The following is a 121896-nucleotide window of genomic DNA, read 5'->3' on the forward strand; positions in this document are numbered from 1 at the left end:
CCAGGGAGCTTATATAGCAACGCCCATGAACTAACGGCCCAGGTGAGGATATAGGAAAAGACAGAAGCTCCAGAGTCAAATCACTAATGACCACTAGAGGGAGCAAAAAGCAAAATCACAACAGTACCCCCCCCTTAGTGAGGGGTCACCGAACCCTCACCACGACCACCAGGGCGATCAGGACGAGCGGCGTGAAAGGCACGAACTAAATCGGCCGCATGAACATCAGAGGCGACCACCCAGGAATTATCTTCCTGACCATAGCCCTTCCACTTGACCAGGTACTGAAGCCTCCGCCTGGAGAGACGAGAATCCAAGATCTTCTCCACCACGTACTCCAACTCGCCCTCAACCAACACCGGAGCAGGAGGCTCAGCAGAAGGAACCACAGGCACAACGTACCGCCGCAACAAGGACCTATGAAACACGTTGTGGATAGCAAACGACACAGGAAGATCCAGGCGAAAGGATACAGGATTAAGGATTTCCAATATCTTGTAAGGACCAATAAAACGAGGTTTAAATTTGGGAGAGGAAACCTTCATAGGAACAAAGCGGGAAGAAAGCCACACCAAATCCCCAACACGTAGTCGGGGACCCACACCGCGGCGGCGGTTGGCAAAGCGCTGAGCCCTCTCCTGTGACAACTTCAAGTTGTCCACCACAAGATTCCAGATCCACTGCAACCTATCCACCACAGAATCCACCCCAGGGCAGTCAGAAGGTTCCACATGACCCGAAGAAAAACGAGGGTGGAAACCAGAGTTGCAGAAAAACGGCGAAACCAAGGTGGCGGAACTAGCCCGATTATTAAGGGCAAACTCAGCCAACGGCAAGAAGGTCACCCAATCGTCCTGATCAGCAGAGACAAAACACCTCAAATAAGCCTCCAAAGTCTGATTAGTTCGCTCCGTCTGTCCATTAGTCTGAGGATGGAAAGCAGACGAAAACGACAAGTCAATGCCCATCCTACTACAAAAGGATCGCCAGAATCTGGAAACGAACTGGGATCCTCTGTCTGACACAATATTCTCAGGGATGCCGTGCAAACGAACCACGTTCTGGAAAAACACAGGAACCAGATCGGAAGAGGAAGGCAGCTTAGGCAAAGGAACCAAATGGACCATCTTGGAGAAGCGATCACATATCACCCAGATAACAGACATGCCTTGAGACACCGGAAGATCAGAAATGAAATCCATGGAGATATGTGTCCAAGGTCTCTTAGGGACAGGCAAGGGCAAGAGCAACCCGCTGGCACGAGAACAGCAAGGCTTAGCTCGAGCACAAGTCCCACAGGACTGTACAAATGACCGCACATCCCTAGACAAGGAAGGCCACCAAAAGGATCTGGCCACCAGATCTCTGGTGCCAAAAATTCCTGGGTGACCTGCCAACACCGAGGAATGAACCTCGGAAATGACTCTGCTGGTCCACTTATCAGGCACAAACAGTCTGTCAGGTGGACAAGAATCAGGCCTATCAGCCTGAAATCTCTGCAACACACGTCGCAGATCAGGAGAAATAGCTGACAAGATAATACCATCCTTAAGAATACCAACAGGTTCAGCGACTCCAGGAGCATCAGGCACAAAGCTCCTGGAAAGAGCATCGGCCTTCACATTCTTTGAACCTGGTAAATACGAGACAACAAAGTCAAAACGGGAGAAAAACAATGACCAGCGGGCCTGTCTAGGATTCAGGCGTTTAGCAGACTCGAGATACATCAGATTTTTGTGATCAGTCAAGACCACCACACGATGCTTAGCACCCTCGAGCCAATGACGCCACTCCTCAAATGCCCATTTCATGGCCAACAACTCCCGATTGCCCACATCATAATTTCGCTCCGCAGGCGAAAACTTCCTAGAGAAAAAGGCGCAAGGTCTCATAACAGAGCAACCAGGGCCTCTCTGCGACAAAACGGCCCCTGCTCCAATCTCTGAAGCATCCACCTCAACCTGAAAGGGAAGCGAGACATCAGGCTGGCACAAAACAGGCGCCGAAGTAAACCGACGTTTCAACTCCTGGAAAGCCTCCACGGCAGCAGGAGCCCAATTAACCACATCGGAGCCCTTCTTGGTCATATCCGTCAAAGGTTTCACAATGCTAGAAAAGTTAGCGATAAAACGACGGTAGAAGTTAGCGAAACCCAAGAACTTCTGAAGACTCTTAACTGACGAGGGCTGAGTCCAATCAAGAATAGCTCGGACCTTGACTGGGTCCATCTCCACAGCAGAAGGGGAAAAAATGAACCCCAAAAAGGGAACCTTCTGTACACCAAAAAGACACTTTGAGCCCTTGACAAACAAAGAATTTTCACGCAAAATTTTAAAGACCATCCTGACCTGCTCCAAATGCGAGTCCCAATTATCAGAAAAAAACAGAATATCATCCAGATAAACGATCAAAAATTTATCCAGATAGTTCCGGAAAATGTCATGCATAAAGGACTGAAAAACTGAAGGGGCATTAGAGAGCCCAAAAGGCATCACCAAGTACTCAAAATGACCTTCGGGCGTATTGAATGCGGTTTTCCATTCATCCCCTTGCTTAATGCGCACAAGGTTGTACGCACCACGAAGGTCTATCTTGGTGAACCACTTGGCACCTTTAATCCGGGCAAACAAGTCAGACAACAGCGGCAAAGGATACTGAAATTTGACAGTGATCTTATTTAAAAGCCGATAGTCAATACAAGGCCTCAAAGATCCGTCCTTTTTAGCCACAAAAAAGAATCCCGCACCAAGAGGGGAAGAAGACGGACGGATGTGTCCTTTCTCCAGAGACTCCTTGATATATGAACGCATAGCGGTATGTTCAGGTATCGACAGATTAAACAGTCTTCCCTTAGGAAATTTACTGCCTGGAATCAAATCTATTGCACAGTCACATTCCCTATGAGGAGGCAATGCACTGGACCTGGACTCGCTAAAGACATCCTGATAATCAGACAAATACTCCGGAACTTCCGAAGGCGTAGAAGAAGCAATAGACACAGGCAGGGAATCCTCATGAATACCACGACAGCCCCAACTAGACACTGACATAGCCTTCCAGTCAAGGACTGGATTATGGGTCTGTAACCATGGCAGCCCCAAAACAACCAAATCATGCATTTTATGTAGAACGAGAAAACGTATCACCTCGCGGTGTTCAGGAGTCATGCACATGGTAACCTGTGTCCAATACTGCGGTTTATTTTCTGCTAATGGCGTAGCATCAATACCCCTAAGAGGGATAGGATTTTCTAATGGTTCAAGAATAAAACCACAGCGCTTAGCAAATGAGAGATCCATAAGACTCAGGGCAGCACCTGAATCTACAAACGCCATGACAGGATAAGATGACAGTGAGCAAATCAAAGTTACAGACAGAATAAACTTAGGATGCAAATTACCAACGGTGACAGGACTAACAACCTTAGATATACGTTTAGAGCATGCTGAGATAACATGTGTAGAATCACCACAGTAGTAGCACAAGCCATTCTGGCGTCTATGAATTTTCCTCTCATTTCTAGTCAAGATTCTATCACATTGCATCAAATCAGGTGTCCGTTCAGACAACAACATGAGGGAATTTGCGGTTTTGCGCTCCCGCAACCGCCGGTCAATTTGAATAGCCAGGGACATGGTATCATTCAGACCTGTGGGAATGGGAAAACCCACCATAACATTCTTAATGGCCTCAGAAAGGCCATTTCTAAAATTAGCGGCCAGTGCACACTCGTTCCAATGTGTCAGCACGGACCATTTCCGAAATTTTTGGCAATACACCTCAGCCTCGTCCTGGCCCTGAGACATAGCCAGCAAGGCTTTCTCTGCCTGAATCTCAAGATTGGGTTCCTCATAAAGTAAACCGAGCGCCAGAAAAAACGCATCAATATCAGCCAATGCCGGATCTCCTGGCGCCAACGAAAAAGCCCAATCTTGAGGGTCACCCCGTAAGAATGAAATAACAATTTTTACTTGTTGAGCAGAGTCTCCAGACGAACAAGGTTTCAGGGACAAAAACAATTTACAATTATTCCTGAAATTCCTAAACTTAAATCGGTCTCCTGAAAACAGTTCAGGAATCGGAATCTTGGGTTCAGACCTAGGATTTCTGGTAACATAATCTTGTATACCCTGCACACGAGCGGCAAGCTGGTCCACACTTGTAATCAAGGTCTGGACATTCATGTCTGCAGCAAGCTTAAGCCACTCTGAGGTAAAGGGGAAAAGAAAAAAAAAAAAAAAAAAAAATGAGAGAGGGAAAAAAAAACTCAAAATTTTCTTTCTTATAATCCCACTTCTGCAATGCATTAAACATTTAATACTGGCCTGGCATACTGTTATGACCCCAGTGGACAGGGTCTCAGAGGAACGTGTAAGTCTGCGAGATTCAAAAATCCAGCTCATAGGGCTGTGGTAACTGGGTTGACCAAATAGCTACTCCTAAGGCCAACACTAGAAGTAGCCGGGGATCATGCCTACGGTGATCGCTAGATGACTCGCGCCAGCCGGAGAATCTAACTACCCCTAGGAGAAGAAAACAAAGACCTCTCTTGCCTCCAGAGAAAGGGACCCCAAAGCAAGATACAAGCCCCCCACAAACAATAACGGTGAGGTAAGAGGAAATGACAAACACAGAAATGAACCAGGTTCAGCAAAGAGAGGCCAGCTTACTAATAGCAGAATATAGCAAGATAACTTATCTGGTCAACAAAAACCCTATAAAAATCCACGCTGGAGATTCAAGAACCCCCGAACCGTCTAACGGTCCGGGGGGAGAACACCAGCCCCCTAGAGCTTCCAGCAAAGGTCAGGATACAGATTGGAACAAGCTGGACAAAAATACCAAACAAAACAAAAGCAAAAAGCAAGGAAGCAGACTTAGCTTGAAATACAGGAACCAGGATCATAGGACAAGAGCACAACAGATTAGCTCTGATTTCAACGATGCCAGGCATTGAACTGAAGGTCCAGGGAGCTTATATAGCAACGCCCATGAACTAACGGCCCAGGTGAGGATATAGGAAAAGACAGAAGCTCCAGAGTCAAATCACTAATGACCACTAGAGGGAGCAAAAAGCAAAATCACAACAGTTCCCATATCTATAGGCTATCTGCACACGTTGCGGATTAGGCTTAGGAATTTCTGGTGCGGATTCTGAATCTTATTGCAGAAAACGCAGGTTCAGATTTGATGCGGATTTTGTGCGGATTTGCTGCGTTTTTTACCCCTGCGGATTTCTATAATGGAATGGGTACAAAAACGCTGCAGATCCGCAAAAAAGAAGTGACATGCTACTTCTTTTAATCCGCAGCGTTTCCGCACGGAATTTTCCGCACGGAATTTTCCGCACTATTAGCACAGTATTTTTTTAACATTGATTTACATTATACTGTAAATCACTTGCGGATCTGCAGCATTTCTGCACGGTAAAAAACGCTGTGGATCCACAGGAAATCCACAACATGTGCACATACCCATATAGTAAGCTTAATTATGGTACCATATCTTAGCAGTAAGCTAGGTTCTGGTACCATATATATGCAGTACGCTTGGCTCTGTTACTGTATCTATGTATCAGACTGTAAAGGGAATTAGTGGCAATCTTTGCGCTGCCGACAGAATGTAGATGTATATCCCAGTATGGTAAGTAAGGTGGTGGTTTATTTCAACACATTGCAAAGTATATAACTTCTTCTTTGGGAAAAACCACATGTAACGGTATCTATGCAGTAATCTGGATTTTGGTGCTATATGTATACAGTAAGCTTGGTTTTATTCCCGTATCTATGTAGTAGACTTAGTAAACACAATTCTGTTCCCGTATTGATGTAGTAAGCTCGGTACTGTTCCCTTATTGATGTAGTAAACTTGGGATTGCTCCCATATCTCTGTAGTAAGCTCAGTTCTGCTCCCATATCTCTGTAGTAAGCTCAGTTCTGCTCCCATATCTCTGTAGTAGGATTGGTTCTGCTCCCATATCTCTGTAGTAAGCTCAGTTCTGCTCCCATATCTCTGCAGTAAGCTCGGTTCTGTTCCCATATCTCTGCAGTAAGCTTGGTTCTGTTCCCATATCTCTGTAGTAAGCTCTGTTCTGCTTCCATATCTCTATAGCAAGCTTGCTTCTGCTCCCTTATCTCTGTAGTAAGCTCAATTCTGCTCCCATATCTCTGCAGTAAGCTCAGTTCTGCTCCCATAGCTATGTAGTAAGCTCAGTTCTGCTCCCATATCTCTGTAGTAAGCTCGGTTCTGCTCCCATTTTTCTGTAGTAAGCTCGGTTCTGCTCTCATATCTCTGTAGTAAGCTCGGTTCTACTTCCTTATCTCTGTAGTAAGCTCAGTTCTGCTCCCATATCTCTGTAGTAAGCTCAGTTCTGCTCCCATATCTCTCTAGTAAGCTCAATTCTGCTCCCATATATCTGCAGTAAGCTCAGTTCTGCTCCCATAGCTATGTAGTAAGCTCAGTTCTGCTCCCATATCTCTGTAGTAAGCTCGGTTCTGCTCCCATTTTTCTGTAGTAAGCTCGGTTCTGCTCTCATATCTCTGTAGTAAGCTTGCTTCTGCTCCCTTATCTCTGTAGTAAGCTCAGTTCTGCTCCCATATCTCTGTAGTAAGCTCAGTTCTGCTCCCATATCTCTGTAGTAAGCTCTGTTCTGCTCCCATATCTCTGTAGTAAGCTCGGTTCTGCTCTCATATCTCTGTAGTAAGCTTGCTTCTGCTCCCATATCTCTATAGTAAGCTCAGTTCTGCTTCCATATCTCTGGAGTAAGCTTAGTTCTGCTCCCATATCTCTGGAGCAGAACTAAGCTTATCCCATATCTCTGTAGTAAGCTCGGTTCTGCTCTCATATCTCTGTAGTAAGCTTGCTTCTGCTCCCATATCTCTATAGTAAGCTCAGTTCTGCTGCCTTATCTCTGTAGTAAGCTCAATTCTGCTCCCATATCTCTGCAGTAAGCTCAGTTCTGCTCCCATATCTCTATAGTAAGCTCAGTTCTGCTTCCATATCTCTATAGTAAGCTCAGTTCTGCTCCCATATCTCTGTAGTAAGCTCAGTTCTGCTCCCTTACCTCTGTAGTAAGCTCAGTTCTGTTCCCATATCTCTGTAGTAAGCTCAGTTCTGCTCCGTTATCTCTGTAGTAAGCTCAGTTCTGCTCCCATATCTCTATAGTAAGCTTGCTTCTGCTCCCTTATCTATGGAGTAAGCTCGGTTCTGCTCCCATATTTCTGTAGTAAGCTTGGTTCTGCTCTCATATCTCTGTAGTAAGCTGGGTTCTGCTTCCATATCTCTATAGTAAGCTTGCTTCTGCTCCCTTATCTCTGTAGTAAGCTCAGTTCTGCTCCCATATCTCTGTAGTAAGCTCAGTTCTGCTCCCATATCTCTGTAGTAAGCTCAGTTCTGCTCCCATATCTCTCTAGTAAGCTCAATTCTGCTCCCATATATCTGCAGTAAGCTCAGTTCTGCTCCCATAGCTATGTAGTAAGCTCAGTTCTGCTCCCATATCTCTGTAGTAAGCTCGGTTCTGCTCCCATTTTTCTGTAGTAAGCTCGGTTCTGCTCTCATATCTCTGTAGTAAGCTTGCTTCTGCTCCCTTATCTCTGTAGTAAGCTCAGTTCTGCTCCCATATCTCTGTAGTAAGCTCAGCTCTGCTCCCATATCTCTGTAGTAAGCTCAGTTCTGCTCCCATATCTCTGTAGTAAGCTCAGTTCTGCTCCCATATCTCTTTAGTAAGCTCAATTCTGCTCCCATATATCTGCAGTAAGCTCAGTTCTGCTCCCATAGCTATGTAGTAAGCTCAGTTCTGCTCCCATATCTCTGTAGTAAGCTCGGTTCTGCTCCCATTTTTCTGTAGTAAGCTCGGTTCTGCTCTCATATCTCTGTAGTAAGCTTGCTTCTGCTCCCTTATCTCTGTAGTAAGCTCAGTTCTGCTCCCATATCTCTGTAGTAAGCTCAGCTCTGCTCCCATATCTCTGTAGTAAGCTCTGTTCTGCTCCCATATCTCTGTAGTAAGCTCGGTTCTGCTCTCATATCTCTGTAGTAAGCTTGCTTCTGCTCCCATATCTCTATAGTAAGCTCAGTTCTGCTTCCATATCTCTGGAGTAAGCTTAGTTCTGCTCCCATATCTCTGGAGCAGAACTAAGCTTATCCCATATCTCTGTAGTAAGCTCGGTTCTGCTCTCATATCTCTGTAGTAAGCTTGCTTCTGCTCCCATATCTCTATAGTAAGCTCAGTTCTGCTGCCTTATCTCTGTAGTAAGCTCAATTCTGCTCCCATATCTCTGCAGTAAGCTCAGTTCTGCTCCCATATCTCTATAGTAAGCTCAGTTCTGCTTCCATATCTCTATAGTAAGCTCAGTTCTGCTCCCATATCTCTGTAGTAAGCTCAGTTCTGCTCCCTTATCTCTGTAGTAAGCTCAGTTCTGTTCCCATATCTCTGTAGTAAGCTCAGTTCTGCTCCGTTATCTCTGTAGTAAGCTCAATTCTGCTCCCATATCTCTGTAGTAAGCTCAGTTCTGCTCCCATATCTCTATAGTAAGCTTGCTTCTGCTCCCTTATCTATGGAGTAAGCTCAGTTCTGCTCCCATATTTCTGTAGTAAGCTTGGTTCTGCTCTCATATCTCTGTAGTAAGCTCGGTTCTGCTTCCATATCTCTGTAGTAAGCTCAGTTCTGCTCCCATATCTCTATAGTAAGCTCAGTTCTGCTTCCATATCTCTATAGTAAGCTCAGTTCTGCTCCCATATCTCTGTAGTAAGCTCAGTTCTGCTCCCTTATCTCTGTAGTAAGCTCAGTTCTGTTCCCATATCTCTGTAGTAAGCTCAGTTCTGCTCCGTTATCTCTGTAGTAAGCTCAATTCTGCTCCCATATCTCTGTAGTAAGCTCAGTTCTGCTCCCATATCTCTATAGTAAGCTTGCTTCTGCTCCCTTATCTATGGAGTAAGCTCAGTTCTGCTCCCATATTTCTGTAGTAAGCTTGGTTCTGCTCTCATATCTCTGTAGTAAGCTCGGTTCTGCTTCCATATCTCTGTAGTAAGCTCAGTTCTGCTCCCATATCTCTATAGTAAGCTCGGTTCTGCTGCCATATCTCTGTAGTAAGCTCAGTTCTGCTCCCATATCTCTATAGTAAGCTTGCTTCTGCTCCCTTATCTTTGTAGTAATCTCAATTCTGCTCCCATATCTCTGTAGTAAGCTCAGTTCTGCTCCCATAGCTATGTACCGGCCTGTTTTTAAAGCCTGTTACCTCTGCTGCTTTAATGCGGCGGCCAGAGATAAGCATTTGAAAGGTGGGCCACTAGAGATGGGCGATCCCGAACAGTAAAGTTTGGCTTCCGTACCGAGCGCCTACTGTTCTTGCACGGACACCAAACACGGACTTCATCAGGGAGTCCATGTTACTGTTCAGGTTCGGCTTCCCAAACACCGGGTGTTTGTCACGCTGTCATGTGCATCACTAAACAGGTGATGTAAAGTGGACCCATTTAGATTTTTGAGGCCTCCTATGTATAATACCACTGATCTTAGACTTTATATTAGAAAAGATTGTGAAACGCGTCTACATTTCCAGATGAATCTTTATTACTTTACATAAGTGCCAGGCTGTCATACATTTAGATAGAGGGAAAGTCTTTTACAATGTGAAATCTGATCAGGCAGAGATAGTTCTCCGATTGTTCCATCCGTGTAAATAATGAAACATGATGACGATTGTGTCTTATTGCATTTCATCCACTGGCAAAGACCGGGTTGTCCATCAGAATCTGATTACAAGTTGCATTCTACAGAAGAAAAACAGCCATAAGTAATTAACATTAATCGAGGGCGATGGAAACTTAGCAAAAGCAAAAATCACAAAAAATGAAACCCCTCCTGGGACATTTTGCAAGTTCTACCATGTAAAAGTAACTGTTTTATCCTGATAAATCAAATATCTAAAAATGAACACATAAAATCCCCTTTTTTTCCCAAAACAGCAGAACCTGTATCTATTGGTTTGTCCGGTTGTACAGTATGTATCATTGAGCTGAATATACTGTAGCTGAACTGCAGTACCAGACACAACCAGGGGACAAGAGTGGTGCTGTCTTCCCATTTTCCATTCTCTTGCAACCGCATTAAGTTGACCACAGCTGATAACTTGGTACAATTAGAGCACGGGACGTTGTTTTAAGTCTGTACAAATCTTACCTTCATTTGGGCGAGGATAGAAGCACCAGATGGCATCATAGTCCATACTGTTAAAACAGCAATTCTTCGCGATACATTGCTCCGCTGTGATGCCGGGTTCTCCACAATTCACTCTTGAAAATGGGGTAACGGAGCATTGAAATTCATCTAAAAATGATCAAAAAATCATGTATGGTAAGCTCAGAGTCAGGCGGCAGCTGTAAAGGTTATACGTCAGGATGAGTGAATCAGTTTTAGGTGATTTGAATTTGCATAAAATATTAATTTAAGAAATGATTTATCAGGAATCCAAATTAGTTATGATCTGTTTCAAGCAAAATCTTGAAAGTGGCTTCTGAGAATTTCTTAACTAATTTCAGTAGAAATACCGAATTCGAATTTCACGAAAATGTGTTCATCTTGACTGATAAGAGATTATGTTACAGCCAGACATATAAAACTAAAATAAACTTTATAAAATATCTGTGTTTCACTAGTTTAGCTCCCCAAGCTCATATTAACATATATATCTGAACTTTCTTGGCTCCTTACCCACAGCGGGATATGGGGAAACACCCGATAGCAGAGATTTTCTGTACAGAATGGGTATGTTTGGGAAGATGCAAGAAGGCAAGTGGGATGTAACATGGCCAAGGCTCCTTAAGGTAGGCATATGTGGGGGAGGATGCAAGGTGATGGAAAGAAGGAGTCATAAAGTAACAGAGGTTCTGTTGGGGGCAGGGGAACAGGGATCATACACAAGTTGGAAGGCGCTCTATGGAAGGAGGTTGGGTCAATGGGAACACAAGTTTCCATGGACTCTGCAGGGGAGGAACTGTGGGGGAATCATGGAGCATTGTTGCTCCAATCCATATATAGTAGTTTTACCATACTTTCCATCTCTCCTAGAATACCCAACAGGCATCCAAAAGTCTAAGACCTCTTAGAATTTGAATAATTCAGAAAACAGCGCCCCCTAATCTTTTATTGTGTAAGGTACAGTGAACGGACTGAGCCCTGGTGATCAGATGCTAATGCGAGACTTGGAAAACCATTTCCAAAAGTTGGCAACTTGAAGGTGTTGTACCAAGTTTGGAAGTTATCTCTGAGTCTTAGGATAAGGAACAGCTTCCTGAGGGCTCAGACCACCGGAACCTCCACCGATCCCGGGAACTGGGGCTTTTCAGATTGTGAATGGATCAGTGATTGATCATGTGTGTCCCGAAGACCAGCCGAACTCTACGCTTGCTATCTCCCATAAAGAAAGAATGAAGCACAGGCACACATGATTGACCACCACTCCATCCATGGGATCAGTGTGAGTCCCAGTGATTGGGAAGTCCCATGGATAGGGGATAACTTCCAAACTTGGAGCAACTTAAATAACACCTAAGTGAAGCAATATTGCTCTGATATACTGAAGTGTGTGGGCTTCAGACTCTCAGAGACCATAAAAGTGTAGCTTGAAGCTCTTGGGCCTTCACGCACAATCAGTAACCTACCATGGGCATTTATAATAATGGGGTTTTAACATGTGGCAAGGTTTTTCCGCCACTCAATCACTAAGGCCCGGGTATGACCCCCCTATAGCCATGATCCATGCCGCACATTGTCTCATTTCCTGGGTAAACCGCGCACCAAACTGGGAGGCATCCTTAGATCCTTACCGGCTTCTGTTTAGCTGTTGGAATATACAAAAGCTTTATATACTGTATATCACATAAAGGCTGTGGTAAGAAATTCATTGATTATTTCTGTTTCTTTAAAACCCTTTATATCTTAAATTAAAGAACCTGAAATTTGGAATTAGAGGGAGCGCTCAGCACGGTCATCTGACAAGTGTTTATGTACGTGCAGGCGCTGACTTATCACACATGGCACAGCGATAAATCCAGGTTAACTATTAAATATTTAAATTCCATGTTGTAATACAACGGATTGAGAGGGATACTGACCCCAAAAGGGTCTTTTATGGAAGCCCCTCTAACTTGGAACTAGGGGGTGCCACTGTAATCAGTAACTTCCTTTTAAGGTATGCAAATTGCCTCTTCAGAGAGGAAAAGGACTATAACTCTATAGTGCCACCTGTTGGAGGCAGCATTCCTACAAGTCACTTTCGATCCTTTAACGAGCCTTGCAATATGACTTAGGATAAAAGCTAAACCAGAATCTCAATTTGCAGACAGTGTTTCTGGGCATTACCCCTCATCAGTGCAAAACATGAGATCCAATTTGGCTAGGAGAGAGGCTCTGGACTTACATCTAAGGGGCAAGGTTTCTCCTTGTGAAGAACTAGAACTCTAGTGCCACCTCTAGTGGCACTAGAGTTCTAGTTCTCTTCCTCTCTGAAGAGACAATTTGCATAGTTAGCATATTTCCCAGAGGAGCATTGCAGCTTTAAGTCTCCTCATCTCGGCATGCTTAGCATGTCAATCTCCGCAAGGAGAAACAATACTTCTTGGATATCCTTGTGAAGAGTGACATACTTGTGAAGAGTGACATCCTTGTGAAGAGTGACATCCCAACTCTGGCATGCCAATGTAAGGAGGCTTATTCGCCAAGCAATGCTCTTGTGGAAAATTAAATATGAAAATTGCCACTTCAAAGAGGAACAGGACTCAAACTCTATAGCGCCACCTGTTGGAAACAGCGATCCTACAAGTCACTATCATCCCTTTAACAAGCCTTGCAATATGACTTAGGATAAGAATTTGGCTCTTCAGTATTCTCCTCCCTTGAGACTTCTCGCTTGACAGCAGAGCAGCAAGTGGACATGTTTCTTCGAAAGCATCGATTACTTCTTTATTTCACCAGTAAAGACTAGGTCATTTTTTCCTTTAATTTTTTAATAACCAGGAATATTTTTTTGGTTTCTTTGGGGTTTTTTACTAGATAAAGGTTTGAAAGCATAACCCATTTTTTTTTCTTTTTCGTTTATTCAAAGAATGTTTCTCTTTTTTCGTTATTCATTGGTCTTCATTGTTACGTCATTATTTTGTATTAGTATTTTTTACTTTTGGTTATATCAGTGAAACAAGTAACAGAAAGGGATTTCTTTTTAAATAACACAACATGCCACTAAAGAACCTTTTTAATCTGAGTCTCCCTTTCTTTTATGCTTCTTTTTTATACAAGACATAGCTCGTTTTGGGTTGTCGGGCAGGACTAGAAGCTGTTGGTGGATTTTATTTTATTTTTTTAATTGTTTTAGTTATTATTTTTGTTTGGTTTTTTTTCTTTCTATTTTGTTTTGTGTTTATTTTTTTTTTTATTTTAGACATTTTGATATCAATAAGGTAATAGAAGACATTTGGGGGGGATTTCAACACATTTTTAAATTACAACATTGCAACATATATTTTTTATATATTTGCTCATTAATAATAATAATAATAATAATAATAATAATAATAATTTTGAAGGCATTTTAGCCTCAGTTAAAGGGGAAGTAAAGTCTCCTGACTGAACTGTAGAGCTGCAGCTTCTCAGAGAACATGAATCACCAAGACTGAAGCAGTAATTATGTACTGTATGTAGGAAGACAGGGATGGTAATAAACCAACTCTGCAGCTTCTGCTGGGAGTCGAGCTGTTTCTGAAAGGCCGTTTAGTGGGTACAAACTCATTTACTATTTAAAGAGTCACCATTATTTTAATTTTGATTTCATAAATCAATACTACACATGAAAAAACAACAACTTTGTAATACATCTTATCTGAGAAATCATTTTTTTCGCTTTCAGAACTGATCTTTCACTTTGTAAACTTTGCATTCAGTGAAGACGAGAATACAGTTGGTGCTTGTAGAATTCTATGGAGTGGGGAGGAGTGAAGAGGAGGAGCTAAAGGCAGACACAGACATTCTGCCACAAGCTCTCCTGAATCAACAGTTATAGTTCTCAGTAGAACATTATAAGCACCAACTGTCATCTCCTATCTCCATAATAGGAAACTTTTTTTCATTGAAGATACCATATATACTCGAGTATAAGCTGAGTTTTTCAGCACATTTTTTAGTGCTGAAAATGCCTCCCCCCCCCTTGGCTTATACTCGAGTGAGGGACCGAAACATGGAGGGGGAGCAGCAGAGGCGGAGCAGTGGGTCACAGGAGGCAGGAGTTGGCTGCTGCGGCTCACTCCTGTGCCCGCTGCTAAAGAGAACTGAATATTCACTGCACTGGCAATAAATATTCATTTCTCTCTAATAGCGCGCACCGTGTCAGCCGCAGCATGGGATGGAGCCATGCTTTCAAGGATAGGGATGGAGGCTAGTCATACCAGGATAGATGGGGCCATGCATACAAAGATAGGGATAGAGCCATGTATACAAGGATAAGGATGGGGCTACGCATACAAGGATAGGGATGGGGGCCAATAGTACCAGCATAGGGATGGGGTCATGCATACAAGGATAGGGATGGGGTCATGCATGCAAGGATAGAGATGAGGAGCCATGTAGACAAGGAAAGGGATAAGGAGCCATGCATACCAGAGATAGAGATGAGGAGGCCATGCATACAGGGATAGGGATGAGGAGACATGCATATAGGGATAGAGATGAGGAGTCATGCATACCAAGATGGGGATGAGGAGGCCGTGCATCCCAAGATGGGGACAATGCATACCAGGCTTATACTCGAGTCAATAATGTTGCCAGTTTTTTTGTGGTAAAATTAGGTGCCTCGGCTTATACTTGGGTCGGCTTATATTCGAGTATGTACGGTACATTTTACCCACAAATTGAGAATTTTGAGAACTAGAGATCAGTCCCAGGAGGATAAAGAAGAATCTTTCTTTGCTGGAGAAGGCACTCTTCTTTGGACATACCTAAAGTAAGAAATACCTCTTTCCCCATGTTAAAGGAGTTATTACTACTACTGACAAACAGCACTGGACTGGACCGGTATGACCTTCCTCTTCATACATATTATGTCTTTGTCCCAATATTTCCTTTTTCTTTCCCTTTTTTCATGTCATTGTAATTAAAAATCATTGATCAGCCTCAATCTTTTAGAGAACCTGTCAGAAACTGTTCAGTTTGCCCACAGCACACCCGCAGGAGAAATGAAGAATTGCACTTTACCTATAACAATCCAAGGGCTGAAAATGTAATGTTACAGGTTGTCCAGAGTAAAGCACACTCTTTGTAGCTTCTCTTCACCTTTCGCAGAGCTTAGAGATGAAAAGCCCAGATCGGGTCCTCACCTCTCTAGTAATATTTCCAGTACTTTCACACGGATAAACTAGTAAACCATATGAAATACTCTTCAACAACACTATGTTTATAGCAAGTTGAACATACACATATAAAAACAAATGTTGGTAACTTACTCGGCGCATTCTGCCCATGTACGGAGCTGGAGGACCCAATAATGAGGGCGATGGCAACTAAGCAAAACACCTTGTAGTTCATGGCTGGTCTCCTCACTTGGTGTTGCCCACCGATGGTCGGAGTCGAGAGTAGAATGGACGAGTCTTACAGGAAGTGACTTTATATTCTTAGTTGTTTGCTGTGTCTTTTTAGGTAACGTCTACTAGGGTGGGTCTGTCGAATTGGGTACAGTGGGTGGCCTTTGTTTTGGCACACTGCACGTCCAATGGGTGACAATCTGTTCCATCTTATCTGGAGTAAACACCTGCCAATTTCAATATTATTTTGGAAAGTAAATTAAAGTGATATCGAAACAGCCCAAAATCTTATGTCATAATCGCGGAAAAGAGTCAATATCTACTGACGCAGACGGAGCGAGCTTTATTGTCTTCATTGGTGTATATTCATATCAGATTGTTTTTCTTTATAATCTAATTATTTCCAAACTGCATTGCTTTGCAGACATACAAATATATGACTCTTAACCCATTACTTGCCAAATTAGCAATTTTCATTTTTTTTTTTTTTTAATGACAGATTTTTAATGATTTGGGTCCTAATGAATCAGAAACATAATTTGCAAAAATTTTTCAAGTACGGATTTTTCAGAAAAATGACAATGACATGATTTCCTATTTTGAAAATATTCATTTTACAAACACAACACAAAAAATTGGACCTAATTATAAAAATTATAAAATCTTAGTTGCTAGAAGCTAAAGATTAGGCGTCCCCAAAAAAGGACATTGGTAGATAATGGGTTAAAGGGACACTCTTCTTAGATAGCATTTCCTGTCATCATTTTTCATTCTTCTGATCGGCTAATCTGTTTCCTTCATCTATCTTTGATTTTCCTCTAAAAGAGGCATTTTGCATATTTAATTTCCCACGGGAGAACTGCATGGCCTTTAAGTCTCCTTATACTGCCGTGTCAGTCGCCACATCAGCTTTGTCCAGGGCATCTGGTCTCATGCTCTGGTTAAGCTGAAATGACAAAACCCTGGTTCAGCCTGCTGTTTTATGGACTTTTAAATAATTTCAAAGCAAAATTTTGTCTATGTGAGTAAAGGACAATGGATCTATTCAATCAATTATTACTGTTTACACTGTTGTTGGCTGTCTGTATATCCTATGGAGGTCGAGCTGGAAGATTTTTTCCCCCTGGGTTCTATAGATTGAGGAGAATCAGACAGCAATCCCTTGTGGTTTAAATGACAAAATTAATTTTATGAGACCCCTGAACAGACTATAAGAACAGCTACACACGCGGTCAAAATTGTTGGTCCCCCTCGTTTAATGACAGAAAACCCCACAATGGTCACAGAAATAACTTGAATCTGACAAAAGTAATAATAAATAAAAAATCTATCAAAATTAACAAATGAAGGTCAGACATTGCTTTTCAGCCATGCTTCCACAGAATTTATAAAAAAGATAAAACTCATGAAATCGGTCTGGACAGAAATGATGGTTCCTTAACTTAATATTTTGTTGCACAAACTTTTGAGGCGATCACTGCAATCAGACGATTCCTGTAACTGTCAATGAGACTTCTGCTGCTCTCGACAGGTTTTTTGGCCTCAAGAACAAACTGCCCCAGTTGTCTTGTGTGTGAAGGTCGCCTTTTGTTTCAGTTCTTTCCAATGATGCTCAACAGGATTTAGGTCAGGGCTCATAGAAGCCACTTCAGAATAGTCCAGTGTTTTCCTCTTAGCCATTCTTGGGTGTTTTTAGCTGTGTGTTTTGGGTCATTATCCTGTTGCAAGACCCATGACCTGCGACAGACCAAGCTTTCTGACACTGGGCAGCACATTTCTCTCTAGAATCCCTTTGATAGTCTTGAGATTTCATTGTACCCTGCACAGATTCTAGACACCCTGTGCCAGATGCAGCAGAGCAGCCCCAGAACATAACAGAGCCTCCACCATGTTTCACAGTAGGGACAGTGTTCTTTTCTTGATATGCTTCATTTTTCCGTCTGTGAACATAGAGCTGATGTGCCTTGCGAAAAAAGCTCCATTTTCGTCTCATCTGTCCATAGGACATTCTCCCAGTAGCTTTGTGGCTTTTCAACATGTAGTTTGGCAAATTCCAGTCTGGCTTTTTTATGATTTTTTTTTCAACAATGGTGTCCTCCTTGGTCGTCTCCCATGAAGTCCACTTTGGCTCATACAACGACGGATGGTGCAATCTGACACTGATGTTCCTGGAGCTTGAAATTCACCTTTAATCTGTTTAGAAGATTTTCTTTTGTTACCATTCGTATTATCCGTCTCTTTGATTTGTCATCAATGTTCCTCCTGTGGCCACGTCCAGGGAGGTCGGCTACAGTCCATGGATCTTACATTTCTGAATAATATGTGCAGCTGTAGTCACAGGAACACCAAGCTGCTTGGAGATGTCTTATAACTTTTACCTGTAACATGTTTCTCTATAATGTTCTTTCTGATCTCCTGAGACAACTCTTTCCTTCGCTTCCTCTGGTCCATGTTGAGTGTGATACCCACCATGTCACCACACAGCACAGTGAGGATCTGTAGCCCTATATACCGGCCACTCACTGATTCCAGGATTGTAGAGACCTGTGATGCTCATTAGTGGACACACCGCGATGTAACATGTCCCTTTTCTCACATTATTTTCAGGGGAACCATAATTTCTGTCCAGGCCGATTTCATGAGTTTTATTTTTTTTTAATTCTGTGGAAGCATGGTGGAAAAGCAATGTCTGACTTTAATGTGTTCATTTTGATTTATTCATTTGTTCTTTTATTTATTATTACTTTTGTCAGATTCAAGCTATTTCTGTGACCATTGTGGGTTTTTCTGTCATTAAATGAGGGGGACCAACAATTTTGACCCCGTGTGTAACTGTGTTCGTGAGGATATATCAAAACTTGAATTAGCTTTCATGTTTTTAGCGATCTGCCATTATATTTATTGTGACTTTTCTTCAAAGACTTTTTAAAGGCTTTCTGCCTCATTGTTGTGTATCTGCTCCATGTGACTACATGCTTAATGAGTGGATTTTTGCACCATTAATGTATATGTTGATTGATAGAATTGCTTACCCCCGTGCAATTTACGTTTTTTGCTAATTTTTATTTATTTTTTTAATTCAAATTTAGGTTCCTATTGCCACCCAGTCTATGCCTTACATCTTCTTAGCTCAGGAAGGGGGAAAGCGGAAGAGGTTAAATAAATACCTTCACGAAAATATAAAATATATTTTTCTATGGTTTATTATAAGGAGAGTGTAGGAATATATTATTTTGCCTGCAGCAGATCGGAGACCGCGTATATACTGATACATGGAGATAAGGGTCACTCGGTCACAGGTCGGTGGACTCGGCTCTGTAGGTTCCTTATTCTTTGTAAACAAGAAACAATAAAGAAAATGTCGCAAAAATTTTAGCAAAACATTTCAGCCATGCAGAAGATCAAGAGAAAGAAACACTGGAGTACTTTTCTAAGAAGTCGTGATTGATAACTCAGCCCAAAACATTTAGAAACCCTAAATTGTGCTCACAATTTTGAACTTAAAAAATAAACATCCGAACACTTGTGAAAAAGACTTTAAAAATGACTCAAATGAAAAATAATGCACTCCCTGCCTCTGCTTTTATAGGGGCTATGTTAGTCCCTCCTGATTGGGCTTGCTATAGCATGTGATAGGATAGCTGGAAGGCCTTATGGAACAGCCTGCTCAGTTGCACCCTATGTGATGTCAGCCTTCTGTATTGTGTAAATCTGAATTTATTCAGATACCTTGATAAAGGCCTCATGTGGCTGAAACGCTGGCAAATTCAGTTTTTTGCGGGTCGGTTGTAATCAATTGTTTCATTAAGATTTACACTCATGTATGCTGAAATATATTTTAATACTGATGATACTGTCATTTTCCCAAGCACCAATCTATATCCAATAGCAGTGAGAGCGACCTTATTCATTTATAGATTAACATATTGTATACATACATCAGCAGGGGGAAACTGTTATGGGATCAGACATAAGAAGGAGGTGGACCTGTGGGATAATATAGGGTCAGGGAAACACAAACAAGGGTGCCAAGGATCCAAGTAGGGGCTATTGCTTATATCTGGGTCCTGGCTAGCACTCATTGTCAGAGTTAGCTTATACTGCATGATTGGAGGTTGTTGGTGGTTATTAGAGTAGGCGTTTGTTGGATTTATCTGTGACTGTTGCTAGATTTTGAGTGTGCGATAATTCCCTTCTTTATCATACTTTGGTTTAACCCCATCATCCACCATCAACCCCATTGCATACCTCTATTGTTTAAGGTTGTATATTTGTATGATTGGTATTTTTCATTATCCCAATATTTCCCTCCCGTGAGATCTTTGACAGTAGACCAGTGAGCATCCATGTTTCCTTGAAGGAATGATTTATTAAACTTTAGCTAGGTTGAGACTAGTCCATTTTCCCCATTAATAAACAGACATAAGATTCTAACATTAGGGTTGAAAGCTGCAACTTATTTTATGTTCGGCAGTACGTTTTAAGTATTTTTTTGAGACAGGACGGACAGTGGTGTGGAGCTCACTGATATCAGCGAGGTCCTGTAATAGGAGTCATCGGGGTAACAAGTCCGTTCATGACATTTTTTCACTCCCTTCTTCAGTTTGGTGGAAGAACATGACCGGCCGAACAGAGTTTGGACCTCAACCCCATCCAACACCTTTGGGATGAAGTAGACTGGAAATTGTGAGCTGAGACTTTCTCAAAACATCAGGGTCTGACCTCACAAATGATCTTCTGGATTAACGAGCAAAAGTCCCTACAAACGTCTCCAACATCTTGCAGAATGTCTTCCTAGAAGAGCGGGAACCGTTATATCTGTATAGGGGCCGACTCCATATTAATGTATGTGGATGTAGAATGGGAGGTCAGCTCTTAGAGGTGGGATGTGGAGGGGGCACATACTTTAGTTCTTACAAAATTGCTAACCCTGTTCTGAGCGTACAGTAGCGTCTAGGAGAACATTATTGATCAGGACTCTCTGCAGCCTCTTAATCTGTACTGGCCAGTGAGGATGAGGTCAAGGTTTTTCTTTTTCACTGTACAAGTAGCTTTTCTTAAGCATTTTTTCTGCATAAAAAAACGCAAAAACACGGCAGAGTTTACAGGGCATTTTTTAATGTAGTTCCTTATGTGGTTTTGATGTTTTTTTTTTAATTTTAAGTCATTTTGATCTCAGTCTTGGAAAATTTGCGGCAAATGTTGCCATACGGCTCTTTTTAAAAATGCACCCCAAGCCCAAAAAAATAAAGGAAAAAAATTAACCATGTGAATGAGATTTCAGGAATCTAATTTTTCTTGCTGTTTCTGTAAAACACTGTGTTTTTCTGCATGAAAATTAATGGGAAAATGTATAAGAAGGACAAAATGTTCTTGTTAAACTTGAAGAGTCTTTAGGCTGAAGACCCTGAAAGTAGTGAAGTAGTGTCGAAGGTCCTTGGACGCCAATTAGAAAAAATAGCGAAACGCGTCTACATTTCCAGTTGGATCTTTATTACTTTACATAAGAGCCAGGCTGTAATACATTTAGAAAGAGGGAAAGTCATTTATGATGTGAAGTCTGATCGAGGCAGAGATAGTTCTCCGATTATTCCGTCTACGTAGATATGAACCATGATGACAATCGTGTCTTTGCGTTTCTTCCACTGACAGAGTTGTCCATCAAAATCTGATTAAAACTCGCATTCTATAGAAGAAAAGGAATCATTAATAATTAACATTAAACGAGGGCACTGGAAACTTAACTAAAGCAAAAATCCCAAAACTTAATGCCCCAAAACCCGTTTGTGGGGCAATTCCACCACTTAAAAGTAACCTTTTTATTTTGATATCTTAAATTATTATAAACGAATAAACACAATCTGCTTTTTCCCACCCAAAACCAATTCTTGTCCGTTGGTTTGTCTGGTCGTCTCATTGAAATGAATAAGAGTGAGCTGTAGTAACAGACACAACCTGCAGACAAATTTGGCGACGTTTTCCCATTTTTTATTCTTACGCACCTGCTCTAAGTTGACCACAGTTGACATCTTGGTACATTGAGACCATGGGACATTGTTTTGAGACTGTACAAGTATTTAAGTCTTACCATCAACTTTGCGAGGATAGAAGCACCAAGCGGCATATGGGTCATTAGCGTTATAACAGCAATTCCTCTCCGTACATTGTTGTTCCGTGATGCCGGGATCTCCACAATTTTCTCTTAAAGTTGCGTCAAAAGAGCATTCATCTTCACCTAGAAATGAGCAAATAATCATATAAAGTAAGCTCAGAGTCAGGCTGCCGCTGTAAAGGCTGTACATAAGGTTGAGAAAATCAGTTTGAAGTGATTTGAATTTGCCTCAAATATGAAAAAAATTGCATTATCCTGGACCCGAATTTTGCATGATCCCCTTCATGCAAAATCATCAAAGTGGCACCTGACCTGCCGCTGTTTTTCTGATTTGCAGAGCTTTGGGAAACAAAAATTATACCCATCTTCCAAATGCCGCAGTGGACATCTGGTTGTCCACTCCATTTAACCTCTTTTTTTTTTCATCCAGCACGCAACGCCGTCTTAGGGCATCTTCAATCTGCACCGAGAAAGCCTCTGACATCAAGATGCACGCTAACACAAAGGAATGCATGACATGCTCCTCCCAAGGAACTGAGTAGGCCTTAGGTGATGCAAGTCGTGATGTTAGAGGCCTACTTGGTACCGTGAATACATGCAAAGACAACATCAACAGCCTCAATCTTTTAGAGAACCTAGTAGAAACTGTTCAGTTTGCCCACAGCGCAACCGCAGGAGAAATGAAGAATTGCACTTTACCTATAAAAATCAATAGGTTCAAAATATAATGTTCCAGGTCCTCCAGACTAAAAGATGCTCTTTGTAGCTCCTCTTTAATCTTCCCTGAGCTAATAGATAAGATCGGGCTCCCACCTTTCCAGTAACCCAATATCTCATAATAAAGTACTTTCAAATGGATTTACTAGTAAACCAGATGAAATACTTGTTTTAGTCCTTAGGTTACGCAAGTCATGATGATAGAGGCCTACTTGGTACCATAAGTATACGCAAAGACAACATCAACAGCCTCAATCTTTTCAAGAACCTGTTCAGTTTGCCCACAGCGCAACCGCAGGAGAAATGAAGAATTGCACTTTACCTATAAAAATCAATAGGTTCAAAATATAATGTTCCAGGTCCTCCAGACTAAAGATGCTCTTTGTAGCTGCTCTTCACTCTTTACGGAGATAATAGATAGGATCGGGCTCCCACCTTTCCAGTAACCCAGTATTTCCTAATTAAGTACTTTTACACTGATTTACTCGTAAACCAAATTAAGTACTCATTTTATCAAATCTGGGGAACACTCTAACAGGGGGTAGAACATACATATATAATATACTGATATAAGAAAAAAAGAATGTGACTTACTTGGCCCATTCTGCCCATTTACAGACATGGAAGACCCAACGATGAGGGCGATGGCAAATAAGCAAAACACTTTGTAGTTCATGGTTGGTCTCTTCACGTGGAGTTGCCCAATAGTTGGATTGGAGTGTAGAATGGACGAGTCTTACGGGAAGTAACTTTATATTCTTAGTTGTTTGCTGTGTATTCTTAGGTTATGTCTCTTAGGGTGGGTCTCTCCAAAGGTTGAGTAACAAAATGGTCTCGTGTGATTGGCCTTTGTTTTGGCACGGGGCAGATCAAATGAGTCATGATCTTCTCCTTCTAATCTGGAGTAAATATTTGCCAATTTCAATATTATTTTGGAAAGAAAATTCATGTGATTCTGACGCAGCCCAAAATTTGATACCGTAAACGTGGAAAAGACCTGAGAGTCCATATCTACAGACGCAGACGACAAAAGCTTTCTTGTCTCCATTGGTGCATTTTCATAGAGAAAAATTAAAAATCCATGGAAAGGACCCGATAGTCAAAATCTATTGAAGCAGACGGAGCGAGATTTATTGTCACAATCGGTGTTTTTTCAGTATCAGATTTTTTTTTCTTTATAATCTAATTCATTCCAAAGTCTATTGAGCTCAGTGGACAAACATCGGAGTCTTAGATTTACCTTGGAGTAAAATAGCATTTACTGTTGTAAATTTTCATCAATCTATTGCTGATTTCTTGAGAAGTATTAGTAAAAAAGGGTTTTGGGAAATTAACATAATTTTTTTTTGTTTTGTTTTGTTTTATACATAGTTTTGCTCAAAATAAAATCAATTTTGATCTGTCACCCAGAGTTCATGTTAAGTTGTTATTTTTTGCTTACCATAAAGTTAAGGCTGTATGTTGTAATCTTTTCCCACCTAAGCCGGTTTTGGTATTTTTTCTCTTTTTTTTTTTACGGTCCATAACTCCAAAGCTATACGGTTTTTTATTTTTCCTTTGACGTATCCCAATGAGATCTTGTTTTTTTTTTTTTCCTGGGTTAGTTAAAAAGGTTGTCCACTATTTTATCATTGATGACCTATCCTTAGGGTAGCTCATCAATGCCTGATAGGTTGAGTTCTGACACCCAGCACCTCCTCCGATTAGTTGCTCTCTTCAGCGAATGTGTAGTACCCTGCTGAGACCACTATCAGAAGACAGAGCAGCTCCGCAAATGAGCATTACAAGCCGTCAGCCGCCGCCACAACACCAGGAACAGCTAGGCCTGTGTCATGTGAAAGCATTGCAGAGTATTCGATCTATGATCAGTCCAGGGAAAGTTGATGTCCCATCCTTGGACTAGTTAAAAAAGTGAAGTAAAGTTTATAAACAGGTTAAAAAATGAAAGCAAAAGTATGAAAAAAAAATCTGAAAATATTTTGTGAGTAAATATGCTCTTTTTCTGTAAAAAGTAAAGGCAAAAAAGTACACATATTTGGTATCGCAGTGACTGGAATAAACCAATGTATAAAACTGCCATATTATTTAAGCCATTTTATGAACACCGTAAGGCCTCCTTCATATGTCCTGGTGATTCATGTACAGGAAAAACCAGTTTGGTGAGATCCGTGGTCCGTGTCCATGTGCCATCAGTGTATACATATGTGACATCCGTGTATACATGAGCTGTCAGAGTGACATGTGTGTTCAGTAATTGTATTCATTTTTTAAATAGATTAATAAAAAATTGCTTGGGGTCCTCCTTAATTTTCATAACCAGTTGAGGGAAAGCCAACAACTGGGGGATGATGTTAATATTGTGGGAAGGGGCCAATAGCCATAATGTTTCTCATGCTATTGATATCAGCTCACCGCTGTTTTCTTTGCCTTTACTGGTTAATGTACGGGAGACCCCTCCAAATAATGATATTACCACCAAAGGCTAAGCAGACAGATTCAGACTGATATTAATAGTTTAGGAAGGGGCCATGGATATTGACCCTCTCTCAGACTATGAACATCAGCCACCCCAGAAATGGAGCATCCATAAAATGCATCAGGCTTGTTTAGATGTTCTCTTGCATACTTCTGATGCTGAATTTTATGATGAGGACACAAGAGAGGTTTTCTTCTGATGACTTTTCCATGAAGGCCATATTTGTGCAGGTGTCTCTGAACAGTAGAACAATGTAACACGACTCCAGAGTCTGCTAAATCTTTCTGAAGGTCTTTTGCAGTCAAGCGGGGGCTCTGATTTGCCTTTCTAGCAATCCTACGAACAGCTCTCACTGAAATTTTTCTTGGTCTTCCTGACCTCATCTTGACCTCCACTGTTCCTGGTAACAGCCATTTATTAATTACATTTCGAACTGAGGAAAGGGCAATTTGAAAACTTTTTGCTATCTTCTTATAGCCAATAAGATTCCTTATTGTTCTCTATCTCTGTGTTTCACCTGAAACATACTTAGTTTTTTTTTTTATCGTTAACTATGGCAGGGTTTAACATATTTTTATAACCATCGCAATTATACACTGTGGGGGCATAGGTTTATTCTGTTTGTACCATTTCTCTGTTCCCATCTGAGCACTAGTATCTCTTTTGATCTAATATATGTACTTTTTTCCTCAATTATACTGCGGTGTTCATGTGCGCTGCACTTTTTTAATTTCCTGCCATTTTTTTGCACTGAACTAGATTGATTTCACAAAAAATATTTCTTATAGCCAATGTAAGGAGGTGAAGCACAAGAAGAGTCCGGGGGTGGTTACCATCTCGGCTCTGTGCCTAGAACCATTGAGCTGTGCTACAGGTTCCCCAGGGGGCAGACTTAGAGACTGGGACAGGAAGGAAGCCGGGCAGAGAGCGGGAAAGGCGTGCACACGAGGAGCAGAGCAGCGTGAGCAGCGGTCAGAGCAGGGCTCAGCTGAGCACCAAGAGAGAGAGAGAGCTCCCGGTCAGAGGACAAATACAGGGAGATTGCCCAGAAATACTGCATCTTGTGAGTACATGAAAGCGGACTCTGCTGTGACTGGAGAGGGACGCTTTGAGACCCATGCAGAGACATTGGCCCGTGTAGAGACTGTGACCCCCTGGTACCCACGGTATCAGTACAGAGACTGTGACCCCTGGTACCCACGGTATCAGTGCAGTGCCCTTGATTCCTGGTGAGAGACTTAATAATAGACTGACCATCGTTTTTCCGGGATAAGCTGTGCTGTAAAAGCTAAAGACTCAGAGCCTGTGCATACCACATTAACTCCCGAAACCCCAGGCAGCAGGCTCCTAGAGACTACTGAGCCCACGGACAACAGAGGGACGACAAGTGCTGTTGTTTCTCGGCGCCTACGTTGGAGAAGACGACCTTTCAAGCAAGTCCTCATCAGACTGATAAGTGTCCTTTTCTCAAGAAATCCTGCTTAATTCTGTTACACTGTTTGACTCCCATATTTTTGCACTGTTTTATTGCTAGTTATTTTCCACTGCTTCCTCCCTGCGAGGAGAACCTGATTCCTGTTAATAAACCCCTCAACTGTTGGTCTGTCTGTTCCGTGGTGACACACTCAGTACCTGCATACTATTACACCTTCTCCTGCTTTTTGGCCTCCATCATTGCCAGAGTGGTAGGCAGATGCTTAGAAGAACCCATGGCTGCTGTTTTTTGGCACAAGGTTAGAGGAGGCTGGGTTTTTATAAAGATGGGAAATTTGCATCACCTGGCCTTTCCTAATAATAATAATAATAATAATTTTTATTTATATAGCGCCAACATATTCCATAGCACTTTACAATTAAGCGGGGACATGTACAGACAATAAATTCAGTACGAGTTAAGACGTTACTATGCACTGCAAAGTAACGCTGTTTTTGTCACTTTTAATTGATCCCCTTTCTGGTATGTAGATATATTGGTTGATTTACCAGGTACAGGTGTTACCCATCAGCACTATGGCTTTTAAGGACACATCATATATTGATTGATGGCATTTACCTGTCCTGGATAATCACCGGCTTTTTTCTGTCCCCCTGGTGCTATTTCAGTGGTCTCTGTCCGCCATACATGAACTATTAGTGTACCCTGTATGTCCAGTTTTGTATTTATTTGTTAAGAATATTTCTAATAAAGATTTGTTACAATTTTTACCTAATAGCTTTGGGTGTATTTATACTCCGTGGTTTGTTGTAGGAGCTTGTTAGTAGTGGAGTTTTGCCCCGTGATTTGGCTGACGTCCATAATAAGGTGTATCCCCATGATAGGCTTGCATTGATATGCATCAGTGGTATCTGTATCGGGGCTAGGTATCAGTCTGATCGTCTGGGGAAGTGCATTCCAGAGAGCTGGCGCAGCACGAGAGAAGTCTTGTAGACGGAGGTGTGAGGTTCGGATTACGGGGGATGTTAGCCTTAGGTCATTTGTAGAACGGAGGGCACGTGTAAGGCGATAGAGATGAGAGAGGAGATATAAGGGGGTGCAGAACTGTGGAGAGCTTTGTGGGTGAGAGAGATGAGTTTATACTGGACCCTGTAGTGAATGGGTAGCCAGTGTAATGACTGGCACAGGATGGAGGCATCGGTGAAGCGGTTGGACAGAAATATGTCTCTGGCTGCAGCATTCAAGATGGATTGGAGAAGAGAAAGTTTGGTAAGAGGGAGACCGATCAAAAGAGAGTTGCAGTAGTCCAGACGGGAATGAATAAGAGCGACAGTAAGAGTCTTAGCAGTTTCAACGGTGAGAAAAGGTCGGATTCTGGAAATGTTTTTAAGATGCAGGTGACAAGAGCGAGTGAGTGATCGGATATAGGGAGTAAAGGAAAGTTCGGAGTCGAATATGACCCCAAGACAGCGGGCATGCTACTTGGGAGTTATGGTTGAACCCTCCAGGGTAATTTTGATGTTGGGTAGAGTGAGGTTAGTAGAAGGGAGAAACACAAGAAGTTCCGTTTTAGAGAGATTTAGTTTCAGGTAGAGGGAGGACATGTTATTAGAGACAGCAGACAGACAATCCTTGGTATTTTGAATTAGGGTTCAATTTCCTAACAATGATAGTGAACAAGCCATAACCCTAAAGGTACCTTCACACTAAGAGACTTTGCAACGAGAACGACAGCGATCCGTGACATTGCAGCGTCTTGGATAGCGATCTCGTTGTGTTTGACACGCAGCAGCGATCAGGATCCTGCTGTGATATCGCTGGTCGTTGCTGAAAGTCCAGAACTTTATTTGGTCGTCAGATCGGCGTGTATCGTTATGTTTGACAGCAAAAGCAACGATGCCAGCGATGTTTTACAATGGCAACCAGGGTAAATATCGGGTTACTAAGCGCAGGGCCGCGCTTAGTAACCCGATATTTACCCTGGTTACCATTGTAAAAGTAAAAAAAAAAACACTACATACTCACCCTCTGATGTCTGTCACGTCCCCCGGCATCCGCGCTGCTGCTCAGAGCTTCCTGCACTGACTGTGTCAGTGCCGGCCGTAAAGCAAAGCACAGCGGTGACGTCACCGCTGTGCTTTAGGGCCGGCGCTTACACAGTGCAGGGAAGCTGAAGGCGAGGGACGCGACAGACATGGCAATGTAAGTATGTAGTGTTTGTTTTTTTTTACATTTACACTGGTAACCAGGGTAAACATCGGGTTACTAAGCGCGGCCCTGCGCTTAGTAACCCGATGTTTACCCTGGTTACCCGGGGACCGGCATCGTTGGTCGCTGGAGAGCTGTCTGTGTGACAGCTCTCCGGCGACGCTGCAGCGATCGGCATCGTTGTCGATATCGCTGCAGCGTCGCTTAATGTGACGGTACCTTAACAGGTTAATTAAGGTCTGAAACCTTGGTCAAAGTTGTCTGACAACACAAATCTTCAAGGGTGCCCAATAGTGATGAGCGAGTATACTCGTTACTCGAGATTTCCCGAGCATGCTTGGGTGGTCTCCGAGTATTTTGGTGTCCTCCGAGATTTAGCTTATGTCCCCACAGCTGCATGATTTGCGTCTGATAGACAGCCAGAATACATGTGGGGATTCCCTAACAAACAGGCAACCCCCACATGTACTCAGGCTGTCTAGCAGACGCAAATCATGCAGCTGCACTGACATAAACTAAATCTCCGAGCACGCCGAAATACTCAGAGACCACCCAAGTATGCTCGGGAACTCTAAAGTAACGAGTATACTCGCTCATCACTTGTGTCATCTTTAACTTTAGGCCTTTCAGAGATCATTTCTTTTTCAACTTGCTTAACTGTTCACAATAACAGTAATTTTGACCAGCGGTGCCCAAACTTTCACATGCCACTGTACGCCCAAAGAGAAGTATATGACCACATATATGGTATTGCTGCATTTAGAGGAAATTGCTTTATAATTCCTACTATTATTCTTTGTGAAAATGTAAAATTTGGGGCTAAAACAACTTTTTCGTGTGAAAAATGTAATTTTTCATTTTCACGTCCCAATGTTATAAAATTCTATGAAGCAACTGTGAGCTTAATATGCTCACCAAACCCCCAGATGAATTCCTTGAGGGGTGTAGTTACCAAAATGGGTTTATTTGTGGGGGGTTACTGCTCTTCGGGCAGTACAAAGGTTTTACAACTGTGCCATCATGCCCACAAACCATATGAGCAAAGTCTACTTCCCAAAACATTTCTCCTTTCTTATGGTGCTCTGCTGTGTGCTCGAACAGTAGTTTTCCCCAACATATGGTCCATTTTCTCTTTTTACCCTTGTGAAGATGAAAAATGTGGGGCTAAATCAACATTTTTGTTGAAAAATCAAATTATTCATTTTCATGGCTTAGTGTTATAAAATTCTGTAAAGCACCTGCGGGATCATGGCGCTCACCATACCTTTAGATAAGTTCCTTCAGGGATGTGGTTTCCAAAGTAGGGTCACTTGTGGTGGGTTTGTTTCGGCATATCTGGGGCTTTGCAAACACGACATTGCATCAACTATCTAATCCAGTCAATTTTGCACTCCAAAGTCAAATGGCGCTTCTTTCTTTCTGAGCTCTGCTATGCACCCAGACAGTAATTTTCCACCACATATGGGGTGTCGACGTACTCAGGAGAAATTGCACAAGAAATGTTAAGGTCTATTTTCTCCTGTTACATTTGTGAAAATGAAAAAATTGGGGATAAATCAACATTTTCGTAGGAAAAATTAAAATTAAAATGTTTTCTTCCACATTGCTTTAATTCCTGTGAAGCACCTGAAGGCTAAGTTCATACTAGGCGCTTTTACAGCGTATTTTATGCAAATTTTCAGCTGCGTTTTACAGGTCCTGCAAAGTCTATGAGATTTCAGAAATCTCATGCACATACAGTTAGGTCCATATATATTTGGACAGAGACAACATTTTTCAAAATTTTGGTTATAGACATTACCACAATGAATTTTAAACAAAACAATTCAGATGCTGTTGAAGTTCAGACTTTCAGCTTTCATTTGAGGGTATCCACATTAAAATTGGATGAAGGGTTTAGGAGTTTCAGCTCCTTAACATGTGCCACTCTGAATTTAAAGGGACCAAAAGTAATTGGACAGATTAAATAATTGTAAATGAAATGTTCATTTCTAGTACTTGGTTGAAAACCCTTTGTTGGCAGTAACTGCCTGAAGTCTTGAACTCATGGACATCACCAGACGCTGTGTTTCCTCCTTTTTGATGCTCTCCAGGCCTTCACTGCGGTGGTTTTCAGTTGCTGTTTGTTTGTGGCCTTACTGTCTGAAGTTTAGTCTTTAACAAGTGAAATGCATGCTCAATTGGGTTGAGATCAGGTGACTGACTTGGCCATTCAAAAATATTCCACTTCTTTGATTTAATAAACTCCTGGGTTGCTTTGGCTTTGTTTTGGGTCATTGACCTTCTGTAGTATGAAATGACGACCAATCAGTTTGGCTGCATGTGGCTGGATCTGAGCACACAGTATGGCGGCTCTGAAGACCTCAGAATTCATTCCTGTGTCACCTCATCAATAAACACTAGTGACCCAGTGCCACTGGCAGCCATGCATGCCCAAGCCATCACACTGCCTCCACCATGTTTTACAGATGATGTGGTATGCTTTGGGTCATGAGCTGTACCACGCCTTCACCATACTTTTCTCTTTCCATCATTCTGGTAGAGGTTGATCTTGGTTTCATCTGTCCACAGAATGTTCTTCCAGAACTGTGCCGGCTTTTTTAGATGTTTTTTAGCCTTTTTATTCTTGATGCTTATGAGTGGCTGCACCGTGCAGTGAACCCTCTGTAGTTACTTTCATGCAGTCTTCTCTTTATGGTAGATTTGGATATTGATACGCCGACCTCCTGGAGAGTGGTGGTCACTTGGTTGGCTGTTGTGAGGGGGTTTCTCTTCACCATGGAGATTATTCTGTGATCATCCACCACTGTTGTCTTCCGTGGGCGCCCAGGTCTTTTTGCATTGATGAGTTCACAAGTGCTTTCTTTCTTTCTCAGGATGGACCAAACTGTAGATTTTGCCACTCCTAATATTGTAGCAATTTCTCAGATGGGTTTTTTCTGTTTTCGCAGCTTAAGGATGGTTTGCTTCACCTGCATGGAGAGCTCCTTTGACCGCATGTTTACTTCACAGCAAAACCTTCCAAATGCAAGCACCGCACCTCAAATCAACTCCAGGCCTTTTATCTGCTTAATTGAGAATGACATAACGAAGGGATTGCCCACACCTGTCCATGAAATAGCCTTGGAGTCAATTGTCCAATTACTTTTGGTCCCTTTAAGAACAGGGTGGCACATGTTAAGGAGCTGAAACTCCTAAACCCTTCATCCAATTTTAATGTGGATACCCTCAAATGAAAGCTGAAAGTCTGAACTTCAACTGCATCTGAATTGTTTTGTTTAAAATTCATTGTGGCAATGTCTATAACCAAAATTAGAAAAATGATGTCTCTGTCCAAATATATATGGACCTAACTGTAGCTTGTTGTTTTGTCATCAGAATTTTGTGATTTCCATGGTGTTTTGCACAATGGAGCATGTCACTTCTTTCAGCGTTTTTTTCAGCATTTTTCACACAGTGAAATGAATGGGTGGTGAAAAACGCTGAAAAAACGCACCAAAAATGCAGGTATCAGGCTTTGCTGCTTTTTTTGTGCCAAAACCTGATTCTATAGAATAGGACTTTTTTTTCAACACTAAACTTTATTAGCATACCTAGCATGCCAAAACCACAGCAAAACACGCATTAAAAAACACATCAAAAACAAGAAAAAACAAGGAAAACATGCTTGTTTTCTGCAGCTTCTTTCCTGCCAAGAGATCAGGTTTTGAACTGAGTCAAAGGGTTTTTAAAACGGGGTCACTTTTTGATATTTCCTGTCACATAGGCTCCTGAAAGTCACTTCAACTGTGAGGTGGTCCCTAAAAAATTTTTGTTTTAAAAATAAAAAAATTGCTGATTAACTTTTAACCTTTCTAACCTCCTAACAAAAAAAAATTATGTTTGAAAAATGATGCTGATGTAAAATAAACATGTGGGAAATGTTATATACTAACTACGGTATTTTGTGTGGCCTAACTATCTGGTTTAAGGAAATAACAATTTAAAGCTTGAAAATTGTGAAATTTTCAATTTTTTTGTCAAATTTTTTATATTTTCATAAGTAAACACAAATCATATCGACCACAATTTACCACTATAATGAAGCACAGCATATCCCAAAAATCCCTCTCAGAATCATTGGGATATGTTGAAATGTTCAAAAGTTATTATCACATAAAGTGACGCTGGTCAGAATTGAAAAATTTGACCTGGTTAGGAAGGTGAAAACAGACTGGGGGATGAAAGGGTTAAAGCTATGTGATCTGAGGACAGCATGAGGTAGTAATTAAAAACACAGAATTCAGGGATGTGTCACTTTAAGCTGTGGGCTATTGTTTACTTATAATCAAGGTTTTATCACTAGAACATTATCATTGCTGTGGTTAGCGGCCACATGAGCACTGGTCCGACTACGCCCCCTCCTGTGATAAGCAGCTAAGGTCATCAATGTCAGATCAATGGGGGTCCTATGCCCAACACCCCAACCAATTAGATGTTTGAAGCTTCCACCTCAGCTGGAAGTAAAGTGTTCACAGATGGTGAGCCACAGCTCCATACACTGTGAAGTGGACATTATTAGGTACTGCAACTCAGATATCATTCACTTCAATGGTAGTTGAGCTGCAATCCTGGGAACGGCCAGTATACAGTGAGCGAAGCTGTTTTGTCTTCACTGACACGGGCTAGGGATATGTGTATAGGTCTAGGACACTGGATAAGGGCCTACACACGGACTGGGGACAATGTCCAGGCACTGGCTGCACTAGGACCCGGGGACATTGTGAACCGGACTGGTCTCACTGGGATTTCGGATACAGGACTGGCCGTACCAGAACCAGAGGACAACATTCAGGCACTGGGCTCACCGGGACTAGGGGATTTCGGATACAGGACTGGCAGTACCAGAACCAGAGGACCACATTCAGGCACTGGTCTCACCGGGACTAGGGGATTTCGGATACAGGACTGGCCGTACCAGAACCAGAGGACCACATTCAGGCACTGGTCTCACAGGGACTAGGGGATTTCGGATACAGGACTGGCTGTACCAGAACCAGAGGACAACATTCAGGCACTGGTCTCACTGGGATCAGGGGACTTCTAAAACTGTATTGGCCACTCCAGGACCAGGGAATCGGGCTCAGGATACAGGCCGCACCAGGAGACCTCACAACTGCACTGGTAGAACACCAACTACCTAATGACTCAACTCTTTGCCTGGCAACTCCCCCTTTTAGATGAGGGCAGCGAGTGTCGCCAGAACTGAGGCGCACAAACCAGGACAAGGCCGGAGCGCGCCGAGGGAACCACGCAGTAGGGTCGGGGCAGTGAGTAAGCCGGCATCCCTGCATGGAGTGAGAAGAGAACACCATGCAGGGGTGCCAGCCATTGGTCTACATTAATTTTTCTTCGAGGACTTGTTGTGTACCTGCTCCATAAGAGACTATTTACATACTGTACTTATAGATTGGATTTTTGCACCATTTCGGTATATTTCAATTAAACTCTTTATCCCCTGAGCTTTTAATTTTTTTCTTTTGCTTCAAATTATAGGTTCTTCTCACTGCCAAGGGCAGAAACCGGGCAGCCTCACCATACACATTTTTCGCAAATGTATGCTTAAGATGGCAGAAACCGAGATAAAATAAATATCTTCACGAAAATGTAAAATACATTTTTTTATGGTTTATTATAGATTATTCTGCCTGCAGAGGATCAGAGACAGCGTATATACTGATACAAGGAGACAAGGGTCACTCGGTCACAGGTCGGTGGTCTCGCCTCGGTGGGCTCCTTTCATTGTAAACGTGAGTCAATGATGGAGGCTGGTGAATATCCTCAGTTCATCCTCCTCTCTTCTCTCTGTGACAAGAAACCAAGAAGATTAAGAACATTTAAAGCTGTGCAGAAAGTCAATCCTGAGTGACGCATAGCACAGACGATCAGACGATCGCAGCTTCACGTCCCCTAAGGGGATTGTTAAATAAAGTAAAGTGTTTTTTTTTTTAAATATTTTTTAAAAACTTAAGTTCAATTCATCCTCAGCTTAAGGGTGTAAAAAATAAGCCCTCACCCAACTCCAGATCCCTAAAAATGGAAACACTACTGATCTTAGAATATGGCGACAAACGCAAAAAATTTTTTCATACAAATTTTGGAATTTTTTTTCATCACTTAAATAAACTATGCATATTTGGCATCTGCGTACTCATACAGATCTGGGGAATCCTAATGGCAGGTCACTTTTACCATATAGTGAACATTGTAAATAAAAAACCCTAAAAAAAAATTGCACTTTTTTTTGTCACACTTGTAATTTTTTTTCCTGTTTTCCAGTACACTACATGGTAAAATCAATAGTGTAATTCAAAAAGTACAACTCATCCCGCAAAAAAACAAGCCATCATACGGCTATATTGATGTAAATATAAAAAAATGTTATGGTTCTTGGAAGAAGGGGATGAGAAAATGAAAAACGGAAAATTGCCCAGGGGTGAAGGGTTAAAAAAAACAACAATTATTCCACGCTTCACAAAAATGATTGCACAATAAATTCAAAAGCTCTGTACAGTTGCTGTAATAATTATTGTGCTGGCATGTTGCTGCTCTCTAGTGTATTAGGAATTAATAAAAAATGCGCAATTATCATTCAAATGCAGCAGGATGGATGCCAGCAGCATCATATCACTGATCAATCCCAGTGAGCATGGCTCTGTTGCTGTTTTCACGTCTGCTATCTTTCTTCCCCTATCAAATGAATCTGTGTATTACTCATCTTCTTCAGTGCTTCAGTTACACAACTAATTACTGTCTGGATAATTATTAAATATTTTATTGGTTTCTCTGCTATCGCCATTGCTACAATCACTCTACAATGGCTGCTGCATTCCCTGCCTTTGCTTTTCTACAGGCTATGATAGTACCTCCGGATTGGCTGAGCTATAACATGTGATAGGAGAGATGTAAAACATTATGAGGAAGCCAGTGCTGTTGCGCCCTATGTAATGTCAGTCTTATCTGACTGATGCAATCTTCTATACTGTGTAAATAGGCGAAGGGCACTTTTTTTTGCTGTTTTTGCGAATTTCGTAAATTTCAACCAGAATTCAATGTGCATTGAATCAATTATATTATCTCTACAACATATTGATTGATTTTTATTATATAGGTTTTCTTTTCTGAGGCCATATGTAAAAAAAACCAACATTTTTGGACGTTGTTTTTAACTTTTTCTATGATGATCTCACTGTAGACAAATTAACATGATTTTATGGGTAATTGCTAATGCACAGATACCAAATATGTGTACTTCTGTGACAGGTGTCCTATATTACATGTGATGTTGTTGTTTGTGATATTTTAGTGAAAACATTTTATTTGCCATGTATATGTATTATACAAAAGAAAAAGAAAATTGTATGCAGAGAGAAATAAACAAAAAACAAAACGCACTTATGCCATTATTTTGGGGGTTCATGTTTAAGATGCTCATTGTGCAGTAAAAAAAGATAATTTTATTCTATTGGTCAGTAGGGATATGGTGACACCAAATAAACAACAATTTTATGTATTTTAATACTTAAAAAATAAAAGTGTGATGCCCCAGGGTCCTAGTTGGCACAGTGGCATTGCTTTCCTCATGAGGAGAGTGATGTCACGCTTGGAAGCGATGAAGGATTCCTTTTATCAGGTAATCACATGCACACAACATGTTCATACTCCAGGCCAGAAGGGTGAGCTCTGAACCCGGTTTAAGGGGAACTTCCCTTTAATCTGGTCTGGAGGGAAAGGAAGTCAGTCAGTCTGTCAGAGGACAGAGAAGAGAGCAGTCAGACGTTGAGTGTCAGAAGGACTGAAGGGGCCATGTAGCCAGAGTTGCTGCAGCTCCTGGAGAAAGAGAACCAAGAAGGAAAGGACAGTTTGTAGAAAGTGTGGAGGAGAGCAAAGCACAGTAGAGAGACACCAGGGGAGGAGAGCGGCGACTTGGCTACCTCCCTGGAGAGCGCAGATACCGGTAGCCGGAAGACCGAGGTTGTGTCAGACTCTAGGAGGCACAGGAGAAACCAGCAGGACAGCTGAACTGCAAGTTACCTGTCCACCCTAATACCCAGGAGGCACAGTGGCAAATAGAGCCTGGGTTGTGATTGAGACCCTATAAAAAGGCTCGAGTCACCTTTCATACGGGTTTGTGTCCTAACCTATATGGAGGACAGAGAGAAACTGTGAGGACCTTATCAGAAGCCATAGGCAGTAAGGGACTACAACACCACCGCGCTAGAGGAAGGCTTTCATCTCCACCTGGTAAAGAGGACTCTGGATTCACTTCCAAGCCAGCCGGACCCTGCCTGAACCTGTGATCTGGTGCCCTGGACTGTGGCTGCCTGAAGCTACAGTAAACCAGGTAAAGAGACTGCAAACCTCGTCCTCGTCCTTTACGGCACCATTCACCATCTCAACCTATACATCGGGAGCCCTGGGGACCGACTTCACCTGTGGGAAGTTATACCATCTAGCTGCCATACCATCACCCCAGAGTAACCCTTTAAGCAGCGTCGGTCCCTACTGTCCGAATACCACAGGTGGCGTCATGAACACAAACTTTATTCTTAAAACCCCTTTAAAGAGATTCCCTTTAACATGGGCGCCAAGGGCCACGGACAGGGTCATGGCCACCGTGACATCCCCGGACCCGGTACCGAGTACCCCACAGCCCTGGTGGGCGACTCAAAAGGGATGCTTTCCCCCATTCTGAGACCAATAAACTTTTAAAAAATGTTTGCACTTTGTGAGAGCTGTAAAGAACATACAGCTATTTGATCTTTTTTTGGGGGGAGTGGGGAAGCGAGATGGCAGAAAAACAACATTTATTGTTAATAATTTTCTATTTTAACAGTTGTGACTTTTACTGACGTCGCGATACCACATTTTTTTTAATTATTTTTAACATTTTTCATTTAATAAATGAGAAAGTGGATTAATTCAATCTTTTAGTTGCTTTTTAATTTCAAAATCTTTGAGAAAAATATTTTTTTTGCATGTTTTAAATTATCTATGGGACTTAAACACCTAAAGACATTTAAATACTACTGAAAAGAAAATTTCCGATGACTACCTGGTCCTCTGGCTGGCAGTATGTACAATTTACAGACCCCATCAAACATCGTCTTATATATCAACTCCCTGTAACAAATTCTGCTCCTTTAAGTCCTTTTTAAAGTTTAACTACGCAAACAAAAAAGTTTTACAAATTCTGGGATGAAACCAGGTATACTTGTAATTTTTCAAACTTTTTTTGTTTGTGCAGTTAAACTTTTTTAAAAATATATTTTTTAGGAAACATTTCCCTTACAGGACTTTGGGTTGCTGTTGTCCACATGATGGTGACTAACCTCCTGTGAGATAAACGTCACCGGCCCCACAATCCAAACATGTCAATCTGATCCACCTGAGCCAGAAGATAATATTGGTGTGCGGCTCAGTATCTCTACATTGTGAGCACACAGGGTGATAACAGATACTGTGGGCCCGGCCTCAGCAGGTAAACAATGCCTCACAGTCCTCACACCCTTCTTCGAACACCCAACGACATATTTTTGACTTTTCCTTCCGTTTTCGGCAAGGCTGGTAAGTTGGACAGGATTGTGCACACTACATGTAAGGCCGGAGTCAGACTAAACGTATGAAAAATCGGTCCTAGTCTCCCTGCCAAGAGTTGCACGAGTGTAATGCGAGTACAATCGATTTTTCACACCTAGCATCCGAGTTACATCCAAATGCAGTGCGATTTGAACATGAGCTTCTATATACAGCAATTCTGTCATTTATCCATCGTTTTCAAAAGAAATATTCATCAAAACACACATATGTATATACACTGCTCAAAAGAATAAAGGGAACACTAAAATACCCCATCCTAGATATCTCTGAATGAAATATTCCAGTTGTAAATCTTTATTTGTAGTGCAGCGCCCCAGAGTCCTGGTCGTTGCAGTACTGATGCTCCGCCGCTAAGGGGGGCTATGGTACGTCTGATGGCACTGAAGGAGTTCACCTGACCAGGTATCACAGACACCAATACACTTCAGAGTCTGGCCTCCAGGGGGAGCTAAGGGTGCTATGTATTAGGCCACTCCTCACAATCTGGTAAAACTGGGGGTTGGATAGGAAGTTAGAGAGAAGCTGACTGGGTTGGAACCAGGCAACATCCTGTGGCAGAGGGTGTTGCAGGGGAAGATTCAGGGGGGTCCCTGTCAGGGGTGGGATCCTGACAGAGGCCTAGTGAACAGAGAGAACGTTACGGGACCGCAACTGCACTTCATCGCGGCGGTACCCCAAGAAAGGACAAGAAGCGAGGTTTATTGTGCTGAGTGAGAAACGAGATCAACGCAACAAGGAGAAACACCAGTAGGAGTCGTGCTGTAAGACGAAGCAACATCCTACTGAGGCGCGTAGCCGGTGGCCGGAACGCCAAGGAAGTATTGAGCTCCAGGCCTTACTTCAAACCTACGGCGGGACAGTCAGTTATAGGCGGGCTGTCTCACTCAAATCACCTAAGAAGACATAGGGGGCAACATTTGGAGAGGGGCAACTCTAGGGTCCCGGAAGACCTCCGAGCCTACCCATCATACGGGTGCGTCCTAGCCATATCATCTGGGGGACGAAGCAGAACATCATAATCAAGTTGTGAGGGAACTTCAGAAACAGACACAACAGTTGTGGGGACTATCCCGTAAGCACAGCAGGGGAGGACCACAACACACAAGCGCTAGAAGGTAGGCACAGATTTCCACCTGCAAAGGGAACTCTGGAGGTGCCATCGGACCGGCCGGACTTGCGCAGCCTGGTTAACCGTATTCCGGACTGAGGATCCTGAAGCCTTCAGTAAAGAGGTAAAGAGACTGCAACCTGGTGTCCTCTGTTATGGACCTGGTGGTTAGGTGCACCTGGAATGACCTGATGGTTAAACTAGCAGACAGGACAAGCTCTGGGAAGTGGGAACTCTGCTGACCGCAAATCCTAATCCTAACACACACACTAGAAATAGCTGTGGAGCGTACCTAACTCTTCCTAGACGCCTCTTCACAGCCTAAGAGCTAACTACCCCTAAAGATAGGAAAATAAGCCTTACCTTGCCTCAGAGAAATTTCCCCAAAGGTAAAGGCAGCCCCCCACATATATTAACTGTGAGTTAAGAGGAAAGTCTCAAACACAGGGATGAAACAGGTTTCAGCAAAGGAGGCCAGACTTACTAGATAGACTGAAGATAGGAAAGGGATCTATCCGGTCAGCACAAAAAACTACAAAAAGCCACGCAGAGTGTGCAAAAAGACCCCCGCACCGACTCACGGTGCGGAGGTGCCACTCTGCAACCCAGAGCTTCCAGCTAGCAAGGCAATATCATGTAAGCAAGCTGGACTAGAACTTAGCAAGCACTAAGAAACATATTCAGTACAAAATGAACAACAAATGAACTAGCAGGGACTTAGCTTTTGCTGGAGTAGACAGGTCATCAGAAAGATCCGAGAGAGATCTGAACCAGTACTAATACATTGACAGCTGGCATGGAGTAACGATCTGAGTGGAGTTAAATAGAGAAGCCAGCCCAGCCGCAAACGAGGGCAGCTGATGAAGCAACCTCAGAACCAGCAGTTCCACTCACAGCCACCAGAGGGAGTCCACGGACAGAACTCGCCGAAGTACCATTCATGACCACATGAGGGAGTTCGAGAACGGAATTCACAACAGTCCTCGTTATTTACTGCGACCTGCACCACATCATAACATCATCACCATACCTCCACCTTCATTGTACGCCCCTCAGCAGGGTCACGGACCGGGTCTAGCCACCGTGACAACCCCAGAACAGAGACGCAGAGGCCCGGTACCGGGTACCCCTCGGCCCTGCGGCAGTGGGGGCGCTACAGTTACATAGTGGAATGTGTTCAATACAATAAAACATAACAATTATCAATGTAAATCACAACTAATATCCCATAGAGGTCTGGATTTGGAATGATACTCAAAATCAAAGTGGAAAATCAAATTACAGGCTGATCCAACTTCAGTGGAAATGCCTCATGACAAAGAAAAGATGCTCAGAAGTGTGTGTGGCCTCCACGTGCCTGTATGACCTCCCTACTGTACAATGCCTGGGCATGCTCCTGATGAGGTGGCGGATGGTCTCCTGAGAGATCTCCTCCCAGACCTGGACTAAAGCATCCGCCAACTCCTGGACAGTCTGTGGTGCAACGTGACGTTGGTGGATGGAGCGAGACATGATGTCCTAGATGTGTTCAATCGGATTCAGATCTGGGGAACGGGCGGGCCAGTCCATAGCTTCAATGCCTTAATCTTGCAGGAACAGCCACATGAGCTCTGGCATTGTCCTGCATTAGGAGGAACCCAGGGCCAACTGCACCAGCATATGGCCTCACAAGGGGTCTGAGGATCTCATCTCGGTACCTAATGGCAGTCAGGCTACCTCTGGCGAGCACATAGAGGGCTGTGCGGCCCTCCAAAGAAATTCCGCCCCACACCATTACTGATCCACTGCCAAACCGGTCATGCTGAAGGATGTTGCAGGCAGCAGATCGCTCTCCACAGCGTCTGCAGACTCTGTCACTTGTGCTCAGTGTGAACCTGCTTTCATCTGTGAAGAGCACAGGGCGCCACTGGCGAATTTTTCAATCCTGCTGTTCTGTGGCAAATGCCAAGCATCCTGCACGGTATTGGGCTGTGAGCACAACCCCCATCTGTGGATGTTGGGCACTCAGACCATCCTCATGGAGTCGGTTTCTAACCGTTTGTGCAGACACATGCACATTTGTGGCCTGCTGGAGGTCATTTTGCAGGGCTCTGGCAGTGCTCCTCTTGTTCCTCCTTGCACAAAGGCTGAGGTAGCGGTCCTGCTGCTGGGTTGTTGCCCTCCTATGCCCCCCTCCACGTCTCCTGGTGCACTGGCCTGTCTCCTGGTAGCGCCTCCAGCCTCCGGACACTACGCTGACAGACACAGCAAACCTTCTTTCCACAGCTCGCATTGATGTGCCATCCTGGATGAGCTGCACTACCTGAGCCACTTGTGTGGGTTGTAGAGTCCGTCTCATGCTACCACGAGTGTGAAAGTACAACCAACATTCAAAAGTGACCAAAACATCAGCCACAAAGCATTGGTACTGAGATGTGGACTGTGGTCCCCACCTGCAGAACCACTCCTTTATTGAAGTTGTCTTGATAATTGCCAATAATTTCCATCTGTTGTCTATTCCATTTGCACAACAGCATGTGAAATTGATTGTCAAACAGTGTTGCTTCCTAAGTGGACAGTTTGTTTTCACAGAAGTTTGATTTATTTGGAGTTATATTCTGTTGTTTAAGTGCTCCCTTTATTTTTTTGAGCAGTGTATATATACAGTATATACATGTATATATAGATAGATATGAGATAGATAGATAAATAATTTATAGATAGAATAAAAGCCGGCAATTCATGTGCCGCGTACAGTAAAATCACAGAGTAAAAGGTTGGAATAGAATAGCTAAAATAGATATATACACATAGAATACATAGATATATACATAGATGTCAGTGATAGAAGAAAAGCCGGCAATTCAGCAGCCACGTACTGTAAAATCACAGCTGGAGCCGACAGGATAGAAAAGTTGGATTACATATAGTAAATACAAATAGACTACTTAGATATATAGTTGACAGTGTCAAATACAATTACTACAGTGTGCGTTGCCCCTTCCTAGGCTATTAATATCAGTCCACAGCTGCCTGCATAGCCTTTACTGGTTATTAGTTATAGGGGGACCCTACATCATTTTTTGGGGGGGTTCCCCATTTTAATAGCCAGTAAAGGCTAATTATACAGCTGTAAGCTGATAATAATAGCCTGGGAAGCTCCATAGGTATTACCCCCTTCCCTGGCTATAAACTTCTGCCCCCAGCCATCGCCTTTCCCTCTGCTGGTTACGAAAATTACACAGGAGCCCATGCCATTTTTTTTTCAGAAAAATGGTCTTTTATTAATTAAATAAATGTACAGTAAGCTGCACACACACCACACTAATTGTATATGTCACTGACATCTGTATATCAATTCTACGTGTGCTTACTGTGTGTAATTAATCTATTCTATCCTGTCGACTCCTGCTGTGATTTTACAGTACACAGCTGCTGAACTGCCGGCTTTTCTTCTATGTATGTAATAAATATGCATATATATATATATATGTGTGTGTGTCACTGACATCTATATATCTATGTATTCTATGTGTATATATCTATTCTATTCTAACCTATCACTCTGTGATTTTACTGTATGCAGCAGATGAATTGCCGGCTTTTCTAAGGACATCGTTGCGTAAAAATTGGACAGCGCTCGTATGGTCTGAGTGCTGTGCGATTTTTTTTCTTACCCCCATAGGCTTGCATTGGCAAGTCTCGGCCGAGTATAGGTGACAATCGCAGCATGCTGTGATTTTATATGCACTGTGAAACGTCCGAAAAAATAAACGGTGATATGAGCTGCCCCATAGATTAACACTGGGCCGAGTGCTATGCGATGTTTTCTCGCACAGCACTCGCCCGGATTCTACGGTAGAGTGACGCCAGCCTAAGAGGATGGCTACAATGGCGTCTTTCTCTAGAGTAATGGCAAATCTGAGCATCTTGGCAGCCTATTGATTGATTAGGTACTATGTAATACATTATTTCCCCTGTGGTGGAGCTGCATGGGAACTGAACGCTTACTATCAGATATCTCCACTTTGCAGATTGCTGGAGAACCGAAGCTGTGGTAATCTGCTTATGATTGAGGAAAAAGTGGACAGCCCCGTTAAATTAAATTGTGACCCCATAACAATCTCAAGAAACGTGCCAGTCACAGGGCCCCCAGAAAAATCAACAGGCCTCCAATAGCAGCCAAAGTGGCACCACACGAGATGAACTAGTCCCCAATAATATTTGAAGAAATGACAGTACAATCCAGTGGTGAAACCACTAATAGCCACAATGCCCCTACACTGATAGTCACAGTGCCCCTATACTAATAGCTAAAGTGCCGCTACACTAACAGCCACATTGCACCTACACTAATAGCCACAGTGAACCTACACTAATAGCCACAGTGCCCCTACACTAATAGCCACAGTGCCCCTTGCACTAATAGCCACATTGCCCCTACACTAATAGCCACAGTGCTCCTACACTAATAGGCACAGTGCTCCTACACTAATAGCCACAGTGCCCCTACACTAATAGCCACAGTGCCCCAACACTAATAGCCACAGTGCCCCTACACTAATAGCCACAGTGCCCCAACACTAATAGCCACAGTGCTCCTACACTAATAGCCACAGTGCTCCTACACTAAAAGCCACAGTTCCCCTACACTAACAGCCACAGTGCCCCTACACTAATAGCCGCAGTTCCCCTACACTAACAACCACTGTGCCCCTAAACTAATAGCCACAGTGAACCTACACTAATAGCCACAGTGCCCCTACACTAATAGCCACAGTGCCCCTGCACTAATAGCCACAGTTCCCCTACACTAACAGCCACAGTGCCCCTACACTAATAGCCACAGTTCCCCTACACTAACAACCACTGTGCCCCTAAACTAATAGCCACAGTGCTCCTACACTAATAGCCATAGTGCCCCTACACTAATAGCCACAGTGTCACTATACAAATAGCCACAGTGCCCCTACACTAATAGCCACAGTTCCTGTACACTAATAGCCACAGTGCTCCTACACTAATAGCCACAGTGCACCTACACTAGTAGTCGCAGTGCTTCTACACTAATAGTCACAGTGCCCCTACACTAATAGCCACAGTGCCCCTACACTAATAGCCACAGTGCCCCTACACTAATAGCCACAGTGCCACTACACTAATAGCCACAGTGCCCCTACACTAATAGCCACAGTACCCCTGCACCAATAGCCACAGTTCCCCTACACTAATAGCCACACTGCGCCTACACTAGTAGCCACCGTGCCCCTATACTAATAGCCACAGTGCCCCTGCACTAATAGCCACAGTGCCCCTACACTAATAGCCACAGTGCTCCTACACTAATAGGCACAGTGCTCCTACACTAATAGCCACAGTGCCCCAACACTAATAGCCACAGTGCCCCAACACTAATAGCCACAGTGCCCCTACACTAATAGCCACAGTGCCCCAACACTAATAGCCACAGTGCTCCTACACTAATAGCCACAGTGCTCTTACACTAAAAGCCACAGTTCCCCTACACTAACAGCCAGAGTGCCCCTACACTAATAGCCATAGTTCCCCTACACTAACAACCACTGTGCCCCTAAACTAATAGCCACAGTGCTCCTACACTAATAGGCACAGTGCTCCTACACTAATAGCCACAGTACCCCTACACTAATAGCCACAGTGCCCATGCACCAATAGCCACAGTTCCCCTACACTAATAGTCACACTGCGCCTACACTAGTAGCCACCGTGCCCCTACACTAATAGCCACAGTGCCCCTGCACTAATAGCCACAGTGCCCCTACACTAATAGGCACAGTGCTCCTACACTAATAGCCACAGTGCCCCTACACTAATAGCCACAGTGCCCCAACACTAATAGCCACAGTGCCCATACACTAATAGCCACAGTGCCCCAACACTAATAGCCACAGTGCTCCTACACTAATAGCCACAGTGCTCCTACACTAAAAGCCACAGTTCCCCTACACTAACAGCCACAGTGCCCCTACATTAATAGCCACAGTTCCCCTACACTAACAACCACAGTGCCCCTAAACTAATAGCCACAGTGCTCCTACACTAATAGCCACAGTGCCCCTACACTAATAGCCACAGTGTCACTATACAAATAGCCTCAGTGCCCCTACACTAATAGCCACAGTTCCTGTACACTAATAGCCACAGTGCTCCTACACTAATAGTGACAGTTCCCCTACACTAATAGCCACAGTGCCCCTACGCTAATAGCCACAGGGCGCCTACACTAATAGCCACAGTGCTCCTACACTAATAGCCACAGTGCCCCTACACTAATAGCCACAGTGCCCCTACACTAATAGCCACAGTGACCTTCACCAATAGCCACAGTTCCCCTACACTAATAGCCACACTGCGCCTACACTAGTAGCCACCGTGCCCCTACACTAATAGCCACAGTGCCCCTGCACTAATAGCCACAGTGCCCCTACACTAATAGCCACAGTGCCCCTACACTAATAGGCACAGTGCTCCTACACTAATAGCCACAGTACCCCTACACTAATAGCCACAGTGCCCCAACACTAATAGCCACAGTGCCCCTACACTAATAGCCACAGTGCCCCAACACTAATAGCCACAGTGCTCCTACACTAATAGCCACAGTGCCCCTACACTAATAGCCACAGTTCCCCTACACTAACAACCACAGTGCCCCTAAACTAATAGCCACAGTGCTCCTACACTAATAGCCACAGTGCCCCTACACTAATAGCCACAGTGTCACTATACAAATAGCCACAGTGCCCCTACACTAATAGCCACAGTTCCTGTACACTAATAGCCACAGTGCTCCTACACTAATAGTGACAGTGCCCCTACACTAATAGCCACAGTGCCCCTACGCTAATAGCCACAGTGCCCCTACACTAATAGCCACAGTACCCCTACACTAATAGCCACAGTGCTCCTACACTAATAGTCACAGTTCCCCTGCCCTAATAGCCACAGTGCCCCTACACTAATAGCTACAGTGCCCCTACACTAATAGCCACAGTGCCCCTACACTAATAGCCACACTGCGCCTACACTAATAGTCACCGTGCCCATACACTAATAGCCACCGTGCTCCTACACTAATAGCCACCGTGCTCCTACACTAATAGCCACAGTGCTCCTACACTAATAGCCACAGTGCCCCTACACTAATAGCAACAGTGCCCCTACACTAATTTTTCCTATACGCACCTTTGGTTTCATACACCCGCCCCTCTGACATATATCAGCGTTCCTATAATAGTATAGGGATAAGAACTTGATTACCTCCATCTGCATGTGGATCCAGTCCAGGAATGATGTTATTCGAGTGTAGACTCCGGGCTTGTACCTCAAAGCACAGCCGACACCCCAACTTGTAGTTCCCATCAGTTTCCACACTTTCCTATCTTCACAGGCTAAAGGACCCCCACTGTCCCCCTAGAACAACACCAAAAATACACACAGAGATATCAACAAAAGTGTCGATTATTCAAAGAGTGATCCACAATACTAGATATAGAGAAAGCTAACAATGGCCGTATCACAGTAGCTACAATCTTATTCATAGGGGAAGTACTATAGTAGTTATATTCTCGTACATAGGAGCAGTATTATAGTAGTTATATTCTTGTATATAGTGGCAGTATTATAGTAGTTATATTCTCGTACATAGGAGCAGTATTATAGTAGTTATATTCTTGTACATAGAGGCAGTATGATAGTAGTTATATTCTTGTACATAAAGCAGTATTATAGTAGTTATATTCTTGTACATGGGAGCAGTATTATTGTAGTTATATTCTTGTACATAGGGACAGTATTATAGTAGTTATATTCTTGTACATAGGGGCAGTATTATAGTAGTTATATTCTTGTACATAGGGGGCAGTATTATAGTAGTTATATTCTTGTACATAGAGGCAGTATGATAGTAGTTATATTCTTGTACATAAAGCAGTATTATAGTAGTTATATTCTTGTACATGGGAGCAGTATTATTGTAGTTATATTCTTGTACATAGGGACAGTATTATAGTAGTTATATTCTCGTACATAGGAGCAGTATTATAGTAGTTATATTCTTGTACATAGAGGCAGTATGATAGTAGTTATATTCTTGTACATAAAGCAGTATTATAGTAGTTATATTCTTGTACATGGGAGCAGTATTATTGTAGTTATATTCTTGTACATAGGGACAGTATTATAGTAGTTATATTCTTGTACATAGGGGCAGTATTATAGTAGTTATATTCTTGTACATAGTGGCAGTATTATAGTAGTTATATTCTCGTACATAGGAGCAGTATTATAGTAGTTATATTCTTGTACATAGAGGCAGTATGATAGTAGTTATATTCTTGTACATAAAGCAGTATTATAGTAGTTATATTCTTGTACATGGGAGCAGTATTATTGTAGTTATATTCTTGTACATAGGGACAGTATTATAGTAGTTATATTCTTGTACATAGGGGCAGTATTATAGTAGTTATATTCTTGTACATAAAGCAGTATTATAGTAGTTATATTCTTGTACATAGGAGCAGTATTATAGTAGTTATATTCTTGTACATAGGGGCAGTATTATAGTAGTTATATTCTTGTACATAGTACAGTATTATAGTAGTTATATTCTTGTACATGGGGCAGTATTATAGTAGTTATATTCTTGTACATAGGGGCAGCATTATAGTAGTTATATTCTTGTACATAAAGCAGTATTATAGTAGTTATATTCTTGTACATAGGAGCAGTATTATAGTAGTTATATTCTTGTACATAGGGGCAGTATTATAGTAGTTATATTCTTGTACATAAAGCAGTATTATAGTAGTTATATTCTTTTACATAGGAACAGTATTATAGTAGTTATATTCTTGTACATAGGGGCAGTATTATAGTAGTTATATTCTTGTACATAGGGACAGTATTATAGTAGTCATATTCTTTTACATAGGAGCAGTATTATAGTAGTCATATTCTTGTACATAGGAGCAGTATTATAGTAGTTATATTCTTGTACATAGGGGAAGTATTATAGTAGTTATATTCTTGTTCATAGAGCAGTATTATAGTAGTTATATTCTTGTACATAGAGCAGTATTACAGTAGTTATATTCTTGTACATAGGGACAGTATTATAGTAGTTATATTCTTGTACATGGGCAGCATTATAGTAGTTATATTTTTGTACATAGGGGCAGTATTATAGTAGTTATATTCTTGTACATAGGGACAGTATTATTGTAGTTATATTCTTGTACATAGGAGCAGTATTATAGTAGTTATATTTTTGTACATAGGGGAAGTATTATAGTAGTTATATTCTTATACATAGGGGCAGTATTATAGTAGTTATATTCTTATACATAGAGGCAGTATTATAGTAGTTATATTCTTGTATATGGGCAGTATTATAGCATTTATATTCTTGTACATAGGGGCAGTATTATAGTAGTTCTATTCTTGTACATAGGAGCAGTATTATAGTAGTTATATTTTTTGTACATAGGGGAAGTATTATAGTAGTTAAATTCTTGTACATGGACAGCATTATAGTAGTTATATTTTTGTACATATGGGAAGTATTATAGTAGTTATATTCTTATACATAGGGGCAGTATTATATTAGTTATATTCTTGTACATAGGGGCAGTATTATAGTAGTTATATTCTTGTAAATGGGCAGTATTATAGTAGTTATATTCTTGTACATAGGGGCAGTATTATAGTAGTTCTATTCTTGTACAAAGGATCAGTATTATAGTAGTTATATACTTGTACATGGGGCAGTATTATAGTAGTTATATTCTCGTACATAGAGCAGTATTATAGTAGTTATATTCTTGTACATAGGGGCAGTATTATAGTAGTTATATTCTTGTACATGGGCAGTATTATAGTAGTTATATTCTTGTTCATAGAGCAGTATTATAGTAGTTATATTCTTGTACATAGAGCAGTATTACAGTAGTTCTATTCTTGTACATAGGAGCAGTATTATAGTAGTTATATTCTTGTACATGGGCAGTATTATAGTAGTTATATTCTTGTACATAGAGGCAGTATTATAGTAGTTATATTCTTGTACATAGGAGCAGTATTATAGTAGTTATATTCTTGTACATAGGGGGCAGTATTATAGTAGTTATATTCTTGTACATAGGGGCAGTATTATAGTAGTTATATTCTTGTACTTAGGAGCAGTATTATAGTAGTGATATTCTTGTACATAGGAGCAGTATTATAGTAGTTATATTCTTGTACATAGGGGGCAGTATTATAGTAGTTATAGTCTTGTACATAGGGGCAGTATTATAGTAGGTATATTCTTGTACATAGGGGTAGTATTATAGTAGGTATATTCTTGTACATAGGAGCAGTGTTATAGTAGTTATATTCTTGTACATAGGGGTAGTATTATAGTAGGTATATTCTTGTACATAGGAGCAGTATTATAGTAGTTATATTCTTGTACATAGGAGCAGTATTATAGTAGTTATATTCTTGTACATAGGGGTAGTATTATAGTAGGTATATTCTTGTACATAGGAGCAGTATTATAGTAGTTATATTCTTGTACATAGGAGCAGTATTATAGTAGTTATATTCTTGTACATAGAGGCAGTATTATAGTAGTTATATTCTTGTACATAGGAGCAGTATTATAGTAGTTATATTCTTGTACATAGGGGCAGTATTATAGTAGTTATATTCTTGTACATAGGAGCAGTATTATAGTAGTTATATTCTTGTACATAGGAGCAGTATTATCTACTATATAATTGTCTAAGGGTCACTTCCGTCTTTCTGTCTGTCCTTCTGTCTGTCTGTCTGTCACGGATATTCATTGGTTGCGGCCTCTGTCTGTAATGGAAATCAAAGTCGCTGATTGGTCATTGCAAAACAGCCACGACCAATCAGCGACGGCCACAGTCCAGTGGAAAAATGGCCGCTCCTTCCTCCCCGCAGTCAGTGCCCGCTCCGTACTCCCCTCCAGTCTGCCCTCACACAGGGTTAATGGCACCAGAAACGGACCGCGTTATGCCGCGGTGTAGTGCACTCCGTTACCGCTGCTATTAACCCTGTGTGACCAACTTTTTACTATTTATGCTGCCTATGCAGCATGAATAGTAAAACGATCTAATGTTAAAAATAATAAAAAAAATTAAAAATCGTTATATACTCACCGTCCGTCGGCCCCCGGATCGACAACAGGCCTTTCCCGCGCACGACGCTCCGGTAACCGGTCCATGCTGCAATCTCGCGAGATGATGACGTAGCGGTCTCGCGAGACCGCTACGTCATGATCTCGCTAGAGTGCAATGCACTCTTGAGACCGGAGCGCACGAGCAGCGTCGGTAACCGCTTCGCTTGGATCCGGGGGCTCCGGAAGGTGAGTATTTAACTATTTTTTATTTTATTTCTTTTTTTTAACAGGGATATGATGCCCACATTGCTATATACTACATGGGCTCGGCAATATACTACGTGGCTGGGCAATATACTACATGGGCTGGGCAATATACTACGTGGCTGGGCAATATACTACGTGGCTGGGCAATATACTACGTGGCTGGGCAATATACTACGTGGCTGGGCAATATACTATGTGGCTGGGCAATATACTACGTGGCTGGGCAATATACTACATGGGCTGGGCAATATACTACATGGCTGGGCAATATACTACGTGGCTGGGCAATATACTACGTGGCTGGGCAATATACTATGTGGCTGGGCAATATACTACGTGACTATACAACATGGGCTGCGCAAGATACTACGTGAGCTGCGCAATGTACAATGTGGGCTGCGCAATATACTACGTGGGCTGCGCAATGTACTACGTGGGCTGCGCAATGTACTGTGTGGGCTGCGCAATGTACTGCGTGGGCTGCGCAATGTACTGCGTTGGCTGCGCAATGTACAACGTGGGCTGTGCAATGTACTGTGTTGGCTGCGCAATATACTACGTGGGCTGCGCAATATACTACGTGGGCTGCGCAATGTACTGCGTGGGCTGCGCAATGTACTGCGTTGGCTGCGCAATGTACTGCCTTGGCTGCGCAATGTACTGCATTGGCTGTGCAATGTACTGCGTGGGCTGCGCAATATACTGCGTGGGCTGCGCAATGTACTGTGTGGCTGTGCAAAATACTACATGGGCTGTGCAATACACTACGCATACATATTCTAGAATACCCGATGCGTTAGAATCGGGCCACCATCTAGTAGTAATTATATTCTTGTACATAGGGGCAGTGTTATAGTAGTTATATTCTTGTACATAGAGCAGTATTATAGTAGTTATATTCTTGTACATAGGAGCAGTATTATAGTAGTTTTATTCTTGTACATAGAGCAGTATTATAGTAGTTATATTTTTGTGCAAAGGAGCAGTATTATCGTAGTTGCATTCTTGTACATAGGAGCAGTATTATAGTAGTTATATTCTTGTACATAGGGGAAGTATTATAGTAGTTATATTCTTGTACTTAGGAGGCAGTATTATAGTAGTTATATTCTTGTACATAGGGGCAGTTTTATAGTAGTTATAGTCTTGTACATGGGCAGTATTATAGTATTTATAATCTTGTACATAGGGGCAGTATTATAGTAGTTCTATTCTTGTACATAGAGCAGCATTATAGTAGTTATATTCTTGTACATAGGGGCAGTATTATAGTAGTTATATTCTTGTACATGGGCAGTATTATAGTAGTTATATTCTTGTACATAGGGGCACTATTATAGTAGTTATATTCTTGTACATGGGCAGTATTATAGTAGCTATATTCTTGTACATAGGGACAGTATTATAGTAGTTATATTCTTGTACATGGGTAGTATTATAGTAGTTATTTTCTTGCACATAGGGGCAGTATTATAGTAGTTATATTCTTGCACATAGGTGCAGTATTATAGTAGTTATAATCTTTTACATACGAGCAGTATTATAGTAGTTATATTCTTGTACATAGGGGCAGTATTATAGTAGTTATATTCTTGTACATAGGGGCAGTATTATAGTAGTTATATTCTTGTACATGGGCAGTATTATAGTAGTTATATTCTTGTACATAGGAGCAGTATTATAGTAGTTATATTCTTGTACATAGGGGCAGTATTATAGTAGTTATATTCTTGTACATAGGGGAAGTGTTATAGTAGTTATATTCTTGTACATAGGAGCAGTATTATAGTAGTTATATTTTTGTACATAGGGGAAGTATTATAGTAGTTACTGTATATTCTTGTACATAGGGGCAGTATTATAGTAGTTTTATTCTTGTACATAGGGGCAGTATTATAGTAGTTATATTCTTGTACATGGGCAGTATTATAGTAGTTATATTCTTGTACATGGGGCAGTATTATAGTAGTTATATTTTTGTTCATAGAGCAGTATTATAGTAGTTATATTCTTGTACATAGGAGCAGTATTATAGTAGTTATATTCTTGTACATAGGGGCAGTATTATAGTAGTTATATTCTTGTACATAGGAGCAGTATTATAGTAATTATATTCTTGTATATAGGAGCAGTATTATAGTAGTTATATTCTTGCACATAAGGGCAGTATTATAGTAGTTACTGTATATTCTTGTACATAGGGGCAGTATTATAGTAGTTATATTCTTGTACATAGGGGCAGTATTATAGTAGTTATATTCTTGTACATAGGGGAAGTGTTATAGTAGTTATATTCTTGTACATAGGAGCAGTATTATAGTAGTTATATTTTTGTACATAGGGGAAGTATTATAGTAGTTACTGTATATTCTTGTACATAGGGGCAGTATTATAGTAGTTTTATTCTTGTACATAGGGGCAGTATTATAGTAGTTATATTCTTGTACATGGGCAGTATTATAGTAGTTATATTCTTGTACATAGGGGCAGTATTATAGTAGTTATATTTTTGTTCATAGAGCAGTATTATAGTAGTTATATTCTTGTACATGGGCAGTATTATAGTAGTTATATTCTTGTACATAGGGGCAGTATTATAGTAGTTATATTTTTGTTCATAGAGCAGTATTATAGTAGTTATATTCTTGTACATGGGCAGTATTATAGTAGTTATATTCTTGTACATAGGAGCAGTATTATAGTAGTTATATTCTTGTACATAGGGGCAGTATTATAGTAGTTATATTCTTGTACATAGGGGAAGTGTTATAGTAGTTATATTCTTGTACATAGGAGCAGTATTATAGTAGTTATATTTTTGTACATAGGGGAAGTATTATAGTAGTTACTGTATATTCTTGTACATAGGGGCAGTATTATAGTAGTTTTATTCTTGTACATAGGGGCAGTATTATAGTAGTTATATTCTTGTACATGGGCAGTATTATAGTAGTTATATTCTTGTACATGGGGCAGTATTATAGTAGTTATATTTTTGTTCATAGAGCAGTATTATAGTAGTTATATTCTTGTACATAGGAGCAGTATTATAGTAGTTATATTCTTGTACATAGGGGCAGTATTATAGTAGTTATATTCTTGTACATAGGAGCAGTATTATAGTAATTATATTCTTGTATATAGGAGCAGTATTATAGTAGTTATATTCTTGCACATAAGGGCAGTATTATAGTAGTTACTGTATATTCTTGTACATAGGGGCAGTATTATAGTAGTTATATTCTTGTACATAGGGGCAGTATTATAGTAGTTATATTCTTGTACATGGGCAGTATTATAGTAGTTATATTCTTGTACATAGGGGCAGTATTATAGTAGTTATATTTTTGTTCATAGAGCAGTATTATAGTAGTTATATTCTTGTACATGGGCAGTATTATAGTAGTTATATTCTTGTACATAGGGGCAGTATTATAGTAGTTATATTTTTGTTCATAGAGCAGTATTATAGTAGTTATATTCTTGTACATAGGGGGGAGTATTATAGTAGTTATATTCTAGTACATAGGGGCAGTATTATAGTAGTTATATTTTTGTTCATAAAGCAGTATTATAGTAGTTACATTCTTGCACATAGAGGGCAGTATTACGGTATAGTTTTCACATAAGGACAGTAATATGATAGTTATATACTTGTACATTTTAGAGAATACTAATAATAATACTATAGGTATCAGAGCTCATGATTCCAGTTGTGAAATAAAAGCTCTGTGACTAACTGATGACAATGTCCCACGCACGGTGGATGATGTGATTCTGATAAGCAGGGAGGATCTGGTTATTGACTTTATCTGAGTTTTACAAGTCTTTTTATATCTAATTAATAAAGGCTCCTGCTGTACCTGACAGGTATCTACTCCACCCTCCAGGAAGCCGGCGCAGAGCATGGATGGCTTTATGACTCCACCATAAATATATTTTGTATTACAGACTCTGTTTGATATGAGAGGAACCCCAGCATAGTCCATTGTCTGCGATGTGTCCCCTGTAAAATAATGCAAAGAGAAAAGATCATGGATAAAATGACGCACTGTTATGGGGATCTGTGGATGATGCAATGTTATGGGGATCTGTGGGTGACGCACTGTTAAAGGGGATCTGTGGATGATGCACTGTTATGGGGGATCTGTGGATGACGCACTGTTATGGGGGATCTGTGGAGTATGCACTGTTATGGGGGATCTGTGGAGTATGCGCTGTTATGGGGGATCTGTGGATGATGCACTGTTATGGGGGATCTGTGGATGATGCACTGTTATGGGGATCTATGGATGACGCTGTTATGGGGGATCTGTGGGTGACGCGCTGTTATGGGGGATCTGTGGATGACGCACTGTTATGGGGGATCTGTGGATGACGCACTGTTATGGGGGATCTGTGGATGACACACTGTTATGGGGGATCTGTGGATGACGCACTGTTATGGGGGATCTGTGGATGATGCTCTGTTATGGGGGATCTATGGATTACGCACTGATATGGGGATCTGTGGATGACACACTGTTATGGGGATCTGTGGATGACGCACTATTATGGGGATCTGTGGTTGACACACTATTAAGGGGGATCTGTGGATGACGCACTGTTATGGAGGATCTGTGGATGACGCACTGTTATGGAGGATCTGTGGATGACGCACTGTTATGGGGGATTTGTGGATGACGCACTGTTATGGGGATCTGCGGATGACGCACTATTATGGGGATCTGTGGTTGACGCACTGTTATGGGGGATCTGTGGATGATGCAGTTATGGGGCATCTGTGGATGACGCACTGTTATGGGGGATCTGCGGATGACGCACTATTATGGGGGATCTGAGGTTGACGCACTGTTATGAGGGATCTGTGGGTGACGCACTGTTATGGGGGATCTGTAGGTGACGCACTGTTATGGGGGATCTGTGGATGACGCACTGTTATGGGGGATCTGTGGATGATGCACTGTTATGGGGGATCTGTGGATGATGCACTGTTATGGGGGATCTGTGGATGACGCACTGTTATGGGGGATCTGTGGATGATGCACTGTTATGGGGATCTGTGGATGACGCACTGTTAAGGGGATCTGTGGTTGACACACTGTTATGGGGATCTGCGGATGACGCACTGTTATGGGGGATCTGCGGATGACGCACTATTATGGGGGATCTGCGGATGACGCACTATTATGAGGGATCTGTGGATGATGCTCTGTTATGGGGGATCTATGGATGACGCACTTATATGGGGGATCTGTGGGTGACGCACTGTTATAGGGGATCTGTGGATGACGCACTGTTATGGGGGATCTGTGGATGACGCACTGTTATGGGGGATCTGTGGATGACGCACTGTTATGGGGGATCTGTGGATGACGCATTGTTATGGGGGATCTGTGGATGACGCACTGTTATGGGGGATCTACGGATGACTCACTGTTATGGGGGATCTGTGGATGACGCACTGTTATGGGGGATCTGTGGATGACACACTGTTATAGGGGATCTGTGGATGATGCTCTGTTATGGGGGATCTATGGATGACGCACTTATATGGAGGATCTGTGGGTGATGCACTGTTATAGGGGATCTGTGGATGACGCACTGTTATGGGGGATCTGTGGATGATGCACTGTTATGGGGATCTGTGGATGATGCACTGTTATGGGGGATCTGTGGATGATGCACTGCTATGGGGGATCTGTGGATGACGCACTGTTATGGGGATCTGTGAATGACGCACTGTTATGGGGGATCTGTGGATGATGCACTGTTATGGGGGATCTGTGGATGACGCACTGTTATGGGGATCTGTGGATGACGCACTGTTATGGGGATCTGTGGATGATGCACTGTTATGGGGGATCTGTGGATGACGCACTGTTATGGGGATCTGTGGATGACGCACTGTTATGGGGATCTGTGGATGATGCACTGCTATGGGGGATCTGTGGATGACGCACTGTTATGGAGGATCTGTGAATGACGCACTGTTATGGGGGATCTGTGGATGACGCACTGTTATGGGGGATCTGTGGATGACGCACTGTTATGGGGATCTGTGGATGACGCACTGTTATGGGGATCTGTGGATGATGCACTGTTATGGGGGATCTGTGGATGATGCACTGCTATGGGGGATCTGTGGATGACGCACTGTTATGGAGGATCTGTGGATGACGCACTGTTATGGGGGATCTGTGGATGACGCACTGTTATGGGGGATCTGTGGATGACGCACTGTTATGGGGGATCTGTGGATGACGCACTGTTATGGTGGATCTACGGATGACTCACTGTTATGGGGGATCTGTGGATGACGCACTGTTATGGGGGATCTGTGGATGACGCACTGTTATGGGGGATCTACGGATGACGCACTGTTATGGGGGATCTACGGATGACGCACTGTTATGGGGGATCTGTGGAGGATGCACTGTTATGGGGGATCTGTGGATGACGCACTGTTATGGGGGATCTACAGATGACTCACTGTTATGGGGGATCTACAGATGACTCACTGTTATGGGGATCTGTGGAAGACGCACTGTTATGGGGGATCTGTGGAAGACGCACTGTTATGGGGGATCTGTGGATGACTCGCTGTTATGGGGGATCTGAGGATGAAAGTAGACAGAATTTTCTATTTCTACTCTTTTTCCTTAGATTTCATGAATCTCCTCATTTTTGTGAATTCTCCATCAGGGAGGGAGATGGAACGAGCCGCACTTTTGTACCTCACATGTCATTTTCTTTTTTCTTGCTTTTTGTCTTGAGCAGTGAAACCTTCTCGCCACCTGCTGCGATCCCATTGCTGCGCTGAATCGGTAATAACACAGCCTTTTCCATGGCGACCGTGCGTGATGCAATGAATTCGGCAGCAGGCTTTAAGGAGAAGAATAAGCGGCTTCCTAATCCCTCATTTAAATATCTTTCACTCAAAAAAAAATTGCTGAGCAGGTCAACCATTAACATAAAAAATAGAAAAGAAAACTCTGAAAAACAGCAGAAAAATAACAACACCGATTCCCAGCGCTGAGCCGGCCATTTACACAAGATGATGCGATGAACTATTAAACTTATCACAAAAGCTCATTCTGAATGACTGTTCTAGAATGATTTTTATTTGTGTGTATCTTCTTAAGAAAAAAATTACCCAGAAATTTAAAGGAACACTTTTCAAAAACTGACGTGAGAGTGATGATCCCAAAGCGGGGTCTGAGAGGAGGCGCCACTAGTGGTAGTTGTGGACGAGGTTCTTTATTTTCTCAGATGGTAAAGCTGCCCACTCTTCTTGGCAAAAAGCCTCCAGTTCCTGTAAATTCCTGGGCTGTCTAGCATGAACTGCGCACTTGAGATCTCCCCAGAGCGGCTCAATGATATTGAGGTCAGGAGACTGAGATGGCCACTCCAGAACCTTCACTTTGTTCTGCTGTATCCAATGACAGGTCGACTTGGCCTTGTGTTTTGGATCATTGTCATGTTGGAATGTCCAATTACGTTCCATGTGCAGCTTCCGGGCTGACGATTGCAAATTTGCCTCCAGTATTTGTTGATAACATGCTACATTCATCTTTCCTTCAACTTTGACCAAGTTTCCTGTGCCTTTGTAGATCTCACATCCCCAAAACATCAGCGATCCACCTCTGTGCTTTACAGTAGGAATGGTGTTCCTTTCATCATAGGCCTTGTTAACCTCTCTCCAAATGTAACATTTATGGTTGTGGCCAAAAAGTTCAATTTTGGTCTCATCACTCCAAATTACCTTCTTCCCGAAGTTTTGAGGCTTGTCTCTGTGCTGTTTTGCGTATTGTAGGTGAGATACTTTGTGGCATTTGCACAGTAATGGCTTTCTTCTGGTGACTCGACCATGCAGCCCATATTTCTTCAAGTGCCTCCTTTTTGTGCATCTTGAAACAGCCACACCGCTAGATTTCAGAGAGTCCTGTATTTCAGCTCATGTTATTTGTGGGTTTTTCTTTGCATCCCGAACAATTTTCCTGGCAGTTGTGGACGACATTTTTGTTGGTCTACCTGACCGTGGTTTTGCTTTTACAGAGCCCCTGATTTTTCATTTGTTAAACACAGTGTGAACGCTGCTGACTGGCGTCATCAATTCCTTGGATATCTTTTTGTATCCCTTTCCTGGTTTATACAGTTCAACTACCTCTTCCCGTAGATCCGTTCACAATTCTTTGATCAGGGTCATTTGGATGTTTTGAGTTGTCGTTATGATTAAAAAGAGAAAATACAGCAGTTTGACAACAAATGACTTCACCCAACCACTAACCATGAGTGGAGAAAAAGTTTTGCTGTTATTCATACTCTCTAAAAAAAAGGCCAAGAAAGCAAAAATTCTGCCGGGGTATGTAAACCTTTGAGCACAACTGTATGAATGTACTGTACTGTATATAGGAGATATACTTCCTATCAGAGGCTCAGGCCGCTACTAGATACTCCCCCTATGCTTTACACTGCATCTTTGCTTGCACACATTGGTAATAGTAGGAAATCAGAAAATAACAAGATAAATTCAGTAATAGATATAGATAAATAAACAACTAAGTGAACACTGGGGAACATAACGTTACAATGTGACTGCTGCCTGTAATGTGAAAAAGACTTACAAAAAAGGAACATTAACTGTGACTGTACTGTACATAGGGAACATGTTACTTCACTGTGTATATAAGAGACATGTGACAACAGTAAATATAGGGACATATGACTGCTCCAGCAGAATAGTGAGTGCAGCTCTGGGGTATAATACAGGATGTAACTCAGGATCAGTAATGTAATGTATGTACACAGTGACTGCACCAGCAGAATAGTGAGTGCAGCTCTGGAGTATAATACAGGAGGTAACTCAGGATCAGTAATGTAATGTATGTACACAGTGACTGCACCAGCAGAATAGTGAGTGCAGCTCTGGGGTATAATACAGGATGTAACTCAGGATCAGTAATGTAATGTATGTACACAGTGACTGCACCAGCAGAATAGTGAGCGCAGCTCTGGAGTATAATACAGGATGTAACTCAGGATCAATAATGTAATGTATGTACACAGTGACTGCACCAGCAGAATAGTGAGTGCAGCTCTGGGGTATAATACAGGATGTAACTCAGGATCAGTAATGTATGTACACAGCGACTGCACCAGCAGAATAGTGAGTGCAGCTCTGGGGTATAATACAGGATGTAACTCGGGATCAGTAATGTAATGTATGTACACAGTGACTGCACCAGCAGAATAGTGAGTGCAGCTCTGGGGTATAATACAGGATGTAACTCAGGATCAGTAATGTAATGTATGTACACAGTGACTGCACCAGCAGAATAGTGAGTGCAGCTCTGGGGTATAATACAGGATGTAACTCAGGATCAGTAATGTAATGTATGTACACAGTGACTGCACCAGCAGAATAGTGAGTGCAGCTCTGGAGTACACACGTGGTCAAAATTGTTGGTCCCCCTCGTTTAATGACAGAAAAACCCACAATGGTCACAGAAATAACTTGAATCTGACAAAAGTAATAATAAATAAAAAAATCTATGAAAATGAACAAATGAAAGTCAGACATTGCTTTTCAGCCATTCTCCCACAGAATTAAAAAAGATAAAACTCATGAAATCGGTCTGGACAGAAATGATGGTTCCTTAACTTAATATTGTGTTGCACAACCTTTTGATGCAATCACTGCAATCAGACGATTCCTGTAACTGTCAGTGAGACGTCTGCTGCTCTCAACAGGTATTTTGGCCTCAAGAGCAAACTGCCCCAGTTGTCTCGTGTGTGAAGGTCGCCTTTTGTTTCAGCTCTTTCCAAAGACGCTCAATAGGATTTAGGTCAGGGCGCATAGAAGACACTTCAGAATAATCCAATGTTTTCCTCTTAGGCTACTTTCACACTAGCGTTAACTGCAATACGTCGCAAATGCGTCGTTTTGCCGAAACTACGCATCCAGCAAAAGTTCTTGCTGGATACGTTTTTTCGTCATAGACTAACATTAGCGACGCATTTGCGACGCATTGCCAAACGGTGCGTCCGTTTTGCGACGCTTTGGCGTGTGGTAGCGGACCGTCGGGAGAAAAAAACGTTACATGTAACGTTTTTTGCTCCCGACGGTCCGCTTTTTCCGACCGCGCATGCGCGGCCGGAACTCCGCCCCCACCTCCCCGCACTTCCCCGCACCTCACAATGGGGCAGCGGATGCGTGGGAAAAATGCATCCGCTGCCCCCGTTGTGCGGCGGAGACCACGCTAGCGTCGGGAACGTCGGCCCGACGCACAGCGACGGGTTGTTCCCGACGCTAGTGTGAAAGTAGCCTTAGCCATTCTTGGGTGTTTTTAGCTGTGTTTTGGGTCATTATCCTGTTACAAGACCCATGACCTGTGACTGAGACCAAGCTTTCTGACACTGGGCAGCACATTTCTCTCTAGAATCCTTTGATAGTCCTGAGATTTCATTGTACCCTGCACAGATTCTAGACACCCCGTGCCAGATGCAGCAAAGCAGCCCCAGAACATAACAGAGCCTCCTCCATGTTTCACAGTAGGGACAGTGTTCTTTTCTTGATATGCTTCATTTTTCCGTCTGTGAACATAGCGCTGATATGCCTTGCCAAAAAATTCCATTTTTTGTCTCATCTGTCCATAGGACATTCTCCCAGAAGCTTTGTGGCTTTTCAACATGTAGTTTGGCAAATTCCAGTCTGGCTTTTTTATGATTTTTTTTCAACAATGGTGTCCTCCTTGGTCATCTCCCATGAACGACGGATGGTGTGATCTGACACTGATGTTCCTGGAGCTTGAAGTTCACCTTTAATCTGTTTAGAAGTTTTTCTTTTGTTACCATTCGTATTATCCGTCTCTTTGATTTGCCATCAATGTTCCTCCTGCGGCCACGTCCAGGGAGGTCGGCTACAGTCCCAGGGATCTTACATCTCTGAATAATATGTGCAGCTATAGTCACAGGAACATCAGCTGCTTGGAGATGTCTTATAACTTTTACCTGTAACATGTTTGTCTATAATTTTCTTTCTAATCTCCTGAGACGACTCTTTCCTTCGCTTCCTCTGCTCCTTGTTGAGTGTGATACCCACCATGTCACCACACAGCACAGTGAGGATCTGTAGCCCTATATACCGGCCACGCACTGATTCCAGGATTGTGGACACCTGTGATGATAGTTAGTGGACACGCCGCGATGTAACATGTCCCTTTTATCACAGTATTTTCAGGGGAACCATAATTTCTGTCCAGGCCGATTTCATGAGTTTTATTTTTTTTTAATTCTGTGGAAGCATGGTGGAAAAGCAATGTCTGACTTTCATGTGTTCATTTTCATAGATCTTTTATTTGTTATTACTTTTGTCAGATTCAGGTTATTTCTGTGACCATTGTGGGTTCTTCTGTCATTAAACGAGGGGGGACCAACAGTTTTGACCACGTGTGTATAACTCAGTAATTAATAGAAGACTAATATTATCCCATACATACAGAGTGGCAGCTTTTTCTGTAGGTGGGAATGTGTATTAATTAATGGGATGTGAACCCTAACTACCTTTTCCCTCTTGATATATTCCCACTTGTCGTTGGATTTTGTTTCTACAGTCCCACCATTGTCTGCAGCAATTCTTTATTACAATAAATGATGGCTTCTGCTAAGTGATGCCATTACTTTGTGACCTGTGGTGGTGTGACGGGTCTTACCGCTGTTTCTTCCTGCACAATGTCACCCATTATTACCCATAATATCACATGCCAAAACTCAAATAATACCGCCATGACCAGTACCACTTCATAGTGACGCAATAATGTATCCGTATAATTATTGAATAATACACAATAAAACCACCAATATTAACAATGATATAATAATACAAATGGCAAATAATACAGCTATACCCTGTGCCATTACTATGAATGACTCAATAATATGACATACAGTTACTTCATAAAGACCAATATTAATAATGAGACCAAATAATACCGCCAAACCATGATATTATACCAATACCTCCATATAGTGATCCTATGTGACGAAGAGCAATATTAGCAGTGCTGCTACCAAACAAGCCCCAATAATACCGCCACACTGTGACACTAAATAATCACTAGATGTAGTTGTCGTAGACGCCTCTCCGCTATAACCTGTGTTAGCAAAGTTTGCTGCCCAGAAATCTTTTTATCCTCAATTTCCCATCCTACAAAAGCTCCCGATTCAGTTTCTTGTTCTTTGGCAATAATACCGCTCACGGGTCGCCCTGGTAATTCTGATCATTTAATTCTTCTGGAAACAGCGCCACACCTGTGTATAGGTTGTGTCTGGAATTGCAGCTTAGTGATATTAAGTCAATGAGGCTAAACTGCAATACCGCACACAACCTGTGGACTCCTGTGGCGCTGTTTTTGAAAAGTTAGTCATGTTTTTTTTCTTATTCTTTACAGTCCCGTTAATTGCTGGTTACATGTATGTTTTATCACACATCGTACCTCCTTCCTCCGTGGCTCCCCATCCCGATATCCAGCAGATTTTACCCTCTGGAAAATCCTCTCCATAATGTGGGAGACATATTGGTTGTATAAAGCCTGATAAGAGAAATATAATGTGAGAGGCTGTAATTATACCTGCAAGCCACTAGGTGGCGATGTGTCACAGAATGACAACGAGTCCTCAGTGTGCGGTGTCATTTATGTGCACTATGTGGTTATCCCCTGGGATTACCGCAACCTCTCTGTCATGTTACGATTTACAATGTAATTATATTATTAACCATTATCAGTATATATATATATATATGTACAGATATATTATCAGTATTTATTATGGTCATTGGGGGCACATGAAAATGTGACTATTATACCTAGAACCCATTAGACTATGTGCAAAATACTGCGTAAAACACTTATTTTTTATGTTCATTTTTTTTTTAATGGGTGAAAAACGCAAAAAAAAAATGCATTGATTCAAGTTAGTACAGAAAAAAGAAACAGTGTGCAGGAGATTTCAGAAATCTCATTCGCTTTGCTGCTACTATAAAATACAGTGCAGAAAAAAAACGCAGCATGTGAACGAGCTCTGACTATATACACTTTTTGTAATATATCCATAGAATAACTGAAGAATAAATGGTAAAAAGTAGCAGAAAAAATACTTTTTGAAGCGAATTGGATTGATGTGTAATACCGCACACGGCCTGCAGAAAGGTGCGGCGCTGTGCTTTGGTAGGAAGCAGCCATTTTTTTAAATTCTGTACAACCCCTTTAAGAGATGCAGCTGTCACCCCTCCTAAGGGAAGGTTTGTGTCTTTTATTTTAAGATATCTTAAACTAAGGACAAACCTATATACTGAGATCGATCACAAAATATAGGATACAATTGTTGTTATTATTATTAATTATTTTATTATTATTATTATTATTATTATTAATAATAATAATATTAGGGTTATTATTGATTTTAATATTACGAATATTTTTTTATTTTTATTAATAATTTTATTTATATTTGTACTATCAGTATTATTTTTATTTTAATATTGATATTATTATTGCTATTATATTGATATTTGTATTATTATTACTATTAATAATAATAACAATTATTATTTTATATTTTAGTTATTACAATCATTTGTTTTATTTTAATAATATTTATTATTGTATTATTACTATTATTTTTTGTATTAAATATTTATTTTGTTGATAATTTTATTGTCATTATTAATATTATTGATATTGTTATCAAAAATATTTAAATTATTCTTACTATTACTATCATTGTATTATTATTATTATTAATATTATTATTAATAATTGCAGGACTTGTGATAACGTCGTGGTCACATGACCGTGACATCATGGCAGGTCCTTCTCCCAGACCATCCTTGCCACCGGAACGTGCCGCTTGCATCGCGAGGAGCGGGAAAGGCGGCGTAGGTGAGTATATAATGATTTTTTATTTTTTTTATTATTTTTAACATTAGATGTTTTTACTATTGACGCTGCATAGGCAGCATCAATAGTAAAAACTTGGTCACACAGGGTTAATAGCGGCGGTAACGGAGTGAGTTACCCGCAGCATAACGCGGTCCGTTAACATTGCCATTAACCCTGTGTGAGCGGTGACCGGAGGGGTGTAGGCGGGCGCCGGGCAGTGAGTGCGGGGAGTAAGGAGCGGCCATTTTCTTCCAGACTGTGCGCGTCGCTGATTGGTCGTGGCAATGGTCGTGGGCGTTTTGCCGCGACCAATCAGCGACTTGGATTCCATGACAGACAGAGGCCGCGACCAATGAATATCCGTGACAGACAGACAGAAAGGCGGAAGTGACCCTTAGACAATTATATAGTAGATTAGTAATAATAATTTTATTGATGTTTGTATTATTACTAGTGTTATTTTTATTATTGCTATTATTACAATTATTATGTTTATTGTTACTGTTAATAACAATATTTTATTATTATTAATATTATTATTATCGTCTTTATTTTTCATTATAACTATTGTTGTTGTTGTTATTATTTATTATTATATTATTTCCAGTATTTTACCTCTTAATGTGATTTTTTTTTTTTTTTTTAGAAAGCTCAACATGATAATCTAAATCTAAACAACCTGGCACGAGGTGCTCAATTTTCCAACAGCGCCCCCGCAGGAGAAATGAAGCATTGCACAGTTTTATGCTTTGGGTTCTTTAATTGCTTGTTTTTTTTGTTACTTGATGGTTTTGCGTCATTCATTGATATGTCAATGTCCTCCTAAACAAGAAAAAGGTAGAAACAATCTTTTCTACTGATAGCTGCACTTTAACCCAATTTTTCACCATTGTTTTTTTTGTTGTTTTTTTTTTTACGGTTTTCGTTGCGCAGTAAAAATGACCTGGCAGTGTGATTCTTGAGGTCAGGACGATTACACTGATACAAGTTATATATTTTTTTTATATGATATTGGTTTAAATTTTTTGGGAACTTTGGGAAAAGTACACAGGGTTTAATGGGGTTAAATGCATGGCCCCCAAAGCAGGGGGTACTGACTCTGCGAGCCGCTCAGCCTCCTATACATTTACTGTTTTTGCCTTCTGTGCCATCTATCCAACCATTCCGTCCCATCTCATATTTTCCGCCTCCACCATTGGTAAAGAATACTGGAACTTCATTATGCAAATTAGCTCTCCTCCAGAAGGAAGAAAACTGTCTCTTTGCTGCCACCTAGTGTAAGTCAACGTCTGACCCATTAAAGAACTTGGAAACATGACTAAGGATCTCAGACACTGGAGAGAGAGCTGGCGTCCTTTAGGAGGAGAGCTAATTTGCATACTTCCCCCCCAGGGATCACTGCCTATAAGGCTCCCCTAAAGCGGCTAGATCTCCACAAAGGAGCACCAGGTACCCCACTTACCACTGAAAGTGAAGGGCGCAGCCAGTTTAAGGAGGGCGATGTCGTTGGACATGGAGCTGGATTTGTATTTGCTGTGATAAATGATCTTTTCCACCAGAGCTGAATTAGTCGGAAGCTCCAGAGGTTGATTCACCAGCCCGACCTGCGCACTCCAAGATTCTGGAAAATATAAGCTGCAAATCAAGGGAAAGAAGGCTCAATAAGGGAAAAGGTTATAATGATGATTAGGACTTGTTCTTAGAATATTCCATATAGTAGCAGAGCCGGATTTGTGACTGAAGATATTATTGAAAATAGTATTATGGATAGAAAAATAAATTATTTATATACAGGAGCTTCTATACAGTATGTGTCCCAGAAAATAAAATTAAAAAACCTTTAGTTTGGCTATTAGGCAACTGGCTGCAGCAGTCAGTCTGTCCATAAGGCAACCGGTCACAGCAGTCAGTCTGTCTGTTAGGCAACCGGTCACAGCAGTCAGTCTGTCCGTTAGGCAACTGGCCACAGCAGTCAGACTGTGCATTAGGCAACAGGTCACAGCAGTCAGTCTGTCCATAAGGCAATTGGCCACAGCAGTCAGACTGTGCATTAGGCAACCGGTCACAGCAGTCAGTCTGTCTGTTAGGCAACCGGCCACAGCAGTCAGTCTGTCCGTTAGGCAACTGGCCACAGCAGTCAGTCTGGCCATTAGGCAACCGGTCACAGCAGTCAGTCTGTCTGTTAGGCAACCGGTCACAGCAGTCAGTCTGGCCGTTAGGCAACTGGCCACAGCAGTCAGTCTGGCCATTAGGCAACCGGTCACAGCAGTCAGTCTGGCCGTTAGGCAACTGCCACAGCAGTCAGTCTGTCCATTAGGCAACTGGCCACAGCAGTCAGTCTGGCCGTTAGGCAACTGGCCACAGCAGTCAGTCTGTCCATTAGGCAACTGGCCACAGCAGTCAGTCTGGCCTTTAGGCAACTGGCCACAGAAGTCAGTCTGTCCATTAGGCAACCGGTCACAGCAGTCAGTCTGGCCGTTAGGCAACTGGCCACAGCAGTCAGTCTGTCTGTTAGGCAACCGGTCACAGCAGTCAGTCTGGCCGTTAGGCAACCGGTCACAGCAGTCAGTCTGTCCATTAGGCAACCGGTCACAGCAGTCAGTCTGGCCGTTAGGCAACTGGCCACAGCAGTCAGTCTGTCCATTAGGCAACCGGCCACAGCAGTCAGTCTGGCCGTTAGGCAACTGGCCACAGCAGTCAGTCTGTCTGTTAGGCAACCGGTCACAGCAGTCAGTCTGGCCGTTAGGCAACCGGTCACAGCAGTCAGTCTGTCCATTAGGCAACCGGTCACAGCAGTCAGACTGTCCATTAGGAAACTGGCTGCAGCAGTCAGTCTGGCCGTTAAGCAACTGGCCACCACAGCAGTCAGTCTGTCCATTTGGTGGCTTCAGCAGTAGCCCTCCTCAACTGATCATTTTTATCATGTAGTCTATAATGAATTTCACAATATTCCATATACATATTTAGAAATGCTGAATTTGTAATTAAAAACATTAATATTTGTCCAGTTTCCTTCCACACTCCAGAAACATTCTGATAGAGAATTTAGACTGTGAGCCCCAATGGGGACAGCGATGATGTCTGTAAGGTGCTGCAGAATATGATGGCGTTATATACATATAGTAAAATAATAACATTAAGAGATAAAACTCAGTCTGGCTGCAGCAGTAGCCCTCCTCCACAATTCTATCCATTTTAGAGAGTGATTTATACAGTGCCAAACGTATACTTACAATGTATTATTGCTGTAGTAATGTGGATAGAAAAAGGCAGAATTTATATATGCAATTACTAAGTCTTCGATATGTGTCCCAAAAAATTAACTAACGCACTTTCTTGCAGAATGTGTCTGGCTATAAGGCAACTGGCTGCAGCAGTAGTCCTACTGTCCTACTCTATTGATCTATCAATTTTGCATTGTGGTTTATAACAATTTTTGCAATTTTCCGTGCACAGATGTAGCAGTGCTGAACTTCTAGTAACGACACATGATTGATACAGTACTAAGAGATAGAGAAATAAATGATTTATTTGTGCGTTTCTTTAATATATGACACAAAGATTAACCCCTCGCTGTCCTCAGAGCGTCAGTCTGGCTGTCAGACAACCAGCGGCAGCAGTAACCCTCCACTGCTATGTCTGCAGCTGGAATCCAGAAATCCTAAACTCCGCTCCTAGGCTATACCTCGCCCCTCAGACAGTAATGGAACGAATCGAGGATTTGTAGGAGACAGGATCTTGCAGCTGGCGGGATCATGGTGGCGGTTTTAGTTTTGCAATGGTTGGAGACCAGTGACAATCAGAATGACTGTTCTACTATAGGAGCATTAATACCCACACACTCGGCTCTACTACACCGTGCGTCCTCCATCACGGTGGATCGCCCGTACACTCGCAGCGTATTACAACATCGGCGACATCTACGTTATTTCTGTCCTTTATAGAACAGGGAGCCTTCAATGAGCGGCGGCTGGAGGTGTAAGATACCGAGAGACACAAGAGTCACCGCGACGACGTCTCAGATAAGACTCCGATCACACTTCAATTAAAGCAAAGGATTCTTCTGATCGTTTTCCAGCTATAATCTGTATATCCAGAGCTCTGGGAGAGGAGACGGGGCAACATTAGGATTCACACATTCTCCTTCTCTTGACGGGACTATTCTGGTGAATACTTGCTTCAAAATGAAGAAATAACAACTTTTCTTACAATGTAGTGTTGTACCGCGCCTCTGTTACTCTTCCTGGAAACCCCGAGTTGATGCCTCCTGGAAGTGACAACTGGGCGTTACTTTTCCCATGTCTTTGGAGATGTCTCTGCACAGTGTACGAATGTGGGGGATGTGCAGATATCTGTAATAGTCCTTGTGTTTCAGGTCTAGACCATTGTGACATGCAGAGATTCTACATCCAAGACCAAGAATGAATCATACTGTGCCATGTAGGAATGTAACACCAGGGGGCGCCATAACAAGTATGTAACACAAGGGGGCGCCATAACAAGTATGTAACACCAGGGGGCGCCATAACAAGTATGTAACACAAGGGGGCGCCATAACAAGTATGTAACACCAGGGGGCGCCATAACAAGTATGTAACACCAGGGGGCGCTATAACAAGTATGTAACACCAGGGGGCGCCATAACAAGTATGTAACACCAGGGGGCGCCATAACAAGTATGTAACACCAGGGGGCGCCATAACAAGTATGTAACACCAGGGGGCGCTATAACAAGTATGTAACACCAGGGGGCGCCATAACAAGTATGTAACACCAGGGGGCGCCATAACAAGTATGTAACACCAGGGGGTGCCATAACAAGTATGTAACACCAGGGGGCGCCATGTAAGAATGTAACACCAGAGGGCGCCATAACAAGTATGTAACACCAGGGGGCGCCATAACAAGTATGTAACACCAGGGGGTGCCATAACAAGTATGTAACACCAGGGGGTGCCATAACAAGTATATAACACCAGGGGGCCCCATAACAAGTATGTAACACCAGGGGGCGCTATAACAAGTATGTAACACCAGGGGGCGCCATAACAAGTATGTAACACCAGGGGGAGCCATAACAAGTATGTAACACCAGGGGGCGCCATAATAAGTATGTAACACCAGGGTGAACCATAACAAGTATGTAACAACCAGGGGGCGCCATAACAAGTATGTAACAGCAGGGTGCGCCATAACAAGTATGTAACACCAGGGGGCGCCATAACAAGTATGTAACACCAGGGGGTGCCATAACAAGTATGTAACACCAGGGGGCGCCATAACAAATATGTAACACCAGGGAGCACCATAACAAGTATGTAACACCGGGGGGCGCCATAACAAGTATGTAACACCAGGGGGCACCATAACAAGTATGTAACACCAGGGGGCGCCATAACAAGCATGTAACACCAGGGGGAGCCATAACAAGTAAGTAACACCAGGGGGAGCCATAACAAGTAAGTAACACCAGGGGGAGCCATAACAAGTAAGTAACACCAGGGGGAGCCATAACAAGTAAGCAACACCAGGGGGAGCCATAACAAGTATGTAACACCAGGGGGGGCCATAACAAGTATTTTTTCACCAGGGGGCACTATAACAAGTATGTAACACCAGGGGGTGCCATAACAAGTATGTAACACCAGGGGGTACCATAACAAGTATGTAACACCAGGGGGCGCCATAACAAGTATGTAACACCAGGGGGCGCTATAACAAGTATGTAACACCAGGGGGCGCCATAACAAGCATGTAACACCAGGGGGCGCCATAACAAGTATGTAACACCAGGGGGCGCCATAACAAGTATGTAACACCAGGGGGCGCCATAACAAGCATGTAACACCAGGGGGCGCCATAACAAGTATGTAACACCAGGGGGCGCCATAACAAGTATGTAACACAAGGGGGCGCACTCTATTGTAAGTAGACTTTCCCTGTAACACACAGGTTCGGCGACTTTGGTGACGAGACTCGGGGCGGCACTTACTCGTAGACGCAGTGAGCAGCTGTAACTATCCACTGCGGACTGATGAGCGAGCCGCCACACAGGTGAATGCCCTGGAAGGTCAGACTGGCTTGCCAGGGCCACTGTCCCTCGGCAGAGATGTTTCCTCCCACGATGCGGGTGGATGAGGAATAACTCGGCCGATTTCCACACACTGCAAGTAAATAGAGGGATTAGAGATGTGATGTGACGACAATGCAGAGCATAGAAGGAACAGGGGAGGTAGAGACGATCCTCCCGGCCTCCGAAACTAGAATGCAGCCCAAAACTGCGACAGATCAGTAGCGATCAATAATATAACGTTAATGTGTGCAACTTTAGCTGAATGTAGGCCGGCCACATATTTTACTGATTTGTAGAAAAGAAAAAAATAGTAACTAAATTAATAAATAAATAAAACTCACCTCGCCGCCCACCTCTACTGCCGCCTTAGGCGCTGGCCGATCCTCATAACTCCCTCAACCTCTTTAGTGCTGCTCCACTGTGCTCCGATGTCGTCTTCCTCAGTCATTACATAAACGTGAGTTTTGCAGAAGGCCCAGTCAGTGACTCGGGGGCGCACACTGGGACCTCAGAGTCCTAACTGGCGCCAGAGAGAAGAACCATTGTGTGTGGTGGAGCAGTAATGAAGAGGAGCGACGAGGAAGACTGCACTGGGAGGATTTGGTGATGGACTGGTGAGCAGCAAGGTAAGAGTAAATAGTTTTTTACCCCATCGTTATTATTTTCTGGGGTCCAGTGAGACACACCCCCCCCCCCCCCCCCCCCCGGCATAATAATGCACCTTTGATCGGACTTTCCCTGCCAAATTCAAACTGCCTCATTTTGGTTATTATCGGCCCATGTAAAAAATGCTCAAGCGAAAGAAAAACGGAATCCGGGTGAAGGTAAACCTTGGATTTTACAACAGTCAGTAATATGTTAATTAACTATAGAGACCCCCAAAATAGATTTAAATTTTTTTTTTCAGAAAAAAACACCAAACTTTATTTTTGTCAAAAAATTAATAACTCAGTAAATGATGGAGAAATGTGAGTGTCAATAAAGCTTTTTGAAACTTTATTGACACTGTACAAATGCTGACACCCACCATCTCAGCCTGCATTAATAATCAGATTTTTTTTTCATTTTTTTTTTGTAAATTGGTGACAAAATCCTGATCTTTAACGAAATATTCCCCCTGTTCCTCAACAAATATCGCCTAAACCCTCCGATCAGTATGAAATACTCACCCACGCACTTTACCGTGGTGATGTTTCTCGAGGAGCAGAATTCCCTTAAAAAAAAAATATGAGTTAACGCCGGTGTATTTTAATTTATAAACTATTATTGACCCAACATTTATAAAAAGATTAGTATTTTGTGCCAAATAAACTGTGAAATAAATTGTCTCCCATTGTGTTTCTCCACACTGAACAATCCCAAAGTTTTAGGAGGATTTCTTAAAAATCTGAAAATCTGCTGTAATCTGTGGAGAAGCCTGGAATGAAGGTGTTCAATTTCCCAGCAGCACTCCCGCAGGAGAAACGAGGTATTACACGGTCCATTCAAATCAGTGACTGTGTAATGCAGGACAGGATGGGTCCTCCATAGACAGCGGACCTGTCCTCCACGGTCACCCTGTACTCTCCCACCGTAGTGTCACCACCTATAATCATGGTCCTTGGTGCGGTGGGATCGGCACCACTACTTACTGCCCCTGTATCATCTGCTGGATCAATGTTTCCCGCATGTCAGGATTAGGAGATTTAGTTATGGACACAAATTCTCGCCTAAACCGTTCCTCCACAGCGGCCACTGGCACGGAGCCGGTGCTCACAAAACTGCAACGTAAAGGGAGAAAGATGAGCGCCGGGATGATAATAAAAAAAGGAAGAAACTTCTGAAAGAAAATATGAAACTATAGAAATAAAACGACAAATCATTGGAATTTTAAAATGACAAAAGTTTTTCTAGTTTTTTTTTCTTAGAACTTTTTGTTCCTCTGTTATTATTCACTTGACAACTGAGTTTTACCTGTTTGTTTGTTTTTTTTGTAACTTTATTACTCCTCGAAATTTCTGAATAAATTGAAAATCGGATTGTACCAAGTTTTTTTTGCAACTTTTTGTTACTCTTAGGCCGGCGTCACACTAGCGAGTTTTACGGACGTATGAGCGCATAAACTACGTCCGTAAAACTCGCAAAATAAACGGCACAATTATTCTCAATGGGGCTGCTCCTATTAGCCGTATATTACGGTTCAGTATTATACGGCTTTCTACGGCCGTACAAAATCGCAGCATGCTGCGTTTGTCACCGTATTGCGCAAAAAAAATCGCCAATGAAAGTCTATGGGGGCGAGAAAAATACGGATTCCACACGGACCAGCAGTGTGACTTGCGAGAAATACGCAGCGGTGTTAGTGAAAAGTCGGTAATTCAATTGCCGGCTTTTCATTTCTCCTGCACAAACCCGACAGGATATGAGACATGATTACATACAGTAAACCATCTCATATCCCTTTTTTTTTGCATATTCCACACTACTAATGTTAGTAGTGTGTATGTGCAAAATTTCAGCGCTGTAGCTGCTGAAATAAAGGGTTAAATGGCGGAAAAAATTGGCGTGGGCTCCCGCGCAATTTTCTCCACCAGAGTGGTAAAGCCAGTGACTGAGGGCAGATATTAATAGCCAGGAGAGGGTCCATGGTTATTGGCCCCCCCGTGGCTACAAACATCTGCCCCCAGCCACCCCAGAAAAGGCACATCTGGAAGATGCGCCTATTCTGGCACTTGGCCACTCTCTTCCCACTCCCTGTAGCGGTGGGATATGGGGTAATGAAGGGTTAATGCCACCTTGCTATTGTAAGGTGACATTAAGCCAGATTAATAATGGAGAGGCGTCAATTATGTCACCTATCCATTATTAATCCAATTGTAGGAAAGGGTTAAAAAACACACACACACATGATTTAAAAGTATTTTAATGAAATAAACACAACGGTTGTTGTAATAATTTATTGTTCTCTCAATCCATTTGCAGACCCTCGCTTGGAAAAATAATAAAAGCACAAGATACATACCTTCAGATGTCAGATCACGTCCCACGATGTAATCCATCTGAAGGGGTTAACTAATATTACAGGCACGAGCTGCGATAAACCACTCGCTCGTGCCTGTAATCCCCGGGTGCTGAAAGGAAAGCTGGATCTGTACTTACATTCAGTCGCGATGATGCGCCCCAGCAGGATGTTCTCATGAACTGCAGCCTGGGAACTTTTTTCCACGCTCCAGGTCATATGAGGACATCCACCAGGGGGCGCATCACCGCGACTGAAGGAAATGTAGGTCAATGACCTACATTTCATTCATTCGCTGGGGAATTACAAGCACGAGCACAGCTGCATTAGCAGGGCTCCTGCCTGTAATATTAGTTAACCCCTTCAGATGGATTACTTCGTGGGACGAGACGGTTCACCAGAAGGTATGTATCTTGTGCGTTTATTATTTTTCCAAGCGAGGGTGTTCCTGATGGATTGAGAGAACAATAAATTATTACAACAACCGCTGTGTTTATTTCATTAAACTACTTTTTAATCATGTGTGTGTGTGTGTGTTTTTTAACCCTTTCGTACTATTGGATTAATAATGGATAGGTGACATAATTGACGCCTCTCCATTATTAATCTGGCTTAATGTCACCTTACAATAGCAAGGTGGCATTAACCCTTCATTACCCCATATCCCACCGCTACAGGGAGTGGGAAGAGAGTGGCCAAGTGCCAGAATAGGCGCATCTTCCAGATGTGCCTTTTCTGGGGTGGCTGGGGGCAGATGTTTGTAGCCACGGGGGGGGCCAATAACCATGGACCCTCTCCTGGCTATTAATATCTGCCCTCAGTCACTGGCTTTACCATTCTGGCGGAGAAAATTGCGCGGGAGCCCACGCCAATTTTTTCCGCCATTTAACCCTTTATTTCAGCAGCTACAGCGCTGAAATTTTGCACATACACACTACTAACATTAGTAGTGTGGAATATGCAAAAAAAAAGGGGATATGAGATGGTTTACTGTATGTAATCATGTCTCATATCCTGTCGGGTTTGTGCAGGAGAAATGAAAAGCCGGCAATTGAATTACCGGCTTTTCACAGATATCGCGCTGAATGAAATCTAAATACAGAATATATATATATGTGTCTCAATGACATATATATATATATATATATATATATATATATATATATATATATATATATATATATATATATACTGTATATATGTTTTCCCGAACATTTGAGCACATAAATCCATTAGATGTCGGTTTTGCAAGCCTGCGCGAAAATCTCGCAGTACGGATGCCATACGGATTACATACGGAGGATGCCATGTGCAAAATACGCTGACACACCCGGACTACGGATCACTATTTTGGGAACATTTCTCCGTATTACGGCCGTATTGTCTTACGCTGAGTGTGACGCCGGCCTAATATTATTCAATACATTTTTCCACACTTTTTTTTCTTATGACTTTTTTTTTCTTTTTTTATTTCTTTCAGAACTTTCTGGATAAATTTACAACTGGGTGCTACCAGTTTTTCTTTTTGTTCCTCTGTTAATACTCCTAGAAATTTCTGAATAAAGTGACGTAAAGTTTTTCTTTTTTTTTCTTTTAGCTTTTTGTTCCTCTGCTTTTAGGCTGTGTGCACACGTTGCGGATTGGACGCTGTGGATTTGCAGCAGTTTTCCGTGTGGTGTACAGTACCATGTAAACCTATGGAAAACCAAATCCGCTGTGCCCATGCTGCGGAAAATACCGCACGGAAACGCAGCATTGTTTATTCCGCAGCATGTCAATTCTTTGTGCGGATTCCGCAGTGGTTTACACCTGCTCCTCAATAGGAATCCGTAAGGGTAAAACCGCAGGTGGAATCCGCACAAAAAAACGCAGGAAGTCCGCAGAAAATCTGCAGGTAAAATGCGTTTTACCTGCGATTTTTTCAAAAAAGGTGCAGAAAAATCCGCAATGTGGGTACATAGTCTTACTCTCAGAATTTCCTGAATAAAGTGTCAAAAAAATTTTTTTTTTTTTTCATTTAAGTTTTTGTTCGTCTTTTATTATTCTCGAAAATTTCTGAATAAATCGACAACGCGGTCTTACAAGGATTTTTTTTTTATAACTTCTTGTTGCTCTTCTATTACTCCTAGAAGTTTCTGAATAAATTGACAACTTTTATAACTTTTTTTTTTACTCTACTATTGCTCATTCTTAATAAAATGACAAAAAGTTTTTCTAGGTTTTTTTTCTTAGAATTTCTTGTTCCTTTCTTATTACTCTTGGAAATTACGGAATAAATTGACAACTGAGTTTTACCACTTTTTATTTTTCAGAACGTTCTGTTCCTTTGATATTACTCCTGGAAATTTCTGAATACATTTTTATCTAACTTTTGCAATTTTTTTTTTACTTTTGTTCCTCTGTTATTACTTTTAGAAATTTCAGAATAAATTGACAGCTGAGTTTTATCATAATTACTTTTTTTATAGAACTTTTTGCAAATGCCAAATTTCACAGGGACGCAGCTCTCTCACGAAGGGAATGGTAACAGTTTATTTATATCGGAATGGGTAATTATTAGTTATATTATCACATTTTTTGCTGTTAGGCCATTTTTCTTAATTTCATGGCAACCCCAGAGCAAGCATAATTACTCCACTGAGAAAATAAATAAAAGGACAGAAATAAAGGGACAGATTAGAAAGTTTCCACCCAATTCTCAAAATGTTTCCAAAAGAAACAAGCACAAACATAACTGGAATCTTCATTACCTTGAAAACCCTAATTGCTTACAAGTCAGATTCCCATAGAAGCTTTTCCATCCGTCAGAACAGACGGTTCTCCAGGAGCCGGCGGCGTAGGCCTGCAACACGCCATTCCGTCCGCTCAGACGCACTGCAACGTGTGATACAAATAGTGTTATTATCTCATGATGGAATTGTGCCATTGTTATTGTCGCCATTTACTGTTCACTGCAAATAATAATCTGCTGTGCTATTCAGGGCTTTGGTAAAATCATCCATAGCCAGCAGATCAGCCTGGGGCTCACTGTTAGTGTTTCTGCCTCTCATGCCATTTACACCTGGTAAAAGAAAATGTTTAATAAAAATCCTTCCCTTAAGGACTGTCAGAATGCAATCAGGGATCTTTCCTTCCGTTGTCTTATTATTATTTATGATTTCTTGTGTTATCTTCTTTTATGCTGCAGTGGGCGGGACCTAAAACAAGTCTGTGCTTTACAGAGAAGCAGTCAATGGTAAAGCTGGCAATTCATGTAACCACTGCTCTTTTTGAAACTACTTATACTAAGGAGGTTATTGTTTGGATATCTGTAATAGTTCTGACCAACTATTATTATTTATTTATATGGCAGCATTGATTCCATGGTGCTGTACATGAGAAGGGGTTACATATAATTTTCAGATATCACTTACAGTAAACTAACAATTACAGACTGATACAGAGGGGCGAGGACCCTGCCCTTGCGGGCTTACATTCTACAGGATTATGGGGAAGGAGACAATAGGTTGAGGGTTGCAGGAGCTCCGCTGTTGGCGAGGCAGTATCTCCGGTAGTGATGAGGAGGCAGCGGGGTCAGTGCAGGCTGTAGGCTTTCCTGAAGAGATGGGTTTTCAGGTTCCGTCTGAAGGATCCGAATGTGGTTGATAGTCGGATGTGTTGGGGCAAAGAATTCCAGAGGATGGGGGATATTCGGGAGAAGTCTTGGAGGTGGTTGGATGAGGAGCAAACAAGTGTGGAGGAGAGAAGGAGGTCTTGGGAGGATCGAAGATTACGTGAGGGAAGATATCGGGAGATTAGTTCAGAGATATATAGAGGAGACAGGTTATGCATGGCTTTGTAGGTCAGTATTAGTAATTTGATCTGGATACACTGAGGGAATTAGAGCCAGTGAAGAGATTTGCAGAGGGGAAAGCGGAGGAGTAGCGAGGAGAGAGATTAATTAGTCGGGCAGCAGAGTTAAGGATGGACTGGAGAGGTGCAAGGGTGTTAGCAGGGAGGCCACATAAAAGGATGTTGCAGTAGTCAAGACGGGAGATGATGAGGGCATGCACAAGCATTTTAGTAGATTGACGGGTGAGGAAAGGACGGATTCTGGAAATATTTTTGAGCTGGAGGCGACAAGAGGTGGAAAGAGCTTGGATGTGCAGTTTGAAGGAGACGGCAGAGTCAAGGGTTACTCCGAGGTAGCAATCTTCCAGTATGGGGGAAAGTGTGATGTCGTTAATAGTGAAAGGTCAGGTAAGGAAGATCTATGAGATGGAGGAAAGATGATGAGTTCAGACTTGTCCATTTTGAGTTTGATGAAGTGAGAGGAGAAGAAGGAGGATATGGCTGATAGACACTCTGGGATTCTGGACAGCAGAGGTAGATCTGAGCGTCATCGGCATAAAGGTGGTACTGGACTCCATAGGACTTTATGAGTTGTCCCAGGCCAAGTATATAGATTGAGAAGAGTAAGGGTCCTAGAACAGAGCCTTGGGGGACTCCAACAGAGAGAGGGTGGGATGAGGAGGTAGTGTGGGAGTGGGAGATGCTGAATGTGCGGTTGGAAAGGTATGAGGAGATACAGGATAGGGCGAGGTCTTTGATGCCAAAAGAGGAGAGGATCTGTAGTAGGAGGCAGTGGTCAACTGTGTCCAAAGCAGAGGACAGGTCTAGGAGGAGGAGTATAGAGTATTTTCCGTTAGTTATTGACCAATAACTGTAGTTCTCCAATATTCACTAATGGGAATCTACTCAGTGTAAAATTAGAGCTTAAGAAAAATACTAAAAACCATCATGTGAAGAATATCAACAAGGGAATACTGAGATTACCACATCTGAGTTCATCATCTCCATCTGGGCAGTCATAGACTCCATCGCAACGTTTGGACTTTAGGATACATTTTGAAGAGGATTGGCAGCGGATCTTCCCAGGACATGTGTAATGAACTGAAAGACAAAAAAATATGGTCATGCTATCTACCATTTTATCTATTGCTGCATGTCCCCAGGCTACTGAGCTCTCCCCAAAAACTTTAAGCTGCAGCTCTTCTTGTTCAGATTGGCTGCTGTGTAAATGCATGAGCCCACCGCAAGCTCAGAAAGTTTCATGCATCAACATAACAGCAAGAACAAAACTAACTCCACCGCGGTCCGAATTATTATGCAGATTGGATTTAAGTGTCATAAAGATGGAATTTTTTGTTTCCTAATAACCTCATGGATGGCTTGTGGTCTTGGGGTCACTGAAATTAGTCCTTGGACAAGGTATAAAAACATTAGATATTTCCCAAAAACTTAAGCATGAGCATCGTACTGTGAAGAGATTTGTGGCTGATACAAAGCACAGACTTTTTTGTGCAGCTAAAGGTATAATAAGGAATGATTCTGTCAGACAAATTAATCAGATTATGAGATCACCTGCTAAAATACCATTACAAAGAAGCAAACGGATGTATGAAGCTGCTGATGCCTCTGGAGTCCCTCGATCCTCAAAGTGTTGGATCCTCCAGAGGCTTCCAGTTGCAAATAAACCTACTATTCGGCCACCCCTTAACAGTGCTCAGCTCATAAGCAGAAATGGTTGCAGTGGCCTAGACAGACATGAAGACTAATTTTAATACAGAATTGTTTACTGATGATTCCCTTCAACCCTGGATGTTCCAGATTGATGGAGTATTGGATGGTTGGCTGATAGCCACTATGTCCCAACAAGGTTGCAACGTCAGCAAGGAAGTGGCGGAGCCATGTTTTGGATTGGAATCATGGGGAGAGAACTAGTAGGTCCCTTTAGGGTCCCTGAAGGTGAGAAAATGACCTGGGCAAAGTATATAGAGTTTCTCACTGAACACTTTGGTGAAAAAGAAAAGAACCGTGCCATCTGTAGCAAAATCATCGTCATGCTGACAATGCACCATGTCATGCTGCAAAGAAGTCTCCAAGTCATTGGCTGTTATGGGCATAAAGATAGAGAAACTCATGATGTGACCACCATTCTCTCCTGACCTCAACCCTACTGAGAACCTATAGAGTATCCTCAAGCAAAAGATCTATGAGGGTGGGGACGATTGCACAGAAATGGATGCAACTAGAAACAATCCGTCTTCTTGAAATAAGCAGTCTAAGGGAAGGAAGGAGGTTTGGAATTAAGTTCTAGGGTGAGATATGACATGTTTTAGGGTTTTCTTTTGATATAGGAACCTCAGAGACCTACATCTAATGCAGGTTCTTCACGTCCCATGTAAAATCCTGATCGATACACAGTCTATTTTCTAAAATGCCCACTCGACAGGCTGCTGTTGTTATGGAGTGAACCGAGCAGACTTGAGAGGAGACCCGCAGAAGATTAATGTGTTCTGGAATTGCACAGGGACCAGACATTAGACACAGTTAGACAGTGAATTTTCACTAAGTAGAAGAGTGCATGAAACTCATCCAACATAATGAATGTCTACTGTCCAATTAAGCCATTAATACACTGATAAACAAGCTATCAAGTCATCGGCCATTCATCGCACCATCAGACAATGAAGGTGAGAAAGGTCAACTTGCTTTGCTTAATGAAAAAAAAGCCGCTAACCGTCTCTATTCTTTCTTTCAAGTGGCTTGTAAAACATTTAATCCTTGACAATTTAATGGAGATGCCACTGAATAATGAATAGCACTCACCAATCAGGCCGGTAGCAATCACCAGGACAATAGCCAGCACAACGAGAAGGATGATAATGAGATATTTCATAGGGATGATGGGATGGCACTTGGAGGATCCATCACTTTCTTGGTTCTCTGTAAAAAAATAAATAAATCAGAAAAGTGTATGCAAAGAATTCGGAAGTTTCTGCATCATCTAACGGCATCAACAAGGGCACCGCCATTCCAAAATCCTAATTTTTGCATTTGATGTTGTTAAACCTCAACTGAGTTGGCAATGACTAGACCATGGAGAAGATAAAAAAAATCCCATTCTTCATCCATAGACCACTCATGCAACTTTCCCAGTTTATCGCTCCCAAATTAGTTACCGATGGTTGGCAGGTATTCTTACAGTGACGTCAGGCACAAATAGGCTAAAGAAAGGGCAAACTAAACAAAGGCAAGGGTTCAAACGTTCCAAAATTGGATCCCCAGGTTACAACTCCTAAATTAGTCATTGATTGGTGATGAATGTCTGCAAGGGATGCCTTGCCAGGCTGAACGGGCTATAGAAAAAAGGTCAGCATCGCCAAAGGCAAAGGTCCAAACTTTCTTGGTTGGATTCCCTAGTCTTGACTTCTATAGCAGTTATCAATTGGTGGCAAGCGACAAAAAGAAATGGTAGACAGAAACGGGATATAGACAAAGGAAAGAGTCTAAACTTCTCGGTGGATTCCCAGGTTTTGATTTCCATAGTCACCAATTGGTGATGAGCATCTGCAAGTGATGGCAGGCAGATGCAAGGTATAGACAAAGTCAAGGGTCCATACTTGCTTGGTTGGATTTCCAGATCTTGATTTCCAAAGTATCACAGAATCATAGAATGATAGAATGCTTGAAGTGACCTCAAGGGTCATCGTGTCCAACCCGTGCTCAATGCAGGATTCACTAAACCATCTCAGACAGATGTCTGTCCAGCCTCTGTTTAAAGACTTCCATTGAAGGAGAACTCACCCCCTCTCGTGGCAGGCTGTTCCACTCATTGATCACACTCACAGTCAAAAAGAATTTTTGAATATCTAATCCGTATCTTCTCTCTTTCAGTTTCATTCCATTACTTCTCATCTTTCCATGTGCAAATGAGAATAATGATGATCCCTCTACACTTTGACATCTCTTCCGATATTTGTAGACAGCTATTAAGTCTCCCCTTAGCCTTCTTTTTTCAGCTAAACATGCCCAGATCCTTTAAGCGTTTCTCGTAGAACATACTCTGCAGTCTGCTCACCATCCTGGTCGCTCTTCTATGAACTTGCTCCAGTTTTTCGATGTCTCTTTTAAAATGTGGCGCCCAGAACTGGACCCAGTAGTCCAGATGAGGTTTTTACAAGGAGGAGTAGAGGGGGATAATTACTTCACGTGATCTAGACTCTATCCTTCTCTTAAAGGGAATCTGTCACCCCATTTTAGGCCTATAAGCTAAGGCCACCGCCATCAGGGGCTTATCTACAGCATTCTGTAATGCTGTAGATAAGCCCCCGATGTAACCTGAAAGATAAGAAAAAAAGTTAAATTATACTCACCCAGAGGCAGTCCGGTCCAATGGGTATCGCGTTGCGGGTCCAGCACCTCCCATCTTCATACGATGATGTCCACTTCTTTGCTTCCTGTCGTGGCTCCTGCGCAGGCGTACTTTTTCTGCCCTGTTGAAGGCAGAGCAAAGTACTGCAGTGCGCAGGCGCCGTTCCTCTCTGACCTTTCCCGGCGCCTGCGCACTGCAGTACTTTGCTCTGCCCTCAACAGGACAGATAAAGTACACCTTGTAGCGTGGCTAAAGGTTGGATAGTCGACGGGAGGTATGTATCACAGAGAAGGCTTGTCGCTGTGATGTAACCCGGAGTGTTTTCTTTAATGCACATAAAGTAATAAGGCATTGTTTGGTATATTTGGGTCCGGGTTACGGGTAGCTATGAGAGATGGGAGGGTCTGGCTACCCATATACCTCACCCCTGGGTAAGGGGCATAACCATGCCTATCTATGTTTGTTTCAGGACCTGTGGTGATGTCAGAACCACATGTCTAATCATGTGATGGGTTCCTGGGTGTGGTTTCAGGCTACATAATGGAGGTGTGTGTAGCACATGGTGTGAGTGTGTGGGTGTGTGTCAGGGTGGACACACTTCCATGTGTCCTGGCTGGACACTGCAGAGTGGCCTGTGTGTTGGACGGTTCCACGTGGGGACAGACGTCCTGAACAACACACAGATACCATCTTTAGGCTGGAGAGCCTAGGTGCTGGACATAGCATGGTCTGTGTGCCCACAGACGTGAGAGAGCGGAGCTCTACTATGGACATTGGGGAATCACCTGTCTGACGTAAGACTGTTTACCTGTTGTTCCTGTTGCAATATGGTTTATGGAGCAATAAACCCTGTGAACTTTTAAGGAAATGTGTCTCCTGAGTGTCATCCGCCGCACCTAAGCGAGTGTCCCCTAGACCCGTAGCGGGTGAAATGCTACAATTGGTGTTTCGGATGCGGGCAAAGATCCAAGGAGCACGTCTTGCAGCGCTGGCTGGTCTGAGCCAGAAGATTGGACGGTATTGACAACCGTGAGTAAAATACTGACCGGGGTCAGTGAGAACTGCAGTTTGTGGATACCTCTGAGGAGAAGAGGGATCCGGGAACCTGTGTGGCAATGGCAGGTAACGGTCTTGAAAACCGTGAGTAAATACTGACCGGGGTCAGTGAGAACTGCAGTTTGTGGATACCTCTGAGGAGAAGAGGGTCCCAGGAACCTGTGTGGCAATGGCAGGTAACGGTCTTGAAAACCGTGAGTAAATACTGACCGGGGTCAGTGAGAAAACTGTTGTGTCTGGGCACCTCTGAGGCCGAGGGGTGTCCAGGAACCCGTGAAGTTGCCAACGGGTGACGGTCTGAAAACCGTGTATTGTACTGACAGGGGTCAGTGGAAAACTATGTTTGGGCTGTGTGTAAAGCCGGGTGCGTAACAGACCGGAGTCTGTGGTGTTCTGACCGGGGTCAGTGAGAGACTGAGTTTTTTTTTCCTGAGAGTCAGCTTGCTGTGGCTCGGTGAGGCCACGAAGTTTCCTGTGGCTCGGTGGGGTCACGAAGGTGACAAGCGGCTTGCTGTGGATCGGCGGGTCCACGAAGGTGACAAGTGGCTTGCTGTGGATCGGCAGGTCCATGAAGTCTGCGGTTGAGCTGTGCAGCGCGGTTGCAGCAAAGAAAGAAAAGAAAAAAAAAAAGACATTGCTGGTTTAGAGTGTGCAGACCCTTAAAGGGCCAGAGTCACATTGGTGTGCTGGGCGAACTGGGGCCTGAGAGTGCTGTGGGAAATCCACAGGGTGTAACCCAGAGTGGGGTGGTGTCCCTAAAGGGGGGTGGAGTCCCAAAAACGGAGCAGTGCCCAAATAATTATGGTTGGCCAAAAAGGGGCTGCGTCTCAAAAGGGGGTAGCTGCCCAAAAGGGGGTGGAGTCCCTAAAAGGGGTGGTGGCCCTAAAGGAGAAAATGGTCCACAAGGGGGCAGTAGCCCACAAGGGGGTGGTGACCCAAAAAGGGGTGGAGCTTTCAAAAGGGGAAAAACAATGTTTGTGTTTTGTGTATTCCGAGTGCGGCATAGACTTCCCATTTGATGACAGCCCACAGGTGTGTACTGTTATGTTACACCGTGAAGGAGTATCTGGACTGCTGGACTCAAAGAGTCAGGTGACTCTGACGGTGAACTCCTCTCGTTCTCTGTCTAACCGAGAAAAAGGTCAATGTTCGATGCATTCATGGGGTCACTGTTGACTATACTGTGGACAGAGTGATTATTGATATGTCCAAAAACGTAAAGTGCCAAGATGGCGGTATAACACCAGACTTGTTCTACCCTTTTGAGAGGGACCGGGACTTTGTGATCTTTGAAGACATATGGGAAGTTGACGCAGTATGGGGTTGTTCAGAGGAGAGACAGAATGGTCATATTGAAGCCCCACTACAGCAGCAGGTTGTGGGGATTCCTGTTAATGGGATGTGTAAAGAGAAAGTAGCGCCACCTAATGTCAATAGTCCAGAGTTACGGGTGACTGGAAGAAAGTGTGGGTCTGACACCTGTTTAAGTGGGGACTTGCTGTTCCAGGATGACAGGGTGAGAGGGGGTGACTCCTATCCCGACTGTGACTCGAGCGCAAAGGGAAAAGAGTGCAGTAAGGGGGAGCCCAGTAAAAATCGCAGATCTTCATCTCGTCGCGGGGGACGCAGAAAGGCGGGACAGGTTACACCCTCTGAGAAGAGAGATGATGAGGAAGAGACAGGGTCAGGTGCAGATCAGGTTACTGTCTTTGATAAGGAGGTCACTTTACCTCTGACAAATCCCAGCACAGAGGTAGGGCTGGAGTTAAAACAGACCTGCGGTAGTCCCATATCTGCAATGCCCGGAAAGGCTGATGTGGCTCAGTATGAAGGCTCCAGAGTACCTGATGTTGAAGAGGTGGAGAACTCTGAAGTTACCAAGAGCCCATGAGAGACCATAGAGGTAGATGCAGAAACAGGTGGAACTCTAAAGAGGCAGAGTCTGGGTGGGCAAGAGACCCCGTCTGAAAGTTTAATTAAAGAACTGCTGGTGCGACATGTGCTAGCCAAAAGAGAGCAGGACCATGAGTTAGAGCTGCTTAAAGAGACAGTCGAGCAAGAAAGGGTCCTGAGACTGGCGGTTGAGCACAGAGTGGATGAGCTGGAGAAGGAAGTCTCTGAGCTCAGAGGTCACCTATCAGCGTGTCAAACCATGAATAGGGCCATATTGAAAGATATGGACATTCTCAGAATGGCTCAAGAAAAGCATCAGCAGGAGCTTCTCCAGAGAGAGGAGGAACATCGCTGCCTGGCAGAGGAGTTGCCAATGCCCATCTTGGTGAAGGCTAAAGCAGAAGACAAGACTGACGAAGAGTTCGTGCTAAAAGTGGAACAAGACAGTCACCCAGTCGTGACAGACGTCTTGGTGGAAAGGTCAGAGGCAAAAAGGGAGCCGTCTGTCTATGAAGAGAGTGAGACCCCGCTCTTCAAGACCATGATTGATGTACCCGAAGAGGTGCAAGAAGCCTGTACCTGTGAAGGTGTGCATGAGGCCTTCAGAAAAGCAGTGGAAGCATGTAGTGTGCATTGGGCACCAGAGACTAAACAGTTGGTCATACTGTCGACTAGGGAAGTCACAGTGAAGCGGGTGGCTGTCCTGAGGGATACGCACCTACACTGCCTCCGTACAAAACAGAGGATCATTTTGAAGAATGATGAAGCCGTTCGACGTTTGGAGCGTGAAAGGAAAGCTCTTAGTCGGCTGGGCTTAGTAGAAGACATAGTCCAAGAACCCAAAGTTCTGGTGGCAAAAGTCATTGGGAAACTTGGGAGAGTGATGCAGGAGATGGTGGATAAATCCGGTCTGAAGAGACTGAGGATACCGGCTGATGAAGAGGTCCAGGTCATGGGTGAAGATGGGATGGTTCCGTTCCTGGTTGTCGGATCCAGAGAGAGTCTTAGGAATATCCGCATGCTCCTGGAATATCGCATGGCATACCTAAGGGAGGTAGAACAGCTGAGACTTGAGAGACTGCAAGTTATTAGACAGCTGCCAGAGAGGTGAAGAGGTGCTCTAAAGCCTGGAAGTCCTCAAGCTGAAGTTAACAGAGGATATAGACGTAAAGAGAAGAGCTGCTCTCCGAAGAAAGACAATAGGAGAGATCAATGACCGAGAGAGAACCGAAGGTGGTCAGATGGAAGAGCTACAAATAGTGACTCCTCAGTTAGCTCAGGGCTCAGTGACTTAAGCGGGAGATCCTGTAGCGGACGAGATGACAAGGGGTCATCATTATCAAAGGATGTGACGGAAAGGGATGACTAATACCGACGAAAGGATTCAATAACAGGCCCTGACTTAGACAGACGGTTTGACTGTCAGGGACAACTGAGAGGGGTCTCTAGTCGGTTTGGGACAAGTGCCAAGCCCCACGGCTTTAGGCAGAGTGGGAAGGTATGTAGCATGGCTAAAGGTTGGATAGTCGACGGGAGGTATGTATCACAGAGAAGGCTTGTCGCTGTGATGTAACCCGGAGTGTTTTCTTTAATGCACATAAAGTAATAAGGCATTGTTTGGTATATCTGGGTCCGGGTTACGGGTAGCTATGAGAGATGGGAGGGTCTGGCTACCCATATACCTCACCCCTGGGTAAGGGGCATAACCATGCCTATCTATGTTTGTTTCAGGACCTGTGGTGAGGTCAGAACCACATGTCTAATCATGTGATGGGTTCCTGGGTGTGGTTTCAGGCTACATAATGGAGGTGTGTGTAGCACATGGTGTGAGTGTGTGGGTGTGTGTCAGGGTGGACACACTTCCATGTGTCCTGGCTGGACACTGCAGAGTGGCCTGTGTGTTGGACGGTTCCACGTGGGGACAGACGTCCTGAACAACACACAGAGACCATCTTTAGGCTGGAGAGCCTAGGTGCTGGACATAGCACGGTCTGTGTGCCCACAGACGTGAGAGAGCGGAGCTCTACTATGGACATTGGGGAATCACCTGTCTGACGTAAGACTGTTTACCTGTTGTTCCTGTTGCAATATGGTTTATGGAGCAATAAACCCTGTGAACTTTTAAGGAAACGTGTCTCCTGAGTGTCATCCGCCGCACCTAAGCGAGTGTCCCCTAGACCCGTAGCGGGTGAAATGCTACAACCTGCACAGGAGCCACGACAGGAAGCAAAGAAGAGGACATCATCATATGAAGATGGGAGGCGCTGGACAGGCACCGCGACGCCCATCAGACCGGACTGCCCCTGGGTGAGCATAATCTAATTTTTTCTTATCTTTCAGGATACATCGGGGGCTTATCTACAGCATTATAGAATGCTGTAGATAAGCCCCTGATGGCGGTGGCATTAGCTTATAGGCCTAAAATGGGGTGACAGGTTCCCTTTAATAAATCCTAGAACTGTGTTTGCCTTTTTTGCTGCTGCATCACACTGTTGACTCAAGTCCAGTCTGTGATCCAAGTATTTCTCACACGTGCTATTGCTTAGCTATATTCCTCCAATTCTGTAGATGTAATTTTTGTTTTTCTTGCCCAGATGTAGAATCTTGCATTTCTCCCTTTTACATACCATTCTATTACTCGCTGCCCATTGTTCAAGCTTATCTAGATCCTTCAGAATCCTTTCTCTGTCTTCTCTAGTGTTAGCTATTCTTCCTAGCTTTCCTTTGTCTTCAAATTTGATTAGTTTACCTTCAGTTGCCTTATCTAGATCATTTATAAAAATGTTGAACAACACTGGGGCCAGGACAGAGCCTTGTGGTACCCCACTTGAAACTCTTTTCCAATTGGATGTGCAACCATTTATTACCACTCTTTGAGTACAATCACTGAGCCAGTTATGAATACACCGAACCAAAGCCTTCTCAGTCCCATGCTTGGTCATTTTTTCAATAAGGATAGTATGAGATACTTTATCAAATGCTTTGCTGAAGTTGAGATATACTATATCTACCGCATTTCCCTGATCCACCCGGTCAGTGATTCCATCATAGAAGGAAATTAGATTAGTCTGACATGACTTATTTGCTACAAACCCATGCTGGCTCTGGTTAATTAGGGTTAGGGTAAGGGCATTCTTATCCAAGTACTTACATACTTCCTCTGTCTAATAATTTGTTCATAGATCTTTCATGGTATGGAAGAAAGGCTTACTGGCATGTAATTTCCTGGCTCCATTTTCTTTTCTTTTTTTTTGTAGATAGGGACAACATTTACCCTTCTCCAATCTTCTGGGACTTCTCCTGTTGTCCATGATTTTTCAAAGATTCTGGCTAATGGTTTTGCAATTTCCTCTGCTAACTCTTTCTGTACCCTAGGATATAATTCATCTGCACCATGAGATATAAATTCATTTAAATTAGCTAAGTGTTCCCTCACCATCTCTCCGTTTATGGATAGTATGAATTATTTTATTTCTTCGATGGCACCGTGAAGATCAGTTGATGTTACAATTGCTTTCTTAGAGAACATGGATGCAAAATAGGAATTTGAAAGTTCATCCTTCTCAACATGTAGTAGTCATGTAGTAGTCATCTATTGATGGCAAACTCCTGCATGAGATAGCAGGGCTATAGACAAAAGCAAGGGTCCAAACTGTCTCGGTTGGATTCCTAGGTCTTGACTTCCAAAGTAGCCATTGATTGGTGACGAGCGTCTGCAAGAGATAACCAGCAAATAAAGTAGCACTCTGTAGCACTAATGCATGCAAACATAAAATATATGAAATTTGAATTGCATTACTGCTCTAGAAAATTAGAAAAATTGAGACTACTTAGCGCATAAATTGGCCAAGTCATGTGTACCTGGCAGCCACAATAAGGCAATTCTCATTGCTGGGAATCTGCCTAATGTGAATCCTCTCTTAGGCTGAAGCCTACATTTAAATGGGAAGGTAGGATCCTGCTGTAATTAAAAACGCCGGAGGCTGAGGGGTGAAGTGCTTAGTCAAAAAGCCTACGTATACAAATATCAAAAAACTGACCGTCACTTCCAAACGGATATCAGGTGTGCAGGTTCCAAGTACACACCTGAATTCTGCTTGGAAGTGATGGTCAGTCTTTTGACATTCATCTGCAAGAGATGGCAGGCAAAAACATGCTATAGACAAAGTCAAGGGTCCCAACTTTCTTGGTTGTGTTCCCAGGTCTTGACTTCCAAAGTAATCATCTATTGATGGCAAGCATTTGCGAGAGATGGCAGGCAGAAATGGAGTACAGACAAAGGCAAGGGTCCAAACTTTCTCGGTTGGATTCTCAAGTCTTGACTTCCAAAGTAGTCACACATCGAGGTGAGTGTCTGCAAGAGATGGCAGGCAGAAACGGGCTATAGATGAAGGAAAGGGTTCAAACTTTCTCAGTTGAATTTCCAGGTCTTGACTTCCAAAGTAGTTACAAGTAGGTCGACTGCAGGAGATGCCAGGCAGAAAAACGCTATAGAAAACGGTCAAATTAATCAACGGCAATGTATTTATTGTATAGTAGTATGGTGTATTACTGTGAATAGGTTGTAGTGGTAATATGAGAGGCAGGGACAAGGCCGTAGTTATGGCCGAGAGCATACGCGTTAGCGTGCCCTGGTCTCCCCTCACATGAATATAGTGTCCCCACTGCAGCATACTTTGCACTTCACTTTCTGTACCGTCGGGGTTCCCTCCGGCTGGCTGAAGTTTCGCTACTGCTGTTGTTCCATTTAAAGACACAGAGTCTGTTTCAAATTTCAAAGGCAAAACTTTACTTTCATGTTCTCGCAGCACATCCATTTTCATAACAGTCTCAACATCAGATTCAATATTACACGTCCCTTCCTCTTTCCCTGTACTCTCCTCCTTGTCACACAGCACGTGCCCGGGATGGACCGTATCGTATGTTTCCTCAGTGTCCTCCCTGTTCAGACTCTCTCCGCTTTGGGGTTCCCTCAGCTGTTTTGCCCCGGATCTGAGGGCATCAGCCCATGTGATGATCTGCCACATGGTGAGTGACCTGTCCTTCGTTACTGCTGTGACTTCTCCTGCAGCTCCACTCCTTACTAACACTGTCACTGCTTCTGATCTGCTGTTCTGACCAGCTGACCCTGGATGGCTGGGCTTCCCTCTTAACGTTACGTGGTCACTGTGCTGTCCTGGGCATTAAGCCCTTCGGGGCTATCTGGGCACTCAGGCCCTCCTGAGCTGTTCATCTCCCAGGCTATTACTCCCTAAAATCAGGAAATGCTTTCCCTCTTATCCCACAGTGGCACTGCCTATATTAACTATTTACAGAGCTATTTCTACTAGCTACACTGTACCCCCTCCAGTGGCTAAACTGAGGCACTGCACTGTCCCTATGCGAACCATCTTATAAATAGCAGACTACATACATGCAGCTATACACAAGGCAGGCTTTACAATTAGGGAGTATTTACATTAAGGAAGGGAGTGGTGTATTACACGGTCCCGGTGCACCCCTTACAGTAACTAGGGACACTAGGTGTGATAGAGGAGTCTGAGCAATGTATGCAGTGACGCTGGCACGTTGTGCCGTTATACAATTGGGAGAAGCCCATGCTTACACATAATGGTGTTTTTGTGTCACGAAAGATAAATGAAGGAGTAACGGGGAGGGGACTAGTTGCAAAAGAAGCTGCAGTACTTGTCAAAGTGGTGGTACCAAGTGAAAGGTGCATGAGCAAGAGCGCAATGGTTCCTTGTTGTTGCAGATGGAATGAAAGGAGATGCCTGCCATTCAGCAGAGGGTCTGAGACTGGCCCGGGGGGTAAGGAATGATAAGCGCCATTTTAGAGAATCATACCCTAAGTCACTGTGCTGTTTTTCACCACATAGTGAGCAAAACAAACTAGCAAACAAGTCCTGAGTATGGACAGGGTATAGGGTATGCTGCCAGGTATGCTCACACCACAGGGGCGGACCCATGCAGCCACACCCAAGAGGTCTACCTCTAATACAGGTGGAATTGGGCATTACGATGAGTTTTTGGACTGCAGAGGGCCCATATATTGTCCTTACACAGGGGCCCCTTCTGTGTGTGCCTATCACAGCACATACCAGAATGTTTCCGAAGAGCACACTCCGTGAGAGCCTTCGGGCGATATATGGATAAATGATTTATAATTACGTCCACCAGTTTTTACAAGGGGTGTGATCACTTTTGCAATTCACTGTATAAATATTTTACCTTGTAGCATACATCTCGTATGTGTGAGTATATAAAGCTTATGTGGTATCTCTGATTATTGTGCCGTAGAACGTGTGGAATCCTCAGTCTCGTCGGTGACTGTGGGCCACGCTGACTGTAACTGTGTTTCCGGGTGCATTTTTCTCCAATAATTAGGAAGAATAGCTGCCAGGACAGATGGGTAGGGATAAGTAGTCAGCTTTTTTTCTCTCCCTCTGGCAAAATTACAAGTTTAAGCAAATGAACATCTGCATATTCAAACCCTTCAGATTACAGGACAATAAAACGCAGCAGCTGGAAAATTAATGGGAAGCGATTTAACCGCAGCGCACAATTCCCCGAACCTAAATAAAAAAACAAAATCTGTATTTATAGCTATCAGTTTATCTCACAGGACGGGGGAATGAGAACTTCTTCAACTCAGCGATTTATGCTGAAAGTCATAAAAAGTTGTAGATTCCCATTGGGTGTTAACTTCAAATGCCAGAGTACAAAACACATCTATATTCCTATAGTGGACAGTTATAGTATGACATAGAGGGGTTCCCCTTTGACCAAAAGTCTCCTCTGAACAGGAAAAGAAACACATGTTAAATAAAAAATATTTCTAATAAGGCTAGGTTCCCATTGCGTTAATGGGAGAGCGCTAACGGACAGCGTTGCACGGCGAAATTAACGCCGTGCACCGCGTCCGTTAGCGCTCCCATTGCCGGCAATGTTAAAGCGCATTGCTAGCGCGTGTCATTTTCGGCACGCGCTAGCGATGTGCCGGTCTTTTGTAGCGCGCCTCGGACGCTGCTTGCAGCGTTCGCGGCGCGCCAGAGGTCCGTTCCCCGCTCTCGCAGATCGGGGATCTGCGAGAGCGGGGACGTTAACGCGACCCCTAAACGCGGCCCCGAAAAAGACATTGCGTTAGCGCAATCCGCTAGCGCTCGCGCTAAACGGATTGCACTAACGCAATCTGAACCTAGCCTAAGGCTCAGTTCCTGCATAAAGAAAAACATGTTAACATTCCGCCTGCAGCCACCACTAGGGGGAGCTCCCTGTATACAGAGATACATGATAAGATTCTGTCTGCAGCCACCACTAGGGGGAGCTCCCTGTGTACAGAGATACATGATAAGATCCTGTCTGCAGTCACCACTAGGGGGAGCTCCCTGTATACAGAGATACATGATAAGATCCTGTCTGCAGCCACCACTAGGGGGAGCTCCCTGTATACAGAGATACATGATAAGATCCTGTCTGCAGTCACCACTAGGGGGAGCTCCCTGTATACAGGGATACATGATAAGATCCTGTCTGCAGCCACCACTAGGGGGAGCTCCCTGTATACAGAGATACATGATAACATCCTGTCTGCAGCCACCACTAGGGGGAGCTCCCTGTGTACAGAGATACATGATAAGATCCTGTCTGCAGTCACCACTAGGGGGAGCTCCCTGTATACAGAGATACATGATAAGATCCTGTCTGCAGTCACCACTAGGGGGAGCTCCCTGTATACAGGGATACATGATAAGATCCTGTCTGCAGCCACCACTAGGGGGAGCTCCCTGTATACAGAAATACATGATAAGATCCTGTCTGCAGCCACCACTAGGGGGAGCTCCCGGTATACAGAGATACATGATAAGATCCTGTCTGCAGTCACCACTAGGGGGAGCTCCCTGTATACAGAGATACATGATAAGATCCTGTCTGCAGCCACCACTAGGGGGAGCTCCCTGTATACAGAGATATATGATAAGATCCTGTCTGCAGACACCACTAGGGCGAGCTCCCTGTATACAGAGATACATGATAAGATTCTGTCTGCAGTCACCACTAGGGGGAGCTCCCTGTATACAGAGATATATGATAAGATCCTGTCTGCAGCTACCACTAGGGGGAGCTCCCTGTATACAGAGATACATGATACGATCCTGTCTGCAGTCACCACTAGGGGGAGCTCCCTGTATGCAGAGTTACGTGATAAGATTCTGTCTGCAGTCACCACTAGGGGGAGCTCCCTGTATACAGAGATACATGATAAGATCCTGTCTGCAGCCACCACTAGGGGGAGCTCCCTGTATACAGAGATAAATGATAAGATCCTGTCTGCAGCCACCACTAGGGGGATCTCCCTGTATACAGAGATACATGATAAGATCCTGTCTGCAGCCACCACTAGGGGGAGCTCCCTGTATACAGAGATACATGATAAGATCCTGTCTGCAGCCACCACTAGGGGGAGCTCCCTGTATACAGAGACACATGATAAGATCCTGTCTGCAGCCACCACTAGGGGGAGCTCCCTGTATACAGAGATACATGATAAGATCCTGTCTGCAGCCACCACTAGGGGGAGCTCCCTGTATACAGAGATACAAGATAAGATTCTGCCTGCAGTCACCACTAGGGGGAGCTCCCTGTATACAGAGATACATGATAAGATCCTGTCTGCAGCCACCACTAGGGGGAGCTCCCTGTATACAGAGATACATGATAAGATCCTGTCTGCAATCACCACTAGGGGGAGCTCCCTGTATACAGAGATACATGATAAGATTCTGTCTGCAGTCACCACTAGGGGGAGCTCCCTGTATACAGAGATACATGATAAGATCCTGTCTGCAGCCACCACTAGGGGGAGCTCCCTGTATACAGAGATACAAGATAAGATTCTGCCTGCAGTCACCACTAGGGGGAGCTCCCTGTATACAGAGATACATGATAAGATCCTGTCTGCAGCCACCACTAGGGGGAGCTCCCTGTATACAGAGATACATGATAAGATCCTGTCTGCAATCACCACTAGGGGGAGCTCCCTGTATACAGAGATACATGATAAGATTCTGTCTGCAGTCACCACTAGGGGGAGCTCCCTGTATACAGAGATACATGATAAGATCCTGTCTGCAGCCACCACTAGGGGTAGCTCCCTGTATACAGAGATACATGATAAGATCCTGTCTGCAGCCACCATTAGGGGGAGCTCCCTGTATACAGAGATACATGATAAGATCCTGTCTGCAATCACCACTAGGGGGAGCTCCCTGTATACAGAGATACATGATAAGATTCTGTCTGCAGTCACCACTAGGGGGAGCTCCCTGTATACAGAGATACATGATAAGATCCTGTCTGCAGCCACCACTAGGGGTAGCTCCCTGTATACAGAGATACATGATAAGATCCTGTCTGCAGCCACCACTAGGGGGAGCTCCCTGTATACAGAGATACAAGATAAGATTCTGCCTGCAGTCACCACTAGGGGTAGCTCCCTGTATACAGAGATACATGATAAGATCCTGTCTGCAGTCACCACTAGGGGGAGCTCCCTGTATACAGAGATACAAGATAAGATTCTGCCTGCAGTCACCACTAGGGGGAGCTCCCTGTATACAGAGATACATGATAAGATTCTGTCTGCAGCCACCACTAGGGGGAGCTCCCTGTATACAGAGATACATGATAGGATTCTGTCTGCAGCCACCACTAGGGGGAGCTCCCTGTATACAGAGATACATGATAAGATCCTGTCTGCAGCCACCACTAGGGGGAGCTCCCTGTATACAGAGATACATGATAAGATCCTGTCTGCAGCCACCACTAGGGGGAGCTCCCTGTATACAGAGATACATGATAAGATCCTGTCTGCAGCCACCACTAGGGGAAATAAATTTTAGTGGGTTCCATCCACAGCCATCACCCTTCTTCCTGGTTAGGTGAGAGGAGGCTGACTAATCATATGCAAGGACAAATGTCAGGGTATAATTCTAATCTGTGTCTTATTTTCCCACAAGAACATCCTATTGGAATAATAGGACCGGCATATTTCTGAGCATACTTTCACCATCCTATATACACTAAACTTGTGTAGGAAAATCCTGCCGCTTGGAACCACAGAAGAGATTATGTTCCCCGATCAAAGATATATCTATGGATTGTGCTGACATCATGTCACTTGCCCAACAGGGGGTCGGTCAGTGGACGGCACGACACACACAGAACGGGGTGTTATAGGGGAGACGAAGGCCCTACCGATAGGGAATGATGGATGGGACACCTCCTGAGCTTCAACCTGAGCTTGTCCCTACACTCCCCTAACGTCGTAAGCGGGTCATTTCCCCCCCCCGCCGCCGTTACGAACCTTGTTGTTCGCTAACCCCACACTTCCCTGGCTAGTGCACTGGCCAGCAATGGCGCAAGCCTCACCACTGCAGATGGTACAACACAAGGGGTGGTGACAAACATGAGACTGACAAGGTATAAACACAACCCTTAGCTTCCAGACTCCGCTGCCAAGCTCCACACCGCAGATGACACAGAAAAAGGACTCCAAACTCCAGAAGTAGCTGAAACCAGAGAGCTGCAACTGCAAGGCTAACCTCCATAGAGAAACTTTATCACCATCAGCCAACTTATGCATCAGGTGACCATTTAAAGGATGGTGGGAGTGGTCACCACCCGCATCAGTTGACTAAGCAACTCTGCAATTGCAGCAGGCTGCCAGCAGGTGAAACTGACATTAACCCCCGCTGGCTTGAATGGAAAAAAGCTACTTTTAAAACACATAGTGGAACCAGAGCTGCCGCGAATCCAAAAATGGATTGTGACGCATCAGATACATATTGCATGGAAATGTTCCATTTCCATTGTCCCATGTGGACATACCATTGTTTAAACCTCTGCAGCTGCATGGGACCTAAAGGCCCCGTCTCACATAGCGATTTACCAACGATCACGACCAGCGATACGACCTGGCCGTGATCATTGGTAAGTCGTTGTGTGGTCGCTGGGGAGCTGTCACACAGACAGCTCTCTCCAGCGACCAACGATCAGGGGAACGACTTCGGCATCGTTGAAACTGTCTTCAACGATGCCGAAGTCCCCCTGCAGCACCCGGGTAACCAGGGTAAACATCGGGTTACTAAGCGCAGGGCCACGCTTAGTAACCCGATGTTTACCCTGGTTACCAAAAAAAACAAACAGTACATACTCGCCTTTCGGTGTCCGTCAGGTCCCTTGCCGTCTGCTTCCTGCTCTGACTGAGCGCCGCCGTACAGTGAGAGCAGAGCGCAGCGGTGACGTCACCGCTGTGCTGTACTTTCACTTTCACTTTGCGGCGCTCAGTCAGTGTGGGAAGCAGACGGCAAGGGACCTGACGGACATCAGATGGTGAGTATGTACTGTTTGTTTTTTTTTACATTTACGCTGGTAACCAGGGTAAACATCGGGTTACTAAGCGCGGCCCTGCGCTTAGTAACCCGATGTTTACCCTGGTTACCAGTGAAGACATCGCTGGATCGGTGTCACACACACCGATTCAGTGATGTCAGCGGGGCCTCAACGACCAAAAAAAGGTCCAGGCCATTCCGACACGACCAGCGATCTCGCAGCAGGGGCCTGATCGCTGGTACGTGTCACACATAGCGAGATCGCTACTGAGGTCGCTGTTGCGTCACAAAACTCAGCAGCGATCTCGCTAGCGATCTCGCTATGTGAGACGGGGCCTTAAGAGGTAGGGGTGCCACTACCTCCTCCAAAATAGGTGAAATTGGGTATTAGGATGAGCTATTGGAATACAAAGGGCCCATATACTGTTCTTGCCAACGGGTTGTCTCCTGTCTGGGACCTTCAGAGGGATGTGATGTCCCTGGTGTGGATTGGAGATGTCCAGTCTACCTAGGTGAAATTTTCTTCCCCTGCATAAATTAGCACCTCTTTGCAAGTGAGGAAACATGCAGAGAGCATTTGATCTCCCTGTAGACTGTCTGTCTACTTGCTAATTTATGACCTTACCTCCTTGCCCCATGACTTTCATCCATCTGACCCTCCATAAGTTAACTTTAGGGTCCACAAAGGGGCCCCCCAAAGATGTGCTTGGACTTTTTGAACAGCTTCTATTCTCTGCCTTTTTCCAACACAGTAAAAAAATGTTGGCTGTTTTGTATCCTATATTGTATCCTATATATTTTGTCCTGGCCTATTTCTCCTAGTCCTTCACCACTGGCGGTAGCTACCATGGATCATTGCCGACAATGAACGTTACCTAAACTTCCAGCCATTTTCTTCACCCATGACGCTAAGTTTATTAGCAATTTTTACGAGATTGCGACTTGCGACCATGCCTTACCAGATTTTTCTCCTGGATCCACTTTGGTTTTTGTTAGGAAAAACCTAAAGTAAGAGAAGGCGATATCCACAACCGGCAATTCTTCCTCTGAAACAGACACAACTTCTAGAATACCGGCAGCCGGAGCTTCTTCTGGAGCCTGGTAGAAAGATAGATATGGTGGGACACATGGTTAAAAAGTTTTACTAAACTTGTCTGTATTACTGAAAAGTAAGCGATGGCCAGATTCTGTATATATGTCATGCTGACCGTCCGGTCACTGCCTCTACCCTGCAGAAACTGTAGGGATTTCTGAGAATACCCTTTCTCCCAGTTTAACCCTTAAGATGCCACAGTGAGCAAAGAGTGCAGCATCAAAGTGGTTAGACAGAGAAAATGGGCTCCGTCTGTCAACCCATCGCCTCCTCGGATCTGCTGATGCTTCTGTAGGACCTGGCAATCACATACGAGTATACAGTATATGCATACAGTATATATGAAACAGAAAGATAAGGATGAAATATCTGCAAAAAAAGTCCCCACAACAAAAATATGAAATATATACTAGAAGGTGGCACGATTCTAAAGCACCGGGTATTCTAGAATATGTAGGTATGCACGTCACGCTTAGCACAGCCACATAGTATATAGCACAGCCACGTAGTATATAACACAGTCCATGTAGTATATAGCACAGCCACGTAGTATATAGCAGCCACGTAGTATATTGCAGCCACATAGTATATAACACAACCCACGTAACACAAACAGCCACATAGTATATAGCACAGCCACGTAGTATATAACACAGTCCATGTAGTATATAGCACAGCCACGTAGTATATAGCAGCCACGTAGTATATTGCAGCCACATAGTATATAACACAGCCCACGTAACACAAACAGCCACATAGTATATAGCACAGCCACGTAGTATATAACACAGGCCATGTAGTATATTCATTTTTTTCTCAAGGTGGGGTGCAGAGTGTACATTACTGAGAAAAAAATGAACTTTTTTGAATTTACTAAATGGCTGCAAAGGAACAAAGAGTGAAAAATTTAAAGGAGTCTGAATACTTTCCGTACCTACTGTATATGAAAAATGGAGAAGGGAGGCTACATGTAAAGCTAGGAAGGGAGGATGCATATAATGCTGGGGAGGGAGGATATATATAAAGATACATATAAAGCTGGGGAGGAAGGATACATATAAATCTGGGGAGGGAGGATACATATAAAGCTGGGGAGGAAGGATACATATAAAGCTGGGGAGGGAGGATACATATAAAGCTGGGGAGGGAGGATACATATAAATCTGGGGAGGGAAGATACATGTAAAACTGAGGAGGGAGGATACATGTAAAACTGAGGAGGGAGGATACATGTAAAGCTGAGGAGGGGGGACACATAAAATTGGGGAGGAAGGATACATGAAAAGCTGGGGAGGGAGGATACATATAAAGCTGGGGAGGAAGGATACATATAAAGCTGGGGAGGGAGGATACATATAAAGCTGGGGAGGAAGGATACATATAAAGCTGGGGAGGAGGATACATATAAAGCTGGGGAGGGAGGATACATATAAAGCTGGGGAGGAAGGATACATATAAAGCTGGGGAGGAAGGATACATATAAAGCTGGGGAGGGAGGATACATATAAAGCTGGGGAGGGAGGATACATATAAAGCTGGGGAGGGAGGATACATATAAAGCTGGGGAGGGAGGATACATATAAATCTGGGGAGGGAGGATACATGTAAAGCTGAGGAGGGGGGACACATAAAATTGGGGAGGAAGGATACATATAAATCTGGGGAGGGAGGATACATATAAATCTGGGGAGGGAGGATACATATAAATCTGGGGAGGGAGGATACATATAAATCTGGGGAGGGAGGATACATATAAAGCTGGGGAGGAGGATACATATAAATTTGGGGAGGGAGGATACATATAAAGCTGAGGAGGGAGGATACATATAAAGCTGAGGAGGGAGGATACATATAAATCTGGGGAGGGAGGATACATGTAAAGCTGGGGAGGGAGGATACACATAAATCTGGGGAGGGAGGATACATGTAAAGCTGGGGAGGGAGGATACACATAAATCTGGGGAGGGAGGATACATGTAAAGCTGGGGAGGGAGGATACATATAAAGCTGGGGAGGGAGGATACATATAAAGCTGGGGAGGAAGGATACATATAAAGCTGGGGAGGGAGGATACATATAAAGCTGGGGAGGGAGGATACATATAAATCTGGGGAGGGAGGATACATGTAAAGCTGGGGAGGAAGGATACATATAAAGCTGGGGAGGGAGGATACATATAAAGCTGGGGAGGAAGGATACATATAAAGCTGGGGAGGGAAGATACATGTAAAGCTGGGGAGGAAGGATACATATAAAGCTGGGGAGGGAGGATACATATAAAGCTGGGGAGGAAGGATACATATAAAGCTGGGGAGGGAGGATACATATAAATCTGGGGAGGGAGGATACATATAAAGCTGGGGAGGGAGGATACATATAAATCTGGGGAGGGAGGATACATGTAAAACTGAGGAGGGAGGATACATGTAAAACTGAGGAGGGAGGATGTTATGGTTACCCCAATGACCATGGGAAAAAAATGCAAAACGGACTAGCTCTCGGGTGATGGAAACTAAGGTCGACCGTGACCTGAACCTAACCCAACACTTACAGTAGCCGGGGGATGTACCTACGATGCCCTAGACACCACGCGCCAGCCGGAGATCTAACTACCCCTATAAGAGGAATATACAGGCCTGCCTTACCTCCAGTGAGGAACCCCAAAAGATGATAGTAGGCCCCCACAGATATTGACGGTGAGTTCAGAGGAAATGACATACGTAGGATGAACAGCAGATTTAGCACAGTGAGGTCCGCTTACTAGATAGCAGAAGGACAGGAAAGAGTTACTTCACGGTCGACCTAAAAATCACTATTCAAAAACACCATCCAGAAATTACTTTAAACTCCAGTGACAACTCATGCCACTGGAGTAGTAATTTTCTGTCCACAAGAGCATCCAGCACTGAAGAGTCACATTGCAGATAGCTGGACAAAAATAGCAAAACAAGAAACAAAATTCAACTTAGCTGAACAGGAACTTGAGGCAGGAGAATGCAACAGAATGCTACTAGCACATTGTTGGCCGGCATGTGACTAACAGCCAAGCAGCCTTAAATAGGAAACTCCCCAAGAGGGTGGCGACAGGTAATCAGAGATGGAGGAAGGCACATAAGAGACACTACCATAACAGACCACCGGGGGAGCCCACAAACCGAATTCACAACAGTACCCCCCCCTTAAGGAGGGGACACCGAACCCTCACCAGAACCACCAGGGCGACCTGGATGAGCACTATGAAATGCACGAACCAAATCGGGAGCATGAACATCGGATGCTGTCACCCAAGAATTATCCTCCTGGCCATAACCTTTCCACTTAACCAGATACTGAAGTTTCCGTCTGGAAACACGGGAGTCCAAGATCTTTTCCACCACATACTCCAATTCACCCTCAACCAACACAGGAGCAGGTGGATCAGCAGAAGGAACAACCGGTACCTCATACCTCCGCAATAATGACCGATGGAAAACATTATGGATATTAAAAGATGCTGGGAGGTCCAAACGAAAGGACACAGGATTAAGAACCTCCAGAATCCTATAAGGGCCGATAAACCGAGGCTTAAACTTAGGAGACGAGACCTTCATAGGAACAAATCGAGAAGACAGCCACACCAGGTCCCCAACACAAAGACGAGGACCAATACGCCGATGACGATTAGTGAACTGTTGAGTCTTCTCCTGGGACAACTTCAGATTGTCCACAACCTGTCCCCAAATCTGATGCATCCTATCAACCACAGCATCCACTCCAGGACAATCCGAAGACTCCAATTGACCGGACGAAAACCGAGGGTGAAACCCTGAATTACAAAAAAATGGAGAAACCAAAGTGGCAGAACTAGCCCGATTGTTAAGGGCAAACTCTGCCAATGGCAAAAAGTCAAGCCAATCATCCTGATCAGCGGACACAAAACACCTCAAGTAAGTCTCCAAGGTCTGATTAGTACGCTCAGTCTGGCCATTAGTCTGAGGATGGAATGCAGACGAAAAAGACAAATCGATACCCATCCTGGCACAGAACGTCCGCCAAAATCTAGACACAAACTGAGTACCCCTGTCAGACACTATATTCTCAGGAATACCATGCAAACGCACCACATTCTGAAAAAATAGAGGAACCAACTCAGAGGAGGAGGGCAATTTGGGTAAAGGTACCAAATGAACCATCTTGGAAAAACGGTCACAAATCACCCAGATGACAGACATCCTACGAGAAACCGGAAGGTCAGAAATAAAGTCCATAGAGATGTGCGTCCAAGGCCTCTTAGGAATAGGCAAGGGCAACAACAACCCACTGGCCCTAGAACAGCAGGGCTTGGCCCGAGCACAAACATCACAAGACTGCACAAACATGCGCACATCTCGAGACAAAGAAGGCCACCAGAAGGACCTAGACACCAAATCCCTGGTGCCAAAAATTCCAGGATGACCTGTCAACGCGGAAGAATGAACCTCCGAGATAACTCTACTGGTCCAATCATCAGGGACAAACAGTCTACCAGGCGGACAGCGATCAGGCCTATCCACCTGAAACTCCTGCAAAGAACGCCGCAGGTCTGGGGAGACAGCTGACAATATCACCCCATCCTTCAGGATGCCGGTAGGTTCGGAATCACCAGGCGAGTCAGGCTCAAAACTCCTAGAGAGGGCATCCGCCTTCACATTCTTGGACCCAGGCAGATATGACACCACAAAGTTAAATCGGGAGAAAAACAACGACCAGCGCGCCTGTCTAGGATTCAGACGCCTGGCCGACTCAAGATAAATTAGATTCTTGTGGTCAGTGAGGACCACCACCTGGTGTCTAGCACCCTCAAGCCAATGACGCCACTCCTCAAACGCCCACTTCATGGCCAGAAGTTCCCGATTTCCCACATCATAATTTCGCTCAGCGGGCGAAAACTTTCGGGAGAAAAACGCACATGGTCTCATTACTGAGCAGTCAGGATCTTTCTGCGACAAAACTGCACCTGCTCCGATCTCCGAAGCATCCACCTCAACCTGGAACGGAAGTAACACATCAGGTTGGCGCAACACAGGAGCGGAAGAAAAGCGGCGCTTAAGCTCTTGAAAGGCCTCCACAGCCGCAGAGGACCAATTAGCAACATCAGCACCCTTTTTGGTCAAATCAGTCAAAGGTTTAGCAATGGCAGAAAAACCCGCTATAAATCGGCGATAGAAATTAGCAAAACCCAAGAACTTTTGCAGACTCTTCAAAGAAGTAGGTTGCATCCAATCACAAATAGCCTGGACCTTGACAGGGTCCATCTCCATAGATGAAGGGGAAAAAATATATCCCAAAAAGGAAATTCTCTGAACTCCAAAACTACACTTTGAGCCCTTTACAAAAAGAGAATTAGCTCGCAAAACCTGAAAAACTCTCCTGACCTGTTGAACGTGAGATTCCCAGTCCTCCGAAAAAACAAGAATATCATCCAAATACACAATCATAAACTTATCCAGATATTCACGGAAAATATCGTGCATAAAGGACTGAAAAACGGAAGGGGCATTCGCGAGACCGAAAGGCATTACCAAATACTCAAAATGGCCTTCAGGCGTATTAAATGCGGTCTTCCACTCATCCCCCTGCTTAATCCGCACCAAATTATACGCACCACGTAGATCGATCTTAGTGAACCACTTAGCCCCCTTTATACGAGCAAACAGATCAGTCAGTAAAGGTAACGGGTACTGGTATTTAACTGTAATCTTATTCAAAAGTCGATAGTCGATACAAGGTCTCAATGAACCATCCTTTTTACCTACAAAGAAAAATCCTGCCCCTAGTGGAGACAACGAGGGGCGAATATGACCCTTTTCCAAGGATTCTCTGATATACTCCCGCATAGCAGTATGTTCAGGTACAGACAAATTAAACAAGCGACCCTTAGGAAACTTACTACCGGGGATCAATTCAATAGCGCAGTCACACTCTCTGTGGGGAGGGAGAGAATCAACTTTAGGCTCTTGAAAGACATCATAAAAATCTGACAGAAATGCTGGGATCTCAGAGGGAGTAGATGAAGAAATAGGAACCAAAGGTGCATCCCCATGAATACCCCGACATCCCCAGCTCAACACAGACATAGATTTCCAGTCCAAGACGGGATTATGAATCTGTAACCATGGTAATCCAAGCACTAAGACATCATGTAGGTTATATAATACAAGGAAACGAATAATCTCCTGATGGTCTGGGGTAAGACGCATAGTCACTTGTGTCCAATATTGTGGTTTATTGCTAGCCAAAGGTGTAGAATCAATACCCTTCAGGGGAATAGAAACTTCCAACGGCTCCAAATCAAACCCACAACGCTTGGCAAAGGACCAATCCATGAGACTCAGAGCGGCGCCAGAATCCACATAAGCATCCACAGTAACAGATGATAAAGTACAAATCAATGTCACGGACAAAAGAAATTTTGACTGCAAGGTACCTGTAGAAAAAGATTTATCAATCTTTTTATCAACCTTATTTATACGTTTAGAGCATGCTGATATAACATGAGCTGGATCTCCACAGTAGAAGCACAATCCATTTTTGCGCCTGTAATTTTGACGTTCGCCTCTAGACAAAACACGATCGCATTGCATATGCTCCAATGCCTTTTCAGAGGTCACCGCCAAATGGTGCACAGGTCTTTGCTCAGAAGACACCGCCATATGGTGCACAGGTTTTTGCTCAGAAGATACCGCCATATGGTGCACAGATTCTTCCTCAGAAGACCCCGCCATATGGTGCACAGATTTGCGCTCCCGCAAACGCCGATCAATCTGGATAGCCAATTTCATGGCATCATTCAGACCTGTAGGCACAGGGAACCCCACCATGACATCCTTCACGGCATCAGAGAGACCTTCTCTGAAATTAGCTGCTAAAGCGCACTCATTCCATTTAGTAAGCACCGACCATTTACGGAATTTCTGGCAGTATATCTCAGCTTCATCTTGCCCTTGGGAAAGAGCTATCAAGGCTTTCTCAGCCAAAATCTCCAAATTAGGTTCTTCATAAAGCAACCCCAAAGCCTGAAAAAACGCATCTACATTTAACAACGCAGGATCCCCTGGCGATAATGCAAATGCCCAACTTTGTGGGTCGCCGCGCAGTAGAGAGATAACAATTTTAACTTGTTGAGTCTGATCACCAGCAGAGTGAGATCTCAGAGACAAAAACAATTTGCAATTTTCTCTGAAACTCAAAAACCGGGATCTGTCTCCGGTAAAGTATTCAGGCAGAGGAATCTTAGGTTCAGACATTGGAGCACGTATAACAAAATCTTGTAGGTTCTGTACTTTTGTCGCAAGGTTATTCAAACCCGCAACTAAACTCTGTGGATCCATGTTTCAAATGGGTGTAACCCAAGCATTCAGAGGTTAAGAGGAGAGGAGAAAAAAAAAAGGCTGAAGACTGCAGTTTAAGCAAGGAATACAAATGATCAAACTAAGGTGCACTTTCAAACACAGAAAAAAAAAAAAACCTTTTCTTCTCCTTCCTACTTTAGTGCATATTTTAACACATAGATTTTTTATAGGCCGGCCAAACTGTTATGGTTACCCCAATGACCATGGGAAAAAAATGCAAAACGGACTAGCTCTCGGGTGATGGAAACTAAGGTCGACCGTGACCTGAACCTGACCCAACACTTACAGTAGCCGGGGGATGTACCTACGATGCCCTAGACACCACGCGCCAGCCGGAGATCTAACTACCCCTATAAGAGGAATATACAGGCCTGCCTTACCTCCAGTGAGGAACCCCAAAAGATGATTGTAGGCCCCCACAGATATTGACGGTGAGTTCAGAGGAAATGACATACGTAGGATGAACAGCAGATTTAGCACAGTGAGGTCCGCTTACTAGATAGCAGAAGGACAGGAAAGAGTTACTTCACGGTCGACCTAAAAATCACTATTCAAAAACACCATCCAGAAATTACTTTAAACTCCAGTGACAACTCATGCCACTGGAGTAGTAATTTTCTGTCCACAAGAGCTTCCAGCACTGAAGAGTCACATTGCAGATAGCTGGACAAAAATAGCAAAACAAGAAACAAAATTCAACTTAGCTGAACTGGAACTTGAGGCAGGTGAATGCAACAGAATGCTACTAGCACATTGTTGGCCGGCATGTGACTAACAGCCAAGCAGCCTTAAATAGGAAACTCCCCAAGAGGGTGGCGACAGGTAATCAGAGATGGAGGAAGGCCCATAAGAGACACTACCATAACAGACCACCGGGGGAGCCCACAAACCGAATTCACAACAGGAGGATACATGTAAAGCTGAGGAGGGGGGACACATAAAATTGGGGAGGAAGGATACATATAAAGCTGGGGAGGGAGGATACATATAAAGCTGGGGAGGGAGGATACATATAAAGCTGGGGAGGAAGGATACATATAAAGCTGGGGAGGGAGGATACATATAAAGCTGGGGAGGAGGATACATATAAAGCTGGGGAGGAGGATACATATAAAGCTGGGGAGGGAGGATACATATAAAGCTGGGGAGGAAGGATACATATAAAGCTGGGGAGGGAGGATACATATAAAGCTGGGGAGGGAGGATACATATAAATCTGGGGAGGGAGGATACATGAAAAACTGAGGAGGGAGGATACATGTAAAGCTGAGGAGGGGGGACACATAAAATTGGGGAGGAAGGATACATGAAAAGCTGGGAGGGAGGATACATATAAATCTGGGGAGGGAGGATACATATAAATCTGGGGAGGGAGGATACATATAAAGCTGGGGAGGAGGATACATATAAATTTGGGGAGGGAGGATACATATAAAGCTGAGGAGGGAGGATACATATAAAGCTGAGGAGGGAGGATACATATAAATCTGGGGAGGGAGGATACATGTAAAGCTGGGGAGGGAGGATACACATAAATCTGGGGAGGGAGGATACATGTAAAGCTGGGGAGGGAGGATACATATAAATTTGGGGAGGGAGGATAGATGTAAAGCTGGGGAGGGAGGATACATATAAATTTGGGGAGGGAGGATAGATGTAAAGCTGGGGAGGGAGGATACATATAAATTTCGGGAGGGAGGATACATGTAAAGCTGAGGAGGGAGGATACATATAAAGCTGGGGATGGTGGATACATATAAAGCTGGGGATGGTGGATACATATAAAGCTGGGGATGGTGGATACATATAAAGCTGAGGAGGGAGGAAACATATAAAGCTGGGGATGGTGGATACATGGAAAGCTGGAGAGGATATATGTAAATTTGTGAAGGAAGGATATATAAAAAACTAGTGAGGTAGGATACATGTAAAGATGAGGAAGGGATATACAGGTAGAACTAAAATGACGACACAATGCTACAGTGGAAAAAAAAGGAGGAAGAAGGAAGATCTCCAGCGTGAAGACTTGGATTAAAAGTCCAGTTTATTCAAACAATTTGACTAAAATTCAAAATTCATGGTGATACAATAAATAACCGACGCGTTTTGACCTGATAAGGTCTTAATCATGGTATACAATGCTACAGTGACATCATACTGAAGCCCTCGTATGTGACAGAGGGGTCTCCGGGCCCCTTCAGCCATCAGGTCCAGATACAACTGCTGTCTCTGCACCTTCTATAGCTTTGTATGTGACAGCTCTGCAGGGGAAGAATTTAGAGGACTTTGATACAATTCACTTTGGGTCTCAAGGCCAAAAACAATCCTGAAATATTTAAATTAAAAAAAGCAAAAAAAAATTGTAAGAAGAGAAGGAAAAAAACCCACATTGAAATGATAAATTTCTGGAGCTACAAGATAAAAAAAAATCACAAATTCTTCTCTCAAACAATACCAGCAATTTTATTGGGACTGACGGAAACATCACAGAGCTTGTTTCATGCCCCTCAATGTTGATTCCCGCTGATGCCTCTGTCATTTTATAGAAGGATTTGTTACAATGTGTCACTCATGCTCAGTATATAATATACAGATGTAGCAGACCTCAGGTACGCTTCCCATGTTATTGTAGTTCAGATGCAAAAACTATGTGCAGCCAGAGAAATAAATGATAAATCCAGCTCTGCTACATCAGCTCATCCCATCCGCAGACACTTACCTTCTCAGTGCTCATGGTCGCTGTTTGTAACACTTTCTCCACTCATTATAACATATGGCAGCCGTTCTGCTTCCTTGACACTGCAAAGTATTGGAAGTCGCCTCCGCTGGAGGACGGTGCAAGCGATACAGTGTAACTGAGCCTCGTCACTGACATCTGATAGTCGGGGAAGTCACTATGGTGACCAAGAAGTCCAAAATCACTAATTGTATCGATCAGACGATACCGGTACTGAGGTAAGATGAGCATTCTCCACCTCTAATGCCCCAACATGTGGATGATGAGAGGAGTGGATGAAGGACAATAAAGTGATTGATGCAAGTAGTAGTATAATAATAGTCAATAATTCCCCAAAAAAGTATACATACCGGTATAAATGATTGATCTAACATAACTCTAATCTAAAGAATTACAGATCCTTTCTTATAGACAGCAGTATTATAGTAGTTATATTCTTGTACATAGGAGCAGTATTATAGTAGTTATATTCTTGTACATAGGGGTAGTATTATAGTAGTTATATTCTTGTACATAGGGGTAGTATTATAGTAGTTATATTCTTGTACATAGGGGTAGTATTATAGTAGTTATATTCTTGTACATAGGGGCAGTATTATAGTAGTTATATTCTTGTACATAGGAGCAGTATTATAGTAGTTATATTCTTGTACATAGGAGCAGTATTATAGTAGGTATATTCTTGTACATAGGAGCAGTATTATAGTAGTTATATTAATGTACATAGGAGCAGTATTATAGTAGTTATATTAATGTACATAGGAGCAGTATTATAGTAGTTATATTCTTGTACATAGGAGCAGTATTATAGTAGTTATATTCTTGTATATAGGAGCAGTATTATAGTAGTTATATTCTTGTACATAGGAGCAGTATTATAGTAGTTATATTCTTGTATATAGGAGCAGTATTATAATAGTTATATTCTTGTACATAGGAGCAGTATTATAGTAGTTATATTCTTGTACATAGGAGCAGTATTATAGTAGTTATATTAATGTACATAGGAGCAGTATTATAGTAGTTATATTCTTGTACATAGGGGCAGTATTATAGTAGTTATATTCTTGTACATAGGAGCAGTATTATAGTAGTTATATTCTTGTACATAGGGGCAGTATTATAGTAGTTATATTCTTGTACATAGGGGCAGTATTATAGTAGTTATATTCTTGTACATAGGAGCAGTATTATAGTAGTTATACTCTTGTACATAGGAGCAGTATTATAGTAGTTATACTCTTGTACATAGGAGCAGTATTATAGTAGATATTTTCTTGTACATAGGGGCAGTATTATAGTAGTTACAAAGTTTTTTACTTAGAGGCAGTATTATAAAAGTTATATATTTGTGCGTAGCAGTAATATAGTAATTATCATATGACATAAAGGTAAAATTTGACAAATTGCCCCATTGTTTGGGAATGTGGCTGTTATGTTAGTGGTTACATTTACACTCTACACACGCACTGTATCATTAATATATCAGGTCTGGAATGAGAGTGAAGATAATGATCTTCACCGTAAAGGAAATGTCATTGAGAAATAAAATTGCTGTATCACAGATGAAGATCCTGTTAAAATATTAATAGAGTTTATAGTAGGGAGACGATTCCAACATGGTGCTCAGTGTGAATCACGGGAAATATGATCTGTTATCCGTCACAGTGAACCCTACAGTACCGGGAAGTGAACTTCATTAAATGTTTTTTTATTAATGTAGCCACAGGAGGGTAAAGCTCTTACTTTCAAAGCATATAACCTTTCCTATCTCTGTAGAAGTAAAAAGGGAAAAAAGTATCAGGTCAAATTTAAAATGTAAAAAAAATCCTTTGTAGGAGGATTGAGTGAGAGAAGGATCGGTGTCTGGGTGTATGGTCACTTACAACCTCTAAGCTGTAGAGTTATGCTTTTCTTAGAGACAGTTTGGATTTCTTAACTGCTTTTGAGAAATTTTCCTCTTAAAAAAATGACATTTTTTCATGTAATGTTGGTTACTTATGTTCATGCATCCCACATAATTTGAAGCATCGTCTTGCCATGTACAACACATATAATTTACAACTCCAGCAATTCTTATTGATGTCAATTAATTTCTTTCATTTTGGTCATAATTTTTTTATGTTTGATGATTTGTAATTTTACAGACCAGTGGTACCCCTACGGGGTCTAAATTCTCCCCTTTATTGGCTGTGTTGTATTGGGCATCGTTGGTGGGAAAACTCCTCTATTTTTCTCATACACCATTCACCCTTTTTGGAGCAGGTTGTCTAATTACTATTGCTTCATTGACGATTTGCTTCTTGTCCATACCATTAATTAAATTCCATTCTGTATGCTGAATATTTAGGGCAAAACGTATTAGCTCTAATACAGAACTTTTTAATTAACAGTGCACCATCATTCTAAATAGACTACCGTATTTTTAAAAGGAGATACAATAGAAACTTATTCCATGGTGCTGATTCTAAAAGTAGTAGGTTATTGCATAATACATTACTACACAAGGAAGATCAAAGCAGAAATAAAAAGAGCATAAGTAATTAATCTATCAGTTTTTCTACAAATTTCATTGCGCAATTGTTTTAAATAGAGATGAGCGAATATATTCGAGTGCAGCTGAAATATATTGGAATATTACAAAATTCATCAATAACCAAAATATGAATTTTTAGTCATTTACTTCCACGTGGATTCAACTGAACCTTAAAGGACCTTCGCTGTAAACCAGCACCTGTCCGGTTCTTGTCTCATCATCTTATGACTGCTGCAAGTGTTGAATTTTCAGGTTTCTTCATTCTAGGCCAGGACTTTCAGCATTAATGGGGCATGTGATGTTTCCGTACATAGTAATGAAACACCCACCAGGGCCAGTACTCGGTACCGGGTCCGATACTTAAAGGAGAGGTCACGATGGTGGCGACCCGGTCCATGGCCTTAGGTGTCCAAGTAAAAGGGAATGTCCTTAAAGGGGTTTTGAATAAAGTTTGTGTTCGTGATGTCACCTGTGGTTCTCGGTCAGAGGTGACCGACGCTGCTTAAAGGGGGCCACTGGGGTGATGTTATGGCAGCTAAGATGGTATGGCTTCCCATAGGTGAAGCTGGGTCCCCAGGGCTCCCGGTGTATAGATAAAGATAGTGGGTTGTGTAGCAAGAAACAGAGGACACGGGTTTGCAGTCTCTTTACGTGGTTTACTGATTAATTCAGGCAGCCACAGTCCAGGATACCGGATCACAGGTCCAGGTATGATCCGGCCGGCTTGGAAGCGAGCTGGGAGTCCCCTTTACCAGGTGGAGTTAGAAGCCTTCCCTCTAGTGCTGTGATGTAGTCCCTTGCTGCCTTAGGCCTCACTCAAGGTCCTCACGTTTCTTCACTGTCCCCCTTGTAGGTAGGACACTACCCATATGACAGGTAGCTCGAGCCTTTTTACAGGATCTCTATCATGACCCTGGCTCTTTTCTGCTGTGTCCTCGGGTGTCAGTTGTGGACAGGTAACTTGCAATCCGCTGCAGTGAGGCATAGAGTTACCCTCGCAACCTCAGTCTGCCGGCTACCGGTATCTGCGCTCAGCGTGGAGGAAGCCCAGTTGCAGCTTCTCTCTCCAGCTCTCAACTCTCCTTTGCTCTTTTCCCTCCTTCACTGTCTCTACAAAACTGTTCTGTTCTCGTTCCTTCTAGGAGCTGCAGCACCTCTCTTGGCTGCACGGCCCCCTCTTTCTCTCTCAGACCTCAGACTCTCACCATCTGCTTCCTTTCCATTTTGCCCTCTGACACTGTCTATCTCCTCCTCCAGACCAGAATATATATCTATATCTAGGGAAGCTCCTAGTTAAACTGGGTTCAGAGCTCCCCCTTCTCGCCTGGAGTCAGAACTCTGCTGCATGTATGTGAATACCTGATAAAAGGAATCCTTCCTCACTTCCAAGCATGATATCACTCTCCCCGTGAGGAAAGCAATGCCACTGTGACAACCAAGAACCTGAGGTGTTACAGTACAGGTGCACATCATGATGCCATGATGTTGTCACTTTTTGCGCACTTCCACCTCCTATGAGGCTTGGAGATTCAGCACTTGAGGTGGTGATAAGAAGATATGGCAAGGACTGGTGCGGCTGACGGTGAGGACCAGAGATGCTGAAGATAAGAATGGTGAAGTCAGCATAAGCATTTTGTTTATTTTTTGCACCTTACATTAATTCTGCTCTCACATCTGGAGAGACCCCAGACCATAATAAAATACAGTAAAATTGTGAAAAATATTTTCTCTATAAATCAAATTTCCCAGGAAAATCTATACAAGCAGGCAAATTCAAACTTTGCCCTTTCTTAATCCAGGATGCCATACTTGAAAACATTTGTCAACAGGGAATCAGTTGTACAGTCATGGCAAAAAAGTTTTGAGGGACACAAATTTTGGTTCCAGCATTTTGCGGTTTCAGTGTTTTTGGATCTGTCAGTCACATGTTTCTTTTGTTATTGATGTACAATTATCAGCATTTTATAAGCGTTAATCTTTTATTGACAAATGCAGTAAGTTTATGTAAAGACTTAATATTTCCAGCACGGACCCTTATTTTTTCAGACTTCTGCTGCTGGATATTAACTTCAGGGCCAGATCCTGACTGATGAGGATTAACCACAGGTTATCAATGGTATCATAGCAGGGTGTTTTGGGAGGCGGAACGTGATGTCGGCCCATTCCCACACATACACTTCCATTCTTGAACAAGCTCCACACTGTTATTGAAACAATCCTGTAGCTGAATCCCTTTTGGGAGACAGTCTCTTTTTTTAAGTCATTGATTAATCAAAAAATGGTTGATTTAGGGGCAATCTTACAAGCAGCAATATCTGTAACTGTAAAGCCCTTTTGATGAAAACATTGGTGACTTCACATGTTTCCTTGGATGTAACCATGGTTAACAGAGCATAATGATTTCAAGCAGCAGAATATATGAATAGCAAAATGGCTTTTGAACATTAGCAAAAATAATTATTAGACGCTTTGCACAAAATTTGGCCAAATAGTGTGAGCCCATCAACCATCGTCAAGGTGGCCTCATTAATCTGATGGGTCCCTGAGCTCCCTGTCCAAATGTGAACACTTGGCTAAGGCTAATGTCTGAATGCATTGGTGTATGTGGACACCTGTCTCAGTAAAGCCTACATATATGGGTTGGCCGGAACCAAGTGTGATTAGATGTAATTAAAAACCACATGGTGAAGGGAGGTCAGGGACCCATCAGATTATTGAGACCACCTTGACGATGGTTGATGGGCTCACACTATTTGGCCAAATTTTGTGCAAAGCGTCTAATAATTATTTTTGCTAATGTTCAAAAATTCAAAAACCATTTTGCTATTCATATTTCATGTATTTCATATTCGACATGCTTTGGCACGATAGAGTGCAACCTTTTTTTGTGTATTGATAAAAGATGAGACTACTCACACTGCTGTCCACCAAATTTAATACTGGAGCAACCACGAGTGTTGAGGTAAGAAGAAACTGTTGACACTGCTGTCCTCCCTGCCTATCTGATCTAATACTGGAGATACCATGGGTGCTGAGGTAAGAAGAGACTGCTCACACTGCTGTCTATCCTGTCTGTCTGATCTAATACTGGAAATACCCGGGGTGCAGAGGTAAGAAGAAGCCACTGATACAATTCTCCACTCTGTCTAGGTGATCTAATACTGGAGATAGCAGAGGTGTTGAGGTAAGAAGAGACTGCTCACACTGCTGTCCATCCTGTCCAGCTGATCAAACACTGGAGATACCACGGCTGCTCACACTGCTGTCCCCCTCCTATCTTATCTAATACTGGAGATACCAGGGGTACTGAGGTAAGAATATGCTGCTCACATGCTGTCTATCCTGCCTATCTGATCTAATACTGGAGTTACCAGGGGTACTGAGTTAAGAAGAGGCTGCTCATACTGCTGTCTCCCTTGTCTAGTTGATCTAATACTGGATATACCAGGGGTGCTGAGGTAAGGAGAGGCTGCATACACTGCTGTCCACTGTGTCTATCTGATCTAAGACGTACTTAGTTAAGAAGAGACTACTCACACTGCTGTCCACTCTGCCTATCTAAACTAATACTGGAGATACCAGGGGTGCAGAGATAAGAAGCCACTGATACAATTCTCCACTCTGTCTAGCTGATCTAATACTGGAGATATCAGGGGTGCTGAGGTAAGAAGAGGCTGCTAACACTGCTGTCCATCCTGTCTAGGGGATCTAATATTGGAAACATCAGAAGAGCTGAGGTAAGAAGAGGCTGCTTGCACTGCTGTGCACCCTGTCTATCTGATCTAATACTGGAGATATCAGCTTTGCTGAAGTAAGAATAAACTGTTCACACTGCTGTCCACCCTGTCCAGCTGATCTAACACTGGAGATACCACGGCTGCTCACACTGCTGTCCACCCTGCCTATCTTATCTAATACTGGAGATACCAGGGGTACTGAGTTAAGAAGAGGCTGCTCACACTGCTGTTCCCTGTCTTGCTGATCTAATATTGAAGATACCAGGGATGCTAATTTCAGAAGAGGCTGCTCACACTGCTGTCTCCCTTGTCTAGTTGATCTAATACTGGATATACCAGGGGTGCTGAGGTAAGAAGAGGCTGCTCACACTGCTGTCCACTGTGTCTATCTGAACTAATACTGGAGATACCAGGGGTGCTGAGCCAAAAAGAGGCTGCTCACACTGCTGTTCACCATGTGTAGCTAATCTAATGCTGATAATGCTAGAGGTGCTGAGTTAAGAAGAGTATGTTCACAATGTTGTCATCCCTATCTTTCTGATCTAATACTGAAGATACCAATGGTCCTCAGGTATGAAGAGACTGCTCACACTGCTGTCCACCTTGTCTATCTGATCTAATACTGGAGATACCAGGGGTGCTGGGGTAAGAAGTGGCCGCACACATCGCTGTCCACCATGTCTATCTGATCTAATACTGGAGATACCAGGGGTGCTGGGGTAAGAAGTGGCCGCACACATCGCTGTCCACCGTGTCTATCTGATCTAATGCTCATAATATTAGAGGTACTGAGTTAAGAAGAGACTGCTCACACTGCTGTCCACCATGTCTATCTGTCTATCTGATCTAATATTGGAGATTCTCGAGGTACTGAGCTAAGAAGAAGCTGCTCACACTGCTGTACACCATGTCTATCTGATCTAATACTGGAGATACCAGGGGTGCTGAGGTAAGAAGAGGCTACTCACACTGCTGTCCACCATGTCTATCTGTCTATCTGATCTAATACTGGAGATTCTCGAGGTACTGAGTTTAGAAGAGACTGCTCACACTGCTGTCCACCATGTCTGTCTATCTGATCTAATCTGATCTAGAAGAGTTGACAAATCTCCACAGCTTTGCTGAAAACTCCCAAAGTTCTACAATATTTCATCTGTTCGAGCATCTTGAGGAGAAAAGAGGAAAAAATCTTCACTATGTCCTCCAGGGTAGCTATGATTAAGGAATTTCATTCCGAAACATGTGCGGAGTGACGACTTTTTCTTCAGTCACATTTATCTTCATGCCTGCTCAGACTGCCGAGCACCCGGATTGTTAATGATACAGATGGGGTGAGCTGTTCTGTTTGATTGTGTGTTTTTATTTGATTTTGTTTTTTTAAATGTCCATTTATTATGCCATGCCAGAATTCTGCTCTTCTTTTACCTAGCTAATGAAAACATTTTCTTTTCTTTTGACCACATGAGAGCCTCCACCTGACTCTTCCTGCCACCAATGTTGCTCCTCTTGGGCGGCCATGAAGAAGGTGTCTTTTCAGTGGTTGAAGCTTAATAACTGCACTCACAATTTTTGCACCTGCTGTTACCTGTGTCAGCAGTATCTGCATGGAGTATTATATACTTTTCATGTAATATCTAAGAAAGTAGTGAACTAATAAACAACCTTAACATTTTCCCTTTATCAGAACTTTATCAAAACTTTTTTTGTCTCCCAGCAATGGTTATAATTTAGTGTTGATGTCTTAGGTGGCATTTTGTATCCTGACAAATGTGGACTTTCATTTAGTGATTCAATGTTCCATATTTTCAGCTTCCGATACGAGTAACATGAATAAATATGTTTTCCATCATCAGGAAAATATCAATCAAGGTGATGGTTTCATTTATACAGCTTTGCTGCCACCTACTGGCTCCAGGGTTGGGGCCTGAAGAAGGAACGGGCATGGAAAGTATGGCGTCTGCAGCAAACTGGGATGTAATGCAAACTATGGAGAGACTTGGTTTTCTCTGAAATGTATTATTTATTATACTGCCTCACATTACAGACATTGGCATCACTTACTGTCCCCATCGGGGCTCATAGTCTAAATTCCATATGAGCACGTTTTTTTGTATTGTGAGAGGAAACTTGGGAAAACTTGAAAAGAACATATAATCTCCATACACATTATCCTTGACTGAATAAGAAACCAGGACCCAACAGTGCAAAGAAACCGTTATATCCACCACGTAATAAAACATATAGAGATAATTCCACTCAGTCTGATCCTTCACTTTAATGAAAACTAATATTATCTTTGGTTATATAGAATATTATATCTGTGAGGCAGTATTATTGTGATTATATTGTTGTACATAACAGTATTATAGTAGTTATATTCTTGTATATAGGAGCAGTATTATAGTAGTTATATTCTTGTACATAGGGGCAGTATTATAGTAGTTATATTCTTGTACATAGGAGCAGTATTATAGTAGTTATATTCTTGTACATAGGAGCAGTATTATAGTAGTTATATTCTTGTACATAGGAGCAGTATTATAGTAGTTATATTCTTGTACATAGGGGCAGTATTATAGTAGTTATATTCTTGTAGATAGGGGCAGTATTATAGTAGTTGTATTCCTGTACATAGGAGTAGTATTATAGTAGTTATATTCTTGTACATAGGAGCAGTATTATAGTAGTTATATTCTTGTACATAGGAGTAGTATTATAGTAGTTATATTCTTGTACATAGGGGAAGTATTATAGTAGTTATATTCTTGTACATAGGAGCAGTATTATGGTAGTTATATTTTTGTACATAGGAGCAGTATTATAGTAGTTATATTCTTGTACATAGGAGCAGTATTATAGTAGTTATATTCTTGTACATAGGGGAAGTATTATAGTATTTATATTCTTGTTCATAGGAGCAGTATTATAGTAGTTATATTATTGTACATAGGAGCAGTATTATAGTTGTTAAATTCTTGTACATAGGGGCAGCATTATAGTAGTTATATTCTTGTACATAGGAGCAGTATTATAGTAGTTATATTCTTGCACATAGGGGCTGTATTATAGTAGATATATTCTTGTACATAGGAGCAGTATTATAGTAGTTATATTCTTGTACATAGGGGCATTATTATAGTAGTTATATTCTTGTACATAGGGGCAGTATTATAGTAGTTATATTCTTGTACATAGGGGCAGTATTATAGTAGATATATTCTTGTACATACAGGGCAGTATTATAGTAGTTATATTCTTGTACATAGGGGCAGTATTATAGTAGTTATATCCTTGTACATAGGGGCAGTATTATAGTAGTTATATTCTTGTACATAGGGGCAGTATTATAGTAGTTATATTCTTGTACATAGGGGCTGTATTATAGTAGATATATTCTTGTTCATAGGGGCAGTATTATAGTAGTTATATTCTTGTACATAGGGGCTGTATTATAGTAGATATATTCTTGTACATAGGGGCAGTATTATAGTAGTTATATTCTTGTACATAGGAGCAGTATTATAGTAGTTATATTCTTGTACAGAGGAGCAGTATTATAGTAGTTATATTCTTGTACATAGGAGCAGTATTATAGTAGTTATATTCTTGTACATAGGGGCAGTATTATAGTAGATATATTCTTGTACATACAGGGCAGTATTATAGTAGTTATATTCTTGTACATAGGGGCAGTATTATAGTAGTTATATCCTTGTACATAGGGGCAGTATTATAGTAGTTATATTCTTGTACATAGGGGCAGTATTATAGTAGTTATATTCTTGTACATAGGGGGCAGTATTATAGTAGTTATATTCTTGTACATAGGAGCAGTATTATAGTAGTTATATTCTTGTACATAGGAGCAGTATTATAGTAGTTATATTCTTGTACATAGGAGCAGTATTATAGTAGTTATATTCTTGTACATAGGAGCAGTATTATAGTAGTCATATTCTTGTACATAGGGGCAGTATTATAGCAGTTATATTCTCGCACATAGGAGCAGTATTACAGTAGTTATATGCTCACATCCTGCAGGAAGCGGAGTGCGAAAGTCCCATTGGTGAAGAAACGGCAAGTGATGCGGGTAATGTTTGGTGATTACCGCCGCAAGATGGAAGAAGAAAGGGTTAAACAGCTGAGACTCATGCATGCTGCAACTAAATCGGCAAAGATGACCGAAGTGACTCTGACAGCGAGACCAAACCGCAGCAAGGTTTTCCGTAAGAGTATTCACAAATCCCCAACGAGCGCTGCACCAACCTCTGCTGCACCTGCAGCCACCCAGGGAACCTCCGATCAGTATACTGCTCCGTCCTCCGGTCAGCAAGAATTCACCTTCAGACCTTTCCAGGTGGCCTTTTCCTTTAACTTCTTCTAATGGGGAGAGCTGCACCGCGTGGCAGCCATTTTCTTGTGGACTTCTCTGCAGCGATACCGTGCCTTTTTCATTTGGACACTGAACAATAAGCCAATGAATGAGAAATTGGGGCCGTTGTTTATTACAAGTTATATTGTATGAACGATTTAGTTCTAGAAATGTGTACTAGCTGCTACTTATTCTTTACTTTGACCTGTCCCTCATGTTTTATGATGTCAGATTACCCGTCTGGGTGACAAGCAGGTGACTGTTTGTAGCTATGAGCACTGAGCTGATCATAGGATGTTATATGTACTATAGATTACACTGTTTTTCTTGTTTGCACAGACTTATTTTAAGCCCCAACAACAACAGAAGAGCAGATAAATCATTTTAATTCAGCATATAAAGCATTGATTGTGTGGATTCACTGCGTGGCAGCTTCCCTACAGGGCCTCATTGGATTTCCATCTCTCCTTCAGTTTCATCTTTACAAGTAAAATAAATAATTAAGTGAACAGACAGAACTGTTAATTGGGATCAATGGGCAGAAACAGATGAAACATCACCGTGATTAACAACATAACAATTCATTACAATGACTTACTGATGTCTTAAAGGGACGGCAGTGAGACTGGGTTATCTTGCCACCCATTAACGTAGGTGCTGATAGGAAAGCAGTTCAGGAGTGAAGAGCACCTTTCAGCTAAGTACTGTACAACAGATAACAGATAAAAGGGAGGTATGTGGTATTGTTCTGCCTAGAAATTTGCATGAATTAGCATAATAAAGTAAAGTACCGATTTATTTAGACAGTACATTAACTCAACTGCATATATATCAGTATGGAGTTCAAACTCGACATGTACATGTATTAGAGCATCAAGCACAGGGTAGTTATACTGCATCAGCAAGCTCTCACCTGGGCAAACAATTTAAAGCAGACTGGGGTTTCATGATGTGCTGAAGAAGCACCAAGAAATGGACAATGTTGAGAACCGTCGGCATAGTGGGTGGCCAAAAATTCTAGTGCAGAAGATGAAACTTCCCTTCAAATTTGGAAGATGTCCAGCAGTGCCATTAGCTCAAAACTGGCAGCAACCAGTGGGACCCATCTAATCTCATCTACTGTTGGGAGAAGTCTGTCCAGAAGTGGTCTGCCAGGAAGAACTGCGCACAAAGGTGTCCATTCCTGTCGCAGCAGTGAAGTTTCCTATTGGAGAAATTGAGGAGTGTTATTTGTTGTGCATTGTCCCACTGTTTGTTGTACTTTCCTCGTATTGGGAATTGGAATGTGTGAAAATGAGGAATAACATTTTTCATAGCTGTTATTTGCCCTGTAAGCTGCATTTCTAATCAGGTATCTGAGCTGCTGGGTGGAGATAAACTGCTATGATGTTTCCCTTACACAACACACACACAGACATGAGGGATTCCTGCTCTCCTATCTCTGTACAGCATGTTTAGAAACATATATTTTTTTACAAATATACTGCATTTTACATTAGGTTTTCCTTTTCTCTCATTTTCAGTTGTCTCTGAGCTAGTGGATAAATAGTAGCTGCAATGATGCCTCCCACACACTGCATTTGAAGAGACATGAGGGATTCCTGCTTTCTTATCTTCATACAGCACATGTTTAGAAGCTTATTTTTTACAAATGTCCTGCCTTTAACAACAGTTTTTCCTTCTATGTCTACTTTTCAGTTGTCTCTGAGCTAGTGGGTAAAGACTATCTCTAATTTTCACTTGTCTCTGAGCTAATGGGTGAAGACTATCTCTAATTTTCACTTGTCTCTGAGCTAGTGGGTGAAAACTATCTCTAATTTTCACTTGTCTCCGAGCTAGTGTGTGAAGATTATCTCTAATTTTCTATTGTGTCTGCGCTAGTGTGTGAAGACTATCTCTAATTTTCAGATGTCTCTGAGCTAGTGGGTGAAGGCTATCTTTAATTTTCAGCTGTGTCCGAGTTAAGGCCCCGTCTCACATAGCGAGATCGCTAGCGATATCGCTGCTGAGTCACAAGTTTTGTGACGCAACAGCGACCTCAGTAGCGATCTCGCTATGTGTGACACGTACCAGCGATCAGGCCCCTGCTGCGAGATCGCTGGTCGTGTCGGAATGGCCTGGACCTTTTTTTGGTTGTTGAGGTCCCGCTGACATCGCTGAATCGGTGTGTGTGACACCGATCCAGCGATGTCTTCACTGGTAACCAGGGTAAACATCGGGTTACTAAGCGCAGGGCCGCGCTTAGTAACCCGATGTTTACCCTGGTTACCAGCGTAAATGTAAAAAAAACCAAACAGTACATACTCACCATCTGTTGCCCGTCAGGTCCCTTGGCGTCTGCTTCCTGCTCTGACTGAGATCCGGCCGTACAGCGAGAGCAGAGCGCAGCAGTGACGTCACCGCTGCGCTCTCGCTGTACGGCTGCTCAGTGAGAGCAGGAAGCAGACGGCAAGGGACCTGACGGACATCAGATGGCAAGTATGTACTGTTTGTTTTTTTTTACATTTACGCTGGTAACCAGGGTAAACATCGGGTTACTAAGCGCGGCCCTGCGCTTAGTAACCCGATGTTTACCCTGGTTACCCGGGTGCTGCAGGGGGACTTCGGCATCGTTGAAGACAGTTTCAACGATGCCGAAGTCGTTCCCCTGATCGTTGGTCGCTGGAGAGCGGTCTGTGTGACAGCTCCCCAGCGACCACACAGCGACTTACCAACGATCACGGCCAGGTCGTATCGCTGGTCGTGATCGTTGGTAAATCGCTATGTGAGACGGGGCCTTTAGTGTGGAAGACTATCTCTAATTTTCAGATGTCTCTTTGTTAGTGGGTAAAGGCTATCTCTAATTTTCAGATGTCTCTGAGCTAGTAGGTGAAAGCTATCTCTAATTTTCAGATGTCTTCAAGCTAGTGTGTGAAGACTATCTTTAATTTTCAGATGTCTCTGAGCTAGTGGGTGAAGGCTATCTCTAATTTTCAGATGTCACTGAGCTAGTGGGTGAAGGCTATCTCTAATTTTCAGCTGTGTCCGAGCTAGTGTGTGAAGACTATCTCTAATTTTCAGATGTCTCTTTATTAGTGGGTAAAGGCTATCTCTAATTTTCAGATGTCTCTGAGCTAGTAGGTGAAAGCTATCTCTAATTTTCAGATGTCTTCAAGCTAGTGTGTGAAGACTATCTCTAATGTTCAGATGTCTCTGAGCTAGTGGGTGGAGGCTATCTCTAATTTTCAGATGTCTCTGAGCTAGTGGGTGAAGGCTATCTCTAATTTTCAGATGTCTCAGAGCTAGTGTGTGAAGACTATCTCTAATTTTCAGATGTCTCTGAGCTAATGGGTGATGACTAGCTGCTATATCTCCCATACACAGTACACATTGAAATGAGGGATTCCTGTCTCTATGTAGCTCATGTTCAGTAGTAACAGCAAAGATTATAACTTATTGCATTCAGAATAATTATTGGGTGACTTGAGTCAGATATTGTGTATCAGGGATAGGCTGAGTTGTCTTCTTTCCATTTGCGCTAATAAGACTTATTGTGTGCAGTGACAGAGTAGGGTCTCCCAGCCAGTGTCGAGAGCTACTGCAAAGTTACCAATACACTGATTTTAATTGCTGTGATGTAATGCCCAATTTCTGCTTATAGGGATTTCCTGGGCTATACTTTATAAGTGTCACAAAGTCTACATTTCTGGAGGAGGCGGTAATATTTTGGCTGCTGCAGTGCTGAAGACGCCACTAGAGGGAGCTAAGGAGCCTACCGGACACAGTGTACGCACAGAGCAGTTTACCAGAATAGACTCCGCGGTATAGCGCAGCTGAGTTTGTAAGAAAG

The 121896-nt window shown here is 42.9% G+C and overlaps 2 protein-coding genes across 2 annotated transcripts; both read right to left on the reverse strand.

Annotated features, from left to right (window-relative positions):
• Positions 1–20662: 20662 nt before the first annotated feature.
• On the reverse strand, positions 20663–23185 carry LOC143817910 (putative gastrointestinal growth factor xP1). Its single transcript, XM_077299381.1, has 3 exons — positions 22988–23185; positions 21653–21799; positions 20663–21250 (listed from the first exon to the last, which is right to left on the reverse strand). The coding sequence occupies exons 1-3, from the start codon at positions 23067–23069 to the stop codon at positions 21237–21239; spliced, it is 243 nt and encodes an 80-aa protein (XP_077155496.1). The 5' UTR covers positions 23070–23185; the 3' UTR covers positions 20663–21236.
• Positions 23186–34184: 10999 nt separating this feature from the next.
• On the reverse strand, positions 34185–107419 carry TMPRSS3 (transmembrane serine protease 3). Its single transcript, XM_077299093.1, has 14 exons — positions 107405–107419; positions 97182–97320; positions 96045–96110; positions 80338–80454; positions 78502–78618; positions 76437–76560; positions 72320–72448; positions 71858–71901; positions 70608–70779; positions 66078–66250; positions 63170–63265; positions 54536–54678; positions 46538–46690; positions 34185–34356 (listed from the first exon to the last, which is right to left on the reverse strand). The coding sequence occupies exons 1-14, from the start codon at positions 107417–107419 to the stop codon at positions 34333–34335; spliced, it is 1512 nt and encodes a 503-aa protein (XP_077155208.1). The 3' UTR covers positions 34185–34332.
• Positions 107420–121896: the final 14477 nt, after the last annotated feature.

This window comes from Ranitomeya variabilis, chromosome 3 (genome assembly GCF_051348905.1).
Source record: "Ranitomeya variabilis isolate aRanVar5 chromosome 3, aRanVar5.hap1, whole genome shotgun sequence".
Taxonomy (NCBI): Eukaryota; Metazoa; Chordata; class Amphibia; order Anura; family Dendrobatidae; genus Ranitomeya; species Ranitomeya variabilis.

Excerpts from the sequence above, each read along its gene's own strand:
- LOC143817910 (XM_077299381.1), bottom strand. The coding sequence starts at position 23,069 with ATGAACTACAAAGTGTTTTGCTTATTTGCCATCGCCCTCATCGTTGGG. Across the intron at positions 21,800-22,987 it reads AAATGGGCAGAATGGGCCAA|GTGAAGATGAATGCTCTTTT; the intron begins GTAAGTCACATT and ends GCTCATTTCTAG.
- TMPRSS3 (XM_077299093.1), bottom strand. Across the intron at positions 96,111-97,181 it reads GGATCCAGGAGAAAAATCTG|TGTACGGCGGCGCTCAGTCA; the intron begins GTAAGGCATGGT and ends CTCTGCTCTCAC. Across the intron at positions 80,455-96,044 it reads TGACGGACACCGAAAGGCGA|AGAACCAAGAAAGTGATGGA; the intron begins GTATGTACTGTT and ends ATTTTTTTACAG.